This window comes from Sapajus apella, unplaced genomic scaffold (assembly GCF_009761245.1).
Source record: "Sapajus apella isolate SASKATOON/1434 unplaced genomic scaffold, GSC_monkey_1.0 scaffold21, whole genome shotgun sequence".
In the NCBI taxonomy this organism is placed as follows: domain Eukaryota; kingdom Metazoa; phylum Chordata; class Mammalia; order Primates; family Cebidae; genus Sapajus; species Sapajus apella.
In genome coordinates this window covers 26,853,692-26,997,870 of record NW_022436961.1, presented here as the reverse complement: position 1 = coordinate 26,997,870, position 144,179 = coordinate 26,853,692, and the positions used below count along the sequence as shown (strand labels likewise).

Sequence of the window (144,179 nt, the reverse complement as noted above, 5' to 3'; positions counted from 1 at the left end):
CATATATGTGAAATTTTAATGTTCTTCGTTTTTAAGTTGAATAAATCAAATTAACAATTTTAATCCAAAATTAAACCAAATCATGTGACTAAAATTTGATTACAAAGCAGTATTTGCAAGATAGAAATGTAGATGCTAGCATTTTTCTTTGAAAATGCTTAGAATCAATATGATTTCTAAGTTATATAGAGTTCTGTGTTGATTTTATATTTACAAACTATTTATTTAAATATATATTTAATTTTATATTAAGACATAAAATATAATGTTTTAATGATACATTCTTTTTATTTTTCATTTTGTGGTTGATTTCCTGTAACTATCTGGTATTAAGTATATTGCCAATATCTACATATTTTGGTTGGCAAATGGATATTAAAGGGATGAGGAGATAATAACTATTGCTGGTAAGACAAGTAAACAGCCAGGACACCCAGGTGGACAAATGCCACATTATTAGTTAAAACAGTTTATTGCTTGCTTTTGCTTGATAAGTAAACTTAAAAGTTGACTTAACTGGCTGAAAGGCCCGCATGTGTCATACTCACAAAGGCATTATCCAGCACCAAATACAGATCAATGTATTTCTGTGCCCGAAGAAAGTCTTCTTGCTTTACAAAGAATAAAAGAACATTATCAATTATTATCTTTATTCTAAAATATTCCAAAGCTTAAAAGCAGGTTTTTTTTTTCCTGAGAGAACATAAATAGAAAAAGAAGTAAATAAATTATAGGCTTAACATATGCTACTCATTTCTAAGAATAGTATTATATTGCCTATCTTTGCTGAGAGGGTTGAAGTCAGTGATGAGGTTAGGGAATAATATTTACCTCTGGGCTTTTAAGGGATCTAGACGTTCGAACTGGGCCTTGTTCCCTGCCAGTGCTTCTCACACTGGCACACGTGTGGTTAGCTGGGTCTCGTTCTTCCTGGTTAGATGTAAAGACGGCATGTTCTTTCTCGTCTGTGCTTTTCAGAGGTTTTATCAGGTATGTTTGATGGTGATGTGTGAAGTATCCTCTGGGAGACATAAACACTTCTATTTCAGGATTCCTGACATACAGAGTCATATTTGCTGCCAAGAATGGATTAATGTCTGCACCTCCATCACAATTTCACACACAGCCTTGTCATTCATAGACCTCTCAGCTAATTTTTGTTAATCTAAGTTATAATCAGTATTTGTCAATATAAAATGAAGCCTAAGTTATTTACCAAGAGAAGTCTGAACAAGAATTATGAAGATGAAGCAACCTCAAAGAATTTGGAATGTGCACCATAAGCTTAGTAAATATTTTTCCTTAGTTTATTGATTGACTTAACAAATATTTATTGGCAGATCCTAGGACTCTAATAGAAAATAGAGTAAGAAAATATTTAGATAGGAAGAACCCAAGAGGGGAGTATGGATGATCAGGTCAGCCAGAGTAACATGCTGGGATTAGAAGTAGCTTAAGGTATCCCTCTTTCTATGATCATAATAGTATGACAATTTGTTCATAAATAGAAGGTGACTCCATATAACAAAATATTACAATGCCAGCATAACTGTTAAAAATTATATCCCTGAAGGTATTTCATGACGTGAAAACTTGTCATGTGTTATGAGCCATGTTGGAAGAAGAGCGTGTTTTATTTTTTATTTCAACCCTGTGAAAGAAACATTTGTCTGTATGTATATAAGGATGCACACATGACATGATGCTACTAACAGTGATCACTCAGAGGTTGACTTTTATGGTAGTTGTTATTTTCTTATTTGTGCTTTTTTTACTTTCCAAACTTTCTCTCATTGGCAAGAATCATCCGTGTAAACAGAAACACATATACTTCTAAAATTAACTTCAGCTGTGACAATTTCAGGGTAGAATCTTAGAAAACAGGAAGTAACTGTTTCAGAGAGTAGGGTGGAAAAACATGGAAGTAGATCCAGATATCATCAAGGTCCAGAGCGTGGCATTCTTGTTTTACATTGCTAGGCCTGACTTCTCCTAGAGCGGCAGATTATGAAATGATTGTCAGGGTGGTACTTTGTTCTTCATTTAAACCACATATATTCAGCATTCCAGTAGTGAACAATTTACCAAAATAGTAAGAAGACAATATCCAGTAGCACTCAATTCTGTGTAACAAAAAACTGCTTGATCTTGATTAATTTTGATAGTAGTTCATACCTCAACCCATTGCAGGTACTAATGCTGGCAACAGAATTCTTTTCATTTAGGATGCTTCCTTTATAGTAACAGTGTTCCTGGAGTGGAAAAAAGAAATTATGCTTTAGAAATGTGTGTGTGTGTGTGTGTGTGTGTGTGTGTGTGTGTGTGTGTGTAAACCATGAGAATACATGTAGTGCAGTTGTGAGGAAAGCCACCATCTTGAATATGTAAAAAAGTTCTTCGAGTACTGACTGTGACCAGACCAATTTCCAGAAACACAAAGAGCAATAACCTCAGAGGTTTTTGGAATTGCTTCACTGGAAGCTCTCTATATTTGGTGGCTGAGCTGTTTTTCTGACATTAATTTACACTAAGAAAGAGTCCAGGGAAGTTAAACCTAGGTGGGCTCACAGTGAAAGTGGATGAGTTTTCTGAGAAGTAGCCAGTCCTCTTGGGATGTATAGATCCCAGTGGGCCCTCAGGTCTGGGAGCCAATCTCAAGGATTTGGCTTCCCTGTGTTGAATCTCAAAGGCACTGTGCATTACAAATAAGTAAAACGAGACATCTATTTTTCTAGACTGGGGAATCTTCAAGATTTGATACTGTCACTCCTGAGCTCCTCAGACTGATTTAATCACTGTTTTATGTTCTATTAGTAGAATCCCTTTATCAGCCTCGAAGACCCAAAATTATTTGCCGACAACTAGAGATTCAGACATGACTGTTGGCCCACATCAGCAAAGTTAGGGGGCCACTTTTGTAGAGTGATCTAAAAAAGATAATGAAAAAACTCCGGAGCAAAATAAATTGACCTGCCTCGGGATCTGAAATTCCAGCTGTGGTCTTTTTTCCCTTTTTGGAAGAGATCTTGTCAACATAAACGTTTTCTCATAAAATACTAGAGACGATTCCTCATTAATGTATCATCATAGCTATTAACAATTGAGCATGAATTAATTTATCAGACACTGTCTGCTGAAGATACTGTTAGCAAAATTTCAGATCTTCATGAAATAAGTTTTGATGAGCACAGGGAACTAAGAGCCATTTTGTGGCAGAAGTGTTTTTTCTTTTTTATAGAGAAATACATGTTTAGGGCGCCTTCGAGGATGGCTCTGAGAAACTTATCATGAACATGAACACCTCTTGATTGAGATTTGTTGTATTTGCTTCCTGACCCTCTATTCCATGATTCTTAATGTCTGACATTTGGCCCTGGTATTATCTACAGGATGATGGTTTAATCAGATATTAAAAATACTAATTATATAATTGATATTCCATTGCTAACCTAAGGATAAATGCATATAACTCCAGAAAATAATAGCGATGTGAAGTTTCAAGTACCTATAAAGAATTCTTCTAACCTATGGATAAGATGGTCTAGGGACAAGCGGACTTTCAGTTGCTTTTAAAAATGTGACACTTGGAAGCCTTCTTCTGCTGCGCCTATGTTTTAAAAACCGAATGTGATTTTCCTTAATGTTGTCTCATTGGTCACAGATGAGCACCTTGCTTTCAAGTCCTTTGATTATTTTTTGAAGTTGTTCTTGGACCTCTGAATTTTATAAAATAGTTGAGTTCTTTTGGGGTCTCTTGCACCAAGGACACAACTTCCACAGAACCTCTGAAGGATGCTGGGGCACAAACATGCATAAAGGACCATAGCATTCAGGGAGAAGCTATTAACTGCTGTGGAAAGAGGATGAGCCCCATCCCCTGGAATTTACCTCAAGGCTGTGCATCTTGAATCAGCCTTGGACATATGTTCTTATAAAAGTAATGAAAAGCTACATCAAAGCTTTGAGTTTGTCTGAGTAGAAAAAGATGTTTAAGTTATCAGAAGGTCAAGGAAGAAAGTCATTTATATGTACCACTCTTTTTATCTTACACTTTGTATATAATTTCCTAGGAAATCAACCTTCTTAGGTAACATTAGCACAAACTGGTAACATCTAAAACTCAACAGAGTCCCACAAAGTGTTCGGACCCTACCATGTTCTCAGGCTTCGTGGTGATTTCCTCTCCTCTGGGTGAGTAAAATGTTTCAGTGTAGTCTGGCCCCAGGAGATGCCTGTAGAAAGCAGAGAGCTGAATGAAACATTCTTCATGCAGAAAGGTGGAACTTCCTGACATGAACTTCAGCACTAAAAGAGTAATAATGTCTCAAAGTTCGAGACCAGCCTGGCCAACATGGTAAAACCTGTCTCTACTAAAAATACAATAATATTATCTGGGTACTGTGGCAGGTGCCTGCAATCCCAGTTACTTGGGAGGCAGGAGAATTGCTTGAACTCCGGAGGCAGAGGTTGCAGTGAGCTGAGATTGTGCCACTGCACTCCGGCCTAGGAGACAGTGCAAGACTCTGTCTAAAAAAAAAAAAAAGAAAATTAATAGTGTCTAAAATAGCTAAGATTCTGACTTACTGATCCTCTTCCAACATTGGAGCTTTCCTGCTGAAGCAAGTCAGGGAGTTCTTCCTATTAAATCTGAGGGAGGAAGTCCCCTCATCTCCTTCTCATCTGCAGATTCCCTGTCTTCAAATTAGTCATTTTGAGATTTCTTGCACCAAGGACACAATCTCCATAGAACCTCTGAAGAGTGCTGGGTCACAAATATGCATAAAGGACCATTGCATTCAAGGAGAAGTTTACTAACTGCTGTCGAACTAGGAGGAGCCCCATCCCCTGGAATCTATCTCTAGGTCATGCATCTTGAATCAGCCTTGGACATATGTTCTTATAAAGGAATGGAAAGCTGTATTAAAGTCTTGAGTTTACCTGAGTAGAGAAAGATGTTCAGTAAGTTCCCAGAAGATCAAGGAAGAAAGTCACTTACATATGCCCTTCCTTTTGTTTTACATTTTGTACATAATTTCCTAGGAAATCAGCCTTCTTAGGTAACCTTGGCACAAACTAATATCATCCAAAGATCAAAATGTCCCTATGTCAAACCACACTAAATGGATCCTCAAAAGGATCCCTCCCCAATTTTACAATATAATCCCCTGATGAGACTTTCAGTAGGTAAAACTTACTTGGTTTTTTGTAGGGAGAGAATGACTTCTTTTCCATTTAAGATCATCTGATATTGAACTTCATGATCATATCTTTCCTGCAAACATTTAATTACATCAAACGATTTATATTTCTGAGAATAACTAAAATAATTATAATGATATATGTAGTATGTATTAAAGAACAATTACAAATGCATATGGGATAAAAACAGTTCTCTTGTGTTTTTAAAATATGTAAGACTAAACATAAGTTATGCACTAAGATGGACTTCCAAAAAGTAAAATAATGTAGTAATAGCACCTATAGATTAAACTACCTTTAATACATGAGATAGGGATTTACATTTGCCCTAATGTTTAGTATATGGTCCCGGGATCATCCAGGGAATGAAAACAAGGCATATATTTTTCTTACTTTAAACACAAACCAAATACACTTAAAAAAAAAAAAAAACAACAACAACAAAAACTCACAACCCACTAAGAATTAGGTAACAATTAGGAAATGAGGAAAATATTTACAACAATGTAATAGTCAAAGAATTAATATATTTAATCAATAATAAAAATATTATGCTAACTACTGATACAAAGTTTAATTCTTCACTAGTGACAAAATGGCTGAGGGAAAAGACAATTCATTGGAGAAAAGGGGTAGTGTGAGGGGACTCCACGAGCTGGTGAGGCTGGCGAGGAACAACATCTCCATTAAAGATGGCTGACCTTCCTGGGCTGCTCTCCTCACCCTCGGATTTGGAGAGATGTCTAAGCAGCTTTATCCTTTCTTATCAAGTGAGGCTGTTGACTCTCTGCTGCTTAGCCATAGAGGCATTCTGAGAAATTTTGTGCGGTCTCCTGAACAAAGGGGAGTTGTCTATAGGGGCTTCAAGGTGAAACTATTAGATGTCAACTGTCACATCACTTCTGTTAGTGAAAAGGCTTTTTATTGTCTCTTTGGATGATTGTATCATCTCCCACAGCCATTCACCTTGCTTACCTCTTCGCCATGCTTCTCTGTATGGTTGTTCTCAATCTCTCTTTTATGTAAAATGTGTAGTTTCTTAGGAGAAACTATTTCATGGAGAATTAATTCAGGTGTCTGCTTTATGGCTATTGCTAGAGAAAGAGAAATAATATTCACATAAAAGATTTAAAGGTTTCAGCTTTAGTTGTGTTGTATTTTGTATTTATTTTTTGGGTTGCTCAAAGGGCACTGAAGACTGCATTCCTGTTTAGACAGCAAACATTACCAACAACCAGTTGATTCTCCTACTTCAGCTTTGATGACAATGATTTTTTTTTCTCTCTCTCCCTCATTTTGAAAAGACATGAAGATTATAAAACAGTTCTTCAGATGATCTCTCAGTGTATGCAAACTCTGGGCCACTATATCCAGAAAGGACAGGTTATGGATTAAAAACAGAGGTTGTGTGAGCCTGAATTCTGCCTGTAGAAACCCATTTTCTTCTTGCTGTAGAGTCCTCCTAAAAATTGTGAATTTTTCTCTTAATGCCCTCCAAGGCTTTTTCTTTTTTATACCCTTTTCCTTCTGAAGCACAACCCCTGACTATACACTCTAAAAATAAAGTTTTTCATTTGTATATAAGGCTTTATTTTTAGGCAAGGTAAATCTACTAGCAGTTATTTTATTTCTCACTTTGACAATAAGCTGTGATGCTTTTTCTCTCAGCGTGTTCCCTCAAGACTTTTGATTTCAAAGAAATAAAGATTTTGTTGTCCTCTCTTTGAAGAGTTTTAAAGCCTCAGAGAGGAAGTCGGAAGATTGTTTAGAGACACACTGTTCTTCTTGATGTGCTTGAAATTACATTATAAAGACAGATTTTCATTGTTTACAAATAGTAGAAAAGAAATGATCTTGGAGCCAAAAGATGTGGTCTTATGCTTTTAGCCAAATGACATCATAGAAGTCACTTTAGTGTTAGTTTGTTTTCTAAAGTATAGGTTAGTGTAAAACTTGAATAAGATGTAATATATAAAATCATTTAGCACCCTCTTAGGAAGAGGGCAGCATGCTTCTTCTCTTTTCTCTTTTAATTATTCAATCATTCATACAAGGTTAGTCTTATTTCGGAATGCTCACATTTCACACACAGATTGTATAAGACCTGATAGACTCTTAGAAAATTTGGCTTTTACTCTGTGAAATGGGGGCCACTGGAGAGTTTTGAGCAGAGAAGTAACGTCATCTGACTTTTGTTTAATAAGATTGCCCTGTCTAATTTGTCAAGAATGTCATGCAGAGAGGCAAGAGTAGAATCAGACAGATCATTTAAGAGGATAATGCAGTCATCTAGGAGAGAGGTGGTGGTGGCTTAAATGAAAGTGGTATCAGAGGAAGGAGTGAGATGTGGTCAAATATTGGATATATTTTAAAGGTGAAATCAATAGAATTGGTGTAGGATTTAATATAGAACATAAGAGAAAGAGAGGAATCAAGGATGACTCCATATATTTGCCTTCAGCAAACAGAATTGCCACTGAGAGACGTGGGGAAAGGTGAAGGAAGAACAGATATGTGGAAAAGGTTCTGGGTTCCCTATGTTGTTTTGAGATGTCTTCTAGGCATCTATGGAGGAAAAAGCAACTCCATCTTGGATGGTAATCTGCCAAGTTGGCTTCTGATTAATCCCTGTTCTGGGAGCCGTCTAAGACTTCCAGTGTATCTATTGTATCTATTGTGTAAGAGCAGATACTTACCATAAATCTTGCCCTCACGTCAAACAACTGTGATGTCATCACACCTCAACTGTCCGGTACATCTGTTCTGAACCACCCCTCCCCTGCAGTATCAATGCCCTGGATCTGGAGAGTAACAGAATAGGGGTCTTGTCTTGCCACCGCCCAGGACACAGACATGGCTGCTCTTTGTAAGTTCCTATTAAAACTGTTTTTCTAAGAACCTGGGATTTTTAGCCTTTTTCTTTGGCCTCTCATCTTCCTTCAGCTTTGGGCCAGGTTTGCACAGACCTGCCCACCACATAACAGCATCTAAGTGGATTTGTTGAAAGTAAAGTGTATATTTTAATGTGGAAGCAAAAAGTTGAGAGTTGTCCTCTTGTGGATGGTACTTCAAGCTAAAGATTAGATAAATCACCAAATAAGTGAATGCTGCTACAAAAGAAAAGAGTATCAGGCACTGATCCCTGGGGTATTCCAACAGGAGGAAATTGAGAAGAGGAGGAACCAATAAAGGAGGCAGTGTGAGGTAGGACTTCTCCAGATGAAATGGTGTGTTTCATGCCACGGTAAAGCAAACAGAGAGGAAGGAGAGAAAGAAAAGAAGAAAATAAATGAGAACATGATGCCCCAGAAATGACCACTGGATTTCACATCCTTGAAGCCGTAAGAGCAGTTTTTGGTGGTATTGAGATGAACACCCTGTAGACGCAGGATAGAAGAGAATGGGATGAGACTAGAGAGAAAGCATATAGGCAGCACCTTCTGAAAGGTCAGAAGGTTCTGCAGAGCCCGTGAAAGGCTAGTTAAAGGCAGCTTGTTCTAGAACTCCGGGGCAGGGCACAAGGAGTAGGTATAAGGGAGTGTAGGAGAATTTATCTTAAACAGGCTCATTTAATTATGTTGACCAGGAGCTGACCATTGATCATTCCTGTGCCCGACGCTTCCCGAAAGGGGAGCAATAAATATTAATTACCTACAGGTTGTGTTTGCTCCAGGTTTTCAGCATTGTACCTGCACTGAATAAAAGCAAGCGGCTCCGGCTCCTTGGGGCTGCTCTCTGGCCGCCAGAGCCAGGCTGTCACCCAGCTGCTCTTACACTGCATACCTGTGTCTGAATACTCATTTCATCCGTCAGCCAGGGTCTCTGGAACAGACCCTGCAGATGGTGCCCCATTTGAGGAACGCTGCAACGAATCACGACGGAACCCTTGAAAACTGAAGTGACTGCGCAGTAAGTAATTGGCGCCCGCTGGGGATTTCCAAGTTTGGGGGGATTTTCAAGCTAGGGTTTCATGATGAGATGACAGTTATCAGCTAACAGCAGCACTATATAAAAATATTAAAACAGCTGCTTAAAGCTATCAGGGTATTGGTCTTGGAGGCCCAATTAAGGGACTTAATGCAAACTCTTGTTTATAAACTGTGGTTCCCAGAAGAAGGCACATTAGACCTAGAGCTCTGGGAGCAAGTGGGAAGAAATTTTTTTTCCCCATTTATTTATTTTATTGCATTTTAGGTTTTGGGGTACATGTGAAGAACATGCAAGATTGTTGCATAGGTACACACGTGGCAGTGTGATTTGCTGCCTTCCTCCCCATCACGAACAAGGGCAACAGGTCCCAGTAACATCTTTAACTTTATGGGCCTCGTTAGGGCTGCTTTGGCCCTGCTCTACACAGAAAAGCCCATAAAGGGATGGGAGAAAGAACCATCATCTACCTTATTACCCACCACCTCCTCTTCCCTCAGCACCACCGTTACGGGGTTAAGGTGCCATAGAGGAGTCAGATTTTCCCTAAGACCCTTGCCCCAGTAAATTGGAAAAAAGACAGGGGATACTCTACAGTTATGAGACCACGTCTTAGGCAAGCAGCATTAGAAGTGATGCAAAGCCAACAAAGCAATTGGGTACATGAATCCATTGCTTTCCACACTTACAAAGAAATAAGAAAAAAGCATTTGGAGAAAACTGAGCTGCCAGCCCATTTATGACAGGATTAATTGAGGCCATAGCAAACAACTTCCATATGACCCCATGGGACTGGTTAGTGCTACCTAAGACAACTTTATAGGCCAGTCAATACTTCTCTGAAGGGTAGGATATGATGAGCTCTGTGAGCAACAAGCCAACCAGAAGCAAGTGTTCAGGCAAAACATAACAGCTTCTCTCTGGCCACTAAGGGCATGCAGTTACCTAGCTGTTCTTACACTGCATACCTGTGTCCGAGTACTCATTTCATCTGTCTGCCGGGGTCTGCAGGACAGGCCCGGCAGAGGAGAGAAAATTTAGCATGGTAACTGGCAGAAGAGAAAGAAAAAGGATATTCATTGTAAGTTGGGAGAATTTTTGTATGCTGATGGAAATGATTCCGTAGAGAATATGGAATAGATAAGTAGGAAGGAGGGAAAATATTAGGTCAGTGTCCTTGTATGAGAAGGGATAAGACCTAGAGGACAAATGGAGGTGTTAAGCCAGCACAGATAGGTCACTTATGGGAGCAGAAGGTAAGGCTGATCATACAGGGACAAGGAGCAGTAGATTGGTGAATATGGTGGAACACCAGCTGAAGCCTCTGGCAGTCCCTCCCATTTCCCCTGGAAACTTCTGGCATGGTTTATACACATAAAGCAAAACAAATAAAATGCTAAAGTTCATTTTGTTTAGCGGTGCAATGAGTACAAGTTTGTTTGAACATGATGGTTTCATGCACTATGAACAATAATGATAAGATTTTATGGAAGTTCCAGAAAGTTGTGAGCTTCAAAGAAGAATGATGAACCAGATAAGATTATTAACCTGATAAGATTGTATATGGATAAACATAAGAACATTACGAGGTATAAAATTAATCTAGCTAACTGCAATCTAACGAATATCTTCTAAAATAATAGCTTTTATTGTTAACTGTTGGGTTATCTAAAGTAATGGTTTCCAAAGTAATAGGGAGAAATATTTAAAAATTCAGGGCTACTTGGGCACTATGGGCTTCATAGACTATCATCAAATTCAGAAACATTTTAGCGACATTTTCAGCAGAATTTTGAAAGAACAATGGTAATACAAACAAGTTTCTCTTTCTAGAAATTCAGCAGTGAGTATTTTGAGGTCTCTGTGAGGAAATGAGAGAAAAAAGATGCGTAGAATTTTTAAAATTTCAATTAAACAATTCTATTTCATTTTCTGTTGTGTGACTTCAGACAGCACAGGCACAGCTGTTCAGTTAGTTAATGTTTTCTTTTGTTTAATGATGCAATTATGATGTATTATATCTGATTTTTGTTTAATAATGCAATTATATAGGATTTAGCCCTCATTCTATTTTAAACTCTTCCCTGTCATTCATCCTGGCAAAGTCTTTGACCAAGTTGTGTCTTTGGATAAATGATTGTCTCCTTGTGGTAGAAAATATCAAAGGATTCAAACTGTATTCAAGATGATATTGGAGATGATTAGGAAGTTCTCTTAAATACATGGATTTGATTTTTGGCCAGGAAGTTAGTTCCATGTTGTCATTGGGATGGCATGTTTTAGAAAAGAAAATAATAGATCTAGCAGGATTATTAAGTAAGAAATACAATTCCGGAGACATCCTTGCTAAATTATTATGCAAATCACAAAGTGTTGACTATAAGCCTGTCTATTTGTTAATATGGATTGAATAATTGGGTTTTAAAAGATTTCAGTGAGCTGTGTGTATATATGGCATAATCATTAGTTTAATAATTACTCTATTTTATCTTTCCTTTGGGTATATTATTGATGTTGGACAATGTGAGAAGTGAAAGAGAGTATAAAGGCTGGAGCCAGCCCTTTGTATGCAGCTTTTGCAAGGCAACATTTAGGCAAGTGAAAATTTTGTGGGGAGCTTGGATAACCCCTCAGTTATATACTTTACATTTTTCAATATAGGATTTCGGACAAATGTGTTCATACATGGAAATGTGCAGGTTTACAGCTTGACTTTTAACATGCTTATCATGTGACTACTAGTAAAATAACCAGTGACTTGAAAATTATTTCTGGCATAATAAGAATGTATACAGTGGTCGGCAAACTGGCTCATCTAAGAATAATCGATCTCAAAGACAAAAAGGGTTGTTTTTCTAGAACTAGTCATTTTGACCTGTCATTCTGCTTTTAGGAGTTTTTCTCAAGGAAATATCTCAAAGTGTAGATTTTTTAAACAGCCTAGATTCATGACGATGTTAATAATACTTTATTTACTAGAGAAAAGACATAATGAATGGAACAATATGTAGCTTTTGGTTCATCTGTTCTGGAAAATATTGTGCAAACAAAACTTATTTATTAAAACATATAACAATTTGAGAAAATATGACAAATTTTAGAATGCATGTTTCATGTAGTGGGTTAAAATACCTTCACTCAAAATGATATATATACGCGTGTATATATAGTTTGCTTTTGCAGAGAGAGGGGTAGAAAATATATCAAAATGCCAATGGCAGTGATCTTTAGATCACAAAAACATATTCCATTTTTTTTAAAGGCATTTAAGCATTCATCAGATCATTTGACTTTCATATAAAATGCTGATGTGATGGTACTTACCTTGAGTTTGGACAATGAGCCAGAGTGCAGACAGCAGGACCCAAGACATGGTGGCTCCTGCAGGTAGCTGAGAAAGCTCACACAGCATCAAGTTGTGGTTTCCCCAGTGTCGTCTTGTCTTCCCCAATTTATCTTCATAAGTTGAAGAAGAAAATGAAAACCCCCACTTTTCGTGTGAGATTGGGGAACGTTTCTTAAGAGTGTTGGGAAATTGTCAAAAAATTGCAGTGTCAACATCGTGAGGATGTTCCTCGTTGAGAGATATTTGTGGCTGCAGTTATAGCTTGTTAAGGACTCACATCTGGACAGTGTTTGCCCTTGGTGCTCCTATAGTAGTGGGAATGTGTGAACTGAGACTGAGGTGCTTGCAGGCATATCTACATACTCAACAAACTGGACCATCACGATTCCTGTTCAGTATCCTTATGGAAATCAATCCACATATTTAGAACATATATCAGTATTCTGTACATATTTTGAGAAACTGTCACAGTGAACACAGTCTAAAAAACAAACACCAGGCAAAGTCCTACAAACCAAGATAGTGCAAATATCTCTAATGTTCAGTCTCCTTATGTGTCAAAAGGGGATGCTGGTAATATCAACTACCTCAAGATTCTTAGAAAATTCATGAGTTTGCCGACACACACTTATGCACATGTATGTAAAATTGTAAAGCAATGTGCATGTATAAGAAATGTACAATAAATTTAAATTATCTTGACAGTGCTAGCCTTAACCAAACTATACAATACATGAAGTACATCTGAGGTGTACCTTGTGAGTTCTACCTTAGAAAGTAACAGTGTTTCTCTGACCATAATATTGTACATTTTCCTGATGATAATAAAGTTTATTGAGGGAAAAGAGTTGGTTGTCCAATGACCTGACATCAAGAAATAACTTCTGTTAATATATTTACAATTTATTTTCATCTTTTTATGCAGGAAAGAAGGAAAGAAAGCTAACCTGATTATACAGAGGGCTTAAGAAACTTACTTTTTTTGTGTGGCACTATAAAACAAGCATTCTCATGACATTGAATATTAAGACATCATTTTAATTACTTCTTTATAAAATATCATAATTTGTACATATGCATGTGTTGAGTGTCCAAGTAATGTGTGGTTGTCTATATTTATTTAACTGACTTTTTAATTATTTCTTCAGGATAAATGTCTTAAAGTGCTATTATTTAGTCAAAAAGAGTTAATCAACTTGAGCTTATTGATATACATTGACTCAGTGCTTTTCAGAAAGTTAGGGCCAAATTAAATTTTCATGTGTAGAGTTTTCCCAGCCTAAAAACCCATACCTTCTAACTGCTGAACTTACTTTTCACTGATACATTTAGGAATTTCCTAGCATCTGATTGGAAGTTTAAAAATCCCCTCTCTATGTCTGTTCTTCATTTAGTTGCTCTTCTACCTTCTGTTAAAATAGTAGCATTTTTTCTATAATTTTGCATTTCTTTTTCTGGTCCAAAAGATAAACCTTCATCTTATATCCTTTATGAGCCACCATTAATATTTTAACAAAGTGTAATGCTGATTATATTTCTATCATCAAATAATAAAAGAACTCTGGAATGGTGAACTCTTATCAGTGCCTACCCTTTGCCATCTGACATGTTGTCAAGTATTTTAGTTTATCATTGATTTTGACCCCCGTGTTAATCATTATTATTTTCTTGTGTGTTTTCTACAGATGTTTGAAATTATTCATGTGTATCAACTGCTTTTATTGCAGGTACTTTTAGCAGTAGTTCTTGTTTTTTTTTTTTTTTTATTAACTTTCTTCTTCATTAAACATATTTTTTATTTCCATAGGTTTTTGAGAAACAGGTGGTATTTAGTTACATGACTGAGTTCTTTTGTGGTGATTGGTGAGATTTTGGTGCATCACCTGAGCAGTATACACTGAACCCAATTTGTAGTCTGGAATTACTTACCTGCTTCCCATCCTTTCCCCTGGAGTACCCAAAGTCCAATGTACCGTTCTTAAGCCTTTGCATTCTCATAGCTTAACTCCCACTTAAGAGTGAGAACATGAAATGTTTGGGTTCAATTCCTGAGTTACTTCACATAGAATAATAATTTCCAATCCTATCCAGGTTGTTGCAAACACCATTAATTCATTCCTTTTTATGAATAAGTAGTATTCCATCACATATATGTGTATGTATATATATGTCCTTCTAAATATATATGTGTATAAAGAAACTGTTACATATATTTGTATCTGAATATTTATTGAAATCATATTAAAGTTTTGTTTCTAACTGTATATATATACATGATATATATACACATATGTATATGATATATGTGCGTGTATATATACATATATGTATATGTATGTGTGTATATATATACATATTTGTATGTATATATATATGCTGATTGATTATATGTAGCCTATCCCAGTTGGAAGAGAGGCAGAAGAATCTGGAATGAATTCTAGGGTTCAGCTTGAGCCACTATATAAATCTTCCAGTTTGGTGTCTTGATGGAAGTTGCAGTTTGTTAATCCATTAAAAACACAAGATATATATCTGGAGGTACCCTTCAGGATCACAGCATTTTGATGATAATAGATGTTTAAAATATTCATTGAATACATGAACACCATGAAAAAATTTTGAAAATTAAACTCTGCATAAGATACAGATGCTGTTTATTAGATAGTTGAATATCAGCCTATAAATTAGAACTGTGGGAATAACAGTGAAGAAATTGTTTACCCAATGCATCTGGAGGGAATAAGAAATAAAAAATATACAGAGCCTTATGAATACAATATCCAAGTATTGACTAAACCTAGGATTTAATTTATGGCCCTAAAACTAAGAAATCATGACCAAAATCCTGATTACAGAAATTTTTATTCCCATAAAGTCTGCGACTTAAGTTGTTGCGTAATAACATTTTTGATGATTTGGGGCAGATGTTTAGATGTTGTCTAACTGTGAATGAAAATAGAACAGCGACATGGAAAAAATTATCTATATCTATATCTACATTTATACATATATCTCACAGTTTCTTTATCTAGTCACTGAATGTTGGGCATTTGGACTGCTCCCACATTTTTGCATTTGCAAACTGTGCTGCTATAAAGATGCAATACACAATGCATTACTACCTTACTCCCGCAAGAATGGCCATTATCAAAAAAATCATACATGATATTGGTATGGATGCAGTGAAATGGAACACTTCCATACTGCTGGTTGGAATATAAAGTAGTATAGCAACTATGGAAAACAGTGTGTAGATTTCACAAATAACTCCAAGTAGAATTACCATTTGATCCAGCAATCTCACTACTGGACATCTACCCAAAGAGAAGTCATTATATGAAAAAGATACTTGCACACGCAAGTTTATAAATAGATTCTCTAATATTTCATTAATGGTTTCTTGGAATTAGCACTTTCATCTTTTTTTTTTTTATTTTTCTGAAAGCGTGTTTATTTCATCCTATTCTTTAACAGTAGCTTAGCTGTGAGAATTATAATTGTAATAGTAGTTAATTGCTCTAACAATGGTAATCGTTAATTTTTAAAATACAGCCTTTATTATGAAATAATAGTGAAATATATTTTCTTAGCTTCATGTATTCTGGAAAGCGCACAAAATATATAATGGTACAGTTCAGTGAATATTTACCAAGTATATGTCCCATGCAAATACCAGTCCATTGAAGAAATATAACATTCATAGTCCCCTAGAAGCATCAGCCTTGAGATCTTCTCTTTGGGTAGATAACCAGTAGTGGGATTGCTGGATCAAATGTTAGTTCTGCTTTCAGTTCTTTATGGAATCTACACACTGTTTTCCATAGACTCAGCTATGAGACTTCTAGTTATTAACAATAGTAACAGTTACTATTGTTAGAACAATTACTATTGGGGCACTTGGGAGATATTATTTGACTCTCTTTCAGTGTCTGTTGTTGCTGTGGATGATTTTGCTTTCTGGCTATTTCCTGGAAATTAATTTGCTTATTAATTATACAACTAGTATTGCTAGAACAGTTGAATATTTATTGAAATCATATTAAAGTTTTGTATCGAATAAATTCCTACTATATTTTTAAGGATCCTAAGATGACTCTGATACTATCCTTGCTATTCAGATATCTCTGCAATAAAGTCTAATAACAGACACAGCCACAAACAGGTAGTCTGTACAAATATGAAGTATTATGAATGAGGTTTGTGTATTGTGCTGAGATAGGTTTTAGAAGGGGCACATCACTTCGTAGGTGGAGATGATAGTATTAGCTTGAAAAGGAATAGTGGAACTGGGGCTATGAGCAAAGCCATGAGTATATAGAAAATCATACTGTTTGCTGAAGTACATGTTCCTCATGACTTGAACATAACATAAAAATTAATAGGTATATGATACAAAACTTATAATACATTCGGGGCCAAGTTATGGGGTAACAAATGATCTTAAAGGAGAAGGCACGTATTTGAGAAATACTTAGCTTATAAAATTGTCAGACTTGCTAATGATGGTATGTTGCCATTACCAGTTGGAAAATAGGCAGAACAATCTGGAATGAGTTCTAGGGTTCAGCCTGAGCCACTATTTAAATCTTCCAATTTGGTGTCTTGGTGGAAGTTACAGTTTATTAATCCATTAAAAACATAAGATATATATCCTGAGGTACCCTTCAGGATCACAGCACCTTGATAATAATAGATGTTTAAAATATTCATTGAATATATGAACACCATGAAAAAAATTGAAAATTAAACTCTGTATAAGATGCAGATGCTGTTTATTAGATAGTTGAATATGAGCCTATAAATCAGAAGTGTAGGAATAACAGTGAAGAGATTGTTTACCTAACGCATCTGGAGGGAATGAGAAATAGAATATATACAGAGCCTTATGAAAACAATATTCAAGAATTGACTAAACATAGGATTTAATTTGTGCTTCTCCAACTAAGAAATCACAACCAACACCCTGATTACAGAGAATTTTATTCCCATAAAGCAACTTAACATTTTGGAATGTTGCATGATAACATATTTTTGATGATTTGGGGCAGATGTTTAAATGTTTTCTAACTACAAATGAAAATAGAACAGCAACGTGGAAAAAACTATGATCATGACTTGTACAGTTAACAACTTTTGGATACATGATTTTCTTTGGTCATATAACAATAGACATAAGTAGTCAGTTCAAAGATTGTGGTGGCCATTTTATACATGACTCAAAGAGGTTTGGTGATGTATTATCCTTCTAATCACCCAGGTATGTAATAGATGTCTCCAAAGTCATTAAGGTGGGAAAAGATGTGCTTGCTAAAGAATTTCAAATATTTTATTGTGGGAGATCTCTACGATGGCTTCAACTGCCTCAGGGAAGAAGCCTATCTCAAGAATATGAGAGAGTAAGACTCAGAGGTTTGAGATGAGAAGTAACATAGTGGTGTCCATGCTCTGAACTACAATTTGCTGCTCAGGAATCCCTGTTTGCTTGTAACATTGAAGTAGGGGCCATGCTCCCTGCTTCAGTGGTATGTGAGTATATTGGAATTATCTAATGAGATTTTCCAATCTGAGCTTGTCCACACCTACCAGGAATCCCTACAAGAGAAAGCTGTGTTAATAGTAATATTAGCCAACTGTTACATAGCCAGGCATTGTACTAAGTGGCTTGCATATATTCAAACATTTTATATTCAGTACAATCCTATTTAAAACATAGTTAAACATACAAATGTTTAAATATCTTGCTAGATCCTACCAATTTTGTTGGCCCATATGATAACAGTACATCAGTTTTTCTATTTTTTCTAATTATGGATATTTTTTACCTTAAAATTATAACTGCTAAGACGTTGAAGTAACATAGCAAAAACTTGGAGTGTTACATTCAGAATAAAAATAAAGATTCAAGTTTATGCACATAAATTATACTTTTAGCTATGGAGATCAATTAAATAAACCTTTAATAATACCTTGATGAGCTAAAGAAAAAATATATTAAAATGTATTATATATTTTATATGTATATTATGATATATATAACACATCTTTTTGCCTTTACAATTCTCACATTTCTTCGAACATATATATAGTTATAAATATGATGTATACATGCTATATAATATATATTTAATATACATATTATATATGTTAGAAATAAATTTTCAATTCCATGAAAGAAATAGTACTCAATCATAAATTTTCTCAACAAGGCAATTTACTTCTATAGACAGGTGTGTCTCTCAGATGGAGCAATGGCAAGAGCACACCTGAACAAGTAAGGGAAAGGGATTCTTATCCCTGATGCAGGTAGCCCTTACTGCTGTGTCATTCACCTATTGGCTGGGGTTGGACTACACTGTCTAAGCTAATTCTGATTGGCTTATTTAAAGAGAGAAGGAATACAAGCCAGAGTGGTGGGGTGAGCAATTTCAGCAGGAAAGATGGTTATACGACAGGTGACTAAAGGTGACTCAGGTCAGAGCAGGTGACCAGGGGTAACTCAGGATGGAGCAGGTGACCAAGGGAACAGATATGAACTACTGAGAGCTGATAGGCAGGTTGTTTACTGAAACTAGGGGCAATAAATTTTAAAGTGGAAAATAAAGAATAAGAAACCTCAACATACTGATATTCTTTCAAGAGAAACTTGAAACTCACTATATTTAACAAATAGATTCCCAACACTCTTGAGGAGGACAGTATCTGGTCTCTTCTACTCACCACTGTACTCTCTAAGGTCCAGCAAGTCACCACCTGTATATTCTCTTGAACTTTGTTTACCCTCTTGAATGTTTATGTAAATGCTAATTACTTGCCTAAAGATCCTTTCTCTTCTGCTGATTTGCATCCTCCTTGAAGGCAGTTCCATCTTTCTGTTGTACCTTCACAGTCCAGCACTGTCCTGAATAGATACACATCAATTTGATGTTTCAGTTGTAGGAGACATTGTTTGATCATTAGTCTGAATTCATATGACCTGTGAAGGGGATTTCTTCCTGAACGTGTTACTGAACTGAACTGGGGTCCACTTGCTGACACAGCAAGGCTGAACACTCACACCAAGATTTTGCAGGGGGAGAAAGGAGGGCATTTATTTGCAGGGTACCATGAAAGGAGAATTGGGCTGCTCATGCTTAAGACCTGACACCTGGATGTCTTAAAAGCAAAGGTTTTTAAAAGTGGGGCAAATTTCAGGAAAGCAGAAGTTACAGGCAAACTGTAAATTCATACATGGATGTTAAACATTAGTTTAATATTTCTTAAACATAGTTTATTCTACCTAAAAAGGTGGGTTTAGGTGGGATATCTGGAAGTGGGGGCTTACAGAGCACAGGTGGATTCAGGGATTCTGATTTGTAGATTGGTTAAGGAATGGAAGCTCTGTCTAAAATCTTCCAGTCAGTAGAAAGGAATGTCAGGCTCTGGTCTATGGGTGTGCCTTCCTCCAGGCCCCTTAGGAAGAAATACAGAACAAAAATGTCAGAGTTCAGTCCTCAGTTCCCCCTTATTTGAGGTCTATGTGTCAGTGGATTCATTTAGTGGGGTCTAGGTTTCTGAAAAACACTTCAGAGACATATGTTACGATGTTATCTTTAGTTTCTATAGGGAAACAAGTAATCCTGTGACTCTGATTTCCTTGGCTACTGTTTTAAGCTACTATTACTTTCTTGCTTATCAAGTTGCAAATTCGCTTCTCAGGGCTAGCTAGGTGCCTATAATTTCCTTCCAGGAAACTGAAGATTTTCCTTTATTTCTATGTTTGGGAGGGGCTGGCAGGTCCTTAAAAGGGGGTCCCTGCTGCATCTCAAACTTTCTGTACAGAAAGGAGGTTATTATTGAACATCAGAGTTGTAGATAAATGTGGCATGAGAAATACAAAGGAAACATTCACCCTGGCTTAAGGCTACAGGAGGTTCTCAAAACAGGACACTGTCTGAGGACAGTATCAGGTTGGGGAAGCTTGTGGGGAAGGGTTGGTCTTGGGGTTTTAGGCCTGATTACACACTATCTGCATTGCACGGAGGCTACTCGACCTCCCTGGAGTTAGGTCTTTTTCCTTCCACACAATGCAATAGAGTGGTAGTGCCCGGTGAGCTATGGCACACAATATATGGGTACAAGGTGATCATTTCTCGAGACCATCCTGGTCAACATGGTCAAACCCCGTCTCTACTAAAAATACAAAAATTAGGTGGGTGTGGTGGTGGGTGTCTGTAATCCCAGCTTCTCAGAAGGCTGAGGCAGGAGAATTGCTTGAACCTGGGAGGGAGAGGTTGCAGTGAGCCGAGATGGTGCCATTGCACTCCAGCCTGGGTAACAAGAGAGAAACTACTTCTCAGAAAAAAAAAGATCATTTCAAGGAATCGAATAATATTCCACACTTCTCAGGGTTCTGGATACAGGCTTCCATTTCTTTTTGCAATTTGGACCAAGTAACTAGATCTCTTTTTTTTTTTTTTTTTTTTTCCTTTTTGTAAAAGATGGTGTTGGGATGGGGTAGAGGTGACTGGAAACAGCTGCCTTCTCTCTGCAGAGTTGATGAAGCATCAACTGGGATAATAAATGTGTAAACACCATGAAATGAAAACATCTATTTAAATGCAAGAGGATAGTCCTGGGACATACAAGAACCACGGAAAGTGATGATTAAGTTCAGAAACTCAATCTGACCCAATCTGTTTGGGTTGGCAATCTCTTGGTGCTGCTTTTTTTTTTTTTTCTTTTTTTTTATTTTTATTTTTGCTTAGGAGTGAGGAAGCTTTATAGATGGAAGGCGAGGAGGAGGTCCAGTGGAGCTGATGGCAGTCTGTGTCTTAAGAGGGGGGCCTAGCTTTGGTTAGGCCTGTGGATGGATTCCCTGTCAGATTCAGAGGATTTGGTGGCCCTGCTCTTCAACTGCTCCAAACCAAAAATCAATCTGGGACTGTGCAGGGGAGGAATGTTGAACTGTATGTTGCAGGATGGAAAAGAATAAGCTAGGTGAGGAGAGAAACGTTCACCGAAGAACACGAACTCGTTCTTAAGTATCAGCTCAACAGGTTTATTGATGTATCTTACCAGAAGTCCTAAGCAGAGGAGTTAAACATGTAAGATTTATAGTCAGGCAGGTTTGAATTCAAATCTTGCCTCTACCCAGGGCCCAGGGTAAGTTACTCTTCCTCTGTGTGCCTTAGTTTCTCATCTGTGTGGGAAGAATAAAGTCCCTACCTCCAATGATTATGGTGATGATCATATATGGACATTCAATAAATGTTAATTTCTTATTGCTATGGGCACAATGTCTTCTATATTATTAGTTCAGTCCTTTCAGTTGTTTGAAATCATTGGCACTTTCTAATCTCAGAGTTCTCAGAGGCAGCATGGTGAACTGGGAGTAGGTTCTGTGAAGAACAGGGTTCTGTGGGATGTGTCACTAACCGCTCTGTTACCTTGGGCAAGTTACTTAACTTTTCTGGCCCTGTTTTCCTGGATGGTAAAAAGAAGGTTGCAGGCCAGGTGCAGTGGCTCATGCCTGTAATCCTAGCACTTTGGGAAGCCAAGGCAGGTGGATCACGTGAGGTCAGGAATTTGATCACGTGAGACCAGTCTGGCCAATGTGGTGAAACCCCATCTCTACTTAAAAAAAAAAAATAACATTAGCTGGGTGTGGTGGTGGGCACCTTGAATCCCAGCTACTTGGGAGGCTGAGGCAGGAGAATCTCTTGAAACCAGGAGGCAGAGGCTGCAGTGAGCCGAGATTGCACCATTGCACTCCAGCCTTGGCAACAAGAGTGAAACTTTGTCTCAAAATAAATAAATTAAATAAAAGTGGTTTGCATGTTTTCAACAAATACTTACCGAATACCCAGGATGATCAGGACATGTGAATGACTCGAATAAGTGGCAGCTGCAGATGTGATGGCCAATGTGGGGAAGGGATTTGGTGGGGTTGGCAGAGATAGAGGACTCTGTGTGAAACCCCAGTGAGGGGGCAGGACTCAGAGTTTGTGGGTACCCTCCTCAGGGGTGTAGGAGGAAATGGAGAATCAGGTGTAGGGGTCAACTCTGATGGTTAAATGAAAAATCAAATTGCAAAAGACAGATTAATTACAGAAAAGGAATACAAATTGATTTAATGTGTATGCGTGGGAGCCTTCAGAATGACACCCAAATATAGAGGGGAAATTGTTTATTTTTATGCTTAGGTACAATGAAGTATGGATAGCCATGTAGAAATACGACTGGACAAAGTGGGTGTGATCTAAGGCTAACAGACTGAGTAGGAAACCGCGAGGCCTGTCTAGATCCTTCCTGGCCTCTGAGTGTGCATTCCTTCCTCGTGTGTCGGGGGGCAGGCCCTCTCTGGAACGGGGGTCCTATGACCTACAGTCAAATAAGGTAGGTCTGATAATTTCTTTATGTCTTACTTTTACACAGAAAGGCGGAGGAAGTGTAGAGTAATATTTGTAGGTTTTATGGCTGGCTTTGAAGAAGGGGTTCTGGTTTCTATGACTGGCCTGGGGGACAGGAAGGCAGGAGGTGAGAGAAAAACTTCTGCTCCTGAGGCCTTTATCTGGGGATACTGTTTTCTGAGTCCCAATACTGTTGAATAAGTTAACACCTGGATGGCTGAGTTCATTATAAAATAGACATATGTAAGCCAGGATTGGGAGCGGGAGGAGTCTGGATGGTTTCAAGGGTGAAGGTGGACAGGGGAGTCAGCATCCCCTAACGGCCTGGAGGAATAGTGGGAGGAGGAGGGCAGCAGCTCTGCAGTGAGCAAGGAACCCCAGGACAACCCCAATCCACTGGGCTGGGGGCTGCACCTGCCACACTGGGGTTGGCCCCAGGTGGGTGGGGTGGGGGCGGGGCGTCCGCAGCCTCGCTGATTGGCCAGCTGCGCAGTCAGGTGCCGCCGGAGCCTCCAGCCTCACCGCAGGTTGGTCCTCAGTTTAGGCTGATTTCCCAGGCCGAGAGCTGATGCTGATCATCCCCTAAACCACACACGCAGTCGGGCTCCAGCCAGTTTAATTTCTGGCTGGGAATCGGCGAGGAGACTGTGCTGCCCCCACACCCCTTTCCTGTAGATGTTGCTGTCGCTCACCACACACCCAACACATCTTCTCCTTTTCCTGCATTACTTCCCTCAGTCCCCCATCTCCCCACCTTCACCGTTTTGGGGGGCAACCCTTCCCTCTTAAAATCACCCCATCCAGTGTCAAGTACATTCTGATTTTTAAAGAGGCATCCTCTAGGTTGACATCCTGTCATAAAGGGGAAGCGTTTGACCTTCCCTGGTTACCATGCTGTCGATTCGTCTGGTGTGGATGGAAAGGCTCCCACACTCCTCCTTCTGTCTCTTAAAAAAAATACCCACCTCCCCTTTCAAATAAAAAAAGAGCTGGAGAGAGGGAGAGGGAGGGAGGGAGAATTTGACATTGTATAATTTAAAATTGCACAGCCTAGAGCCCACAAAACTGAGCATGTAATTACACACTTACCAGAGGTAACAGCAGTGCTGATAATTATTCTTTGCACAGGAGAGACCCTGCTGATATCCCACAGTCAGAAAGTGGGAACTACAATATCTTTAATACCATCCTCAGAGACCCTCATAAGCAGAAGAGAAGTATGAGAAAGCTCACAAGGTCCACAGCAATATCTTCATCGCGCCGGAATGTCAGGGGCTTTAGCACAACAGAAATCAATAGTTTCTAGTACATTTTTTGGTACAATTTTTTTTAATGACCTAACCTGAGAAAGTACAGGGAAGGCAGAGGTACGGAACAGCAGGAAACAAAACCTCCTTAACCGAAGGCCTGTCTGTTTAGACATGTCACGCAAGTCAGTTTAGGAGAGACACGTTCTTCATCTGAGCCACACAACCGTGCAGCTGGACCAAGGTCCTGGTCCCGGAGTGCTTTTGGTCATAGGTAAAGCCTTTTCATTTAAATCATGAACTGGTCCTTCTACCCGTGTTTCCTCATTAAGGCAGCACCTTGACTCACTGTTGGCTATAAAGTTATGCTGTATTAAATCTCTAAAGAGAGGAGATTAATATCCACATTTCTTTCCAGGCACTTGGCCCTTTGCTGCTTCTTTCTCCCTACAGACAGAAAGTGAGTTGGTTGCATTTTAAAAAATAAGAAAAGACCAAGCATCAGTTGAAACATTGAGAAATTTACAGCAACAGTCCGTGAAGCCACACAGTGAAGTAAAGGGTATTTGGCTTAAAAAAAAAAAAAAAAAGTCAAAGTACAAGCTTAATCCTAGAACTTGTTTTCAAAAGGAGACCACTCTGGTGTTTGCATCTCTACGCTAACCACAGAAGGTGACAAATGGTTACCTATTTCTACTCTGTAACCACAGCCAAATTCTTACGAAGTTGTCTCTTAAAAATGCTTCTTGATTGTTTGCAGGTTGTGCCAACATCCTGATTTGACAATGTGCATTAATTCAGCTCAGCTAATAAACCAATTTAATTGGGTCCATTTTTCAGTAGAAATGACGCCAATTTTTGCCTGGGGCTTAGGGGAAGGACACTCAGATTGACCGATTATTTACCATGTGCCAGGCATAAGTGGATAGATGCATTTCTGTACATCAGTCATTTCAGACTCATTGCTTTTGTGGGCTTTGTAGCAACCTCCTATTATAAATATGAAAATAACGGAAACTCAAACAGGTAAACTTGGCCAGGGTCACACAGGTAATAAAGATGGAAGAGGAAAGAGTCCACTGAGATCTGTCAACTTGGTTTGGACAGAGGGGTGTATTACATTGTTTGATTTTACCATTCGGATGATATGGCCAGGCCAGCGAGTTTAAAGGGGTGGGGAGCTCAGAGCAGAGAGGTCCTTGGAGATGCTTTTGCAAAATGTCTTTTGGTGAGGACATCACATCAGAACAAATGAACAAAGAACACAGTGGCCAGAGGAGCCTTGGTAACTCCCCAGGGAAACCGATTCTTGGGGAGGTGGATTCTAGGCAGGTCTGCACCTGGGGCTCAATGAAAGCAGCAGTTAGCTGTTAGGCCACCTGAAGAGAGCGAATTGGAGGGCAGACAGATGTTTTCAATGCATGAGTAAAAGAGAAGACACTGCGGCGAGAAGCAGAGAGCTGAAGGCAGAAGTCTGAGGGGCTGAACAGAGTTGCGTCTGCTGGAGGTCTTCAGATTTCAGGTATGCAGGGTTATTTCGGACATTTCAGCGATGTTAACTGGCTTTTTGGTTTGATCTGGGTGGAGTAGGGACCATGAAGTCCCTGAGGCTGCTAATTTAAAGAGGCTGTATTAGCCGACTCAGGGTGAGGACCACAGGTATGTAAAGGCCTCGTCAGCAGCAGCCATAGAGCATTTGCTGTGAACCTCCCATGGTGGATGACTGATACTCTGTAATTTCTGCTGCTTTTGAGAAGGGTGCAGTAGACTTATTACTTACTAGGGCTTGTGCTTGAACCTCAAATGAGAGGGATCAGCAGGACCATCTCTGTGCATGCTGGTGAGGAATTGGAATTTGTCTTTTGGTCTGTAACTCTGTTTGCATCCACTTCAGTGACCCCTCACGACGGTATTCTCATTGGTAGAAAAGGCTTCAAAGGACCCGGTGCGTTGGCTCACACCTTTAATCTCAGCACTTTGGGAGGCTGAGGCAGGCGGATCACCTTAGGTCACGAGTTCACAACCAGTCTGGTCAACATAGTGAAACTTTGTCTCTACTAAAAATACAAAAAAAAAAAAAAAAAAAATTAGCCAGGTGTGGTGGCACACACGTGTAGTACCAGCTGCCTGGGAGACTGAGGCAGGAGAATTGCTTGAACCCGGGAGGCGGAGGTTGCAGTGAGCTGAGATCACGCCATTGCACTCCAGCCTGGGCTACAGAGCGAGACTCTATCTCAAAACAAAAATAAAACAAAAAAGACTTCAAAGAAGCCTGAAGCCTTTAGAGAGAGAAGGGTGCATGATAGACAATGTGATGGATGTTTGGGGACAAAGGACCTTGTCCAGCATCCTCTCAACTCACGTACTGCTGTAGCTTACCCACTCGGCCCTTTGTCAATCAATCCCCATCTGTGCTTCAAGAGCACAGGCTTCTGGGGGAGAAATACAGGAGCAAGCCTGCCTGGGGAGGGAGGGGCCTGTGTTAGGGCCTAGTCCGGGCTGAAGGTCTGGAGCACAGAAGTTCAGCAAGGCAGGAAGCTTGACCTTTGCAACCAGAACAGTTTGGGATGCAGCTGCTCTCCAGGCCTTGGCTGTTTGGATCTTGATTCTTTGTACTTTCTGCCCCAATGATCAGTGGCCCCAGGAGCTGGGATGGCAGGAGTTAAGGAAAGGAGCAAGGTGAGTTCCTGTTGGGGACTTATGCCAGGAATGTCTTCAGGTCCCCATGGGGGAGAGGTCACTGGAGACAAGGCCTTCTAGGATGGTCACTTTAGGCTAGTGAGCAATACACAAATCCTGTCTCTTAACAGATCTGCAATTATCTGTGAGAACTAGCAAACTGAGAGCATAGGCTTTGGAGTCAAATACATGTGACTTTGAGTTCCCGCTGGTCTATTTCTCAGCTGTGTGACTTTGAGCAAGTTACTCTCTCTGACACCATTTTTTTCACCTGTGAAATGAGAATAAAACTCTCTTCTTTGAGATTGCTATAAGGAACAAATAATGAGTGGAACTTAGTAGAGACTCTATACTGGTTTCTTTCACCTCTTCTTTCTCCATCAGTTTCCCACTCTCCACTTTGCTTTCCCCAAATTACAAGGCACGAAAAGTTCAGGAAAAAGAGGGCGGAGGGAAGTGACACACCAGTGAAACATTGCTGGACGGAGGAGTCACAGCCTCAGGGCTGGGATCACTCACCCCACAGGAGATCACCGTGGCCTGCCTGTTTCATTTCTAAACCTAGACGCAAATGGAAGCCATGACAACATGAGACATGATAGAAACTGCAGCAAATATTTAAAAAAAAAAACAACTATCAATACCTCTTTGCCACCTCCAAGATAAGAGAGGGCACATGGGGAGGAGGGTGAGAAGGGATTATTTTAGAATCATTTACCTCTTGTTGCTATTGTTGTTAAATAGCACTCCTGGCATTCCAAACTGAAAGCAGTGTTGGCACTCAAGTCTTTTTTTTTTTTTTTTTTTTTTTTTGAGACACAGTCTCATCATAGTTCACTGCAGCTTCAACCTCCAAGACTCAAGCAATGCTTTCGCCTCGGCCTCCTAAAGAGCTCTCTGCCCATATGTTATTTTATTGGTAAAATGAATACTATCGGTGCACACCACCACACCTGGCTAATTTATTTACTTATTTTTAGTAGAGATGGCAGTCTCACTATGTTGTCCAGGCTTGTCTTGAACTTCTGAGCTCAGGTGATCCTTCCACCTTGGCCTCCCAAAGTGCTGGGATTACAGGTGTGAGTTACTGCACCAGGCTGGGTGCCCAAGTGTTTAGGTCATCTAAGGCTGCAGGTCACTAATATACCATAAAGTGAAGAGAGTGAGGATTATTAATAACCAGAATTGCCCTAGGGTGAAGGGTTCCCTTTTCATTTTCATACTTCAGAAAGATGGAGCTGCTCATGGCTCCTTTACAGCCTTTTTGTGCTTCTCCATGGTAGTGGGCAGGTTACAGAACGTGATAAAACACATGACATGCCATGTCTTGGGTGCTTTTATCCTCTGTCTGCCTCCCACCCCCACCAACCCCTGAACGTTCCTTCCTTTGTGCAAATCTGTTTTCACCACAGAAGTGCATGCTGTCTCTTCTAGCTACAACACTACTTGCTAAAACGATTCATCTTTAATGAGGCCCCTGCCAAGGTTTAAATAGTATTCGGAGCAAAGAAAAAGCAGTATTTCCAAAACAGCTGCTTCTGCTTCATTCTCAAAGCTCATCTCTCAGAAAACCAAGAAAAATACCTTGACAGATGATGTGAAAATACCTGGTTATTTTGGAGATACTATCCATATATCTCTAGATGGATACAGATACAGATAAAATACCCACTTTTATGACTCCAGAGATTTTGAATGTAAGCATCCTAAAGAGTTTTGTTGGCTTTAGATAGTGCCATAGGGAGGCTTTTCTTTATGACTTTTTTGTTTCTTTTCAGAACCGTTTGGGAAACACGTTTAGTAGTGGAAAGAGCATGGAGTTTGGAGTTAGCTAAATCTAGGCCCACCTTTGGGCTCTGTCACTGACTAGCTGTGTAAGTGGGTAGATCATGGGAGCTCTCTTGCCCATATGTTATTGGTAAAATGAAGATAATACTCTCTTCCTTTCTGGATATATGTCAGTGTGACTAGCACAATGTTTGGCAAATAGTAGAGATGCAATCATTTCTTTATTTTTTGAGATAGGGTCTTACTCTGTCACCTGGGGTGGAGTGCAGTGGCACAATCTTGGCTCACTGCAACCTCCACCTCCTGGATTCATATGACTCTCATGCCTCTGACTCCCAAGTAGCTGGGATTATGGGTGTGTAACACCACGCCTGGCTGATTTTTTTGTTTTTGAGACAGAGTCTCACTCTGCCACCTAGGCTGGAGTGCATTGGCACAACCTTGGCTCACTGCAACCTCCACCTCCTGGGTTCAAACAATTCTCCTGCCTCAGCCTCCCAAGTAGCTGGCATTACAGGCATGCACCACTGCACCCAGCTAATTTTTTGTATTTTTAGTAGAGACAGGGTTTCGTCATGTTGGCCAGGCTGGTCTTGAACTCCAGGCCTCAAGTGATCCGCCTGCTTCGGCCTCCCAGAGTGTTGGGATTACAGGCATGCCACTGCAACTGGCCATTTCTTGGTTTTAAATTCAGGACCTTCTAAAATCATAAAGCATGGGCAGAGTCTGAAGGACTCTGTTCCTGTGTTTCTAGAGGTGCTGCTCCAGGGGCCCCAAGACAGTAAGGCTTCTCAGTAGCAGCCTCTGGAATGTGCTCATCAATCCCACATCTTTGAGTAAGAAAAGATGAGCATCATATAGAGGAGGCGGCTTGGGAAAGCTCACAGTTGCCTTTATCAGTTTTTTAAAGGGAGATTGAAAGTAATAGAACTAGAAAAACATTAAATAAACCCAAGGAAACAAGAAGAATGGAATGAATGTGTTTCAGAAAATTAACAAACTCAGACACAGAAATAGGGTAGAATTGATTTAAAACCATACAAGTCAAGGTTCTTTGAAAGGGGGAGACATGTAAACTTTGAAAAAGAATTAAGAAAAAATGTTTAACATTAGGCCTGAGCTAAAACTTATAGACACAAATGAAGAAACTTTTAAAGTATTGGGGAAAGTGAGGCAGTGTTGAGAGACATGTGAAAGAAAAGTGAGGGAATGGGGGGAGGAAGAAGCCAGGCTTGTCCCTCCCGCTGCCTGTCTGGTCAGGTCTTCCTTGAATTCCAACTGATGCTTTATTTTCCTTTTCTGCTTTAGCCATCTTGAAGTCGATTTCTACTGTGTACTTGTAACTAACTGACCATTACTAACACAGTTGTGAAAATAGCAAGTTTCAAAGCAGTTACTTTAATATGACCCTATTTTTGTTAAGGAAAATTGTGTGTAAATATCTGTAAAACAGCCTGGAAGTGTATACCCTAAAAGTGATAACCGCGGTTACTTTTGGGGAATGGGATTATGAGCGCATTTTATTTTCTGCTTTTTGCTTGTATAATTAATTATGCATGAGCTATCAGGATAAGAGGGCTGTTTGGACTTGTGTGGATTAGCGGGTTTTAGATATCTTATTTATCTTCTTGTCCTTTAAAAGAGGGATGTTAGAGCAATGATAATATGGCTACATAAGGACCAGACTGATGTAATATCACAACCAGGGGGTGACATAAATGAGACGAGAAGGGGGAGCACCAATCAGAAAGGTCAAAAGGCTAGACAAAGGAGCCAAGCAGGTGAATCCAGGGTTCACAGATCCTGTTAGAGAACTGGTCTTTGTGTCTGATTGCCAAGAAACAAGGGATGCCTAGAGTTGTAATCAGGTATCATTTTGGTTGCAAGGACAAAAATATTTTTAAGCTTAAAGTTTCTAAAGGCGGCTTCATAAAAGGGATACAGGGACATCACATTGACCCCTAACTGCATAAGTACGGCCTGCACAGTCTCTGGCTCTGGGTGGCCTCTCCTTACTACTTTCTGCAGCTTGGATGTCTCTCTGAGCTCCAGAGCTGCCTCCTTGATGAGAGCAGGGAGAGAGTCAGCCTCCCCTATGCTGAGCTTTCATAGCACATTCCACTGTGCTGCAGTTTGCTCGCTCTTTCTCTCTCTCTCTCTCTTTCTCTTTCCTCGTTTCTTTGTCTTCTTTCTTTTCTTTTCCTTTCTTCCTTCCTTTCTCTTTTTTTCTTCCTCTTTCTTTCATTTATTCTTTCCTTTCTTTCATCTCTGAGCTCATTAATGTTAGGAATGAACTTTTTCCTTTCTCGTTCATCAGTCATCAGAAAGCTACTCAGTAAATACTTGTTTTGAATGACAAATAGGACAGTGTGTTTGAAAGTACTTTATAAAATGAAGTACTTGATAAAGTTATCATAATCACATGATAATATTTTGTTGTGTTCTTTCAAAGCAGCCTTTCTTGCATTCTTACTCCAGGCCCATTCCTGGTGTAATATCCAGGCAGGCCAGTTGCAGAACTAAAATTAAATTTACCAATCAATCTCTTGGAATGGACTGAAGTCAGATGAGATGAGACATGTGGAACCACCTACTGCCATGCCTTCTGCATAGTAGCTGTTTACACTTGGTTAGATCCCTGAGGAGGGTCCAATGGGAGCATACACACAAAAAAGAATCAGGTGTTCACAGCGACTTCCTGTGGCTCTGGAGGCTTGTAATGGGGAGACTCCAGCAGCTTGGCCTCATTTGGGCCACAGTCCCTCAATGAGCCTTAATTTCCACATCAAGCTCCATCACATGACTTCTTGGTATGTGTTTGACTTTTTTTCATCTCCTCCCATGATTACATTTATTTTAATGTTTAGGATCTGCAGCTGCACATACCCCTCTTTGACACTTGTCCTTCCATGTGGCATGGCTCATAGATTGTTTTAATCATGCAATATAATTTTCATCACTGAAAGAGTGATTCCACCATAGCCTTGCTCAGTGGCTTCTAGGAACATTCTCTGTTTATCAGGACTCATCTTGGCCATGAACTTTTACCTGTAGAGCCCTAATTCCCATAATTTCCTTCGAGGAGATGTTAACAAACACTTGTTGAACATTAATTCATACCCCACCAGGTCTCTGGAGTTGCTTATTTTGTTTTGTGATTACTAAGCCAGTACCCCCGTATTCAGGGGGCTCAGAGCATAGGGGAAGGACAGACAATCCTAGAATTTGTCTCAAGCGAGCTCTGGCAGTGATATAAGGTAGCTCACTTCCAGTCTACTCTTCATTTTCTTTTCTCTGAAACAAAGTGTGGAAAGGTCTGAATACACCTTCCAGCTTTCCTAGCAGCCTGGGTTAACTGTGTTCTGGCTGCAATTATGGTCAGTGAAACATCACAGAAGCAAGGTCTCTCTTCCTTTTCCTTCCTCCCGCCTGTATTGAGTGTGGGGCTTGAACTTGGCAGCTCTCTCTAAGGCTGGCAGAGAGGGAGAGGGGAACTGCAGGTGATTAAGAATATGTGTAGAGGAGCCAGCAACTTTGTTTATATCTTTACCAGATACAAGAATATTATCAGCATATTTAAGCAGGCATATTTTCTTTGGATGACAACTTTTTCTAATACTTGTTCTAAAATTTGACCGAAAATGTTAGGGGAGTCTGTGAACCTTTAGGGTAAGACTGTCCATCTATATTGTTGTTTCTGCCCTGAATGGGGATCTTCCCACTCAAAATCGAATATATCTCGACTACCTTCACCCAGGGGACATGCCCAAAAAGCATCCTTCAAATCTATTACAGTATACCATTGATGATTATATGGAACCTTGTTGAGAATGGTGTAAGGCTTGGGGACAACTGAGTGGGTAGTTTGAACTATTTGGTTAATAGCGCTGAGCTCCTATACCAGCTGTTATGACCTGTCTGATTGCTTGATTGGAAGTATTTGGGTGTTACAAGGGGCCATGCAGGGCTCAAGAAGCCTGTCTTTAATTGTAGTTTTCAACCCTATCCTGTCTTGTAGGTGAATGGGGTATTGCTTTCTCCTTACTATTTTCCTGGGCTTTTTTAGCTTGATGATGTGGATTGGAGGGAGGCAGAGCTTCCCTCAGTTTCCTTTTTTTGGACCAGACATTAGGATTAATGTATTTTTCATCTGCAGTGGTGAGTAGGTTTAATGAGGTAAGGAATCCTCTTGGGCTGACTTGTAGACCTATGCCTAACTAACATTAAATCCCTCCCCAATAAATTGGTCCCTGCTTCAGGGATTAATAAAAACTGAATATGAGTTGATCAATCCTGGTATCTAACTTCTGTGATTTCTAATTTTTTTTTGCTTTAAATCCTTCTCCTTTTACCCTAGAAATCAAAAGTTTTTTAGAAAAGTAGGCAATATTAGATGGGTGAAACAAACAGAGGAACGAGTTGCTCCTGAATCTATTAAAAAGATGATAGGCTCATGCTTAGGTCCCACTTCTAAATGTATCAACGGCTCCTGGTGGGACTCGAGATAAAAGAGAGAGCCCCAGACTCCCCTATTCTTCCTCGAAGGCCGTGAGTGGAAGGGCTTCTTTCTCCTTTCTTAATTTGGGACGTTCTCTCTGCAGTGACCTGTTTTTCTACATTTCTAACACCTGTCTTGCCCTTCCCTCCTCTCAGTTCTGAGATTTTTCTAAATTTGCTCCCCCATACTTTTGGGAGGGCCTGGTAAACAAGAGTCTTGGTCCTCTAGACAGAGACTTAGGTGCCCTAAAAGAGGGTTTGAACCCTTTACAGTCTGTGGCCCCATGGAAGCTCTGTTGAGAAGCACATAGATTTGGAGCCATCTGTTGGAAAGTGGTAGCATAAGTTTTGTCTTTTGTTTCTGCTTTTCTTCATCTCTCCTTACATACACCTTTAGAGCTTCTCTGAGATGTTCACTTAGGGGCCGGTCTTCCCAATTCTCTGTTTTTTGTAACTTTTTTGAAATGTCTGGCCAACTGCTAGTGACAAATTGAAGCTTTAACATTCTTTGCCGAAGAGGATCTTCTAAATTGAGGCCTGTATATTGTCTCATTTGCTCCTTTAGTCTGTCTAGGAATCTCATAGACCCTTCATCCATTTCCTGTTATATAAAATTACCCTGTCTTTAATTACCTTAATTATTTTTCTGATATTTCTTCCTTTGTTTTTTCATATATTCATGCTGTTTTATGACTTTTAAAATAAAGATCATAAATAACTCATTGATTTACTTCAGTGACTTTATTAGACATCATTTGATCTCTGTGTAGGTGTGTTTGCCCATTTCTTTAACAATACCACACTGTCTTGATCTGTAGTTTTATTTAAAACAAAACAAACAAAAACTTAAGTAGTGCACATAATCCAGTGTTCTTACTTACAAGTTTGGGCTCTTCTATGTCTGTTACATTTTCCTACCAATTTTGATTTCAACTTGTCAGTTTCTAATAAGAGCTTACTAGGATTTTGATTGTGATTGCATTGAATCATTGAATCAAATGGGTAATAATTGATATTCTAACTATATTTACTATTCTGATATATAAACATGTCTTTTTAAATATTTATCTCGATGTTTTGTAGTTTTCAAAATAGAGGATTGGACAAATTTCATAAATATTTCTAAATATATTTTGCTTTTTGATAGCTGCATAGTATTCCATGGTGTATATGTGCCACATTTTCTATTATCAAGTCTATTATTGATGGGCATTTGGGTTGGTTCCAAGTCTTTGCTATTGTAAATAGTGCTGCAGTAAACATATGTGTGCTTGGGTCTTTATAATAGAACGATTTATAATCCTTTGAGTATATATATACCAAGTAATGGGATTGCTGGGTCAAATGGTAGTTGTTTTTCTGAATCCTTGAGGAATCATCACATTTTCTTATTAAAAGGATTTCTTTGCTAATTTTTGTTTTCTTTTGAAAAATTTTCTCTATTTGATCTTTACAGTTTGCTGATTTGCTCAATCTTTATCTATCGTGTTGTTCATTCTACCCATTTTATTACATTTTTTTATATCTGAAATTTTCCTTATGGTTTCATATTTCAAATATCCCTTATGTCTGTTAATATGTGTATTATTTTTGGCCCCTCTCTTTTGATACTTATGCTTAGACTGGAATCTGTAACCCAGCATATTATTTTTCTTTTCAAATGTTTGTGCTTGTCAATTATTCTGGCAAGCAATGTCATTTTTGCATGAGACTTACTTATTCTACTAAGCAGTGCATACAGAGGACAGTGCATATCATATATTATCAACTGGAAAAGCTTAGATACCGAGACCAGCTCAGCTGTAGAGCCCCCCAATCAGGTAGTGCTGGAGGAATTAAGAGGCAGACACCCAGATAGAACAACAAAGTGGGACTATGCGTATGGGGGGGGGGAGTGCAACAGCCTTTCCAGCTGAGAGCCTCAGGGGTTGACAGCATTCTGGGCTTAGGGCCTTAAGCAGACTCTGATCCACATGTTTATTCTCTCTCAACAAGTGATTATTATTAACAGAGAAGTGTTTGGTATTTTCTTATAACACAAAATATGCCAAGTAGGCAGCTGGTGCCTGCTTACCACTGATCACAGACAAACTAAAAAGTATTCTCCAGGAGGGAGCCACAGGGGCAGGGTCGGATATCCCATGCTTAAAGAATTGTTTTAAATAGTGTATGACATTTATATATTGTCCTGCCACTTTAGAATGCCCCAAATCATTTTCCACTTAGTGAGAGAGGTGGGCAGCTAGGTTTTCCTTGCCATCATTCTTCCTAGCAAACAATATATTCTATCATACACTTAGCATTTCTTAGCAATCATACACTTGGCATTTCTCAACACTTAGGGAGCTGGGAGTTGATGAATCCTTCTCATATATGTCAAACCTAGGGACCAGAAAGCCAGTCAATCACTCCCCAACCAGAGATAGAGTTCAAGTCCTATTTTCACCTTTTGTCCTTAGCAAAGCAGAATGAGCAACATAAACTTAATCCTTTTGCAGGTTTAGAAGTGGGTAGAGTGAGAAAGCAACTGCCAGAGATTAGTTTCATTTTACATGGTATCACATCGCACAAGGTTTCTTTGTTGCCCTAAATTTATCCCAGAGTCCACTCTAGGAGTAGTTCCAGCTTCTGCAGGTCTGCACCCAGCATTGTGTTCAAGGCAAAGTTGGCAAGTGGCCAGAGAAGTACAATGATGCAGTCTCTTTCTCTCTCTCAGGCTTGCTAAACTGCCTTGTGACCAAAACCAAAGCCACACACACCAACGGTACAAAAATACACCCACTGCTGTTGCCATATTCTCTAGGGGTTTCTTCCCATTTCTCAGTACTTGTGGGACTAAAGCAAAAGACAACTGTGGAAAATCAGAAGTTTGCTTGAAACCATTGAATTCTTTCCTTAAAAAGTAAATATATACATGCTTTGTTTTATCATTAAATTTACTTACAACAACATCATTCAGTTGAGTGGGTCGTTAAAACCCCTTTTTTAGGATAAAAGTCAGTTGTATCAGCCTAGCTACCTTTCTTCTTTACTTCTCCATTTTGTGTTTTAAGTAGAAAACAAAATTCTGAACAGTTCATGTGGTTTTAGTGGTGAGACACTGTTGCACAAAGTTTCACAAATTGCTGATGCAGAGGTTATTTGAGGTCATCTGAGTCAGTATTTATAATATCTAGTTGTGAAATTATCTCCAGTTGGAACAAAGTGAAGCGGGCTGGGGCTACTTTGGAAGCCTATGTCTAGCAAATAAGCATATGAAAAATGCTCAACATCATATGTCATTAGGAATTTAAAACTGAAACAGTAATGAGATACCACTACTTAGATGGCCAAAATTCAGAGCACTGATAACACCAAATACTGTTGAGGATGTGGAGCAATAGGAACTCTCATTCATTGCTGATAGAAAAGCAAAATGGTATAGCCACTTTGGAAGACAGTTGGGTAGTTTCTTAAAAAACTAAATATATTCTTACCAAACAATCCAACATTAGCACTATTTAGTATTTACCAAAAGAAGTTGAAAACTTACATCCACACAAAAACTTGAACTGGCATATTTATATAAGCTTTATCCATAATTGCCAAAACTTGGATGCAAATAAGATTACCTTCAATAGGTGAATGGATAAATACATTGCAGAATGTAGGGGTGAAAATTTTACCTGTACCTTTTAGAGTTTTTTTTTTTTCTCAACTGGTGCTAAAGATTAAATCGATATAAAACAGATTAACAGAAGAAAAATCTACAAATTTATATAATACAAGTTTTATATGGCATGGGAGGCACATAAAACTCCCAGTAAACGAAGACCCGAAGAAGTGGCAAAACCTACATGCGTTTTTATTATGTTGAACAAAGAGAAACAATTGTGTAAAGTAACTACATTATATGGGGAGGCCAAAGGAAGATCATTATTTTAACAAGGGTGTTTGTACATAATCCTCCCAGCTATAACTCCTCATTGAAGGATGTTTCATTTCTCCTGATACAAGGATGACATCACCCATATGCGATTTTTTATCTCCTGTTTTCAGAAAGAAAAGTGGGTGATGGGAATGCCCTATTCTTGGGTCTGCTGTAATTAAAATGCCTTTAGTTTGAAGTCACCCTATGTCAAGGTGGCATCTTTTGAAGTGGTATATTCTGTTACTCTCAAATATACAAACAATGGAACATCCAAACAATGGAATTTTACTCTACCCTAAAAAGAAATGAGCTATGATGCATGCAAATACATGGGGAAACTTTAAATGCCTATTGCTAAGTGAAAGAAGTCAATCTGAAGGGCTGCATATTGTTTGATTCCAATCAGATGGTATTCTGAAAGAAGTAAAACTATTAACAGTAAAAGGAACAGTGATAGCCAGGAGTTGGCAGAGATGGAGGGTTGAATAGGCAGAGAAAAGATAATTTCAAGGCAGTAAAATTATTCTGTATGATACTATAATGGTGGATACATGTCATTATACACTTGTCAAAACCTATAGAAGAGAAGATACACCAAAAATAAACCCTGATTTAAACTATGGACTTCGGATGAAAATAGTGGGATAAAATAGAGTTATCAATTCTATCAAATATATTACTCTGTTATGAGATGTTGGTAGTGGGGGAGGCTATGGTGTGGGCAGGAAAGAATCTCTGTATTTTCTGCTCAGTTTTTTTTTAAGTACCTAAAACTCTAAAATACAGTGTATTTTTAAAAGGCCATGCCTTTGGGCATGGTCATAGGAATGAACCTCAAATGAATGAAAGAAGAATCAGAGTGATATACCTGTTATGAGTTTCCCAAACTGCTTTGGATTCTGCTACAGCCATGAACATTTTCTTATTTATGCTTTATATTTTTATACCGAGTTTTTCAGCCACCAGAAGAAAAATAGAAATCTCACGTCTGAAGATTTCCTTTTATTCATTATTTACAAGCTGATCTTTTCAAGATTACTTGCCTTTTTAAGACATTTTATTTTGTAGAACTGCCACTGGATCCAGCAATCCCATTACGGGGTATCTACCTAAAGGAAATGACATTATTTTGTGAAGACACATGCACATGCATGTTTATAGCAGCACAACTCAAAATTGCAAAGATATGGAGCCAACCTAAATGTCCATCAACCAATGAGTGAGTAAAGAAAATGTGGTGTGTATACACCATGGAACTCTACTCCACCATGAAATGGAAGAATTTATTTTAAAGCAACTTGGATGGAGCTGGAGGCCTTTATTCTAAGTGATGTAACCCAGAAATGGAAAACCAAATATCATATGATCTCTCTTATAAGTGGGAGCTAAGCTATGAGGATGCTAAGCTATGAGGATGACATGATGGACTTGGGGGACGTTAGGAGGGGAGTGAGGGATAAAAGACTACACATTGGGTACAGCTTCCACTGCTTGTGTGGCAAGTGCATCAAAATCTCAGAAATGACTACTGAAGAACTTACCTGTGAAACCAAACACTACCTGTTCCCCAAAAAACTATTGTAATAAAAAGAAAACTTAATCATTTTATTCCAGGTAAAGTCAGAGGCTTTAGCAGTACCACCAATTAAATATCCTATATTTGAATTTTATGAAAATTCTTAGGGTAAAAAGTTGACATTACAAACATATTTTTGAATCTGAATTTTTTGTGATCAAATTACTTTTGCTATTTTGGATACTAATTTTCGTGGATAATTAAGATCAATCATTGTGACATATAATTAATCTCTTAAGATAATAGTAGGGATAAGATGTTGGTAGCCAACTAAGGCTGAAATATTTCCATTAAATCTTTGGCTCTTAACCAAGATGACACATTAGAATCATCTCTAGAAGTTATTAAAATACATCTTGATTCCTTTCCTCTGTGTTCAGATTTTGTTAGTATGAAGTGGCGCCTTTATTTTTTTCAAAGTAATCTATAATTTTGATCCTCTCATTTTGTCAAGAATCAGTACTACATGAAGAATTCTTTCAACATGAATTTTTAGAAATTATACCTTACTGGTACTTCTTTTATTCCATGCTGGATTGATTACAAGTAAAATAACTATAGGGTAAGAGAACAAATATTGTCACACCCCACATGTACTTTAGCCACCAGAAAAGATGATCCAATATGCCTAGGAATTACTCTGTAGAAAAATTAATACATGCAGTTTCTCAAGTAACCAAGATTTAAAAAAAAATTATAACTAATGATTAGGCAGTGATAAAAAATGTAACCAATGTCACTAAACCACTGTGTTTTCAGATATTGAATTGCCTCAAAGGAAAATTTAAAGATGCTATGATGTATGTTTAAAAAATCTTTTATTTAAAAAAAAATCTTTTCAGTATTCTAAGTAGGTGAGAATAACTTTTACTTGTTCACAGATGATAGGAATAGCCAAGTTATTACTTGGCTTCCAGATTTATGATATGCAGCTCAGTTCAAAATAATTACTCCATTACCCTGAGCGGTGCTGAAAGTTACTGATGAAAAGGTTGAGAGGGTGCTCTAATTTGAGCCTATGTCTTGATTACTGCTGGAATTTATTTATGACTGTGTGTGACTGCAGTGTGGTTAGAGCAGGCAGCCAACAGTCTGCAACCATAAAGCACAGAGGGGGTCCCGGGGTAAGAGTCAGACAAAAGGAACAGACAGATTCTCTAGTTGGATACAATAGCAACACCATACTGAGTACGTATCTTAGGTCTCAGAAGCAAAAACAGCTATGCTCAGGCTAATCCATTCATTTTTATTCACTGGGCTGACTGATTGTGTTTTGTTTATGTGGTTTTGCTGTCCTCTATGATGGTATGTTTGTTCTTAATTTATAGACACTGTGACTCTCGTATAAATCCTGCTTCCTTTTCTTGTTTACTTTTTCATGTATTCTTAGTTTGGAGTACAGCTTGGAGCTCATTTTTATCAAAAATACAGGGCCGTATATTTTATATTTCACAAGTCTCATCTGACCCATACCTTTATGGTTTCTATAATTTTCTTGCTTTCTTGTTTTCTAGTTTTCTTAAATGTTCATTTTTGGGGGGTGTTACACTTTTCTAAATCTCCTAAATTTGTGTATCCTTGAAGAATGGTATATATGAATACCTAAACATACTCAAAAATAAATAACAATTTTTGGTTTTCTATACTCTTGATGATCTGCTTGCAGTTTCCTGAACATGTCATGGTCCTTCTGGAATTATGACTTTGCAAGGCTATTAATCAACCCCATTATTTTCTAGAAGATTTTCTTTTCTCTTTTTCCTTTATAGGTCTTATAAGCTGCCTAGAGTTCAAGATTTATATGGTACCACCTCTGAGAAACTTCTCATGCCCTCTCTTGATAAACATTTCCTCTGTGCTTTCTTGTACTCATATTTTAGCAGTTTAGCTGTATGTCAGTGATTATTTTTATACTTATGTGAGTCTCTAGAACTAGGATGTGAATCCTTGGACAGCAGAGAAAGAGGTTAATCTTTCTAGCTCCAGTGTCCACTTAGTAAATGGAGACTTTGTAAATGTTAGTATTACAGAATTAAAGAAAACAACCAGATAAGTGTAAATTACACAATGCATTCAACTCAGAATTCTGATGGAAAAATTTTGTTAGTTGATTTATTGAGGACTTACCATTTTCCAGGCTTTCTGCTAATCTCTAGTAACAAGATTAGGGAAAAATGATAACTGATTTTCAGGGGCAGTCAAATCTAATGCCCATTGATTGCATCAGAATGGCTATTAGAAAGTAAACAACAGATGACGGCGAGGTTGTGGAGAAAAAAAGAATGATTTTACATGGTTGTGGGGAGTGTAAATTAGTCCACCATTGTGAAATAGTGTGGCAATTCCTCAGAGACCTAGAGGCAGAAATACCATTTGACCCAGCAATCTCATTACTAAGTATATACCCCCCAAAATATAAAGCATTGTAAAGACACATGCACATATATGTTAATTACAAAACTGTTCACGATAGCAAAGACATGGAATCAACCCAAATGCCCATCAGTGATAGACTGGATAAAGAAGATGTGGTACATAAGCACCGTAGAATACTATGCAGCTATAAAAAAGAATGAAATCCTTTCACAGAGAAATGGATGGAACTGGAGGCCATTATCTTTAGCAAACTAACGCAGAAACAGGAAGCCAAGTATAGCATATTCTCACTTATAAGTGGGAGCTAAATCATGAGAACACATGGACATATGTAGGGGAACAGCAAACACTGTGACCTTTCAGAGGGGGTTGGGAGCAGGAAAGGATCGGAAAGAATAGCTAATACATGCTAAGCTTCATACCTGGATTATGGGATAATCTATGCAGCAAACCACCATGGCATATGTTTACTTACCTATGTAACAAACCTACACATCTTGCACTGAAGTGAAAATAAAAGAAATAAAAATATAGATTTGACTGCAACTTCAGATATATTTTCACTGGAAACATTACCTAGAAGAATTTGTTGCTGGAGATAAAGTAGAATTCTCATACTTAATACTATAGTATTAAATGTGCCTCTCTGTGCAAAAGTATTTTGTCGTAGGCAGTGTGGTTGTGTGGAAGGAAGAAAGATTCGTGCACAAGATTGTCACAAATATTAAGTGAAATTATACATGCACACATACAAACACAAATACACACAAACTTAACATAAAGTCAGAACGTGTTCCTGTGTACTTTTGTTAGTACCTTTTGATATTCTTACTTTAGAAAATAATCAAATTTGTAATTGGCTGGGATTTTATTTTTTCTAAAAGCTGTGTGAATTCAGTGCATGTTAATTTGCCCAAAATATGAATCCGAGGTCTTTGCACAATGCAGCCTCAAATCTAGGATGGTATTTGATTTGGCCTGGAAGTTTTGACTGAGATTCAACTTAATTTAAGACAAGAAAACCAAATAGGATTATGGAGAAAACTCTAAAACACCTCAGAGGAAGAATAAACGACCAAGGGAGAAAAAGACTTGGCTGGGCACAGCAGCTCATGCCAGTAATCTTAGTACTTTGTCGGGGCTGAGACAGGAGAATGGTTTTAGCCCAGGAACTTGAGACCAGCTTGGGAAACACAGGAAGACTCTGTCTTTAAAAGACATTTAAAAGTTAGCCAGGTGTCATGGTACATGCCCACAGCCCCAGCTACTCGGGAGGCTAAGGTGAAATGATCACTTGAGCCTGGAAGGTTGAGGCTGCAGTGAGTCGTGATCATGCTCCTGCACTTCAGCCTGGACAACAGAGACCTTGTCTCAAAAGAAAAAGAAATAAAAATAAAAAAACTTACCAGTGAAATATGTACTAACAGTAAGTAATTCTTTCCCCAAACCTTACTTTATGTTCAAAGATAAATAACATAGTAGCCTGTTCAGAGAGGGTCTCAGTGCTGATAAACTCAACAGAGTCCTCCTTCAGGTAGGCACTGATGGATGCATGTTACCTACTTTTCTAGACGATGGCCATTTCCCTCTTTTCTCTTTTTATTTTCATGCTGCCCTTACACGTTTCTTAGAAAATCCTCTTTGGATATTGGCAAGTCATACATTTTTTATTTCATTTTATAGATGAGTAAATATACAGATGTTAAAATGATTGAAATTACTTGCATCAGGCTAAAGAACTAGCTTTTGGCAGAGCAAAGAGGACTGTCTATGCTTTCACTTCTGTGTGTGGCTTACCCTCCCACACCATAAACTGACTTTTCTACCTCTTATTCTTTGGTCTTAATATTTCTGCTACATTTTCATTCTCTTCTTCCCCATATGAGACTGCAGCTTTCCAGTGAATCTGCTCAGCCCTGCCATGAGCACGAAAGAACTAACAGAGTGTGCCAGGAACTGGATCCTGCATTCTCCATTTCAATTATAGTTACAACATGTCTCAAGAGATGCATGAATCTCAGAGAGCTACTCCAGAATACTCAGAAAGATCGAGGCCAATTTGGCCACACACATTGATTTACAAGGGAAAAGAGTTACTGCAGAAACACAGTGCTTAGTCTGTGAATTGAAGTTTCCTCTGAGAAATGCAACAACTTTTGCAGTTCAGCAGCTGATGCCTTCTTTCTAAAAAGCTATTGGGACATCAGGAGGAAACCGTTATCTCTAGACATATTATCGTCATTTTATTTTTCATTTAGATAAATTTCTGAACTTCCTTAAATTGTGTTTCCCATCAGGATTGCACAGCTAAGATTTCAACATTGAACCCATGCCTGTGCTTGTTCAACTAAGCCCAAGAAAGCAACTTTGGATGTGTTTCTCACTAAGAAGAGAATGGCAATAGCTCAGATTTAAATGAAGTTCTAAAATACTAGGAATAAAGTATGTATAGTTATAAATTTTAAAATAGATTTGCCATCAAAAAAGGGTAAATTAAAAATATAAAGAAGGAGAAAAACAATGTTAATTTGAATGACAACTTGGAGCAATGTGGAGCAATAATCTTTTAATATATTATTTTCTACTTGAGATGCCTGGAGATGATTTCAGATTGCTGATTCAAAGCTGGTCTACTGCAAATGGTGTCATCAGTGTCAGCTGAATGACAGGGTCAAGTGTGAGACAGACATTCTGTATTAATTATTCAGCGCCATGATATGGGCTGGAATTCCTAATTGCACTGCTACCAAGTTTGTTCTCCAGTCCTCATTCTGAGTCCTCCTTTTTTTAACCCAAATATTATATTTTATTGTGGAAAATATACATAATATTAAATTTACCATTTTAACCAACCTTAAGTGTACAATTTGGAGATCTAAGTACATCCACTATTACTTATGATGGATGGCTATGCAACCACCACTACTGCCATCTATTTCCAGGACTCATTCATCATTCTAAATAGAAACTCTATACTCATTAAACAGTAATTCCTTGTTACATTTTTCCCTCAACCTCTGGTAATCTCTATTCCACTTCCTGCCTCTGAATTTGCCTATTTTAGGTAGCTCCTATCAATGGAATTATTCAGTATTTTTCCTTTAATGTGTCTGAAGTATTTCACTTGGCATAATGTTTTCAAGTTTCATCCATGTTGTATCAAGTATTAGAATTTCATTAATTTTTAAGGCTAAATAACCTAATAATCTTTTAATATATAATTTTCTACTTGAGATGGCTGGAGATTATTTCAGCCATCTGAAATCATCAAATTTAATATTATGTATATTTTCCACAATAAAATATAATATTTGGGTTAAAAAAAGGAGGACTCAGAATGAGGACTGGAGAACAAACTTGGTAGCAGTGCAATTAGGAATTCCAGCCCATATCATGGCGCTGAATAATTAATACAGAATGTCTGTCTCACACTTGACCCTGTCATTCAGCTGACACTGATGACACCATTTGCAGTAGACCAGCTTTGAATCAGCAACTGGCCCCAGGCTGAAGACTTCTTGAGGAACTCACCCTTATTACAGCATCCTGCATCACCAAAGACAGTTCTCCTTTATATTACATACTTGTGATTCAAACTTCTGGGAGGGTGCAACTGAAAGGTAGATCCTTGTCCATAATTATGTCATAGGTGTAAAAGAGGCTTCACCAGGTGCAGTGGCTCATGCCTGGAATCCCAGCATTTTGGGAATCAAAGGCAGGCCGATCACTTGAACCCAGGAGTTCGAGACCAGCCTGGGCAACATGGCAAGACCCCTTCTCTACAATAAATATAAAAATTAGCAGGGTGTAGTGGCACATGCCTATGGTTCCAGTTACTTTGGAGGCTGAGGTGGGAGGATTGCTTGAGCCCAGGAGGTTTCAGTCACAGTGAGCCAAGATCATGCCACTATACTCCAACCTGGGGCAACAGAGTAAAATCCTGTCTCCAGAAAAAAATAAGACTCTGGTAAGAACAGGCACAATATTTCCAGTTACTGCTGTAAATAGCAAAGGAGCTATATCTCCACCAAGACATACAATGTGAGAACCCTCTAAGCAAGGAAAGGTGTTAAGACAGGCAGATATTAAGAATGAGAGTGCCTATGCAGAAACACTTTCCTAAATTACTAACGGAAATTTAAATTCATATCAGCCTACTAGAGAAAAATTTTTGCAAAGTATAGCAAAAAAGTTGGAAAACTTTTAGGGAGCTATCCAACATATAGAATACTACACAAAGGAAATAAGTAGGAGTTGTACGCCTTGGGTGTGGTGGATCCCACCTGTAATCTCAGTGACTTCAGAGGCCTGAGGCAGGAGGATTGCTTGAGTCTAGGAGTTGGAGACCAGCCTGAGCAACACAGTGAGTCCCACAGTGAGCAACACAACAAAAGGCCTTGTTTTTGGCTGCACAGATCCCCATTAAGCACAGAACTTATCCCCCAATTGTTGGCAGTGCTGCCTGCAGACAGCCATCAACTTTCCTTGGAAAATGCTTTCACTGAATAAAGTCGTCTTGCCCAAAGTCACATCTCTTTTGAGAGCAACCTGTACCTGTGACTAGTTGACATGAGGGAATAAAACCTTTTCCCCTTTGCCTCAAGTTGACTTCATTCTAAAGGATTGCCCAGGTTCAGGGCTCAAGGCTGGGTGGACCAGCTAAGGCCATCTTTGAGGCAGCAGCATTTCCAACTCCTCCTACCTAATTCTGCTTCCTCCAATTCCATTAAATAAATGGCAGGCCTGATCTGAAAGCACTCCCTAATAAACTTCCTGCATGCTAAAATCCATCTCCAATTCTGTTGCCCAGGAACCCAAACTGTGATACAGAGAACTGCCTGAAGATCGTTTATACACCATTGTTCATCACTGTGTTATTTTAGCCATAAACATTTTTGAAAAATGACTTCATTGTTGAATCAGATATTAAGTATTATTCATAAAATAGTATTGATGGCTGCATAATCTATCTTACAGATTTCGATTATGTTTCTAAATAAAATTAAAAGAAAAAGAGCATAAATATTAACATTTAAATTATATGTAAGGCAGAAAAGAGAGAGAAAAAGTCATATTCCTGAGTGTTAATATAAATCATACTTGGTGAATCAGATAGGAAAAGTTTTTCTTAGCGCTTTCTCTTGTTTCCCAACTTTTCCACATTAAGCATGCATACTTTTTTTTTTTTTTTTTTTTGGAATAGAGTCTTGCTCTGTCACCCAGGTTAGAGTGTAGTGGCACGATCTTGGCTCACTGCAACTTCTGCCTCCCAGGTTCAAGTGATTCTCCTCCCTCAGCCTCCCAAGTAGCTGGGATTAGAGGCACCTGCCACCATTCCTTGCTAATTTTTGTATTTTTAGTACAGATGCAGTTTCACCACCTTGGCTAGGGTGGTCTCGAACTCCTGACCTTGTCATCCACCCACCTCAGCCTCACAAAGTGCTGGGATTACAGGCATGAACCATGGTGGCTGGCCAAGCATACATCTTTTTACAGAAGATAATTAAATATTTTATATTTGTAATTTGTCCATATTTTAAAATAACTTTGTCAAACTATTTAAAGTAACAAATAGTTTTCACTTTGTGTGAGGTGGGAGCAACATAAATGACTTAGTCATTTAATATTGAGATGTCAGATATATCCTAAGAATATGGACTTTAATGTGAGGTAAGGGAGATAAAGAGTGTAATGCTCACAAGAAGTTGCGTTTACAATAAATTATATACCATAATTTTCATGCTTAGAAATTTTTTGAAATTTATTATACTTTAAGTTCTAGGGTACATGTACAGAACGTGCAAGTTTGTTACATAGGTGTAGACATGTCATGGTGGTTTGTTGCATCCATCGTCCTGTCATCTACATTAGGTATTTCTCCTAATGCTATCCAACCCTAATCCCTTCACCACTGTTATCCCTCCCCTAGCCCCCACCCCCGACAGGCCCCAGTGTGTGATGTACCCCTCCCTGTGTCCATGTGTTCTCATTGTTCAACACCCACTTGTGAGTGAGAACATGCGGTGTTTGGTTTTCTGTTCTTGTGTTAATTTGCTGAGAATGATGGTTTCCAGCTTCATCCATGTCCCTGCAAAGGACATGAACTCATCCTTTTTATGGCTGCATAGTATTCCACAGTGTATATGTGCTATATTTTCTTTATCCAGTCTACAATATTATTTGTTTAGCATACTATTAACAGTATTAGTGATATTGTATTAGTGTTGGGCACCAAGGCCTAGTTGCTAAAAAGTGTCTAACATTGTCAAGGGAAGGCCTTTTTCTGGAAGCAGCAAAAGAGACAAGGTGAATTCAAGGGCAGATGTGCCAATGTGGCTACAGATTTTGTTAGAGGTGCTTTCTCTGGAGTTGGAATCTTCCCTGACAAGGTGGATCTCAGTATCTCCAACAGAGCTGTGCCACTCCTGGCTTGGCCCTGATAGACCAATTTGGATAGAAAACAAATTTGAACAGAAAAGAATATGCAAGACTTGCTTATCACCCCAGCCATTTCCATATTACATCCAGATGCTAGTGTTTGCAAATTATTTAACTTAATCTCAAGAGATAGATTATATGGACAAAGACATACAATGAGAGGATATTAAAAGCCTGATATTAATGACATTGGATGCACCAACTGAAAAATAGCAATGTAACACTTCTGAAATAATGGTATCTTTGAAAGATGGGGAACATACTAGTCAGGTGACTGAGAAAGGATGTATTTCTCTGAGAAGCAGTAATAAAGTTTACATGTATTTTGCTTTGTTAGTTTAATTTTTAAAATGAGATCTGGAAATGGAAGTTAAAAACAGTGAATTGGTTAGCCTTTATAAAATTACACTGATTCAAAAGTGGGCAAAGGATATGAACAGACACTTTACAAAAGAAGACATACATGAGGCCAACAAACATATGAAAAAATGCTCATCATCACTGGTCATCAGAGAAATGCAAATCAAAACTACATCGAGATACCATCTCATGCCAGTTAGAATGGCGATCATTAAAAAAATCTAGAGACAACAGATGCTGGAGAGGATGTGGAGAAATAGGAACACTTTTACACTGTTAGTGGGAGTGTACATTAGTTCAACCATTGTGGAAGACAGTGTGGCGATTCCTCAAGGACCTAGAAATAGAAATTCCATTTGACCCAGCAATCCCATTACTGGGTATATATCCAAAGGATTACAAATCGTTCTACTATAAGGACACGTGCACACGAATGTTCATTGCAGCACTGTTTACAATAGCAAAGACCTGGAACCAACCCAAATGCCCATCGACGATAGACTGGACAGGGAAAATGTGGCACATATACACCATGGAATACTATGCAGCCATCCAAAACGATGAGTTTCGGTCCTTTGTAGGGACATGGATGAACCTGGAAACCATCATTCTCAGCAAACTAACAGAAGAGCAGAAGATCAAACACCGCATGTTCTCACTCATAGGCGGGTGTTGAACAATGAGAACACATGGACACAGGGAGGGGAGCACTAGGCACTGGGGTCAGTTGGGGGGAAATAGGGGAGGGATGGTGGGGGGTGGGGAGCAGGGGAGAGATAGCAAGGGGAGAGATGCCAGATGTAGGTGATGGGGAGGAAGGCAGCAAATCACACTGCCACGTGTGTACCTATGCAACAATCTTGCATGTTCTTCACATGTACCCCAAAACCTAAAATGCAATAAAATAAATAAATAGGGAAAAAAAAGAATTGATATAATTGCAAAAAAAAAAAAAATTACAAAAATTACACTGATAGGAAAGAAGAAAATGTTATTAAGCAAACAGGAGAAACAACTATAAAATACTTTAAAATGAGTAAAGAGGAAGACTGCTGGTACAGAACAAAAAAATCAGTAATTTGGAAGATAAACTTAAGGAATTACCCAAAAATACCAAGGAAATACATGAAAGTGAGAAAGAATATGATGAATGAGAATACTGCCTATCAGATTTCAAGCCAATAGTCCGTGCCTGTAAAGAAGAGAGAACAAAATTAGTCAGGCATGGTGGTGTGTGCCTGTAATTCCAGCTACTTGGGAGGCAGAGACAGGAAAATTGCCTGAACCTGGGAGGTGGAGATTGCAGTAAGCTGAGATAGTGCCGCTGGACTCTAGCGTGGGCAACAGAGAGAGACTATCTCAAAAAAAAAAAAAAAAAAAAAAAAAGTAAGAGGGGAAAAAAAAAAGAAAAAATAAAAAAAAAAAAAAAAAAAAAAAAAAGAGAGAGAGAGAGAATGAATGGAAGAGACTATAGACACAGAGAAAGAAAGGAAGAAAAGTTTTGCAATGATGAAAGTCTGTTAAATACAATTGTTAATTTTGCCTAAACCTATCTGGAGCATTTGAAACATACAGTTTGGCTCTGTGTCCAATTCCCCAAATCTCATTTTGTAATCCCTACAATCCCCACATGTTGAGGGAGGGACCTGGTGGGAGGTGATTGGGGACAGCTTCCCCCATGCTGTTGTCATGACAGATCTGATGGTTTTGTAAGTGTTTGACAGTTCCTTCTTCACACACACTCTCTTGCCATCCACCATGTAAGATGTTCCGGCTTCCTCTTTTGCCATGATTTTAAGTTTCCTGAGGCCTCCCCAGCCACATGGAACTCTGAGTCAGTTAAATCTCCTTTCTTTATAAATTACCCAGTTTCAGGTGGTATTCTTTATAGTAGTGTGAAAATGGACTAATACAAAATGTTTGTTCTCTACTTCTTTGTATCAGCTGTCTATTGCTGCATAACAAATATCTCTAAACCATAGCAACTTAAAACACATATTAATTATAATACAGTTTCTGTAGGTGTAAAATCTGGACAAAATTTAGCTGTATCCTCTACTTCAGGGTGTCTCACAAGGCTGCAGTCAAGATTCAACTGGGAAATAATCTACTTCCAAGCTTATTCATTAGTTGTTGGCAGATGTCAATTCCTTGAGGGTTGTTGAACTCAGGGGACCCCTCCTCTTACTGGCTGCTAGCAAGAGGCCACCTTCAATTTTTCACCACATAGTAGTCATTACTTCCAATGTGAATAATAAAATATTAATAATCCTCTCCATATTCTCAGTTTGCAACCAACTAAAATTTGCTTTCTTTTTCATGCATACTTGATTATTTTATAAAAAGCTAAAAGTATTCCCAAAGCCCAAATAAAAGCAGTGATTTGGTGAGGTGTAATAAGTATCTAGATAACACTGTGTTATCTCAGAGAAACAGGATAAGAACATAATTTAACCTAATAATTTCACTGTTTTAAAAAAGCAGAGAAGGCAAAAATAACTAATGATTAAAAAAGCAGGCTTTGTGGCATATCTGAGGTGGTTAAATGTCAAATAGGTGAAATTCTCATAAAGTTAGAAAGTTGCAGATGCAAGTGTGGAAACAGTATTGTGAAACCAAAGTCTGTTCTAATCCCCTCTGCAGTTCAGCTCAAAGGGAAAGTTTGTAGGACTTGTATTCAAAGTCCTATGATAAAATAATGGTTTCTCTGTCATTGTATTGCAGTTATTTCCTCTTCATATAAGAATTATGATGTGCCTGCATCAGGGACCTACTGACATCATTCAGGAACTCACAGGAGTGTTCATATGCCACTGCCTGAGAGTGTATGGTTAATTTTTGCTTAGGTTGTGGTACTTGGCTAGTTGAAGAATCATAGGTTTCAGATTTTCATTCCATCAGTATAAAAACTGATGAGGTGAATCTGTTACTGGGGACAGGTATTAAAATTAAAAAAGCAAGCAAAAAGTTTTCGTGAACTGGTCACAAGTACATAATAGCTTTCCAGGAAATAGGGATTTATTTCTTTTTCAGGAGAGGGTCTTCCAAAACCTCACAGGGCAGTTAAAACTATACATTTTAAGTTGTTCTTGTGCAAAAGCCACATGGAAAGAAAGGCTCTAGCCTTGACAGTGATTTGAACAGTGGACTCTGGATTTCCTGAGGATTGAGCTTCACCTTTGAGGCCAGAGTGAGCTCATCTAGAACCTCAGACTGCAAGGGTAAATAAACCATAAAGTTCCTAATGAAGAGACAGGCCTGTGGGGACCAGTTAAGTGATGGAAATGGGTGAAGCAGACACATCCAAGAAAAACTGTACATGTGATGTTAAACTAAAGCATGGTCCTTGATTACAGAAACAGCTACTTTACTAGGTAAGATGTTCTCTGTTTAAAGGGACTGAAAATTTAACTCAAAATGGCTTAAACAACAAGGAAAATTAATGGATCATATAACCAGGAGTACTAAGAAAGTGTGAGGTAACTCCAGCAGTCATTAATCTACCAGATCAATGACATCATTGAAAGGTCAGGTTTTATTCTTTTCATCTTTCTGCTGTATCTTCTTCAGCCTTCATAATCGCAGTGTGGAGTGCAGCAGTACCAGATAGAGTATTCAGAAGCCCATATCCAGAAAAAGGGATGAGGAAAAATTTTCCAGCAATGTTTTGACATAACTCCTTTCTCATCTTACTGGGAAAAAAGGGGGAGGATTATAAAATCATCTCCAAGACAACCACTAGTATGGGAAAATGAGGTCATCATAATTGACTTAAATGGATAGGGTTTTAACCAGGAGATGGTTAGGAGGTTCGTTCCTATAAGTGAGCAGGTGAACAAAATTAGGGTTCTAAAAGCCAGGAAGAAGGGGGTTATTTTGCTGGCAAGCCATAGTGTTTGCTACATTACCCATCAACTAAGCTGATGGTTGATATAGGCAACGTGATTCTATTGTTGAAAAAGAGTCGGATTACTTTGTGATTACATCTGACAAAGCTGGGAATCTGGATGTTTATGCAAGATCTCTCAATTTGTAAATATTAGCAATACATTCAAAACATTTAAAAGTACTATGTGTCCAGTATCATTCAGACCAAATAAAATACATTTGCAGTCCAAACATGCCCTGCAGCTTACCAGTTTGAAACCTCTGGTTTATTTTATGAATTTAACTAAAATTTTCTAAATTTAGAAAGTGAACACCACTTTAACCATGCCAGTAATTACACAAATATATATGATAAAACATTTTTTTAATTCATAGTGGTACTCAAGTGTAAAAAACTACAAATGATATAGCCAACAATGATTTCAGGAGCTAATGTAAGAAAGAAATGCACAACACACAATGTTTACATCATTTTCTTAACTGAGATTCTAATTTGACAAGTTAATGGTTAAAATGATCAGGATGTTGCTACTCATTTAATAATGGATGTACAATTTTTCTCTTATTCCTCCAAGATTAGTGTGATGTATTTTGTTTTGTTTTCATTAGAGAATGAATCAATTCCTATTAAAGATTTTAACTTCAGAGAGATTTCTTTGCAATCATCTTCCTTCTTGTAAGTATGGATAATTGAAATTTTAAATTCATGCAAAGGTTCTCAGGCATGTCACCCTTGAACATTTTCTTCAGTCTCTTCAAAGCATAACATGAATCAGAAAATGTTAACCTCCTTGAGTCAAGAGCAATACTATTGAGAAATAAGTATGTCTCTGTTATTCGATTTTCCAGTTTTCCAAGTTGATAATTTAGCCATGAGTTCTTGCTAGTTGTTACTTCATGCTTTTGGATTTGAGTTCTAAAAAAGACAGAACTTTTAAATGATCAGCTTCCTCCAAAAATTGAGATATTCTCTATTATGAAACTTTGAACTATGAAGAAATTATGTGAAGTCACGGTTTCTGTTTCATAGGTTATTTGAGCAAAAATGAAGAATTGGAAATGCAAGAGGATAGGAAGGGAGTGAGAAAAACACCACACTAAGATGTAAATATTTATCTGGTGATTAGCATAATATGGAGAAGGTAGGGAACCAGGAGGAGGGTTATAGAATACTGTACTTATTATTCTATGGGAGATTTCTTCTCATATTCATCCTTGGGAAATATTTCTGACAAATAATATTGGTGTCTACATAGCTTTCTAGCTGAGACCCTTCCAACTTCCCTCTTTTTAGTTATTGGCCATACTCAGAAATAAGACATTAATGTCAGCTCATCTCCAAATCATGCAGATACTATTATTTGTAAATTTCTTCTAAAAACACATGGTGGGCCTTCTCTCCTTGATAGCAGGAAATTATAATACAAGAATATAATAGTTTGTCTATACATCTCTTACCTTTGGTGTAGACATTGGACTATCCTTGAAAACAGTAGAGGGAAGTGCTTTTGTGTCTTTATGCTACATTAATTATAAAAACAATGGCATGTCATTAGAATGCTGTGCTTGTCCCATCTTAGCTATAGTTATTTCTTCATGAAATTATTCCTTACCTCTTTTTCACTCATTTAAATTCTACCCAGCTTTCAGAGTCCAGTTCAAATTCCAACTTTCAGCCAATGAATATTCATCCTACTTTAACTACTCTGAACCTGTTGACTTTCTCCTCGCCATATTTTTCTTGTTAGTGTCACTCATCTTGGGTGATAATACAAATAATAGAGGAATTAAGGGCTCCATTTTTTTTTTGAGACAGAGTTTCACTGCTGTTGCCCAGGCTGGCATGCAGTGGTGAGATCTCAGCTCACCACAACCTCCACCTCCTGGGTTCAAACAATTCTCCTGCCTCAGCCTCTCGAGTAGCAGGGATTACAGGCATGTGCCACCACACCTGGCTAATTTTGTATTTTTAGTAGAGACAGGGTTTCCCCATGTTGACCAAGCTGGTCTCGAACTCCTGACCCCAGGTGATCTGCCAGCCTCAGCCTTCTAAAGTGCTGGGATTTCAGGCATGAGCCACCATGCCCAGCCTAAGGGCTCCATTTTTACATCACTGACTTTCTCACTAAAATGTGAAAATTTTTGGAGAAAAAAAAAAAAAAAGGAACTGAAATTTAGGTATTGCTGATTTACCCACAGCAGAATACCAAGCACAGGAAACATACCCAGGAAACTTTTAATGACTGAATGTCCTGTGCTTCTTACTTCATGAGCATCTGATTTTTATTGCAGATTTGCCTCTATCTGACCTATTTTTCATACCCTACCTTCTACAGAAAACTGACTAATAATAGGTCTTATTCTATCTACAATATATATACAGTTAATTATCATGTAATAAAATTTTATCTCCTCTTAAGCATCTAGAAATGAATCTTTGAAGGAGCTATTTACCTCACCCAGCAGAGCTATTTATCGTTTCTCAATAATTATGTAACAGTAACCCTATTTTTTATAATAAAAAATCAATACCCATACTAATTTATACATAGTAAGTAGGCCTTGCTTTTTTAGATACCCCTGGGGCAAATGTGCTATGATATCTCAAGTTAACCTCAAAAGCACACATCCTGATAAATAACCCATGGATTTGGAGACAGTACTTACAATGAGCAGAAGAGATACTTAAAAATCACCAGTGACTATCTGATACTTACAAGGAAAGAAGAAGATGACATAGGTGCAAGAATCGGTGGTGGTGGAAAATCTGGCTTTGTAATTAGCTAGGAAAAGGATAAAAAATTTAAATTCAAAGACAGGGTCCTGAAAATAGGTGTGCATAAAGAAAAGGCTTAAATCATTTTCAGAAATGGGTAAGCCATGACCCTACCCATGAGAATATTGTAAATGTATGCATTCACTTGCTTTCATTTAGTTGCACACACACAGTTGAGACAGAAGTCCAATGCCAACAGATATGTGATGAAGATGATTACTGTAAACCGTATGTTTGCATCACCCCACAATTTCATATGTTGAAAACCTAATCCCCAGAATGATGGTATTTGGAGGTAGGGCCTTTTGGAAGTAATGAGGCCATGAGGGTGCAGCTCTCATAATAGGATTAATGCCCTCATGAGAAGAGGCACAAGAGAGATGTTCTCTGTTATGTGAGGATACAATGAAAAGGCAGCTGTCTACAAGGCAGAAGGCAGCCTCGCCAAACACTGACTCTGCCAGCTTCTTGAAGTTGGACTTCACAGTCTCCAGGATATGAGAACTAAACATCTGTTATTTAAGTCACCCAGTCTATGCTAATTTAGTTGCAGCAGGCTGAGCCGATGAAAACAGCAGTGGTACCCTATTAAGTAGATTGGTTCTCTTCTTGTCCTAAGTTGGCATGGAGTAACATACATGTTCACATTTTATATTCTCAAGTTTTGCCGAAGAATTTGTATTTTATATTAATATTCACATAGATTTCAATATTGTCGTGAAGAAATAATGGAGCATTGTCGACTATGACTTTCACTGATATTTCCTGGAGATTGAACTAGGGTGACATTTAAGAGAAGTTGCTAACTCACAAAAGACGCTGGGGGCTCATTGCCTTCTAATGGCAGATCATACACCTGGGACTTCATCCGACTCATCTAAAAAGAAGAATGAATGTTTCAAATGAACCATTAGTTTCATAGGCACAGTTTTTAAGTAAGCAGTCTTTTTAACGCATGGAAGCTTGGAACTAAGCTGACACCAAGAGACCAGTTAGAGTCACAGTGGTCCAGCTGGTATATGCTACGGAAGTATTTCCCAGAGCAGTAATGAAAAGTTTCCATCAGTAAATTATTGCCAGTGTTATTATCATTAACCAACTTCAGCTAAAATCTCTATATTTACAGGACATGACTAGGACATTAGGACTATACATATTATATGTATTATATAGACATACATATTTTTGTACCTACTGGGCAATTTGCAAAGAAATAACCTAGAATCAGAGAGCAAGAGGGAATGTGTGTGTGAGAGAGACAGACAGAGACAAAGACAGACAGACATCTTTCTGCCTTCTTTGTTCTCTTTATTCTGTTTGCATTTCATGCACCCCAGCAAAGTAGCCTCTGCATTTTAGGGACTCTGTTTTGCATTTAACAAAAGACAAAGGAGACTTTTCTGAATGTGTAATTGCAAAATGCTGCTGGGTAGAAATGATACGTAGGTGGTCTAAGAGTGTGAGAGAAATGCAAAATGGGGCCACGGTAATCACAGTCCAAACTATAATTCACCTCTTGGGGTTGGACAGCCTTTACCATCTGGGGTTTCCTCTTCTGTTTGTATGATCTGGTCCCAGTGGTAGATAGTGGCCTGTAATAGACAAACACATTATGTCAATTGACTTAGCAGCTCCTTCAGCATGACCGGGAAACTCTGTACAAGATTCCCATCTTCCTTTTCCCATTGTGTCCTTCTTGTCTTTTATCTGCTCCCTGGGTCATTTTTCAGCTTTTACTTCCCTGTCAGCCTCCTTCATTGTCTTGTAATTCATAATCAGTACATATAATTTTCTTTTTTTTTTCTCTATAGGACCCTGATTTCTAAAAATGATAGTGTTGAATCCAAATTTTTATCTAAATTATGTTGTTTTATTAATATCTTATTCATTAAAAATTAAAAGAAACTCATAAGTGAATAAATCAGAAAGAAAAAAAAAAAAAAAAAAAAAAAAAACAATACACTATTGTGCTAGAATCATGTTTGTAAGATCAACCCAGGCTCCTCCACTTACTCTGCATGACTGAAAGCATATTTGATAACGTCTCTGAGCCCATTTTCACTTTTGTCAAAATGTGAAGTTCATAGCCTTGCAAAATTGTGTAAGAATTAATATAAAACCCTTTTCATATGTGAAATGAAACTAATAATAACCACTTTGAAGTTCTCGAGAAAGTTTAAATGAGATAAGAAGATATAAAATGCTTAGCACAGGGTTGGTGTGGTGGCTCATGCCTGTAATCCCAGCACTTTGGGAGGCCGAGGCGGGTGGATCATTTGAGGTCAGGGGTTCGAGACCAGCTTAGCCAATATGGTGAAACTCTGTCTCTACCAAAAGTACAAAAATTAGCCACGTGTGGTGGCATATGCCTGTAATTCCAGTTACTCAGAGGGCTGAGGTAGGGGAAGTACTTGAACCCGGGAGGTGGAGGTTGCAGTGAGCTGAGATCCTGCCATTGCACTCCAGCCTGGGCCACAGAGGGAGACTCCATCTCAAAAAAAATAATAATAATAATGGTGTGGCACTGATAGCACAGTGCTTATCATATAGTGATCAATTAATTCTAGATATCCTTATAGTAAATTCAAAAATCAGTCATAACGGGAGTTAATATCACTCTTATTGTTAAATATAAATATAATGACTAACAGAAGAAAAAAACCCATTTCTTCCTGTGAAGGATATCTCAGTTAAAAGGAAATCCAGCTTCTGGTGTAAAAAGACTGTATATGCATGTATTTCTGAATATTAGAAGTAAACCAAAATTCACTTTGAAAGGGTAGGTTATGCCCTTGAATTTTAATTAAAAAAGGGGTCAGAGAGCCTCTACAGCAATATAAGATAAAAGGTCACCTCTGGTCCTTCTTCTGCTTTTCTCTGGAGCTCTGGTGCCGGATTACTATAGCAACCACCAGACAAATGACCGCCATTGGGAACAGCACCCCAACCACAATGGAGAAGTCTGCAGCAGAGAACAGAGGCCCACTGAGCACTGCAGAAACACACATCTGCCCATCACACTAGTCCTTGTTTCTTTACTTGGCACATATTCCAGCTACCCTTTTCTCTAATGAATATACATTCGCTGGAAAACCTCCCATAGCCAGTAAAATGAAAATGTATTTTGATCAGCATTATTATATTAATATTTAGATAGAAGAAATATACATAAAATCTGTAGGAAATATTTAACATGAAATAAGTTAAAAAATCATAATATTGAGAATACTTAGAAGGGATAATGTTTGTAACAACTGGAAAATGAGCTGGGAGAATAGAAGAGAATATACAGTAAGGAAGATGGCAAAGAAGAAATAAAATATTTTGAGAAGCAGTCTTGAAATAAAACAGAAAAAGAAACTAAAACTTGGAAGATATATTCTTGTCAGTAGAAAATAAGAAGCTGAGGTATGACTAAGAGAACTGATAGACAAATAATTGAGTGTTCCACTGATGTTGGTCCACAATGGAATTAATATGGACAGAAAGGAAGTTATGTGACCTCGAGAATGAGGAAATGGTTTGAACAAACATTCCTGGGGCCCCGTGGTGCTTTTTCTTTTATTGATGAATTTAAATAATGAATGCAAACACTTCAGTCTTTTGCTATCTCAAGTGTTCATTTCTCTTACAATAATCTGAAACCACAAGAAAATGGGAAGTAAAAGACTGAAGAGCAATGCCAACAGTGACCACTCTCATTACTAAAATCAGCAAACCATAGCAAGATTAATTTTAGTATTAATGCAAGAAAAGTTCACAAGTGTGAGCACACACACACATGTGGATATAGATAGGCACATCAGAAGCAGAATTCTAGATAAGACAATGACTTCAGTTCAAACATTCACTAGTATCCACATTCCAAAAAGTCCAAAAAGTCAAAGGAAAATCAAACAGTGAAGCATTCTGCTGCAGTGTAGATAGCTTCAGAATGAAAAATATAAGCTTACTTCCACTAATGTCAGAACTATAACTATTTTCAAAGAATGATATTTTAGCAAAGGAAATAAATGGGACTTGGCAGTACTTCAGAAATACCCTGAACTTGAGAAGACATAGTCTGGAGCTAAAGTTGGGACAGAGGACAGACGGAAGTACAACAAACAGTAAGGTTTGCAGGTGAAGACAGAAATCACTGAAGAGTAAGTGCAGCCTCTTCTTGTTTCTGGTAATGGTGGACTAGGAAACTAAGACCAACCCTCTGTTAAAAATAATCATTGAATTATTTGCAAACAAAAGTTTCCTAAAAATAGCACTTAAAAGTTAGATAAAATTACTTTGTAGAGATTAGTGAGTGGGCAAGAATCCAGAGAGATAGAAAAGAAAGTGATCCTACATAGAAGTTCAGAAATGCAGAAAGAAATGAAAATGAACCAATAGCAAACCTTAATGGAAACTGTGGAATTGGGGTGATAATGATGTGTTAATGTAGGTTTATGGAGTATTTACACTCAACAACTACTCCACAGGAGTGGGAGATTTTGACTGTGAGGGAACCCGTGCGGGCCAGGTATATGGCAACCCTCTGTACTTCCTGTTCAATTTTGCTGTGAACATAAAACTGCTCTACAAAAGAACGTCTATTTTAAAAAAAAAGGGAAGTTTTAGAATAATTATTAAAATAATGTAAAAGAAATGCATAATATCCAAGTTAACAAAATAATAGAATCAATAAGTCCATATGAAGGGAGAGCAAAGGAAACATAAACAGGAAAGAAAAATAAAAACTATATTATTGTGGATTTACACCCAAGTATATAAGTAATTACATTTAATTTAAATGGAGTATGTACCTCAGTTAAAGAAACAAAAAGCAAAGATGTGAGAGTAATACTGAAAAATAAATGCGCATGCTTTCTTTAAGAAATGAAAGATTTAAAACATGATTCAGAAAGGATAAAAATAAAAATATGGAAAAATGTTATTCCAGTGCAAATAAAGATTGAAAGAAATATAGCTATATGGCATCCAGGAACTGAAGATTTTAAAACGCAAGAAGATACTAGAGATACACAGAACCGTTTTATAAGGATATACTGTTCAATAATTTGGTAGATGCAACATTTTAATCTTGTATGTACATAATAACATGCTCTCAAAGTATCTAAGTGCTGACAGAGCCAGAAGTACTGATCAAATTCACAATTATAGTGGGAGAATTTTAACATTCCTAGCACAGTAATTGGTAGAACAAACAAAATATTAGGATTAATTTATATATCAGACAATTAATAAACTTGATACACAAAATATCTGGAGAATACTATAGAACACAAGTATGAAAAACTCAGTCTAATATCACTGATGAATATAAAATAAGAGCAAACAATACAAATTCTTCCAGATAATATAAATAAATGAACACTCTCCAATGCATTTTATATGACTAGCATAACCTTGATACCAAAATTCAGCAATTTTTTCAATAGGAAAAAAATCACATTCCAGTATCACCCAAGAATATAAAATGAGAGTGAAACTTATCCACCAACATATAAAATAGATATTATTTCTAGTTCGATTTATTCAAAGGTTGCAAAGTTAAATCAGTGATCACAAACCAAATGATTTATTTTGCAGTATTAACAGAGTAAAGGGGAATCATTTTAATAACTAAGGAAGTATTTTCATATGTGTGCACAGACAGAATACAAATATTTCAACATACTCTTAACACAGTATTTCCCTGATAGCTTTGTAATTATGCTAAGTATTAATTTAACAATAATTATAACATCTCCACATATGTTAAGAAATAAGGTGGCTCACACCTGTAACTGCAGCACTTGGGAAGGCTGAGTCTGGCAGATCACCTGAGGTCAAAACTTTGAGATCAGCCTGGCCAACATGATGAAACCCTAACTCCACTAAAAGTACAAACATAGGTGGGTGTGGTGGCTAAGGGATTTATGTGGATGGGAACAGAATAAATATAGCCTAAACATCAGAAACAAATGTTATTCTCTCTTGGAAACTCTTAACAATCTGAATTTGGGACACATCTCTCTCATATCTACTTAATCTCCTGTGTATATAGAACAAGGTTGATTCATCACCTGCAGACAAAACCTAAGAATTTCTCTCAGTTTCTGCAATCAGAGGATGCAGGAACATGAAATGAGGTCAGAGGCTTATTCTACTTACCTACACTATATCAGACAGAGAGAGGAAAGTCAAGGAGAAAACGGTGAGGAAAGCAGCTCTCTCAGGAAAAAAATGTGAGGACAAGCTCCCTTCTCATCATAAAAATTGGAAGTGAGTCCCACTCTGGCTCTTTCCCACCCTGAAGACCTATAGGCAGACATGCCTACCTGCCCATAGAGCTCCCAGTCAGATTCCCCCTCTCAAGAGAAGTATCTGTAGGTACAATAACACACAAAAATGCAGAGAAAACCCATGTGAACTAATCCCTCTCAACCAATTCCATATTCAACTAAGGATCACATATCCTGGAGAAAACTAGTACAACAGAATACAAGTGGCGTGGTGATAGAACAGGACAACCCAACTCAAAAGAAACAGGTAATTCAAAGAATAGAATTGAATGTACAAAAATAATCATAGTCATAGTTGTGTTTTTTGTTTGTTTGTTTTGAGATGAGTCGCTCAGTCGCCAGGCTGGAGTGTACTGGTGCCATCTTGGCTCACTGCGACCTCCACCTCCCGGGTTCAAGCGATTCTCCTGCTTCAGCCTCCTGAGTAGCAGAGACTACATGCACATACCACCATTCCCAGCTAATTATTATATTTTTAGTAGAGACAGGGTTTCCTCATGTTGGCCAGGATAGTCTCAAACTCCTGACCTTGTGATCCACCTGCCTTGGCCTCCCTAAGTGCTGGGATTACAGGTGATGCACCTCACCCCGCCTCATAGGGAGTTTTATGAGAATATTACATTTTCCATTAAGTTGAGGCTGCTATGAAAACGGAACAATCCGAAAGTAAGAAAATTTGGGAAATCAAAATAACATTGCAAATATAAACATTGAGGAAAATTTTTTGCATGTGCAGTGAAAATAACGGCATGGAAAATATAATTAAAAGGTGTTAAGGAAATCTGAGGGATGAATATTGTGGATTCAATATCTACAGAACAGAAATTTCGAGAAGAGAGAAAAGAAGCAATGGAATCTCATAAAATAAAGGCTTGGAAAAGGAGAGCAATTTTCTCAGGTTAGATGTGTAATGTTACCTACGGAAGACAACTGAGGAATCATCACAGTTGGGGGGGGCTCCATCCTTCCTCACATTGACATTGGAGCTCATGGTCACACACCTAGGGGAGCAATGATCCCGTTAGTGTCCCTGCTAGACTGACTACAAACTCAAGGCCCTTATCATCCATAATAAAGTTCAATCGAAAACAGGAATAACTCCATTTCCAATCTCCAGGCTTCCATCTATCTATAAAAGTATGAATGAATGAGAGGCATTTCATAAATGATTCTCAGAAGAAGCTTCTCCTTGAACCATGCTACTAAATAGTTGGACAGACTTAGTAATTCTCATGATTTAATGCTGAAAACATTCATTTAGTTTTATTATGACTGAGCTAAAATGTCGTAAGATTCAGAGAGCTTAGGGAAACATATTTTCAGAACTTACAGCATGTCCTTTGCAGTTAGATGAGCAGTTGGTTGATTTGTAGGCTTTCTCGATATCCACACATTCTGCATTAATGCAAACCTGAAAGTGATGTAGAAAACATGAAGCTGAATCCTCTCTGAATGTAGGTGAGAAAGTTGAGGTCTGTGTGAAGAGCTAGCAGATGTCGTTTAAGGTGGCTTTGCCCAGGAGGCTGTTGCAGAGGAAGGGAAATGGAGATGGTATTTGTTGCTCATGGTATACTCTTTGTTAAACCAACCCAAAAAGATCGATAAACTATGTAAGCATTTATGTATTTTTAAAGATCACAACAACTCTATATCCCAGAAGCAATGACTATACACAAAGTTAAGGTATGAGCAATAATAAGATGATCTTAATGCCAACATGAGTGGCATACTTAATGAATCATGCTACTGAAGGGTTGAACAAACTTAGTAATTCTCAACATTTAATGCTGAAAACATTCCTTTAGCTTTATTATGACTGACCTAAAATGTCATAAGATTCAGGGAGCTTAGGAAAAGATAGTTTCAGAACTTACAGCGTGTCTTTTGCACTTAGATTAGCAGGAAAACCTCATTCTGCCCTACTCCCAGTACCTTCCTCCCTTACGGCCCAAGCACTACAGTACTCAGGCCAGGTCATGTGATAATATCTCAATGTCTTTAAATGCTTCAGCACTAGAAAACATAAGGAAATTATTATCTGAAACCTGGAAAACCCAATTAAAGATTATATTTTATGTAAAGGTTTTTGCCTTGATGCTGTCACGTATTTCAGGAAAAACTGGGAAAAGGAAGAAGTTTAAATACTGTGGGTAATTCTTATAGGTAAGACCTAATGTTTAATGTCAAATTAGCAGATTTATAAACTTTTCTAAATGTTTATTCTCAGCTCCAGGGGCTCAGAGGCCACGTCAATCTCATTCATCTTTTTATATTTACTTTTTAAAACTGTGTGAGCAATACCCACACTAAACCACTCAGAAAATTTTGGACCCATCGTTGAATAAATTTACCTTTAAATAGCCAAACAGTTTAAGCAAATAGATAATATTTTTAGGATTGGCTCTACCACAGTGAATAATCAGGGGAACTTTTTGGTCATGTGGATATCTTAGTAAAATAAATAGGGTAATTCTAATCTCTTATAAGAGACAAACCTCCTCATTGTCAAAGTTTGTGGGTTGGTTGGCTCTTGGCTAAAAAGTACTTTTACTTGAGATTAAGTTCATTACATTATTATATTATTATTAAGATTAAGTTCATTATATTATTAATGATGTACAAATCTGTTAAATGAAGCTTGGTATCACATACCCTGGCACTTTGAGTTTCCAGACTTCGTCTATGAAAGTTAAATGAATGCTACCCTGTGTTAACAGTGTGACAATATGATACTCTTCTTGAAATCATAACAATGAGAGTCAGTTACTTCCAAATTTCACCACGGTGTTTGAGAATGTTACTATCAATGCTTATTGCTACTACTTACTAGGTTCTGTGACATTTTTATTTCTCAATGTTTCAAATTCAAATATCTATGGGTTCTATTAAGGCATGGTGAGCCCCAAAATTGGGAAGCAAGGCAGGTAGTGAATAACTGAGAGACAAAACAACAAAACACATCAAAGCAAAAAATACTACTTTGAGTGAAAGCCACATTTCAACTTACCTTGTTATGGCCACACTTAGTTCCATTGGTCACCATGCCTATTTCTTGACTTGTGTCTTCAGGATCAAATGTTTTACATGTCAGGAAAGTCACTATCCGTCCCTTCCAGGGCACATTATCTGACCCACCTTGACAGAACAACTTCCCACACATGGTATCACTGAGGAAAAGGCCAAAATTTATTGCAGGATTCAAATTGCATTTTATATAAATCTCTAGGACTATGGATATTTAACTGATAGTATTTTTTTCCCAGTAGCAGAGATTTTTAATTGTACTTTATACTCATTTTCTCTTATTTTTCAGTAATAGGATACCCAAATGTTAGCACAATACATTATTGCTCAAATAAACAGCATCACCCAGATCCCCGTATGCCTAATTTTTGTCAGTTTCCTAACTAGTGGCCCATGAGAGGAAAACAGAATCTTAAGCACCAATTCTAGAGGGTAGTCTTAAATGAAGAAGTATCTTCTATTTCTCAGTGCTGTCTATTTTTGCTGATTGGAGTGTGATAGCTGGAGAAGTCATCACGACTGAAACACTTGGAAATGGAGGTCATGTGGATGATGGAGTTAGAAGGTAAAATGTGGATTCCTAACATCATGGAGGGCATCTGAGAAATCAGTGTCCTTCTTGCTTCAGACAGGTTACTCACTTACTTCTATAACTGGCTGCAGAATAATTCCCCCAAACAAAAGCCCAGCTCTCCACTATAGTTCTGTCAGTACAAAGCTGAGCCTCTCTTGACACTGCAAGGCATAAGGTGGAGTTACTAAAGGAACTGTCTTCCTGAAGCTGCCGATTAAACTGCTCAGCACTCAATCAAGCCATTAATTTACTGCCAGCAGGACTAAAAGACAATAAAATCGAAGTCAATTAGTTTATGCAGAATTCAGAAGAGGGCTATGAGAAAGTATCCTGAAAGTGATGGAATCAGATTTTTTTATACCTCTCGGCTGTAGAAAATATGTTTCAGAAGGGGAGAAAAGCATATGTTCTCTCTAAAACATGAGAGTGTGCTTTTCTTGAATCATTTAGGTAAAGCCATAAAGGATGGCTTTAGGGCACAGGGAATTTCAGGCTAACTCTCCCCTGTAGCTGATGACTATTAGAGAGTGACTAGGAGGGCAGTTTGTTGGGTGAAGGAACTGCTTGAGCCACTAGTTGCAGAAACTATGTAATGCTCACGCAAAAAGTTACATAGGACAATGGTGTGTGCACAGGCTGCAGAGGAAAGATAGCAAGAGCCACTGTCTTCCCGTTCACCACCTACACATTACCTTTCCTCTGGCCCTTCCCTACTGCCTTTCACATGATTTCCTCTTTTGAATCTGACCTGATATCCTACAAAAAAAGAAACCACAAGACCGGCAATAATGGTTGTTGTCTAGGCACAGATTCCTCCAAGAGATAACCCTGTATCCAAAGTATAGTTTGGTAATATCAGTCATACAGTGAAATTCGTGTCCGATAGACAAACTTTGGGAAATAGTGATCTTGTACAACTTCTTGTTATAAATTACTTTTTATGGGTAAAATTTAGAGCGGGTACAAAGGTTTAATCTACTATAATTGAATTTTAAAACCCATCTTAAAATTGCAGAATTAAAAATAAACCATAGAGAAATCTAAAGTCCATCTGGTATGCTGTTCTATAGTGCTTTCCAGATGTCAGTACTGAAACTAACAAACTTTTTAGATGCATTGTCAATATTTTCTCTTACTGTATTTTTTCTTTATGTAATTCTACTCTTCAAGCATTGCATCTGTTATTCCTGTGGGTAGATACATATTTTTACTCTGAAACATATAAGGAAAAGCATTTGCTTGGGAAAGCATCTCATTTATACTGGGAAATCCCTGGACAATTTTTAAAATCTTTTTTATTTTTCCAGGTTCTTAGGTTACAGGTTGTATTTGGTTACATGAATAAGTTCTTGTATTATTATTATACCTTAAGCTCTGGGGTACCTGTGCAGAATGTGCAGGTTTGTTACATAGGTACACATGTGCCATGGTGATATGCTGCACCCATCAACCTGTCATCTACATTAGGTAACATCCTAATGTTACCCTCCCCTAGCCCCCACCCCTCAAAAGGCCCCAGTGTGTGATGTTCCCCTCTCTGTGTCCATGCATTCTCATTGTTTAACTCCCACTTAGGAGTGAGAACATGGGATGTTTGCTTTTCTGTTCTTGTGTTAGTTTGCTGATAATGATGGTTTCCAGTTTCATCCATGTCTCTGCAAAGGACATGGCTGCATAATATTCCATTATGTATATGTGCCACATTTCTTTTTTATCCAGTCTCATTGATGGGTATTTGGGTTGGTTCCAAGTTTCTGTTATTGTAAAGAATGCTGCACTAAACATACTTGTGCATGTATCTTTATAGTAGAATGATTTGTAATCTTCAGGGTATATACTCAGTAGTGGGATTGCTAGATCAAATTGTGTTTCTAGCTCTAGATCCTTGAAGAATCATCACACTGTCTTCCACATGGTTGAAGTAATTTATACTCCTACCAACAGTGTAAAAGCATTCCTATTTTTCCACATCCTCTCCAGCATTTGTTGTTTCCTGACTTTTTAATTATTGCCATTCTAACTGGTGTGAGATGGAATCTCAGTGTGGTTTTAATTTGCATTTATGTAATGACCAGTGATGATAAGCTTTTTTTCATGTTTGTTGGCTACATAAAAGTCTTCTTTTGAAAAATATCTGTTCATATCCTTCACCCACTTTTTGATGGGGTTGTTTTTTCCTGTAAATTTGTTTAAGTTCTTTGTAGATTCTGGATATTAGCCCTTTGTCAGATGACTAAATTGCAAAGATTTTCTCCTATTCTGTAGGTTGCCTGTTTACTCTGATGAATGCTTTACAGAAGCTTTTTAGTTTAAATAGATCCCTTTGGTCAATTTTGGCTTTTGTTGCCATTGCTTTTGGTGTTTTAGTCATGAAATCTTTGCCCATGCCTATGTTTCCTGGACACATTTCTAACCAGACCCATTCTTTGTTGCATGTTCTTTCACAGCCATTCATTCTGTTCAACAATGACTGTGCTTGGTGTCATCTGAAGCACCCACCATGAGGTACTTGAAGAAAGAACCCATTTCTTACTTATCTTTTTAGACTCAGTAACTAGCCCACAACACGACGTATAGAAGTTACTCAATAAATGTTTGTCAAATGATTGATGACCTATTTCACTTTCCCTTTACCTGGAATAAATCAGAATGTGTAGCTGGAAGTGTACCATTGCTTTAGTCTGTGAAGCAGAAAGGTTCAGAAAAGGCCACTTACTTTGCTTTGCAGGAAACGGGTGTGCCGTCCACCTTGCGACAGTACCCGTACTTTGACCCGTCTTCATTCCTGCTGTAACATGACTTATCTGCAACCTCAGCTCCTGGGACCAAGCACAGTCAGTAGGGAAAAGAAAATAGATTTTTAGATTCAAGAGATATTTGAAAAGAAAAGAGATTTTTAAAATTCAGTACTGGCAAAGGATTTATAAAATACAAAACAAGAAAAATACTATAATACTTTCATTGGCCACTCCTAGAAACACAGGCTGCAGTAATTTGGTATCAAATGAGCTGGGTTGAATTGTAAATAAATGGTCTTTTAAGTCATCTATTATTCCACAATAAACTCCTACTATGTGCCAGGTACAAAAATAAGCATCCCACATTTCATGTCTCAGGTATCTTCCTCAGATCTCGATCAGACAAATCACATTGGTTAAGAGCTCAGGCTTTAAGCAAGACTGAGTAGTTGTGTGAATATGGGCAATGCCTTAACCCCTGAGTTTTCTAATCTGTAAAATAAGGATAAGTATATATAATTATGAATGTATATTTAACCTTATATTTACACATAAATAAATGTGTATATGCACATATATATAATAGTACCTACCTCAAAGAGTTGTTTTGAAGATTAAATCATTTAATACAGGCGAACTACTGAGAACAGTATGTGGTCAGCAGTACACGGTTGACAAATACTAACCATTTTTATTGCTATTCTCAATTTATTAATAAGGAAAAAGAATCCTATTGAGTCACACAGAGAGACCTATGCTGCTTCTCTGTGCTGAAGTGCCCCTCTTAAAGATCAGTAAGTAACTCTGTCTTAAACATCTGGAAAATTTGAATCTAGGCTTTGACAAATAGCAAACTAAGTGAAAAATAAGCAAATACCTATGAAGATAGTTTATTGTTTTTAACAAATACTTTAAACCTGTTATGATGACTTGTAAACTCAAAATATTTTAAGTTAATTTCACGTTTCAATGTGCAAGATAATAAAATGTTTTGTTACCATTTTTTTGATTTGTATTTTAGTAAAATTTATACATTTTTATTATACAATATCTACACAGAATAAAAGAATCATTAGTCATGAATAATCAGGGAAAAGCATTATATTGCTAATCTGAGACTTCAGAGTTATTGCTGCTAATATTGGAGAATGTATCTTTTATATATATGGCATCATGCTATTTTATAACTTATTTCTTGCCAGTTAAAAATATACCTGTCCTTTCCCTAGGCATTAAATTGTCTAAAGCATCACAGCTGTAAGAATTGCATTGAATTAATATAGTTTAATGTATTAATGCTTATTTTTTTGGATTTTGAGATGTTTTTCAATTACCCACTATCATTAAAAAATGCTGCTGAAAAATCCTCATAAATAAATTCTTTCTGAGTACAATTGCTAGGAGATGGAGTACAAAATTTTTTTAAAATTTTGTGTATGCATTTTTCTCTCTGTAAAGATTATGCTAATTTGTATATTTACTAGCAGTATATGAAGGGAGTTGTTTGGTCACGTTTTCACTGACATTGAACATTAACATCTGTAGCCAACTTTTGCCAGTTGGCAAATATAGAAGATTAGCTTGTTTTCATTCAGGTTTTGTATATTGCTGGACAGTTAAAATGATTTTAATTTCTGTGACATATTTTTATTTCTTCTCCATGATGAAAGGCCTGCTTATGCCATAGCCATATTTTCAAGACTTGGAATTACAACTGATTTTTAGGAATGATTTGATGTCAAAAAGAATTATTTTTAAATTACTTACAAAGTTACAAGACTTTTCAGACTTTCCAGATTAATTTAAAATAAGTGCATAATTCTCTGTGAATTGTAAAATTTGGAATTTTATTTAGGTAAATGGATTTCTCTGGCCTTTTATAATGGCGGTCTTTAAATGCATGATCGAAGAGGTTTTCTCCATTTCATGATCAGATAAAGATGGTCCATGTTAATTCAGTAGACAGTTTTGAGCTTTTTACTAAAGCCAGGTACTGTGCTAGGAAGCACTGAGGATACAGCTATGAGCAGCACAGAGAATGTCCCTGTCTCAGCAAGTTTACAGACTTGCGGAGGAGGCTAATCATAGAGTCTGACAAAGGGAGGTAATACTTAATATTGTTTGCAGTTAATATTTCCTGCAAGATAATAAAGGTGATGCTCAGAACTTCACCTCTGTGCTAAAGATTTTTTTCTCCTGGTTTTTGCCTTGTATTGAAGTTAGCCAAGTAAGCATTAACTTCTTAACCAGTAAAGTCAGTTTTGTTTCCTTCTTTAACCTTGCACACTCACGAAGTGGAAGCAGGATTCCTGAGGCCTGCTTCCAGGACGCCAGCGAGCTTCCTGACATACTAATGGTATTGAGCTTTGCTCCTCAAATTGTCTCTTAACCCACCGCAGTCAAAGACTGAGGAGTTTACAGGGAGGTTTTTCTAGGGCTGTGTCTATTAATTTCCCAGGTTCCTTGTTTTCACAGTGCATTGTAAGTCAGGAATTTTTGTTGATTTTCTCAATCTTGGCTTAGCTGTATTTTCAGGAATTATGAAAAGTTTCTGGTATGCCATGTCCCTTTCAAATGTTTTTAGGAATATGTAGATTTTCTCTATTTTAAAATATTGTTTCAGTCATTTAAATGGGAATCTGAAACTATTAGGAAGGGGGTATGTCAAGAAAATACATATACACAATACACATCATATCCAGAAAGTCCAAATAACTGTTTTTTTTTTAAAAAAACAAAACTTGCCTTTTTTTTTTTTTTCCAAATTAAATTTTGTGCCCTTTGACCAACATCTCCCTACCTCCTCCCTGTCACCCCCTGGAAACAAACATTCTACTTTCTACTTCTATGTGTTCAACTTTTTTATATGTCACAAATAAGCAAGAAATGTATATGATCTAAAGTTGCCTTTCTACTAAAGTTATTTAATGCTATTTAAATTGCTGTTCACATTTTCAGGTATCTCTTTAAGTTAAACTTTTATTTTTCAAGTTTTCTTCTTGGTGAAATTAAAGAATATGGTCTCTAAAATTTTGGTGTTATGGACAAAGTGAGCATTTAAGGACTTTATGTTTTCTTGATTGCCCTTCTGCATTTCCAGAGTTGTTCTTTTTTCCACCTTCCCTCGTTTCTGTCCCATCCCCCAGTACTTCTTCCACCCCTACACACACACACACACACACACACACAGAGAGAGAGAGAGAGAGAAAGAGAGAGAGAGAGAGAGAGAGACAGAGATTTCTAAGGGTTTACGATCTTAGTTAGAGTTGCCAGATTTAAAAGAATAAAAAGGACACCAAGTGTAATCTGAATTTCAAATAAATAAATAATTTATATTAGTATAATCACACCTCAAATATTGCATGGGACATGCTGAAGCTAAGACAAAAAGTTGTCATTAATTTGAAATTAAAATTTAACTGAGCCATCCTTATTTTTATTTGGTAAATCTGGCAACCCTAAAACCAACCTCAAGTCTTAAAACCATTCCATGATTTTGAGTTCAAAGTGTCTAAGAAGGATAGGACATAATGGTCCTTTGGCCATGATTAAACACTGTCATCTGAAATGATTTTTCTTCACACATGCACAGAGGAAAGGATTTGTCCTCCTACCTGGTCCCCACAGCTCAGTGCACTGCTCCTGCAGTGTGGGACATGCCCCCATCAAGCAGTAGCCCTTCCCCTGATGGCAAGGGAAGCCATTGACTTGGAATCTATCATCAGGACAATTACCAGATTTACCATCACACATTTCAGGCAGGTCGCACTCATCTCTTGCTTGTCTGCACACCATCCCAGCCTTTTTAAACTGTGGAAAAACAAACATAGAAGGCTTTTTCTTTCCTACCTGCTTTATCCTAATATCTCAAATCAACACATGATATTTTCCATTCTGGCCTTTTGGGGCATGCTAGTTGGAGGTGTGATTTCATTTCAGTTTACATTGTTATTATAAATTAAAGCCGTTCTCTGTTACATCACTTCAACCTAAGTTGTGTGTGTCACCTAGGATGGAGTGCAGCAGTGTGATCTCAGCTAACTGCAACCTCCACTCCTGGATTCAAACTATTAACGATTCTTCTGCTTCAGCCTCCCAAGTAGCTAGGATTACAGGTGCACACCACCACGCCAAGCTAATTTTTGTATTTTTAGTAGAGATGGGGTTTCACCATGTTGGCCAGGCTGGTCTTGAACTCCTGACCTCGTGATCCTCCTGCCCCAGCCTCCCAAAGTGCTGGGATTACAGGCATGAGCCACCACGCCCAGCCTATGCCCTAAGTTTTTAAGCAATCAATATTTCTGAATTTGTACTACAAACACTAAAGAAACATAATGTAGAAAAGTACAGGAAAAAAACAAGCAACAACTTAGATATAAAGAAGGGAGTTATTTCTCCCTTTGTTGAATGCATCTCTGTCACGAACTCCAAGGAAGTTTAAGTCTGCAACTTCAGAGATTTACTGGTAAAGTGGATCTTTGGTATTTAAGGAGATAAGCTTACAAACACCACATCAACAGGATCAGACTTCCCCAGGCCTTGAGTTTCCTAATCCTTAATTCCTTTTATTGTAGGTTGAGCTATTTCCTTTCAGCTAACTTCTTCCATAGAATGACTTATCATGAGGGAGAAATAACCAAATATTTACTTGATATGTTAACTCGGTTGTAATCAATTACTGCAAATCTTACTCTTTTTTCCCATTTATTTATTTTATTGCATTTTAGGTTTGGGGGTACATGTGAAGAACATGCAAGATTGTTGCATAGGTACACATGTGGCAGTGTGATTTGCTGCCTTCCTCCCCATCACCTACATCTGGCATTTCTCCCCATGATATCTCTCCCCAGCTCCCCACCACCCACCATCCCTCCCCTATTTCCCCCCAACTGACCCCAGTGTGTAGTGCTCCCCTCCCTGTGTCCATGTGTTCTCATTGTTCAACACCCGCCTATGAGTGAGAACATGTGGTGTTCGATCTTCTGCTCTTGTGTCAGTTTGCTGAGAATGATGGTTTCCAGGTTCATCCATGTCCCTACAAAGGACACAAACTCATCGTTTCTGATGGCTGCATAATATTCCATGGTGTATATGTGCCACATTTTCCCTGTCCAGTCTATCGTCGATGGGCATTTGGGTTGGTTCCAGGTCTTTGCTATTGTAAACAGTGCTGCAATGAACATTCGTGTGCATGTGTCCTTATAGTAGAACGATTTATAATCCTTTGGATATATACCCAGTGATGGGATTGCTGGGTCAAATGGAATTTCTATTTCTAGGTCCTTGAGGAATCGCCACACTGTCTTCCACAATGGTTGAACTAATTTACACTCCCACAAACAGTGGAAAAGTGTTCCTATTTCTCCACATCCTCTCCAGCATCTGTTGTCTCCAGATTTTTTAATGATCGCCATTCTAACTGGCGCGAGATGGTATCTCAATGTTGTTTTGATTTGCATTTCTCTGATGACCAGTGATGATGAGCATTTTTTCATATGTTTGTTGGCCTCACGTATGTCTTCTTTTGTAAAGTATCTGTTCATATCCTTTGCCAGCTTTTGAATGGGTTTGTTAGTTTTTTTCTTGTAAATCTGTTTTAGTTCTTTGTAAATTCTGGATATCAGCCCTTTGTCAGATGGGTAAACTGCAAAATTTTTTTCCCATTCTGTTGGTTGCCGATTCACTCTAATGACTGTTTCTTTTGCTGTGCAGAAGCTGTGGAGTTTGATTAGGTCCCATTTGTCTATTTTGGCTTTTGTTGTCAATGCTTTTGGTGTTTTGCTCATGAAGTCCTTGCCTACACGTATGTCCTGAATGATTTTGCCTAGATTTTCTTCTAGGGTTTTTATCGTGTTAGGTCTTATGTTTAAGTCTTTAATCCATCTGGAGTTAATTCTGAGAAACCTTAGTAAAACAAATTCTGCAATTCCTGCAAAACTGAGAAAGCATGTTTGCTTTTTCCCCTTTCTAACAGAAGCAGATAGGTTTTCACTGCATTAAATAACTTAGAATATCTTAGGACCAGTGATAGAATCCAATCCAAATTTCAGTGCAAGGCTGTGAGAGCCTCCAAATTCAACCCATGGCTCCAGCTAGACAATTTCTAACCAGATATCACACAAACCATGCCTTGTATCTTCTCTTATGTCTTTGCTGTTTCTGTGCTCTCATTTGGAAATTCTTTTCTTGTGTGACTAAATCTCTTTTGTCTAAAATTTTTAAAAGTCCGTTTGAAAGCCCTTTTTCCCACCAAGGCTCCTCTGACCTCTTCAATGCAAATTGCCACTTCTGTTTCCTTCATGTGCTTGGAAAGAGTTGAATTCAGATTTAGGTCATGGGGATTTGAATCTTGGCTCTGTGAGTGTCTAAGTGCCGAACTTTAGAAAATAGATTTAATCCTTCTGAAAATCCCTGTCCTCATCAAACATCTACTTTACAAGGCCATTGTGAAAATCAAGTGAGAGTTTACATGAACAGTTTAATATTTCATTATGCTATCAACATGGCCATCGGATCATACATTATATTTTTATCTGTTTCATGTATGCATGTCATTGCCCTAAATAAGCAGTAAGAAACAGGATACTTCTTTATGTACAATAATCTCTAACAAATAACATTTCCTAAACGCTCTTTGAATACTAAAGTTCTCAAATGTACTCCCTTTTGGATTTCTCTATTTCTTTCCTCTCTCTGACACTAAAAACAAAGTAACCAAATATTTCCTATAACTTGGTATGCCATCTGCACATTCATGCTGCAGTTACAGATCATTTAAAATGTGTGAAATTCTGTGCTAGGTGAAAGTGAAACAGTCCTTTGCCCTTAGCAGTCGATATAATTATAGAAACAAACAAACCCTCACAATATAGAATGATGATATGCAACAACAGGAAGTTAAATCCTAAACTTGACTTTGAAGGACAAGTCAGAGAAGCACCACAGAGAACATGACATGTCTTATTTAGAAGAATTTCAGCCTGAAGTGGCTTCAAAGATTGAAGATAGGGACACCCCACACTACTCAGAATAAAACCTCTTCCACCACACACATCACTATAGAGAGATAAAATCAGTTTTGTGAGATTTGACCTGAGAAAGCCATGGAGCATGAGAAACAGCAGCAGACAGGAGTAACTAGCATTAGCTTTGGAGCTGGTCACACTTGGGGTTATCCCACTAAACAGTGGCCATGTTTATTTTTACATTTTTTATTGTCTATATTTAAGGTGTGCATGATTGAATATACGTATACATGGTGAAATGCTTACTACCTATGTACACCTATGTGCCCACAAAAATTAAAAATGAAAAATTTTTTTAAATGATTACTATAGTCAAATTGATGTATTGGTCTCTTACATAGGGGTGTGTGGGTGTGTGTGTGGGTGTGTGTGTGTGTGGGTGTGTCTGGTGAGAACACTTGAAATCTCTCTTAGCAAATTCCTGATACACAATACAGTATTAATACCTATAGTCATGTCGTACCTTAGATCTTTAGCCTTATTCATCCTACGTAACTGTAACTTTGTCCCTTTTGGCCATCATCTCCCCGTTCCCCCAGCCTCCTTACCCTTGTAAACATGATTCTACTCTCTGTTTGTATATATTCAACATTTTTGGATTCCACATATAAGTGAGATCTATATGCAGTGTTTTTCTTTCTATCCTGGCTTATTTCACTTAGCATAATGTTCTCAGGTTTATCCAGGCTGTAACAAATAGTGGCCATATTATTTTGTTCATTTTCTACTCTGCATTTGTCCTCAGAAACAAATGAAATAATATCTACATGAAGGGTCATTGGAAGATTAAATAGGCTATGTATATTAAGTACTAAGTGCTTGGTAAATAGTAGATATATCATTTCATAGAAAGAAAAATATTGTACTACTTATCCAGTTAACATAATCACTGAGATGTTATACAAAAATGTAATCGTAATTATTAAAATAGAATAAAATAATAATCTTACTTGGCATTTTTCACAACATTCTCCTAAGGCACATTGAAAACTTGCTTTGATTTTACATGTTTTAGCATCACAGCAAATGTTGGTACATTCCTAAAAAATATGAGAAACAAATATAAATGCAATATTACTTTTTGGTCCCAGTTCAGCCCAATTTGTAACATAATATATTCATCAGGCACATGTTACTTTCATGAAGTTTGAATATGACTTTTCAAAATTAAAGACAAAAAAATTAGAAAACCTGAAATTTTGGAGCAACTGATGGTTTGCTGTTTATCTCAGTTCCACTTACATCATTTTTCTATTAACTACTTCAATCAGTTTCCAATAATATTAAGGAAAGACCTTTTCTTTTTGGCAAAATATGAAGGAAAAAACATAGTTCTTAAGATTTGTGTAATTATAGAACATAATTCCTTCAACTCATCAGTTATGTATATATCTAGCAGTAAATCCAATTGCTAGAATATATACTGAAAAACTAAAGGTATACCTCTTTATCTAACTTTAATACTTAATTCAACTGTGCTTGAAGCAAAAGCCTTCGACTTGGTCTCTCTGCTTTGTTTCAGAATCCTGCCTGCACAAGCTATTGGAGAAAGTCCTCCCTCAAAAATGTTCTCTGCAGCTGTCTAGATTCCCTTAGAAGGGTAATAGTTTTAGAGTTATAACATTTTAGGCTTAAAACTATTGCCCTTAGTTCAAATATAATCATCAACCAGGACAGACTGTTTTTTCTCATAGAGTGAATAAATACATAATCAAATAAATAATCATAACAGCTAGTGCTCGACTTACGACCACGATTGGTTCCGACAGACCGGCCGTAACATGATTTGGTCGTAAGTTGAGTAGGCTATATGCACACGGAGATGGTAGTGCTGCCGGAAGCTGGTCCGCACTGTCGTACTCCCAGCTGGGCAATGTTTGCGCTGCCAGACGCGGAGCAGTCGTGGCTAGCGATTGTGGTCGTAAAGTCGAATGGTCGTAAGTTGCATAGGTCGTAAGTCGATCAATACCTGTACTTCAAAGTTACTGAAAGCCAATACCCTGAAGGCTTGATATATTACTTATATTAAGCATTAATAACATTGAAGGAGAGGTCCTATTCAAAATCCCAGCTGTCCTGTGAATAGGGTCAGGACAGAACTTCTGATGGTAATAACTTCTGAGTCCCAAAGCAGGAAGGGCTACACCAGATCCCTGTGCTGAGTGGTCTTGGGTTTCAGAGCTGGAAACAAATACATTTGAAACAACATCTTGGCACCTCCATTTGCCAGCCCAGTGACCTTGAACCATCAAGCTATGTGTACTCTGAGCACTCTCACAGTGCTGTGTCAATGCTTGGTGAGTCACAGTCATGTAAGAAACTTAAAGTATTTCACTCAGAAAGGGAGGGAGGAGGACACAAAGCCCAAGTTAGTAAATAGACCTTAATAAAGGAATGAGGACCGAACCCTGGCAGAAATATTATCAAGGTCTGTTCACAGTACAGGATTCCTGGTCAAAAAGATTTTCCTGGAAAGTACCTCCAAATGGACATATCCAAAATGACCAAAAAACCTACAGTGTTATAGTGGGCCACACCTTCTTTTAGAGTGGTTTATCTTCTTAGCGATAGAAAAACAACTAGATCCTTTTAGAAAGTGATTGGCAATACCTCAGAAGTCCCACAATCACAGTCCTCTCCCATTTCCACCAACTGGTTCCCACAAATCGGGGTGGATATGATATCTGTACGCAATGGAGCATTGAAGAGGCAATTTGATAATTTATCTTGAAAAAACTTGTCATAGCTGACACGGCTGCAGGAGCTGAAGTCTGTGGGTATATGGAAGCTGTGAAGATAAGGAAAGACAAACGTGGAATACAGTCCTGCTTAGCATATGGGAAGCAGTATCTGAAATTTGGCACAATTACACCCACAGCCTGCCCCAAAAGACAAAATCCAATCCACTGGCCAACTGCTGAATGGTGAGCTCATTTCCATGCCTGAATTAACCCACTTGTGTGGACACAAACACTTGCAACTTCATGAGAAAATATAGTCTTATTTCAAAATGTAGCATCCAGGCCACTTTTAATAAAAAAAAAATGACTCTGACTTCTCCAGATAATCTTAGATCATTTTGGGGTTGTGAAGTCCTACAGGTAGCAAAATAATACTGATTTACATGTCTCAGAATTCACTTTCCTTTAGAGGAATTCCTACTGATAGGATCTCTTCATCCCACATATAAAGATGAGGTTTAAAATTCATAATGGAGGAGAAAGATAACTTAAGCTCTGTAACTGGCATGCAGCCATATGCTATTATGTGAAGGGGCTTTGGAGAATAACCCTAGCTTGAATGGGCTGAAGGAGGAAATGAAAATAGAAAAGAGGAAATAAATAGTTTATAGAGTGAGCTGTAGGAATAGAAAAGAGGACATGAATATATAAAAAAGATTGTGAGATTTTTAAATATAAGATTGCCTGAAAATTTTGCCTAAGTCAGGGTAGGAACGTGTGATGTCTTTTCATAGACTGTCTTCATTGTCCTATAAGAAGTTTCTTCTTTAATTAGATTTTTATTTTAAAACCCTTTCCTGACCACCATCTATTCTGAACTTACGGAAAGCCTGAAAAATGCTAATAATTTTTCTGAAGCCAGATCTTATATAGATAAGATGAGGATAAAATGATGAATTGCCGCCAGAGCAAAGAGACAATATTTTTAAATTATGTCTTACTTATTGAAAAATGTTACAGATAGATGAGGTGGCTTGGCACAAATGCACATGTATTTAATCACTCAAAAACTTGAACACGTTGTTCCAGATGACCTAGAGAGTAGTAGAGCCCATTATGGATCAAAACCAGGGCTACACAGCATGCCCCCAGAGAGCCTTACCTCAGTGCTTTGTCCATCACACATCTTGTAGAAGGGCACTTGCAAGAATGGTTGTCATGAAACATTCCAAAGTTGTGGCCCATTTCATGGGCCATTGTCCCTGCAACTCTAAGAAGATTGTCACTGTGATCCTAAGGGTATGAAAGAAGAAAAAGATACTCTGATTTTCAAATGGACTTAACATTTACTCTACCTGCTCATGTGCGCTCTCTCTCTCTCTTTCTCTCTCTCTCTCTCTCTCTCTCTCTCTCTCTCACACACACACACACACACACACACACACAACTAAGTAGAACTGAATGCACATCACAGTATATATGGTCTGCCCTTTGCTCTGTGAGTAGGTTCCTATAATGAAGGAAATTGTTTCGGCTTTCCTTCCATGAAAGATGATGGCAAATTTACATCTACAATGATAAGAAATAAGAACTTTTTAAGTCATCGATCTCCTTCCCCTATGACTTGCCTTTTAGAAGTCTTTGATGCATTTGGCCATTAGGGATCTAAAATTGTTTGTCAACCTAGCACTTAGCTTTATTTGTATCTTTCTCAATTCCATTATTGCCAAGAGTAGACATGAGTCAGTTATAAAACTCCCCCATTGCATGAAGTCCAGCCTATGGCCAGCTTGATCACCAGATTGTATCTGGTTTGAGGTGCTTGTACTCAACTCCAAACTTGCAGGTAAATTAGAGCTTGCAGCTATAAATCATCCAGGAGCAATAAAACAACGCAGGAGAATCATTGCTGGTTAAGGAGACAAGAATCTGCCAGTAACATCCGCCTGTAGAAGTCTGATTCTCTTATCTGCTTCATCTCAAAGAACTAGATGTAAAGTTTGATAAGGGACAGTACAAGATTGGCAAACAAGGCACAACTGTCTAAGTTGGGAAGTCGATACTTACACTCTTTATATTCTTTCATTCTTTTGAGATGAATGTGGTAAACTCTCCTAGATAGCAATCTGGACCTCTCCAAATGGGGAAAAATGCAGGACAAAAAGCCCAAGAAAAATTAAAATGTGTTTAGAGACTTTTCAGATTGTGTATCTGAATTTCCTTTAACTGTTTTCCTAAATTAAATGATTTATGCCCTTGAATGACCTCCATTCTGTCTTCCCCCTCTAAATCCTACCTACTTTTTGAGGTCCATCTCTTTTTTTTTTTTTTTTTTTCAGATGATGTCTTGCTCTTGTTGCCCAGGCTGCAGTGCAATGGCACAATCTCTGCTCACTGCAACCTCCACCTCCTGGGTTGAAGCAATTCTCCTGCTTCAGCCTTCCAAGTCCCTGGAATTACAGGTGCCCACCACCACACCCAGCTACCTTTTTGTATTTTTAATAGAGATGGGGTTTTGCCATGTTGGCCAGGCTGGTCTCAAACTCCTGGCCTCACGTGTTCCACCTGCCTCAGCCTCCCAAAATACTGGGATTACAGGCTGAGGTCCATCTTAATGCAACTTTTCTTGACTATGTTAATCTTCATCAACAATCCTCTCTTATGAATTCCTAGCATTGTTTTCAATTCTGTAAAGTAGCACTAAGCTACCTACTATATGTTAGAACTATTGCTTTAAGTAGGCAAGTTTCTCTTCCAATTTTATGGCAAGCTATTTCAAGTTTGAAAATATGTACTTTACTATTTCTGCATATCCATGAAGCCTATTATGAATCCGGACTCAAAAGATACTAACTAAAAAATAACGTTAATTCCATTTCTACCTAGGATGTAGAAACCTGGAAAGAACATTTTTACACTAACAAGGACAAGGCAGATAGACAACTATAGCTTCCCTTGAATCCACCAGTAAATTTGGCTTACAGGACATCCAAAGGTCTGTGAAAATATATTCAAAATGAAAGTAAGATAAAGCCTTCCTCAGACAAACAAAACTGAAAGAATTTACTGTACTATAAGGAATGTTTTAAAATGCCCTTGAAAAGAAAAAATATATAATAGTAGATAGAAATTCGGATTTTTATAGAGAAGTAAAAAGTGCTGATAACACAATAATGTGATGGTAAATATAAAATTTTTTTAAAAATCTATTTTAAGTTCACAGGTACAGGTACAGGATTGTTACATAGGTAAACTGTGTCATGGGGGTTTGTTGTGCAAATGAAAACTATTTTTTTTATTTTAAATTGCAATGAAAGATGGATCTCTAAAGCAGAACTAGTAATGTATTGTGTATTTTTGGTGATATAAAGTTAAACATATGATAATAGCACAGTAGATGGGAAGGAAGAGTTAGAGACATACTCTTAACAAGTCTGTACATGGCATGTGCAGCATTGTACAACTATTTCAAGGTAAACTGATGGGTAGAGATGTATGATTAAGTCCTCAAGTAACCATTGTAAACAGTGTTATCAATAAAAGCTAAAAATGGAGATAAATATAATTAGTTTTAAAAACTGTTATTTTTCCTTAAGGCCAAAAACCAAAGACTACATGGAATAAAAAACACCAAGAGAGAACATTTTTAGTTCAACAATGTCAATTATTATATTACATATAAATAATCTAAATTTAACAAATAAAAGACTGTCAGATTTGATGAAAAAGTAAAACCCAAGTACATACTATCTACCAGAAATCTTCTCTAAACATAAAGAAATACACAGATTAAAAATAAAGGATGTATTATCCTACATTGGTCACAAAATGTTGAAATAACCATAATATCCAACAAAATAGACTTCAAGGAATATTTTACAGATAAATATTTCAGGATCCTGACATGATGAAAGGGTCAATTTTCCAAGAAGACGTAAGAACTAGACTTATCTATACAACTATACGTATCTATCTAACAACAGAACTTCAAAAAACATGAACTAAAATCTTAGAGGATTGAAAGAAGAAACAGGCAAATTTATAATTATACATGGTTACTTCAATGTGCTCTATCCATTAAAATTAAATGACCCAAATAATGCAATAAATTAACTTGACATGATTGACAATTATAGAAAACACCATTCAGCAACAGGAGATAATTATTTTCTAGTTTATAGGAGGCACTGACCAGGATCAAACCTCAAAATAACTACAATTATTAAAATCCTTTGAAGTATGTTCCCAACCCCAACAGAATTAAACATAAAATCAACAATAGAAATTATTACAGCACACTTAAATGTATGAGTCAAAGAAGAGATTAAAAAATATTTTTGAACTAAACAAAAATAAAGGCACACATATCTAAATATCTTGCATAGGCAGTACATGGTGGAAAATTTATAGCATTAAAGAATAAATTTGATGCAGAATAAGCAAAAGGATGGAAATAAAAACAGAAATCAATAAAATTGAGAGCAGAAAAATGTAGAGAGAATCAATGAAATCAAATGCTGCCTTTTCTTTAAAGAAGATCAATAAACTAAGAACCCCTAGCCAGACTGACCACAAAAAAAAAGGATACACAATAATAATAGGAATGAGAGAGAGAGGATGTCATTAAAAAATCTGCAAATATTGAATGAATAAAAAAGGATATTAACAACAGATTTTTGTTATCTTTAACAAACAGCTTTCTTTAAAGACATGAACTACCAGTATTCACTCAAGTAGAGATAGAACAGAATGGAAGAAATTAAATGTGTAGTTAAAAATCATTCCAAAAGAAAACTCCAGTTCCATATGGTTTTACCCTTGTATTGTATCAAACATTTTAGAAAGTAATAATACCAATTGTACGTCAATATTTCAGAAAATCAAACAGGTGGAACCATATCACAACTCATTCATGGCTAACTTTACTATGATAACAAAACCTAAAAACACATATTACCAGAGAATAATATTATAGATCAGTAGTACTCATGAATATAGATGCAAAGACTCTAAAGATACATTAACATGTTGAATTAAACAATGTGTTTAAAAGATAATGCATTATGACTATGCTGCATTTACCCTGGAATGCAAAATTAGTTCAACATTTGAAATCAATGTTATTTACCCTGTCAACAGACTAAAGGAGAAAAACTATCATGATCTTGTCTACAGATTTTTGAAAATGCATTTGGTAACCGTAAATGATAGAACCAACAGTTTATCATCATACAAACCTGAACAATGCCAACAGAATGATAAGGAGAGCACATTGTAGACATAAACGCAAGACCCACAGTCGTTCCAGAAAGTTCTGTGGCTCTGCAAGAAAGGATTAAGTTGATACAACAAATTATGTTTAGCTCTATTTTTATAGGCAATTCATCCAAAACTCTTAATAGTTAGCAGAAAAACTCACTGTGAACCATCACTCTCATATTTTTCTTCAGTTTTTGAATTTGTGTAAGATATTTTTCTATAGAATGGCTTTTGTATCACTTCAGATCCAAACACCTAGATATAATCATGTTGCATAGTTTCTGTCACTTCTGATTATAACACTTTTCATTGTGAAATAGATCCCTTGTGAAGAAAAAGAAAGGCTTTTTTGATCCCAATGTTTGTGTATATCTTCTTTTGATATTAGCATTACCACACATGCTTTGTTTTTATTTATATTTTATTCATGTATTTTTAAATCATGTACTTTTGTTTTACATTAGCACTGTTTTAGCTACAGGAGGTTTAGAGATTGGGCACATTTTGAAAGCATTTGTATTATTGATCATTTATATTATTCACATAATTTTTATACTGGAGAGGGTTTTGAACCATTTGCACTTATGTAGATAATGTGTCTTATCTTTGGTAATTTTAATTTTCCTTTTTGGTTCCTTTTAATTTTTCTATTAATCTTTGGTAATTTCATGCTCTTTCCTTTTAGTTTCTTGGCTATCTGTACAAGATTCTGGCTCTATTTGTGTCTAGAAATTTGCAAAGTTTGCAACAAGTTTTTAATTTCCTTAGAAGATGATTTACATGGGAAATTGAACCTGTATTTTCCCATGAAACAATATTAAAAATAGAGAATATCAATTCTGCTATGTAAGTCAAATGAGAAAATTAGAAAATCATACAACTTTCCATTTCCTGCAGATTTTATCTCTCTAATCTGATTTCAGATACTTATTTTAAAAATATATTTTACATTATGCATATTTAAAAGATTTATGATAGCTGTATTTTCTTTTAAAATTATATCATAAAGATATTTACACTTTATTCTACATTTTTGTGGTTTCAATTTTCCCCACTTGCTCATTTGCAAAAAATAACAATTCCTTTATTTTGGAGTTACCTATTTTGGTATATCTTTTAAGTGAATACAGTATATTTTGATGCACCATTTTTACCTACTTATACCTAAATATAGGTATCTTTTGTTATTTTGATAAATGGTAAGACTTGAATTGCATAAATGGAAGAACAAATATTTCCTTTCATTGTATTTTTAATCTGTTTTCATTTTTTTCTGATCTCTTCAAGGAATCTATTCTTGGCATGTATCACCATTTATTTTTACCTATACATTTATCATCTCATCTATTATTTTTAACCTTCTACACTATTACTGTACAGTGATGGAATATTCAGCAATTTGTCTGGCTCTGGTGCCAGGCTGGTAAGAGTTCAGATCCCTCACTACTTACCAGCTATGAGACCTTGGAAAGTCACTAAGTGCCCCCAACAAGAATGGGCTCTTGAGTCTATAACTCACCTTTCTAAGTTAAGAAATTGTATCAGCTGCTTTCCAAAGATGGCCCCCTAATGAACCAGCCTTGCTGTATTCTCAGCCTGAGCAGTGCCTTCCCCTTGAATCTGGATTGGCCCTACAAGTTACCCTTGATTAAGAGACTGTACCTGTAGTGACACCCTGTGACTTTTGTAGTTACATCATAAAAAACCTTGAAGCAATACCTTGTGCATTTTGAAATGCTTATTCTGAGAAAAGCTAGACACCTAGTAATAAGTCCACCTACTCTAAGATAGCCACATTGAAGGAAGCTCAAGTTAGGCACATGAAAGGCAATATAGAGACATGACCAACCAGACTCACTGTTTCAGCCAAATGAGCCCAGATGCCAGTTATGTCAGTGAAGAAGCCTTATTTCAAGCCCGGAAATTCTGGGCTCATTTGTTACACAGTAACAGATGACAAGCAAAGAAATATTAACTAATTATGGCAGGACATAGTTCACTAATTTCCCATGAAGTTCGTGGTTTTCTTGGGTAACAGACTCTCCAGTAACTTCAAGTCAATTCTTACTGCTTCCTTCTATCTAATTTCAACTAAATATTATCCAGCTATCCAGCAGCATTTTCTTGACTCTTTTGAGGTACATCCTTCAGTCTCATAAAATTTACAGCCATTAGATTTATTTCCCATATTGTTCTTAACTGGTCATTTCAGCAGGAAGTAAATTAGGGAAAATGTGGGGTTACAATATAACACTCGATTTTTCTTCTAATAATACCTTAGAGGTTTCTTCTAACTTGAGCCTAACGTCAATCAGTTCTTTTTTAAACACTAAATCAAAAACTCTCTTACATAAACTTGTCTTTTCTTCCTGTATACCCAATAAAAACAAACTTTTTGTGAATCATTGCTAAATATTTGGCCCTGTCTTTTCTTTGAAAAAAAGAGAATATTTGGATGCAAAATAAGTACATATTTGACATATAATCCAAGTAAGTGCTTTGTAAATGTCTACTCTCCTATGTGTATACCTCACTTTGCCAAGGCTCAGAAGAGCTACCACTGAATACCGCATAGTATGCAATGGAGGAAAATCTGTACATACGTGATTAACTGAGCAATATCATGATGCTTTCTTCTCGAGAGAACACTCCCCCTCCATTTAGAAAAATTTTCCAAGGTGAAGCTTGCGTTTGGGGTTATCTTTATCTTATCCTTGTCAGTCCAGATTTCCATACCAACTAAGGCCACGTGAGTATTGAGCTTTTTATAAAGCTGTCCAAAGACAATATATGGCAAAGAATGACTTATAATGGTGATATCATTTTTAAACATTTTCAATATATTTTATATTTTAAAACATTTATAACAGCAGTATATAAAAACCTTATTTCCAAGCATAATTGTGAAACAGAATGTATCTATTATTTTGTAGACACTAAAACTCCCTTTCAAACCAAAAACAGGTACACTAAGATAGTTTAGGTCTGTAAACTCCTTTTTATGGGGAAAAAGGACCCTATTAAGACAAAATATTCCTTCTTGTGCTCCTAAGAAATACTTCAATTTTGTGTCAGTGTCCCATGATTATGGCTTCAATTGCTTGTATGTTTTTCAGTGCTCCTAGAGTCAGAATATTTGAGAATTAGCAAAGTTGGCTCAGTAGAGGCATTCACGAAGTAACATGATACGATGAAATGTTGTACATTGATGCATTTACAATAAGCTAAGTAGTTGCTATAGTTTAAATGTTTGTGTCCCCTAAAATTTTTATGTTGAAATCCTAAACCCCAAGGTGATGGTGTTATTAGGAGGTGGGGCCTTTGGGAGGTGATTAGGTCATGAGAGTGGGGCCTCATGAATGAAATACTGGTTTTTCCCTTCCATCATATAAAGGCACAGTTAGAAAGCAGCTGACAACCTTCACCAGAAACTAAGTCTTGGTGGAACTTGATTTGGACTTCCCAGGCCCCAGAACTGTGAGCAGTAAGTTGCTGTCATTTATAAGCTACCCTGTTTATGTATTTTCAGACTGAGACAGTGGTCCTCTGATCTTAAACATGGATTGAACCAAATAACCCACAATGCATATGGGATAAACTTTAGAAATAATGAATTGAGCTTATGACACAATATGCTTACTCCAAGGATAAAAGCTGAAATTACTACTATAGTTTCTAAAATTGCACAGTGACAGACATTCTCACCAGCAACTTTTGGCGAAAAACCTTAAATATTTGTTTTTTAGATGGTTTGGTAAACAAGAAAAACCTCTGAGGAGTGCAGTTACTGAAAGTGAAGTTAAAAATTCAGCTATGTTATCATCCTTCCCTTGATTATTCCCTCAACTTCCTTGTTCCTTTCTTGCTCAATTTTACTCATCTCACAAAACTACAATCCTGGTTAAAAGCAACTTTCCCCTCCTTCTGCCTTTGAACACAGGGGAATACACATCAGGAGAATACACATCGTTTTGATTGCTCACTTTAAAGCTGTGACTATTAACCTCAAGTAGTCCTTAACACTCTCCAATAAAATTGCTGTATTTTAAAATTCCATTTACAAACTGTTTTCTGCACACCTTTTTTATACTCTTCTTTCTTAATAATTCCGACATTTTCTTAAATCAGACTTTCACAGTTGTCCTTGCTTCCACATTCACTGAGAGTTAAGAGCAATCTGAAGGGAATGTCCATAAGCTCCCACCACAAGTTTATCTTATCACCTATTCTTGTCCAAACTCCCTGCACCTCCCCATCTGCTATATGAACGAACAACCTCTGAGTGTAAGGTCAGTTTCTTCATTCGTGTACTAAATGCCCCCATATCTCCCCACTCAAGATTATTCCAACAATTCTTCTGTCTTTCCTGCATTATCACTGTTTAGCCCTTCACAAATTATTCCCATCAGCATAGAAAATAAATTATTTTTTTTACATATATTGACGATGGTAATCACTTCCCTATGTATATGTGTATCAAAATAAGTATATTACAGCATTATGTTTTATAACAAAAAATTAGAGCATTTATAGGATACAACAAAGAGACTCATTCATTTCAAAATAAGTATGCTAACTATATATCCAACTAACAGAAAACTAAGAATTAGTATTTAATATTAAAGATTGTAAAATCATTTTTAAAATATTTTGGAAACTAGAAAACACAATCATATCTAAAGAACACAGTCAACAGTTGTATGACTCAAATGGGTTTGGAAATCTGAAAAAATCTATATTGAAACTTCATGACTATCCTTTTCTCACTTTGTGATCTTAGAGAGGTTACTTTGTTTCTGAGACCATGTTTCCTTAGTTCTACATTAGGCTTGGTTAATATTTAGGATTGTTCTGGAGATTACGTGAGATAATTGTTTATGAAATCTGCTATTGTGACAGTGCCTGACACTTTTTAATTTTTTCCCCTCTGGACCAGCTTTCTGTTGGGATCTGGTCTCCAGCATTTTCTTTCTTTTCTTTTTTAAATATATTTATTTTACATTAGGTGCATAGTATATCTGGCATTTCTCCCCATGTTATCTCACCCTACCTTCCCCTCCCTCCCCATTCTCTGCTGTCTCTCCCCTATCCCCCCAACTGCCTCCAGTGTGTGATGTTCCTCTCCCTGAGTCCATGTGTTCTCCTTGTTCAGCACCCACTTAGAAGTGAGAACATATGGTGTTTGGCTTTCTGTTCTTGTGTCAGTTTGCTGAGAATGATGGTTTCCAGATTCATCTAAGTCCCTACAAAGGACACGAACTCATCGTTTTTTATGGCTGCATAGTGTTCCATGGTGTATATGTACCACATTTTCTTTGTCCAGTCTATCATTGATGGGCATGTGGGTTGGTTCCAGGTCTTTGCTATTGTACACAGGGCTGCAATGAACATACGTGTGCAAGGGTCTTTATAGTAGAATGATTTATAGTTCTTTGGGTATATACCCAGTACTGGGATTGCTGGGTCAAATGGAATTTCTATTTTCAGATCCTTGAGAAATCGCCACACTGTCTTCCACAATGGTTGAACTAATTTACACTCCCACCAACTGTCTAAGAGTGTTCCTATCTCTCCACACAGTCTCCAGCATCTGCTGTCTCCAGATTTTTTTAATGATCACCATTCTAACTGGCATGAGATAGTATCTCAGTGTGGTTTTGATTTGCATTTCCCTAATGACCAATGATGATGAGCATTTTTTCATATATTTGTTGGCCTCATATATATCTTCTTTTGAAAAGTGTCTGTTCATATCCTTCACCCACTTTTGAATGGGCTTGTTTTTTTCTTGTGTATCTGTTTTAATTCTTTGTACATTCTGGATATTAACCCTTTGTCAGATGAGTAGATCGCAAAAATTTTTTCCCATTCCCAACCAACAGTGAACTGTTGGTTGCCACTTCACTCTAATGATTGTTTCTTTTGTTGTACAGAAGCTGTGGAGTTTAATTAGATCCCATTTGTCTATCTTGCCTTTTGTTGCCATTGCTTTTGGTGTTTTAGTCATGACCTCCTTGCCTATGCCTATGTTCTGGATGGTTTTTGCATAGGTTTTCTCCTAGTGTTTTTACAGTGTTAGGTTTTATGTTTAAATCTTTGATCCATCTGGAGTTAATTTTAGTGTAAGGTGACAGGTAGGGGTCCAGTTTCTGCTTTCTGCACATTGCTAGCCAGTTTTCCCAACACCATTTATTAAACATGGGGTCCTTTCCCCATTGCTTGCTTTTGCCAGGTTTGTCAAAGATCAGATGGTTGTAGATGTGTGGAATTTCTTCTGGGGTCTCTGTTCTGTTCCATTGGTCTATATCTCTGTTTTGGTACCAGTACCAGGCTGTTTTAATTATTGTAGCCTTGTAGTATAGTTTGAAGTCTGGCAGTGTGATGCACCCGGCTTTGTTCTTTTTGATTAGAATTGTCTTGGCTATGTGGGGTCTTTTGTGATTCCATATGAAGTTTAAAGTGATTTTTCCAGTTCTGTGAAGAAGGTCAGTGGTAGCTTGATGGGGATAGCATTGAATCTACAGATTACTTTGGGCAGTATGGCCATTTTCACGATATTGATTATTCATAACCATGAGCATGGAATATTTCTCCATATGTTTGTGTCCTCTCTTATTTCATTGAGCAGTGGTTTGTAGTTCTTCCAGAAGAGGTCCTTTACATCCATTGTTAGTTGTATTCCTAGGTATTTTATTCTCTTTGTAGCAATTGTGAATGGGAGTTCACACTTGATTTGGCTCTCTTTAAGTCTGTTATTGGTATATAGGAATGCTTGTGATTTCTGCACATTGATTTTGTATCCTGAGACTTTGCTGAAGTTGCTTATCAGTTTGAGAAGATTTCGGGTTGAGACAATACAGTCTTCTAGATATACAATCATGTCATCTGCAAATAGAGACGGTTTGACTTTATCCTTTCCTAATTGAATACTTTATTTCTTTTCCTTGCCTGATTGCTCTGGCTAGAACTTCCAATACTATGTTGAATAGGAGTGGTGAGAGAGGGCATCCTTGTCTAGTGCCAGATTTCAAAGGGAATACTTCCAGCTTTTGCCCATTCAGTATGATATTGGCTGTAGGTTTTTCATATATAGCTTTTATCATTTTATGATACATTCTGTCAATACCTAGTTTATTGAGAGTTTTTAGCATGAAGGGCTGTTGAATTTTATCGAAGGCCTTCTCTGCATATATTGAGATAATCATGTGGTTTTTGTCTTTGGTTGGGTTTATGTGATGGATTACATTTCTGGATTTGCGTATGTTGAACCAGCCTTGCATCCCCGGGATGAAGCCTGCTTGGTCGTGATGAATAAGCTTCTTGATGTGCTGTTGCAATCTGTTTGCCAGTATTTTATTGAAGATTCTTGTGTCGATGTCCATCATGGATATTGGCCTGAAGTTTTCTTTTTTAGTTGAGTCTCTGACTGGTTTTGGTATCAGGATGATGTTGTCTCATAAAATGAGTTAGGGAGGATTCTCTCCTTTTGTATTGTTTGATAGTTTCAGAAGGAATGGAACCAGCTCCTCTTTGTACATCTGGTAGAGTTTGGCTGTGAACACACCTGGACTTTTTTTGATTGGTAGGCTATTGATTGCTGCCTCTACTTCAGCCCTTGTTATTGGTCTATTCAGGGTTTCAACTTTCTCCTGGTTTAGGCTTGGTAGAGTTCAAGTGTCTAGGAATTTATCCATTTCTTCCTGGTTTACTGGTTTATGTGAGCAGAGCTGTTTGTAGTAATCTCTGATGGTAGTTTGTATTTCTGTGGGATCAGTGGTGATATCCCTTTTATCGTTTTTTTTAATTGCATCTACTCAATTCTTTTCCCTTTTCTTTTTTATTAATCTGGCTAGCAGTCTATTTTGTTGATCTTTTCAAAAAACCGCTCCTGGATCTACTGATTTTTTGAAGGGTTTTTGTGTCTCTATCTCCTTTAGTTCTGCTCTGATTTTATTTCTTTTCTGCTAGTTTTTGGTCTTCAGCATTTTCTTAGTGAATATTTGGAAAACACAGTGCACCCAAATAAAACCAGTTTTTATGTCCTCTTATACCTGAGAATAGTGTGGCAGGTAAATAAGAAACGTGTTGGTTTGTGGCATTAATATTCATGTTCACATAAGTAGCAAAAGTTGTGATCATGCCAGTCAGCCAATCGGTCCCAGGGGCCTTGTCTTTCCCTCCCTGCTTCATGTGCATTCATTGAAAAACCCAAAGGCATCTCCTAGCAAACTGTTTAAAACTGCAGGTAATAAAATATGTCTTACCATGTTGACATAATTAGCCATCTCAAACACCCTCTTTCTGATCTCATCTTGATCCTCATTGTACTTTTTAAACTAAAAGAAAAATTAAGAAAGAATATGGACATTGATAAAAATTAATATACTTGAAAGGTTAAAAAGCAACTTCTCTTATGTTATTGATTTTAATTAAAGATTAGCTATTAAAGTTAATTAAAAGTTAGAATTAAATTGATTCCTATTCATCTAGCTACATTAAAGCAATTGGGGAGTGAATAAGATGTTTCTCTTCTGAAGTACTAGTTCAGTATAATGCTCTAAAGAATTATTCCAATTGTATTTTCACTTAAATTCTATGATTTTCTAAGCTGTGCAGATTTAGCAAAAGAATATCTTAGTAATTTAAGAGATACATATATGGACAGTATATGAATTAAGCACAATAAGTAAGGTCAGAGCTTTAGGGCCTGAGCTCAGAGTTAACTTACATTTCCTTACATGTGTGGATTCCACATTTAGAAAATCCAGTATATGAAAATGCACTGTTATATAAAACAGTGACTATCACCAAAGATTTGCCTTTTCAGAGGATTCCATTCACTGAGCTTTCATATTGACCAATATAAGCTTTTATATTGTATCCCTAATGAGAATAATTTCTAATTTACAAATGATTTAACAACTTAATAAAAGGCAAAATGACAGAAGAATTTAATTGGAAAGTAAGTTAGGTGCTATAAAGTCAATAAGAAAATAACATTATAAGGGCCAACAATTCAATTTATGCATATCATGTCAATTGCCCTGATATCTCCAAAAGGAAGAAATCATGTCAGCTTAATTACAAATGTCAAATTTCAAAGGTTTAGAAAAATCTGTAACCATATCTCATATTCGTGATTATTTAAATCTCATCCAGACATTTCATATTTCACATAATAAATATATGTAGATGGGAGTTTTGAAGTACAACATATTTATCTCATATACTTACCTCACCATTATCCAGGACCAAATAATATTCTATATATTTCTCATGTTCACGAACCTTCCCATCATTCAATTTCTGAAATATAAAGAGTACAATTACCAATACGACATCTTTTTCCACACACGTTCGTCTATTATTTGGCATGTGTAATTTTATAAGCTGCTGGTTGACACCTGTTTGATATCTGGAGTAAAGGCAGACAATATTAGCATTTTAACACTAATTCAACAGGCAAGATTACCGACAAGGCTCAGAATTTTGGAGTTGAAGGAGCACCACAATATTCGGGTCTGAGTCTTTCATTTTATCAAGAGGTCTAAATTATTATGTTACTAATAGGTGAGCTAGAAATAAAACCAAAGTCTGTCTATTGTTTTAAACAGTAGACTTCTTCACCATCCTGAAACAAAATAGAGAAATGTTGACTTCAGCATTTTTCTAGTGTTTTTAGTTTGTTTTTTGTTTTCTTTGGTAGCCTTTAATTCATGTCTTCATGTAGTATCTGCTCCTTTACCAATGGTGCAATGCAGAGACACCATCGTTTCTAGTCTACTTTGTTCTCTTCAGGCAGAGTTGAATCTCCTTTCCATGATTCTGGATACCATCATTCTCAGCAAACTGACAAAAGAACAGAAAATCACACACCACGTGTTCTCACTCATAGGTGGGTGTTGAACAATGAGAACACATGGACACAGGGAGGGGAGCATCACATATGGGGGTCTGTTGTGGGGAGGATAAGGGAGGGACAGTAGGGGGGTAGGGAGGTTGGGGAGGGATACCATGGGGAGAAATGCCAGATGTAGGTGACGGGGGGATGGAGGCAGCAAACCACATTGCCATGTGTGTACCTATGCAACAATCCTGCATGATCTGCACATGTACCCCAGAACTTAAAGTACAATTTTTTTAAAAATTGTCCCTCAAGTAGCTGTATTAATGAAAATGAGAAGTCAGCCAAGGAAAGATAAATTGGAGGACAATTCCAGCAGGGAGAAAATCGAGTAAATAGACTCTAAGGTGAAATGGTATTGACATATTTAAAGCACAGAAAAAAAATGCTAGTGTTTTTTATAACATAATGGAGAGGTCACCAAGAGATGGGAAGTAAAGAGTAGGAAGAGACAGGAGAGGCCAATGAGGCCACAATCCTATAGGGGTTTGTGACCCATGGTCAGTTGCATGGCTTTTATACTAAATGTAATGGGAAGACATTAGAGGGCTTTGGACAGAAAAGGGATGTGATATGATTTACAATAAAAACACTGTATCTATTGTGTGGAGTGTAGATTCTGTTGAACTGGGATGGGAAGGTGAGGCAGAGCCTGCTGCCATGATTATTATGAGATGGTACCTTGGGGTAGTCATAAAAGGAAGCAAAGGAAAAGATCTGAAATATGTTGGAGGCGTTTGCTGTTGGATACCATATAAGGAGGGATCAAGAAAAAAGGAATCAAGGATAGTTTCTACATTAGTACTTGAATAAATGATGAGTGGTTGTGTTAAATGAGATGGGGAGAATGAGATAAAAGTGGGTTTTGCTGACAGTTTAGAAATTGATAGTTCTTTTTGGGGCATACTTTAGGTTTGTGATATAAGATGTCTAAATGGCTATATTAAGTAGACAGTTAATTATAACAGTCTGGCCTTTAGGAGAGAGGCAGAGACTAGAGATATGCATCTGATGGCAATTAGTGCACCATTCCTATTTAAATAAGGCACAGGACAGGGTGAGATTACCTGGGAAGAATGTGTAAGTAAACCAAAGATCCGGGATTGAGCTATATGAGGTTCTCTAATACTTACCAGTCAATCAAAGCAAGATGACAGAAAGGAAATGAGAAGGAGTAGCACTCCTGAGGTAGAGGAAAGCCAAAGCAGTAAAATGTCCCCAAAGCAAGGCTCTTTCACATGGTTAACAAGGAATGGAGACGGAGGGATAAGAGGCCTGTACAAGCAAACCCAGGAGTTGATATTCTCAGCAACATATAGCTAGGAGTTCCACCAAGTTCTGGCCAGTCAAAGGTGGCCAACCGTTCAAACCGTGTTCAAATAAGGCAAATACCAAGCTGTAACCAGTGCAGCTGTTTCTGTACCTTAGTTCATTTTCTGTACATCATTTTTCTGTCCATAAACCCTCTCCAACCATAGAGCACTATGGAGTTGCTCCAAACCTCTTCCGGTTCTGAGGGCTGCCAGATTCTAAAACCATTCTTTGCTCAAATAAACTCTGTTAAATTTGTCTTAACAGTCCTTATATTGTACATTAGATCTTTCAATTGCTTTTTCCTGCACATTTGCTGCTTGGAATGCTTTGACCTATATCTCCCTATTTCCTGTCCTTTCCTAGACCCTGGTAACCACTGTTTTTATTCTCTACTTCTATATATTTGACACTCACCCCTACTTTTTAAAATTCCTATACATTTTGTTATTGTTTTCTTTGCTGTGCAGAAGCTTTTTAGTTTGATATAGTCTCTTTTTAAAAATTGTTTACTTTTGTAAATTTAGCTTTTAGGTATGATATCTAAGAAATCATTGTCAAGGTTAATGTCAAATGGCCTTTCCACTCTATTTTCTTCTAGAATTTTATGGATTTAGGTATTACATTTAGGTATCTTATTTATTTTTATTGGATTGTTATGGCATAAGAAAAGGGTTCCATTTCATTATTTTGCATGTGTAGACCCAGTTTTACCATGAGTCTATTTATTGAAGAGACTATCCTTTCCCCAGTGTGTCTTTTTGGTGACCTGGTCAAAAATTAATTGACCATACATGTTTGGATTTATTTCTGAGCTTCCTATTCTGTTCCACTGGTCAGGGTGTCTGCTTTTATGTCATCATCATATCATTGTGATTACTATATCTTTATAACTTTAAATCACATAATACTATGTCTACAACTTTTTTTCTCAGAATTTCTTTGGCTATTTGGGATATTTTGTGGTTCCATACAAATTTTAGTATTGCTTTTTTTCTTATTTCTGTAAATACTGTCATTGGGTTTTATAAGGATTGCATTGAACCTACATATTGCTTTAGGTAGTATGAACATTTTAACAGTATTTTTCTAATTCATGAGCATAGGATATTCATTTATTTGCATTTTCTTCAATTCCCTTCAACAGTATTTTATAGTCTATAGGCTATACTTTTCTAGGAATTCATTTATTTTCTCTAGGCTGTCAAATTTATTGACAAATAATTGTTCATAGTAGTCCTTTACTATGTAACTGTACTGTGTACTGGTCTTCATCTCCTTAGTAAAATGTATTCCTAAGTACTATTTGTGTTATGAATGGAAATATTTTCTTGATTACATTTTTGGCTAGGTTGTTATTTGTGTATAGAAATGTCACAGAATATGTACGTTGATTTTATATCCTGCAACTTTATTGAATTTATTAGAGTTAATGGTTTGTCAGTGGAGTCATTAGGGTTTTCTATATATAGAATCATTTCATCTTCAAATAGAGGTAAATTTACTTCTTCCTATCCAAGTTGAATGTTTTTTTTTTTTTTCCTTTTCTTTTCTTTATGTTCCTAATAGTACTTATGGTACATGTTTAATAGAAATGGTGAGAGTAGGCATCCTTGCCTGGGACCAGAGGAATGGCTTTCTATTTCTCCTTTCTGATTATGTTGTTATCAGTGGGTTTCTATAAATGGATTCTAATTTAAAAAATAAAGTTAAATAAGGAAAAAGAAGAGTGGGCAGGTAATCCTTATTGCTTGGCTTGAGACATATTTTAGAGTTTAACATCATTCTAGGTTCAAACAAAACAATGCAAAAGTGTTCTTAAATTTTCATTATTGTTTAATCATCAACAGCTGCATTGCACACTATCAACAGTTGTGTGGTTGCTGAAAGCCTGTGATTATGTGCATTTAGCCACAACTTTCTTATCAAAACTTGAATCCCAAATAAGCCAAGGACACAATTATATATTAAATGAATTTCAGAAGAAAGCCCACATATTTAAGTGAGCACTTACTTCCATGAAGAAAGAAGAATATAAGAATGACAAAAGCTCTGAAATGTAACTGGCATGTAAAAATGTTTCCTGATTATGAAATATCAACTTGGATATAGTTTTGGGAAAACATGGTCCTAGGTGCTATGGGATATTTACAAATATCTTAAGAGAACTTGTAGCATTGTATGTGAATAAAATAAGGTATATTTCACTGCTAAAAAAGAAAAATAAATAAATGACCTTTATGATGTTGAGGAACTTCTATGCCTAAACTCTCAAATTTCTAATCAAGAAAGCATGTTGAACTTTAATGCCTTTTCACCAATTGATAAGATCATGTGTGTTTTGTCTTTCAGTCTATTAATGTGATTGATATATTACATTGACAAATTTGTGTATGTTAACTCCATATGCCAAAGATAAATTCCATTTGATTATGATGTATAATCTTCTGGATGTATTGTTGAATTTGATTTACTAATGCTTTACTGAAAAATTTTTCCTCAATGTTTGTCAGAATTCTTGGCCTGTAGTTTTCTTTTCTTTGGTGTCTTTGCCTTAGCTTAGGTATAAAGGTGATAACTGGCTTATAGAAAGTGTCAAAAAGTACGCTTTCCAGCTCCTTTGTTTTTTTAATTTAGAAGTATTTGTAATAATTCTTTTTAGAAAGTTTGATTCAATTCAGCTCTAGAGTCATCTAGGCATAGGCTTCCCTTGTTGAAAGATTTTTAACTACTATTTCAATCTCCCTGTTATTGGTTTTTTCAGGCTTTCTACTATTTTCTGATTCAACCCTGACAGGTTATATTTTTCTAGGAATTCATCCATTTTCTCTAGGCTATCAAATTTATTGACAAATAATTGTTCATAGTAGTCCTTCAAGATTTTCTTTAATTTCTGAGGCATTTTTTGTAATAGCTCCACTTTCATTTCTGATTATATACATTTGAGTTTTCACTCTTTTCTCTTAGCCTAGCTAAGAGTTTGTCTATTTTGTTACTACTGGCATGGAATTTGTTCTTCCATCTTTTTACTTTCTGCCTATGCATGTCTTTCAAGCTTAAAAGTGTGTCTCTTGGAGGCAGCACATAGCTGGATCTTGTTTTCTTTTCATCCATTCAGCTACTCTTTATCTTTTGGTGGATAATTTAATCCATTTACATTCCTTGTAAGAACTTATGGGTAAGGATCTACTAATGCCGTTTTGTTTTATAGGGCTTTCTTTTTCTATAGGTTTATTTTTTCCTCCTTTGTTTATCTTTGTGATTTGGTGATTCTTCTGTAGTGCTGTATTTTTATTCTTTTCTGTCATTTATATCTTCTATAGATATGTTTTTCTTTGTATTTGCCATGAGGTTTACATAAAACAGAATTGTAATGGAGTATCTTATATTGATAACAACTTAAGTTCAGTCATGTATGAAAACTCCAGACTTTTATCCTACCCTCAACAATTTATACTTTTAATGTCACAATATAAATATTTTATATATTTCTTAACAAATTATTATGGTTATTTTTGATTCATTTTATTAAGTTTCATACCGGAGATACATGTGATCAACAGAGCACATAAAAGTATTGGCGTATTCTGGATTTGACTATATATTTCCATTTACCAGTGAACTTGCTGGTAGAATTTAAACCTACAGTAAATTAAACTGACCAGAAATTTTATTTTGGCCAATTCTGCCCAGTGCTTACAGAGTCTGAGAACATTTAAAAGAAATGATTAGATTTGAAATAAATCTTGGAAATAAAAATAATATCAACAAGGAAATAAAAGTAATGTCAACAAAAATATTTTAATACACTTTACAGTCTAAAACACAAAACTACATTCATTTTTCTCCTAGGACTTGAAGCAGAATTCCACACTTAAAATAATATTCTAAGTTCCTATAGGCAGATTCTATGTCTGTTTTGCTCATTTCTATCTTCCCAGCACCTGAGATGGAACTTTAAGAGAGATTTTTTGAATGAATTTATGAGAGCAGGATGTTTTATTTCAAAATAATAATAATCACTTCATAGCTTTTTGGCTAAAATTAAGAGCAAATTAATAATAATACTTTATATTTTTGTGGTTTATTGTAAGCTACATGGAATACTGTGACAGATGCCTGCTTCTAGAAGTCAGTTATATTTTACACTTATTTTTAACCTTTGTACATTGCTGATAATAATTGATAATAGTTAATTCCTAAGTACTTGTTAAATAAATCATTAACGTCTAGCAATATTTAAGGGTTAGTGTCTCTATAACTTACTAATTTCAACAATGACAATAGTTTCAGTAAATTGCACTGCTAATTCTGGAAAGCAGGGCAGAATACATGAGAACATTTCAAATAAAAACAAAATTACACATACTACTAGTCTGGTGGCAGGTAGGGCAATGTTCTGCTGAAAATCATGGGTCCACAGCACACCATCCATTCCACAGGTGCTGTTATAATTATTTTCATCAGGGTCATACTTGAAGAGTGCATGCTCCTGTTCATCCCGATTTATGGGGCTTAAAGGTTCAATAAAATATCTTTGATTCCCCTGATTGAAGTAGCCCCTGAAAAACAATCATTTTTTAAAGAGTTCTAGCTTCTTAACAAAATATTATCACATTAGGTTCATACAGATTTATAAGATCTAAAAGAAGACCTTTAAAATTCCTAGTCATTGTCAAAAACAATTTAAGCTTATGGCAATAAAATACAGTAAAAATTACAGCTGAAGATACCTTGGAGATTATCTAAAGTTTTTTCTACAAGAAAATAAGACATATTAGGGAGAAGTGACTGCTGCAATGTCATGCAGGCAACCATATCAGTTGACTAAAATGAATATTTCCTGACACTTGGTCCAGCATTCATCCAGTTTTAATACTATACTTGCTCTAAGGGTACACCTAAAATGAAAGAGACTTTAGAGTTTTATAGATAAGTTTTAAAATACTGACTTTATAACTTATTCATTGTGATTCATTGGGACAGTTCTTTAAACTCATAAGCCACATTTATTTGTCATGATACCTACCTAGTATGGTGATAGTAAAGGTTGAAAGTGAGAACATGTAAAGCACATACAAATCAATTTCTTCTCTATTTTATCTGGTAAAGCCTTGAACCAAGAGTAATTCAACCAATATTCACTGAGTACCCATTATTCATTAGGCATTAGACTAAGGATAGACAGTAAAAATAAAGTCATGATCTCTTTTCTTATGGAGCTTATGTTCAAATGAGGAAGATTGATGTGTATCAAATAATCACACAATACATAAAATTACAGAGTAAGTACTTACATATACTTAGAAAATTGGTGTGAAGAAAAAGTATAAGAGTATATAATCAATTAAATTAAGTGTACATAAAATTAGATAACGGCAAGAGTGGATGTAAGAAGATAAATTATGTGCTTTATTGCAATGGTCTGCATAAGGAATCATGGTAGATGGACTAGGATGTTGCAGAAGAGACAGAATGAACAATTTCAGAAAGTATTTAGAAGATAGAATCAATAAGACTTGGTGAGGGGTTGAAAATGCAGGGCTGAGAGGCAAGCAGACCTCAAGGAATTTACTTTCTGAATTGGGAAGTGATTATTTGATTATACCATCAAGACAGAGAACGTGGAAACAGTACCAGATTCAAGAGACAATCATTAGTTGGGTTTAGAGCACAGTGAGATTGAGATTTATTTAAGATATCCAACTGAAAATATGAAAAAGATTAGATAATCAAGTCTGAACATCAGAAGAACCATCTTACTGTGGACAGATACATGGGTGTATCATTAACAGACAGAAATGGATGTCATAGTCATGGATAAGACAATCTAGAGAGAGAGTTAAAAGTGAGGAGAGAGTCTGGGTGTGGTGTCTCATGCCTGTAATCCCAGCAGTTGGGAGGCAGAGTCAGACAGATCACTTGAGGTCAGGAGTTTGAGACCAACCTGGCCAACATGGTGAAACCCATGTCTATTAAGAATACAAAACTTAGCCAAACTTGGTGGCAAGCATTTATAATCCCAGCTACTCGGAAGGCTGAGGCAAGAGAATTACTTGAACCCAGGAGGCTGAGATTGCAGTGAGCTGAAATCGTACCATTATACTCCAGCCTGGGTGACAGAGACTCTGCCTAAAACAATAAATAAAGTGAGAAGAAAGAGAGATCAGCTCCCATTCCCTAAAGATTCTTAGTCCATAACTGGGACTCAAAACCCTGTATTTTTAAAATGAGCTAACAGAAATGTCTTTGAAAATAATTCAGATATGTAATTTACAAATTGCTATCAAGAGAAGTGGTGTTTCTTCAAACTTCAACATTTTATGGCCCTCAGGATGCATATTCAACTATAGGAAAATTAATGATATTTGGGATTCATCTGGTTTGTTAGATGCATACACAAATACCACAATCACAGGTGCATGCAAAACATTCCTGAAGTCTTACCTTAGACCCCTACATGTGCTGATGCTAGCGTCAGAAACCTTTTCATTAACAATATGTCCTTGATAATAACAATCATCCTAAAAGAAAAGGGGTTTTGTAAAGAGAAGTACATGTGAATTTTAGAACCACTGCTAAAGTTGCATTTGAAATCGTGAAACAGGATTTTTAAATGCTTCAAACCATATTTTGCTGAACAGCAGTAAACTCAGAGATGTTTATTAAATAAAAGCTTTCATATAAGTTATAATTGTTAATGTAAGTTAGTGATCCCAAAATGTTCACAAGGTACTAACCGTCAGTGTTGACTAGTATGAATGTTAATAATATTTAGAAGAAACACATTTGGATATGTAAGTTTTAAACATGACCCCTTAAAACACTGGGCATTCATTTTTTCTTTTTGCTGATTTCTCATTAACTTTTTCTAGCAAAGATCAACAAGAGTTTTTGCAAAGGATGGGTTATTCAGATTGGGTTTTTGTTTTTAATTTCCTGATTTATCTAAAGTGTTCCATCAGATTAACTGGATCAGCACATTTCTTGCCTCTATTTGGAGGAAGATGCCCTTCTTAACATTTTTTCACGTGGGTATTCCATGAAGGATCTTTGTAGTTTGGGATAGATGAGGTACTGGCCCATGTAAACTTGTGTTATTGCTGTAGAGGAGACTGCTCGAATGGCTTCTCATGGAAAATGTAGCTCAGAAAAAGAAGTAATGGTGCATGACCCCTCACATGGCTACACACTGTCATCTGCTTATTCTAAGAAAAGATGGGCCATGAACAGGAGTCAAGAGAAATTGCTTAAGAAAAATACTTCTGCAGTTGCCATTAAGGAAATAGTCTTGGTTTGAGAGACCAAAAGCCTAGAGAAATGACAAAATTGACTGAGAGAACCAGCAGTATGTAACTCTTCACTCTCAAGAAAATAACATGTTCCTTCTACCCACCCTCCTACAGGAGTCCTTAAAGGCTGCAAAAACTTACCAGAGTTGTCAGGAAATGGTTTTGTTCTTGTTAAAATATAAATAAAGAAAAGTGGAAGATCAATTATGTAATTACTACTGTTGAAAAAAGTACTAATGTTATAAATGCAGTTTCACTTCTACTTTTTGCCTGGCAAGGACACTGCCTTTAGGTCTGTGGGTAAAACCCCTATTAAAGAATTGAAGAGAATCTGTTATACCATAATTTGTGGGCTTGTGGTGATCTCCTTTCCAGTGGAATTATAATATGTTTCTGTGTAGCCTGGTGCAAGGAGATTCCTAGAGAAAAAAAAAAAAAACACAAAGATGTTGTGGTTACTTGTGGTGGTTGCAAAGTCCGGTGAACTTCTCTAGTCATTTGAGAGCAAAAGCTGATTAGTCCAGGTGTGTGTGACCCATAAGCAGTAACAGACTCAATACACTTTCCATATGCTGCCTTGCTCTTGCCGAGGATAATATCAAAGGTAAAGATACTTACTTGTTTTTTTTCAAATAAAGCACCGCAATTTTTCCATTAACTGTCATTTTATATTTTAATTCAGTTTCAAATTGTTCCTGCAAAAATGTACAAACACTTACTTATAATTAAAAACACACAAATATTCATTTGACTATTATATTTCTATCTCTGTTCTCATTAGCAAGCAATATCTGCTTTTTTAGCAGTATAATACCAAATGCTTTCCTCTTCTCCTTTTAACAGATCAAACAACCCTGGCAATTAAATACACAAACTATCTGAGAGCCTTATATCCACACCCATCCATTCATCCATCCACCCATCCATCTGTCCGTCCATCCATCCATCTGTCCGTCCATCCATCCATCCCTGCATTTTACAAGTATTGTTTGAGAGAATGCTGGTTCTTTGCAGGACACTGCTAGGTTTTGAAAACAACTCTAAGCAAAAAAACATTGTTACCTACTGTCAGAGAGTTTATAATCTTGTGAAAAGATAGAAAATGAGGTGAGTTACATGCATGATAATGGATGTATGTACTAGGATCTCTAACGTCTTAAGGACAGAAAAAGCTTTTTCGAGGAAGTAACATTTAAGATGAGACCAAGTTACCCAGGTGAAGTAAGGGAATTTATCTGAGTAGAAGGAATTGTATACAAAGAGGCCTAAAAACCTCCATTGCATTTCATGATTTTTGGTCTTGAGGTGTTCTCAAGACTAAGTAGCACATCAACTATGAGAAACATAACAGGGATATATACTGTAATGTGAGAAAGAGCCATCAAGAAGAAACCGCAGTCCCAGGTATTTAGGAGGAAGACCACGTAAAAGGAAAATTATTTTAAACTCAGACTTAGGTATATAAGAAGAGCTATTGAGGACTACATAGAATTATTTTAAAGAAGATGTTTTGGGGGACTTACTATTTGTGTACTCTGGGGGTTCTGAAGTATGCGTCAAAAGAAGTAAGATGCACCTTGATTTTGAGAGTACTCATTAGAAGGGAATGATTTTGGTTTTACTTAGTAAGACTAGCTGGCCACAGAAACCTATAGATACAAACTTCCTTTAAAAGTAATGTCATGGGTCATATTTAGAGTTTGGTCTGTAAATCAGGGTTATTGCTGTGGTTATACTCAATATCTAAAAACTTATTGGGAAGTGCCTGGTTATTGTCATTAAAGAGGTCTAAAGGTGGTAGACCGAAGGTGGTTGAGAAACACATATTACGAATGGAGTTCTGTTTCCACTGTTGTGTAGCACCTTAGGTCAAGCCTTTCTTCTCTCCCTTCCCTTCTGGCCAGGATGGTATCTGAACTTACAGAGGTACAATGGATGTTAGAGTCATCAGATCATGAGTACTGTGCTGGGATTTAGCTGTCTCCAGAGTCGGTTGTTATGGTCCATCCTTTCCTTAAAACTTGAGTTGTTGAGGTCTGCTCTGCTGTTAGTAATCCCAGACTATAAATATCCCCCATTGTGGGCCTATATGAGCAGAAGCTGATAGACTTGGCTTATTTCCATGGATGACTGGAAAGAGCCAGGGCATTGAACATAAAAGGGAGCATAGTCATAACCTTTTATTGTTCAGGTTTAAGAAAGGCTAGCTAGAATGAAGCTATGCCAAATATGGTCTTCTACCAGAAATGGCCTTCCACATTCTTCTTCCTGGCAGCAATGGATTTTTAGAAGATTTGGTTACTAAAACTTTAGTTGAAGGTTGTTTTAGAAAACAATAAATGTTTTTGGAGTAGAGTTTTAGTCCACACTGGCATAAAGATTATGGATGGAGGGAAAGATTGAGGAAGAAAGTCAGGGGCCTTTGTGAAAGAGAGTACACTGGGTAATGTATAACCATACTTTTAAAACAGAGCTCCCCGGCAGAGAGCAAGGTCTGAGGATAAGACATGTGTTCTATTTGTGTACTCTGTGGGTTCTGAAGTATGTGTCAAGAGAAGATGCACCTTGATTTGGAGGAGGAAGGAAGGAAATGATTTTGGTTTTACTTGTAAGGCTAGCTGGCCACAGAAACATAAAGATCCAAATTTCCTTTAAAAATAATGTCATGGGTCACATTTAGTTGGTATATTGGAAAAGCCACAGTCTTGGATGGTCCTGGGATGGAAACAAATCTGTAAAGTCATGGTCATGTCAATGGGCACACAATATCAAGGGCAGCTCTGGAAGACCTAGAGAGGCTCTTCATTCTAGCAGTTCAACAGTTGTTCAAAACTCAGTAAATCCATGAGCTCTAGAAACCCTGCTAAACCAGCTAGTGGGTTTGAAAGAGTTCCCAGTATGAGGGAGTAATTGTGCTGTAAGATATTTTCTTTTATGACATGGGCCAGTAGCAAGATGGTTTGGGCTTCTAAAAACGTACAATTTGGATGCTGAATTCTATGAAGAATAGTTACTGTCTTTAAAGTGTAAGCTCCTAGCATCAGGAACTTTCACTGAGTTTATGTTGAATATGTATCTATGCAGGTTTATGAGTTCTATGCTTGTGTCATATTCATTCATTTATCCATTAGTTTACTTATTCATTTGGTCATTTATTTAACACATACTTATTTAGTCCTTCTTATGTCATTCATATAAAATATAATTGTGAATATAATAATGAATAATATATTCAAAGTTCTACCTTGTTCTTTACCTCCAGCCCCTACAAATTTTTACACAGGGTTATTTCAATCTAGCTGAAATACTAAGCAATGTGTTATGTGTGATCAATGCAGAAAGATGGTGTCACACGCCTGGCATAGCTCACAGGTAAAGCCAGTGCCTCAGTTCTCTGGTGGTATAACAAAACAACACAGGGCACAGTTGTGTGATGATAACTGCAAAATTCCCCCATCTTTTCACTGTCTCGAGAAGCGAAGTACTTTATCTAGGATGAGACCTATGAAGCATGTATGGGATACAGAGATCCCCTTGATCATAAGGGTGGTCCACTGCACTTTGATTTCTAGATCATTTCAAATAGTATTTGCTAATCAAGTCTTTGCACAGGGAAGACCAATAGTCTCAACACAGAAACTGCAAAGATAACTCCCAAGAACTTGGCTTGTACCTGGAGGACAATGTTGTTATTAGTCATAAGGTGTGCCTGAGAGACTACTGAAGACTCTGTGCCAATGGAAATCATATACCTGTTGTGTGACAAAAAACGATGTCACTAGCTTCTTTAGTCTGTGTTTGTAAAACAAGTATGACATGGGAGAACCGAATAACTCCAAGAGGGCAGCATTGAGATACGAGGCATGCAGCAGCATAGGAGCCTTAGGTCTGTGAATAGGACAGAAGCTGGGATCATGGGGAGATAGCTGCAGTTTAGTTCTGGATGTTCACAGGGTGATATCAAAAACCACATGATAGGATTGCCAGATAAAATACAGGATACTAGTTAAATGTGAATCTCAGATAAACAGAATATTTCTGTGTATACATACAAACACAGAATACGTCTTTAAATACATATGCCCCATATGACAATTGGGACATACTAATCAAATAGTTATCGTTTATTTGAAATTTAAATTTAACTGGGCATCGTATATTTCTATTTGCTAAATGCGGCAACCCTGCATATGGAGGAGTTTAGAAGAAGTGAGAAAGAATGGAAACTAGAGATCAGTGACTAAAAAAAAAGAAATGCAAATGCACTAACTAGGAAAATTAGATTCATTCTGCTGTAATGCGTCTTTATAATATCAGAAATGTTGTGTGGGATATACTAATACAAAAAATTTTACTGTTTGTCTCAAAATCGAACTTAACTGGTATTCTGTATTTCATCCAGAATACAGATGAAATATAGCAGCCCTACCATGTGACTTTTGATATCTTCCTGTGCACAACCGGAACTAAGCCCTAGCAGAAGTTACTGCTAACAGTTTAGCCACATGGTTATTGTGAGGTAATTCAAAGGTATCACCTGACACCTAAGATATTAAAGAGTAAACATGGGAGGGTTTTATTTATTCCTGAGATGCTGTGGGACCATTCAGTGCTCATTCCATTATATTCATCAGGCCTGATAATATATTCTCTTCTACTCTCTACAACTAAAGGAAGCAGGAGAGGACTTGGAAATGTAACAGATGAAACTAAAAAAAATTAAAGTAAGATTTTCCAGTTAAACATTAAAAGGTTCTAATTACTTAGGTAATTATTTCAATTATCTGTAGTACTTACTTTAATCCTCTAATTTCCTTTAGAGATAAAATTAATGTGCTTTGCAAGTATTTATTTGGACCAACAGGTATTTATGAAACAAGTATTTTTGTTCCAGGACAAGGGTTGGCAGAGGAGTGTGAAGGAGGAGTAGGGACATGTCAAAGACATGTTAAAAAGAATACCTTTTAAAAATTTATCTGGACAGTTTCAAACCAGAAGTGAAGGTTACACTTACTATCATAGAAACACATGCATACACACGTACACTTGTGAATACACCATTGCTACAGACACAAAATCAACATTTCTTTTTAAAATCAGTAGCCAAACTTTATAATACTGACTGTGACTGGTACACAATTTCAGGATGGGGCATATTAGTATATATGTGAATATGGCAAGTTGACTTAACAAAGATTATAAGGGACTCTAAATATAGAGTCCCCTAAATGGGAGGGAATCTTAATGTAGACAGAATCTTTTAAGTAGTAAGAAATCCATTTAAAAAGGCATAGAAGGAAAAATAAGCATATTATTAAGAAAGGAAAAGAGAATACCAAGGTTGTCTAACAGTTAATGTTGAGAAGAATAATTTTAAAATAAAAGATTATTAACTAGGACATGAAGCCATAAAAATTGAAAATTAGTCATAAGAAATGGAATATGATGGGCTACATAGGGGAAGGCCATAGCATAATTTTTTTTTTTTGACATGGGATTTTGCTCTTGAAGACCATGTTGGAGTGCACTGGCACAATTTCAGTTCACTGCAACCTCTGCCTCCTGGGTTCAAAGGATTCTCCTGCCTCAGCCTTCTGAGTAGTTGGGATTACAGGTGCCTACCACCAATCTCTGGTAATTTTTTGTATTTTTAGTAAAGATGTGATTTCACAACATTGGCCAGGTTGATCTTGAACTCCTGACCTCAGGTGATCTACCCACACCGGCCTCCCAAAGTGCTGGGGTTACAGGCGTGAACCGATACACCCTGCCCATAGCATAATCTTGAATAAGGAGTTAAAATTAGTATCCTGCCTCACTTTTCATATACATTATCCCAAAATATTTATAGAAGTAGTATCATGATCATCTCCACTTTAAGGCAAGGAATTTAAAGTTTATGTTTTTCTACACTTATACAGAGAGAATTGACAAAATTTACAGGTCAACACAAACTAATCCTCTGAATTTAGATCCTATACACTTTCACTATGGATCAGGAAAATGTAAGGTTTATGTAGCCGTTTAACCTAGTAATGGACTAGATAAAGAATATAACTGCAGTAAATATAAAGCACATGATATCAACCTCATGCATCTACTCAATCATTGCAAAAATTAATACTGTTCATCTAGTAGGGGTCAATAGTCTATGGCTTTTGTTAATAAAAATATATTATTTGAAGCTAAAATTTATTTTTTACAGTTGTGAGGAAATCACTTTACAGATGTGATTAAAAACACTTCACCTGTGTTTAAATTTCCCTCAACATGTTCAGTGAAAAAAGGGTATTTGGCATGTGTGTGTGTGAGTGTATATGTGTAAATGTTGGCTTTTCTTGGAGGCGTTGTTTACTGTAAGTCAACAACACATAAAGAGTTAGATAATTAGTAAATTTCCAGAAGGAGGCAATTAATCATTGCTTTAGTAGCTAAAGGTTGATAACATAGAAAATGCAGGTAAACTTGTAAAAATTCAGCTGATGGCTAACCAGGAAAGTGAAGGACTTCTTCAAGGAGAATGCAAACCACTGCTTAAGGAAATCAGAGAGGACACAAACAAATGGAAAAAACATTCCATGCTCATGGATAGGAAGAATCAATACTGTGAAAATAGCCATACTGCCCACAGTAATTTAGAATCAATGCTATTCCCATTAAGCTACCATTGACATTCTTCATCGAATTAGAAAAAATTACTTTAAAATTTATGTGGAACAAAAAAGAGCCTATATAGCCAAGACAATCTCCAGCAAAAAGAACAAAGCTGGAGGCATTATAATACCAGACTTCAAAGCATACTACAAGGCTACAGTAACCAAAACAGTATGGTACTGTGCAAAACATGGTGCAAAACAGACACACAGACCAATGGAATAGAATAGAGAAGTCAGAAATAAGACCATACATCTATAATCCTCTGATCTTTGACAAACCTTACAAAAACAAGGAATAGGAAAAGGATTTCCTATTTAACAAATGGTGCTGAGAGAACTGGCTAGCCACATGCACAAAACTGAAACTGGACCCCTGTGTTATACCTTCTACAAAAATTAAGATAGATTAAAGACTTAAATGTAAACCCAAAAACTATAAAAATCCTAGAAGAAAATCTAGGCAATGCCATTCAGGACATAAGCACAGGCAAAGATTTCATGACAAAATCATCAAAAGCAATTGGAACAAAAGCAAAAAATGACAAATGGGATTGAATAAAACTAAAGATCTTCTGTGCTGCAAAAGAAACTATCATCAGGGTAAACAGACACCCTACAGAATGAGAGAAAAAGTTTTATGATCTATCCACCTGATGAAAGCTGAATATCCAGAATCTACAAGGAACTTAAATTTACAGGAAAAACAAACACACAACTAAACCTATTAAAAAGTGGGCAAAGGACATGAACAGACACTTCTCAAAAGAAAACATTCATGCAGCCAACAAACATGAAAAGAAGCTCAACATCACTGATTAGAGAAATGCAAATCAAAACCACAGTGAGATACCATCTCATGCCAGTCAGAATGGTGATTATTAAAAAGTCAAGAAACAGTAGATGCTGTCAAGCCTGTGGAGAAATAGGAAAAGTTTTACACTGTTAGTGGGAATGTAAATTAGTTCAACCATTGTGGAAGACAGTGTGGCAATTCCTCAAAGACCTACAACCAGAAATACCAGTTGACCTAGCAATCCCATTACTGGGGATATACCCAAAGGAAAGGAAATCATTCTATTACAAAGATATATGCATGCACATGTTTATTGTAGCACTATTCACAATAGCAGTGACATGGAATCAATCCACATCCTCATCAATGATAGACTGGATAAGAAAATGTGATACATATATGCCCCATGGAATACTATGCAACCGTAAAAAGGAACAGAATCATGTCCTTTGCAGGGATATGGATGGAGCTGGAAGCCACTATCCTCAGCAAACAAACACAGCAACAGAAAACCAAACACCACATGTTCTTATAATTCAGAGCTGAACAATGAGAACACATGGACACAGGGAGGGGGGCAACACACACTGAGGTGTGGTGGGGGGTGGGGTAAGGGAGAACATCAGGAAAAATAGGTAATGCATTCTGGGCTTAATATCTAGGTGATGGGTTGATAGATGTGGCAAACTACCATGGAACACGTTTATCTGTGTAACAAACCTGCACACCCTGTATGTGTATCACAGAACTTAAAATAGGATTTTTAAAAAGAAAAATTATTAGAAAAGAATTCAGCTGATGAGTCTCTTATTTTTACCAGTAAATGATGTAACAAAATGGTCAGTGTCTCAGAGTTACAGACTGACTTTTAGACTTTACTGTAACAGGACCTGAGCTACCTTAATGGGCAGAAAGCCTCTGTTGATTCCAAAAAGACTCTTCGGAGAACTTACGGATTCTCTCACACATGAAATCAATTATGCTGCTTGGATAGGCAGCCACAAATAACAGTAACACATAAGCTTGTCACCTGGAGTCAAACAAAGCTTTGAATCCTAGCTCTAAAACATATTGGCTGTGTGCTCTTAGGCAGTGTACTTAACTTTTCTGAGTCCCTACCTCTCCACTTAGAAATAAAATTCTGTAAAAATACACTTACATTTTATGGTTGTTGAAAGGACTAAACATGAAAATATATTAGTTATCCTTATACTTTTATTCCAACTTTTATTTTAGGTTCAGGGGATACCTGTGCCAGTTTGTTATATGGGTAAATCACATGTCACGGGAGTTTGGTGTACAGATTACTTTTTCACCCAGATAATAAGCATAATACATGACAGGAAAAAAGGTGTCTGACACTTTAAAGAAGCTGTTAGGAAGCATTTGAAGAAAGTCATATTGAAGCGTAATTCAATGTATATAGGTTCCATCTGAAGTTGTCGGAACCATTTGGTTGATAGCTATTTTGAGAAATGGGGTCAACTACAGGGTCTCTTATCATAAATTTGCTTTAGAAGAAATGCTGTGGGAAATGATGCCCAGTGAGGGAATATGTCCACCTAGTGTGTTAGATTTTGGAGTATTTCTGTAAACTATTTTTTATGTCTCATTCATCTGTATTTTCCTGGCTCCCAGAAGAAGACTTAAGAGTGCAGGTAATTATAACATTGTTGTTGAATCAATCATCATGTTTTAGCTTCCCTGTTAGAATTAATCAATGCTTATTGAGTGATTGCTGACTAATATGTTGTTTCATTTGTAGTAAGAAATATACAAACGTTAAAAGGAGCCTATTTAGAAAAGACAGATAAATTTCATATGAATGTGCATGTATACATTGCATTCACGTGCTACATTTTGTTTTATGTTTTAATTGTCATAGTTGTGTTAGATGATAGATAACGTTGAGATAAGAAGATAGATTAGATAGATAGGTAGGTAGGTGGCATCCAATTTTCTTTGTAAGTACATAGAATAAATTATCACAAAATGTTAAATTTACTCCGTTACCTTGGACATTTTCTTTCACTTCTCAGAAAATCGATTTGTAAAAGAGGCTAATAATATAACCTTGGGCTCTAGTGAAGATTTTTTAAAAGGTCAAAAACAAATACAAATATAATCATTGTTATTTAACTCCAAGGTGTAATCACTAAAAACATCACAAAGTCCACTTTGATACACACAGACAGGCTTACACACACAGAAACACAAACACACATATAAATCTCATCTCTATCTCTTATCTCACGTGTATATATATATAATACATCTCAAATCAAGACTCTTTGATAAATCAAAAGCTGTACCTGCTGCCCTGGTTCTTTGATGTCTCTTCTTTTGCGTAGTGGATGAAGTCTTGTAGGATAAACCACTTCATACTTCTTCAAGCCAGGAAGTTCTTTTATAGCACTTACTGAGAAGAAAAAGAAAAGGATTTGTCCAGGTAGAACTGAAGTAGGCTGGTCAGTAATGGCCATCGTTACTGCATTCCCAATGAACAATGCTACATACAGAAGCCTGAAATGATGAATGTCAGAGTTATTAATGTGCTAACACCAGAAGAAAGTGACATCAGAAACTTTCTCTTTCCTCTTAACATTTTACTTTAACCTATATCTGTATCTTGTGATGTTTCCCCATTAAAAGTTTACAAGTGTCTGTTTAGAGAAAGCATTTCTTTTGGATTTTTCCACTTCTCCTTATCTTTGATCCCTGTGGTTCAGGGACATAGCAGCAGCAGCACAAGGCAAAAAGAAATTAAGACAGAATACAACGTAATCCTCTGAGAAGCTAATCAGTCCCAGAAAAATTGAGTTGAAGCACTGGAAACCATACAATGTTAGAAAAATAAAATAACTAATGTACACAATTTTTTATTTTATTTTTCTTGGATTTGAAAACAGCAATGTTCTATACTAATGAAAACAACTATGTCACAGTAAGAAAAGGCTCCAATACTAGGTTTATAGAATGTGGTGGCATAGCAATACAGATAAACCTTCATTTTACATACAAACATTTTAAATGAAAATTAGAGAAGCAGATAAACAGAATCACAGGCATGGAAGGACTTTTTGAGCCTGCAGTCTCATTGAAAGAGAACTAAAAAGTGATTTGATCCAACCTATCTGCATCTTAAATTCTCCTCTCCATGTTGTTTTTAGAAGTCATTTTGTTTAATTTTATTTTGTTTTGAGACAAGGTCTCACTCTGCCACCAAGCTGGAATGCAGTGGCGCACAGACGGCTCACTGCAGCCTCAACCTCCTGGGCTCAAGCCATCCTTCCACCTCAGCCTCCAGAGTAGCTGGGACTACAGGTATGCACCACCAGGCCTGGCTATTTTTTTCTTCCTATTAGAGAAGAGGTCTTGCTGTGTTGGCCAGGCTGGTCTCAAACTCCCAGGCTTTAGCAATCCTCCTGGCTCAGCCTCCCAAAGTGCTGGAATGACAGGCATGAGCCACTGCACCTGGCCTGGAAGTCATTTTAGAGAAAGTTTTCAATTTTCTCAAACCTAACTTTAGATTTTCTATTTTCTTTTTGATTTGCCCATGCGGGCTCGTCTCTGCTGTGTATATAGTTAATAGACCTGCTTCTTAGATGCTGAAGGTGGGTGCAGGCTTAACCAGAGTGTAGACTGCAATAGCAGAATGGGGCCTAACTCAACAACTTCCTAAGACTGGAAGTGGAAATGTTTGATTCTCTTCTCTGGGCAAGGACTAGGAGGGTCTCTAAACATAATCCTAGCTCATTAAAGTACTAAAATCTAAGTTGTATGGTAAGATATATTTATGTTACTTTGGTTGATCTTTTAACAAACGCAACTGAGGCACTTAATAAGTATTATTTATTGCTTACCTAGGAGGACTGTACATTTATTCCAGTCATATCCCACAGAGCAAAACTCATTTTTAAATTTTTTTTTAAGAAACTAAAGCAGAAACTTTCAAAAAGTCTTAGTGTTGTTGATTTTTTAAATCATTTGAGCATGACTTAAATTCATTGGACTACTTGTGTCATTTACATTTAACTTTGAAGAATAGAAAAAGTGTTTAAACTGGCTAAGAACGCTTTGAGTCACAAATAGGATGTTAAAATCATGAAAAATCTTTTCTTTCAGTGGCTTAAGAGTTACTCTAAAAAAAATTCAAAATTACTTAAAGCCATGGCACTGACACTAGAATACCTTATTTTTTTATTTGGTTTGGGTGTTTAAATCATTTAAAAAAGGAGGCTGATTAAATCGTTTCTCAAGCTAGTTCAAGTGTTTTATGATTATGCAAATAAATGCAGAATTCCCTATAACATCTTTGAAGAGTCAGTGATCATTAATTAGGAAAGATAAATTCTGATCCATTGTGATAAAATAAGCCTCATTACATTGTCACACTTCAAGAACAACATCACAAGGTTCTTCAGTTCCTCATTTCTTGTTCTCACAGAGGTAATCACTAGGTGTCTTTTATTTCTATTAAATTAACTTTTGGTAAAGGAAAACAATAACATCAGTTATAAAACTTTTTTGTAACAAGTTCAAAAACCTAATGAAATATTAAATCAATCATTCTTTTTCTGAGTTAAAATGTTCATAATTATTGTAATTATTTGGCAATAATAAGATGCCAAAAGGTAAGAAAATTACTTCTGCCAGAAATTAACTGATGATATTGACACAATCCCATGCTGCCTCCTTAATTCAGGGACACAGGACAAGCATACAATATGGCACCAACATGCTGCCTGGTTTATTACAGTAGTTAATCAATGCAATTAGTCTTGTTAAAACAGAGTTCACGAAGACAAATTTCACCAATGCTGCAGCAAACATAAATCTTTAAAAATGCTATATAAGGACAAACATGATTCTAACAGGAAATACTAGTCCAAGCTGCCTTCATGGAATAAAATAATAGCTACATTCCTGATTCTTTGTATAGAAGCAGAAAATGAGGTGAGTTTCCTTCTGAACACCATTCAGAAATGGTGAGAAGAAAAACAGGCCAATCTACACAACACAAATGTTCTCTCATATGCACACTGACCTCTGTGCTTCTAGTTAGTATCTGAATTCTAATGTTTCATGAAATCAAAAATTACAATCTGGCTCTTAAATATGGGCTCAAAATATGTAAGTTAGCTATGAAATTTATTTCCAACTTTCCAGCGGCTGAACACTTCCAAATGGAAACCAAAAACAAAGCAAAACAAAACAATAGCAACAAAAAACACATTTCTTTTCAATGTCTTTGGCAACCTCTCAGTCTCTTCAGTTTGAAGTGAATGGATTTCCAGCTCTTCCCAAACTCTTGCAGCACCATGTGTTCTCTAAAGAAACCAAATAGAACTTCTCATAAAGGCTTTTATTTTCTGGAAACCGAGAAGTCCCTGAAATAATCGGATCTGGAATACAACAAATTACACAGCCATCATGGGGATGTAACAGACCTAAATATTGTTTAGCTCACCCATCTTCAAGTTTAATGGAGATGGTGCAGCCTCATCCCCACTGAATATAAGGTTAATTATCTTGAAGCCTGAGGAACAAAACACAACTAACTGCCATCCAGGGATTACACAAATCCCAGGTATAACACAATACGTTTCTCCTAATTCATTTTAATACTTCCCACAGAACTCACATGCTGGATTAGTTTTTACTAGCAAAACCAGATCAGGAAAAAGAAAACTGTTATTTTGGTTTAGATTGGATAATTATTTTTGACTGGTTTGAGTTTTAGACAATTCAAAGCTCATTAACATTAATATGATAGACATTAGTCTGGATTGCTACGTTATTTGTTCATGTGTTTGGGGTCATTTTGGAAATGGGAATATTAGTATCTAATATTGACATTTTCATTTTTGTTCAAATGTGTTTGAAACTGTTGAAAAGAATGTCTTCTTTCCAAATTGAACATATCACATTAAACCCTGAATTAGGGTTTATACAAGGATATTAACTTATATTCTGGGATTCCTTGCATCTCCTCAAACCTTCTTGTGGTTTTAGTGTTCATACATTAAAATTGAGTACAAACAAAAGTAAAACAATGCATCTTAATTAGGTCTATTATTTTGACTATTTAAATTGTATATTTTCATTTCAGTCTTCTCACCTTATAGAGGCAAGAACTGATAGTTTGCATAAAATAGTTTCAAAAAATACCGTACCCCCTGGGTATTCTGCTGTAATATAGTAAGGACCTTTCTCCTTTATTGGTGTATTCATTTACATCTTCACCTCACAAACACCTGTCACATGCTTTTAAATATTTGTTTTTCCTTTTCATAGGATGAAATCCCATAAGTCATTTTTTTCTCAGGGGTTTGTGAGGTTCACAGCAAACAACTGGCCATATTTTACATCTGATTTTTTTTTTATTTCAACCATCTGGGAACTGGGCAGAAGTCATGCCCAGAGGGGCACATATGTATCGTTTCAATGATGGGGGCAGAGTACAAAGAGCAAGAGTTGGGAAATGAAAACTATTTTACTTCTTAGGTTCTGACTGAAAAGGCAACCCAAATGGGGATCATACCAGGGATAGCTGTGTGGCAAAAAGACACCCTTAATAATACAAGCTAGAAGTTAAAGGAGGGGTGATGTCACACTTTTAGGCATGAAGTCAGAAGAAGCTGCGTCTCTTGGTGCCCTGTTGTGCATGCACATTTGGTGCAGAATCAGTTGGTGTGTCCAATTACATGCAAGGGCTGTAATGTGCATGGGCTCCATTGTTAGTTATGTGACTCAGTTAGTGGATCCAGCTTGATCTTTTTGCTCTTCATAAAGCTAGTGCCCAAGCAGTTCTTGTATTTCTCCCAAGAGGGGGTTCCAGAAAAGCTGTTGGTGATACCATTTTTGGAGAATGGAGAGAAAAAAGATTTCTATTAAGTTTGACTCTAAAAGGAATTTCAAGTCAATTTTAAATGGCTGGCATCAGTTTTATATACTTTTTAAATATTTCAGGCTCATTTTACCAAAAGACAGCTGGTATAATGTAATACCAGAAAAAATAGGTATCAAGGCAAAAGGCGTTAGAGATGAAGAGGATCACCGCACAGTGGTAAAAGGTTCAGTTCAGATATAGGTATATATTATAGAAAGAAAAATATATAGAAACAAGGAAAATAATCAAATATTTGCAGATATTAGGTTAGGTGAAATTTGTATAAGTCTTGAAAACAAATTAGGAGCAAGTCAGAAGCAGGAAAATCATTTTTAGCAACCAAGTACTAAGCAGGTGAGTGGAGGAGGAACAGCTTTTCCTCCCGAAGCCTATACCTGTAGTTGATAATCTGTTCCAATTCCCAGATCTCGGCAAACATTCTAAGACCCAAAAACAGGTTTACTAGGGAAAGATTCGAAGCACTGCAGCTCATGGGCTGACTTAAATAAGCTCTGGAAATAGAAACAAGCTGAAGAATTATGTTACCCAATCTAATTTGACCAAAATATAATTAGAGAATTTACCAGAAATTAAAAGATATGCTAGACATAATTCATTGTTAGGAAATAGTATTTTTCTCCTTTCAAATTTTTTAATGTTTGATATAAGCAGCAAAATAGAAGTAAGTTATCAATTTAAGCTTAACAGCAACATTGTTTTGTTAAGTAATATCACAATACCTCATAAATAAAAAAATGTTTATTTCCATTTAGTCACATTTATTACTAATATAAAATGAGTACATAAAAATATATGCACTAATACAGAGCCAAACTAGCCCCCATAATAATAGCAGATATTTTCCTAAGCCTTCTACACAGCAATAGCCAAATCTGCCACATCTTTTCATTCTGAAAATAACAAGCTAGTTCTGATGAATTCCACTTTTGCAGTCAAAATCATATTCATGATTTAAATTATGCTGTATGAAATTGTCCCTTTTATTTCCATATATTCTTGGATAAGAACTGGTTCAAGACCCCTTGTTGCTTCTTCTTAACGCTTTCTTTATATCACTCACACCCTCCAAACAACAGGTTAAAACCAGCCCAACTGGTTAGTAAAATTGAGAAAAAAGAAAAAAGTCAAAATATTTTATACAATAAAACTATGAGGAGATGATGAAAAACTTCACTAATGCATTCAACAGAACCTGAAAAAGAGCTAAACACATACCTAGAACAGGAGAGAGGAAGAAACTGACTGTCAGGAGACCTTGCAACATGCTGGGTGATTCCAGGAGCAGTGTCTGTTCTTGCTCAGATGGGTGCTGCTAGGTCTGTCCCTGCCTCCTCTCCAGTGAGACTGAACGAAACTCCCTGGTTCCTTCTGGTCTCTGATTCAGGAAGTGTTTACTAAAGGTGTTGCACAACCTCGAAGCTGTGGTCCTGCAACAATGGCCTAGCAGGCGGAAGTCCTGGCCGCCTCCTGGCTCTAAGATTCTTTGAGCTAAACTATTGTTTCGGTCTCCTTCTCCATACTCCCCACTCCAAAGTAGTATATTTCTTACATGTTACTATAGCCAAATAAGCTAGAAGAAAATAGGCAACTGCATTAATGAGTCCTGAAAAATATGCCAGGCATTTATCATTTTTACATTATAGATATTTAGATACTATATATACATATGTTTAATTTTTTATAAATATAGTTGTTGGAAAAAAGTTATTAATGTTATTTTCCCCCCACATACATAATGTGGCTCTATAAAGCAATTTCTAATTCAACCTAATTACTATATAACATTCTGTTTTCAATTATTTTGTGTTCTTTTTTCACACAAGGGTGCTCTCAGGAAGCTTTATCCTGAAATAAAAATGTCTGACAGCATAAGCACAAGACTTCTTAGATCCCTGGGGGTATTTGTATCATAACTGACAATTGGGAGTGTGGAAAAAGGATGCAAGACCCAAAGGATAAAATTTTTGGATCTGTTACTGGTGGTAGAAAGGCTAAATTGGGCATGTCCAAAAATCATACTTATAACTAATAAAATAATATCAATTCAGCTTCTTATTATGTTTTGAGTACTGATATAGTTTGGTTGTGTCCCTACCAGAATCTCATCTTGAATTACAGCTCCCATAATCCCCATGGGTTGTGGGGGAGACGAAGTGGGAGGTAATTGAATCAAGGGGCCGGGCTTTTCCCATGCTATTCTGTAGATGGTGAATAAGTCTCACAAGATCCAATGATTTTATAAAGAGCAGTTCCCTTGCACATGCTCCTTTTGCCTGCCACCATGTAAGATGTCCCTTTGCTCCTTCACCTTCCATCATGATTGTGAGACCACCCCAGCCATATGAAACTGTGAGTCCATGAAACTTCTCTTTCTTTATAAGTTAACCAGTCTTGGGTATTTCTTCATAACCTTATGAAAATGGACTAGTACAGGTACTCTCCTAAATCTGTTCTTGTTATTTTACACTCCTTATGATACTCGTGTATTACACATTTACAGTCATTTTGTAGGTAAAAATTTGGGGTTCAAAAGGCAAAGGGATTCAAAAGATTAAGATTCAATTGTTCTTATTGTATAGATTAATAAGATTAAGCAGAAAAAATCACCTATCCAGTAATTGGTAGAAGTAGAATCTGAACTAGGTGTTGTCTTGGCTCTTAGCCATATAGTCTAATGCTTTCTTGCGGCTTAGCTAACTTGTAATCCCAGTCTTATTTCTATTGATAAGATCCTATTGAATAAAAGTAACTTTGGAATTCTTAAGGAATAGAAATAACTTTGGGGACCAGTTATTACCACAAAACCTAGTCCTAGTCCACAAAAATCATGCATCATTTTACAGATTTTGAAGCACATTCTCATATTAGAGGGATTGCAGTGATGATTGATGTTTCCAAATGATCATAAAGTCAACAACTAACAACCACAAGTAAATTTGAGTTATTGAGCATTTTAACCATCAGAATTGCAATTCACAGATTTCTTGCCTCTTCAACCCAAGTTCCATTGCATTGTCTCTTCCAGGGAACAGAAAAAATACTGTAACTTTTTAATTATTACATGTTTTTTTCCTCCCTTGATTCAATGTCGTTCCACTTATAGTGATTATGTGTCAGGCACTGAGATTGCAGTTGAAAAAACACAGTCATGGCCAGTGTGGTAGCTCAAGCCTGTAATCCCAACATTTTGGGAGGCTGAGGTGGACAGATCACCTAAGGTCATAGTTTGAGACAAGCCCTGGCCAACATGATGAAACCCCATCTCTACTAAAAATACAAAAATTAGCCAGGCATTGCGGTGCGTGCCTGTAATCTCAGTTATTCAGGAGGCTGAGGTAGGAGACTCGTTTGATTGCTTAATACCAGGAGGCAGAAGCTGCAACAAGCTGAGATTGCACCACCACACTTCAGACTGGGCAACAGAGCAAGACACCATCTCAAACAAACAAAAATCAGAATCACTTTCTTTGAGATGTTCACAATCGGGTGAGAAAGGTAAGTTCAATCACCATAAAATTGTATAGAGTAGGTACTACCTCTAAATTATCACAATACATTGTGTTTCATGTTTCAGTGTATTTGTCAATAGCAGTCAGAGATCTACACCAAGCAGGGCAGGGAGTGCATCCTGGAGGCAGGAGTTCTGGGCAAAGGACTCCTTATTCCATTAATGGTGCTAGGATAGCTGGCTAGCCATATGCAGAAAAATAAAACTGGATCCCTACCTTACACTGTATACAAAAATTAACTCAAGATGGATTTAATATTTAAGTGTAAGTCCTCAAACTATGACAATCCTAGAAAAAAAAAAAGAAAAAAAAAAGGAAATTACATTCTGGACATTGGCCCTGGGAAGGAATTTATGATTAAGTCCTCAAAAGCAATTGCAACAAAAACAAAAATGGACAAGTGGGGCCTAGTTAAAGAGCATCTGTATGGCAAAAAACTATCATCACAACCTACAGAATGGGAGAAAATATGGGCAAATACACACCTGACAAAAATCTAATATCTAGAATCTATAAGGAAATTAAACAATTGAACAGCAAGAAACAACCCCATTAAAAAATGGGCAAAAGGCCAGGTACAGTGGCTCACACCTACAATCCTAGCACTCTGGGAGGCCAAGGCATGCAGATCACCTGAAGTCAGGAATTCAAGACCAGTCTGGTCAACATGGTGAAACCCTGCCTCTACTAAAAATACAAAAGTTACCCAGGTGTGGTGGCAGGCACCTGTAGTCCCAGCTATTTGGGAGCCTGTGGCAGAAGAATATCTGGAACCTGGGAGGAAGAGGTTACAATGAACCAAGACTGCGCTACCACACTCCAGTCTGGGTGACAGAGCAAAGACTCTGTCCCCCTCCCCCAAAAAATGGGCACAAGAAATGAACAGACACTTCTTAAGACATACAAGCAACTGACAAGCATGTGAAAAAGTGCCAAACAAAACTAATTATCAGATAAATGCAAATCAAAACAACAGTGAGCTCCATCTCACACCTGTCACGGTGGTGATTATTAGAAAGTCAAAAAACAACAAATGCTGGTGAGATTGCAGAGAAAAGGAAACACTCAAACAATGTTGGTAGGAATGTAAATTAGTTAAGACACTCTGGAAAGCAGTTTGGAGATTTCTCAAAATAAAATGGAACTGTCGTTTAACCCAACAATCCCATTGCTGTATATATAGCCAAAAGAAAACAAATTATTTTACCAAAAAAACACATGCACCCGTGTGGTCACTATAGTACTATACACAAGCCCAATGCATGGAATCAATCTAGGTGTCTGTCAATGATGGAATGGATAAATAAAATGTGGTACATATATACTGTGAAACACTACACAGCTATAACAAAGAATTAAATAATATTCTTTGAAGGAACATGGATCAGCTAGAGGTCATTATCCTAAGCAAATTCATGCAGAAACAGAAAACCAAATACTGCATGTTCTCATGTACACATATAAACTAAATGTTGGGTACTCATGGACATAAAGATGACATCAGTAGACACTGGAGACTACTGGATAAGGGAGGGAAGAGAGGGGAAAGGGCTGAAAAACTAGCTATTGAATACTATGCTTAGTACCTGGGTGGCAAGATTATTTGTGCCACAAACCTCAGAGGTACAAATAATCATGCAATATATCCAGATGGATATGTACCTCCCTGAATGTAAAACTTGGAAAAAAAATAATTATAAGTAAAGATGATATGTTGTAGCACATTAGTTTACAGCTGGTAGTGTTTGGTTTTGTTGGAGCAAAGAATGTCTGGGAGAATGGGAAGATATCTTGCAAGTATAAAAGTTCATGCTTGACTTGAACCCTGTGGTGAATGGGCACCACTGATGGGATCTGAAGAGAAGCGGTATAACTTTCCTGCTTGTCTCTTTAGGAGAAGAGTGCATTGGAAATGGTGAATGATGACAGTCTGCAGGCTGATGCATGTGGCATTTTAAATTAGCAATCGTTCTTCGGTTCTGTTCAATTCTTTTGTAATCGTGACATGCCTTTGGTCACAGATTCTTCCAGTAATCATTCTCATAAGTTTTTATCATTCTTCATAGCCCAGAGTTATCTTTATAATGCCCTTTACTGTCAAAGAATTTATACCAGTCTCGAAACGAATTTTATTTTCTGCTTTCCTGGTTATTTCCTCAAAGATGCATCAAGCGAGCATAAAAGTTGAATTTGGACAATCAGTTTAACTTTACCCTTTTTTCCTTTGTATTAACTGCAGCAGTATCGTTTATATCTTTAATTGTCATAACTTGTCAAACTTTTTGCCAGAATATAAAACATAAATGGCAGAGAGAAGACCTACAGAGTGCAAAAACATATATTTCACCATATGATACACTCAGAGGGGTACAGTAAAATGGGAAAAAGCAGAAGCTAGCACTCAAAACCTGTGCTAAACATATTTTAGCAATGTTCTCTCTACATAATAAATTACAGGAATAATGCATGCATATGCACATATCATTACTATTGTCACACACACGTGTGCGTGCACACACACAGAGTCATGGATCACTTAATGGAATACAGTCTGAGAAATGTGTCATTAGGCAATTTTGTTGGTTTGTGTTATAGCATATTTACACAAACCTACAGTAGACTACTACACAACTAGGCTGTATGGTATAGCCTCTTGCTCGTAGGCTACAAACCTGTGTAGCATGTTACCATACTGTGTACTGTAGGCAGTTGTAATGCAATGGTAAGTATTGTGTAACTAAACCTATCTAAATGCAGAAATGATACATAATATTATAATCTTATAGGACCACATCATACATGCAATCCAACAATGACTGAAATGTCCTTTATGTGATACGTAACTGTATGTAGGTACACACATTAATATACAGCATACACACACACAAATACATATAAACCCTCCCTTTTTTCTTTGTTTTGCAGACAGTCTTGCTCTTTTGTTGCCTAGGCTGGAGTGCAGTGGCACAATTTCGGCTCACTGGAACCTCTGCCTCCTGGATTAAAACCTCTTTCTAATATATACAGGTATGTGCCACATAAATTACATTTCAGCCATTAATGGATTGCATGTATGATGGTGATCTACCACCACATGTAATTATATGTATATATGTATATGTGTATAAAAATATAAATATATTTAGGATAGTATTTCAGAAAGAGAAATAATGCTGCAAGGTATCAGTGCTGCAAAAGGAAGTATGGAATAGTATAAAATCAGATTTAAAGTTTAGAACAATTACCTTGACAGCAGTGTAGAAAATGACCCTAAAGCCAGATTAGAGCAGAGTAAAGAAACTAGTTGTAAGTGAAAATGAAAGTAAGAGTCTGAATTTAAGCCAAAGCAGTAGGGATGGAAAGAAAGGGAGAGGTTTGAGAAATATTTGTTAACTATATTGGTGAGATTTGGTTAGTAATTAGATACAGGGGTGCTGACATTTAAAAGAGGGTTTATTCATTAAATATTTATTTAGTGTCTGCTATGTGCCAACTAGGGCAATAGGTTTCGGGGATTAGGCTTTGAACACAGAGATAAATACGTATACATGCTTGGAGATTACAATCTAGTTGGAATGAGACTGTGAGCAAAATAACTGCTATGAAAAATAATAAAACTAGGTGACAAGTTCTAAACAAACATCCATTGCTCACTCCTACTGTTTCCTGCCTTTGAAAGAGGAAGCATAACCTCCTGGCCCCTTTTTGACCCTTCTCTTATTCTGCCAAGGCAAGTAGAGGGACCCATCTGCCTGGGTTTTGGTGGAGCGCATGTGTGCTCTGCTCCTCCCTCCTTAAGTGTCCAGGGGGCAGTGGAGAGCTGTCCTCATGTGGAACATAGCCAGCCCCACGGACTTCCTGGGACACATAGATGAGCCTGCTGAATTCTGGGGACCAGTGCTAGCAAACATGCTAGTCCAAAGTTATAAGCCACATTTTGGTCATATCCAGCATTAACAATTACAAAAGGCCTATTTTAATCTTTATTTACCTTGCCTGCTTCCTCAGATGTTTCAGAGATATAGTGAGGAAGATGAATGTTTTAAATGCTTTATCTTAAAGACCAACAAGAAGGGGTAGGAAAGAAGGGGAGCTTGAGCTAGTTATTCCTCTTTTGAGAGGTAACAGATGTTGGGTCTAAATTATGAGAACCTGAACACAAAAAAGCATGAGGGAAGAGCATTTCAGGCAGAGGGAACAGAAAATACTAAAGATTGAGGCTGAAACACACTCAACATGTCCGAGAACAAAAAGCAAATCTATGTGGCTGGAGTGACTGAAGAAGAAGAGAAGAGTCAGTGGGAGATTTGGGGAAAGGGAACAAGAATGTTGAGCCTGAAAGTAGTTTATGTCAAGTGCAATGGGACACCCTTGGTGGAACTTCAGCATGTTTCTTTCTTTTTTTTTTTTTAATTATACTTTAAGTCTTGAGGTGCATGTACAGAACATGCAGGTTTGTTACATAGGTATATGTGCGCCATGGTGGTTAGCTGCATCCATCGCCCCATAATCTACATTAGGTATTTCTCTTAATTCTATCCCTCCCCTACCTCCACCCCCCACAACAGTCCCTGGTGTGTGATGTTCCCCTCCTTGTGTCCATGTGTTCTTGTTGTTTAACTCTTGCTTATGAGTCAGAACGTGTGGTGTTTGATTTCCTGTTCTTGTGCTAGTTTGCTGAGAACTATGGTTTCCAGCTTCATCCATGTCCCTGCAAAGGACATGAACTCATTCTTCTTTATGGCTGCATAGTATCTCATGGTGTATATGTGCCACATGTTTTTTATCCAGTGTGTCATTGATGGGCATTTGGGTTGTTTCTAAGTCTTTGCTATTGTGAACATTACTACAATAAACATCTGTGCATGTGTCTTTATAATAGAATGATTTATAATTCTTTGGGTGTATACCCAGTAAAGGGATTGCCTAGTCAAATGGTATTTGTCTTTCTAGATCCTTGCGGAATTGCTACACTGCCTTCCACAATGGTTGAACTAATTTATACTCCCACCAACAGTGTAAAGTGTTCTTATTTCTCCACATCCTCCCCAGCATCTGTTGTCTCTTGACTTTTTAATGATCGCCATTCTAACTGGTGTGAGATTATATTTCAAAATGGTTTTTACTTTGATTTCTCTAATGACCAGTGATGATGAGCTTTTTATTCGTATGTTTGTTTGCATAAATGTCTCCTTTTGAGTTGTGTCTGTTCATATCCTTCACCTGCTTTTTCATGGGGTTTTTTTTTTTCTGTAAATGTGTTTAAGTTCTTCATAGTTCTGGATATTAGGCCTTTGTTAGATGGGTAGATTGTAAAAATCTTCTCCCATTCTGTAGGTTGCCTGTTCACTCTGATGATGGTTTCTTTTGCTGTGCAGAAGCTCTTTAATTAGATCCCATTTGTGTATTTTGGCTTTTGTTGTCATTGCTTTTGTTTTAGTCATGAAGTCTTTGCGCATGCCTATGTACTGAATGGTATTGCCTATGTTTTCTTCTAGGGGTTTTATGGTTTTAGATCTTATGTTTAAATCTTTAATCTATCTTGAGTTAATTTTTGCATAAGGTATAAGGAAGGCATCCAGTTTCTGCTTTCAGCATATGGCTAGCCAGTTTTCCTGACACCATTTATTAAATAGGGAATCCTTTCCCCATTGCATGTTTTTGTCAGGTTCGTCAAAGATCAGATGGTTGTAGGGGCACGGCATTATTTCTGAGGCCTCTGTTCTGTTCCATTGGTCTATATCTCTGTTTTGGTACTAGTGCCATGCTATTCTGATTACTGTAGCCTTGAGGTATAGTTTGAAGTCAGGTAGCATGATGCCTCCATCCTTTTCTTTTTTGCTTAGAATTGTCTTGGCTGTGCGAGCTCATTTTTGGTTCCATAAGAAATTTAAGGTGCTTTTTTTTTTTCCAATTCCATTAAGAAAGTCAATGGTAGCTTGATGGGGATAGTGTTGAATTTATAGATTACTTTGAGCAGTATGGCCATTTTCATGATACTGATTCTTCCTAACCATGAGCATGGAATGTTTTTCCATCAGTTTGTGTCCTATTTCCTTGAACAGTGGTTTATGGTTCTCCTTGAAGAGGTCCTTCACATCCCTTGTAAGTTGTATTTCTAGGTATTTCATTCTCTTTGTAGCAATTGTGAATGGGAGTTCACTTATGATTTGTCTCTCTTTTTCTCTGTTATTGATGTATAGGAATGCTGGTGATTTTTGCACATTGGTTTTGTATCCTGAGACTTTGCCGCAGTTGCTTATCAGCTTAAGGAGATTTTGGGCTGAGAGGATGGAGTCTTCTAAATATACAATCATGTCATCTGCAAATAGAGACAATTTGACTTTCTCTTTACCTATTTGAATACCCTTTATTTCTCTCTTGCCTGATTCCCCTGGCCAAAACTTATAATACTATGTTGAATAGAAGTGGTGAGAGAGGGCAGCTTTGTCTTATGCCAGTTTTCAAAGGGAATGCTTCCAGTTTTTCCCCATCCTGTATGATTTTGGCCATGGGTTTGTCATAAATAGCACTTACTATTTTGAAATATTTTCTATCAGTCCATAGTTTATTGAGAGTTTTCAGCATAAAGGACTGTTGAGTTTTGTCAAAGGCCTTCTCTGCATCTGTTGAGATAATCAGGTGGTTTTTGTCTTTGGTTCTGTTTATGTGATTAATTATGTTTATTGATTTACATATGCCAAACCAGCCTTGCATCACAGGGATGAAGCCAGCTTGATCGTGATGGATAAGCTTCTTGATATGCTGTTGGATTCGGTTAGCCAGTATTTCATTGAGGATTTTCACATTGATGTTCATCAGGGATATTGGCCTGAAATTTTCTTTTTTAGTCGTGTCTCTGCCAGGTTTTTGTATCGGGGTGATGCTGGTCTCATAAAATGAGATTGGTAAGATTCTCCCTTTTTGTATCGTTTGGAATAATTTCAGAAGAAATGGTACCAGCTCCTTTTTATACCTCTGGTAGAATTTGGCTGACTGCAGCACGTTTTTAAAATTTAACCATAGAGTGAGAAAGAAATAAGGAGTGGAAGAAAAAAGACCAATTTAGAGCCTGTTAAAATACATTATCCAAGAAACAATGGGTCAGTGAGGCAGCAGTGAAAATGGAGGTCAGGGCTCAGGTTAGGGACATATTTAGGCAGTAAAGATGCCAGTGTTTGCTCATGGCTTGATTTCCTGATCTTTGTATGGGCATGTGAGTTATATAATTGCCTTGTTCCCTTAGAGCTGAGATTCACACAAGAGATTAGGTAAGGGGGAAAAATGTGTAAGTTTAGTTTGGGACATGTTACATTCAGGCAGGGTATTCAGTCATTACTTAGAAAAGCATGTTTGAAATTCAGGGTGGAGATCAGTTTTTAAAAAAATAATGGATAATATCATAAACATAATTGTCATGATGTGTTCTCTGGATACGTATATTTAAGAGCTTAAAATACTTTCAGTAGTAATTACTAACAATCATAATTTATATGAATAAGAAACTGTGTCTTTTTCTTTACATTCTGGGGTATTTTTGCAGGACATGTAGGTTTGTGACATACGTAAATGTATGCCATGGTGGTTTGCTGCACCTACCAATCCATTACCTAGGCATTAGGCCCCACATGCATTAGCTATTTATCATGATGCTCTCCCCACCCCAACCCCTGCAAGGCTCCAGTGTGTGCCGTTCACCTCCCTGTGCCCATGTGTTCTCACTATTCAGCTCCCACTTATGAGTGAGAGCATGCAGTGTTTGGTTCCCTGTTCCTGTGTAAGTTTGCTGAGGATAATGGCTTTCAGTTCCATCTATTTCCCTGCAAAGGATATGAGCTTATTCCTTTTTATGGCTGCATGGTATTCCATGGTGTATATATACGACATTTTCTTTATTATGATGATTATACTTTAACTTCTGGGGTATGTTTGCAGAACATGCAGGTTTTTTATATGGGTATTCACGTGCCATGGTGGTTGTTGCATCCATCACCCTGTCATCTACATTAGGTATTTCTCCTAATGCTATTTATCCCTTCCCTAACCCCCTCAACCCCCTGCTATCCCTCCCCTAGCCCCCCATCCCCCGACAGGCCCCAGTGTGTGATATTTCCCTCCCTGTGTCCATGTGTTCTCATTGTTCAACATCCACTTCTGAGTGAGAACATGCAGTGTTTGGTTTTCTGTTCTTGGTACCACATTTTCTTTATCCAGTCTATTCTTAGTGGGCATTTAGGTTGATTCCATGTTTATGCTATTGTGAAAAGTACTGAACTAAACATATGCATAAATGTATCTTCATAATAGAATGATTTATATTCCTTTGGGTATAAACTAAACATATGCATAAATGTATCTTTATAATAGAATGATTTATATTCCTTTGGGTATATGCCCAGTAATGGGATTGCTGGGTCAAATGGTATTTCTAGTTCAAGATCCTTAAGAAATTGCCACACTGTCTTCCACAATGGTCGAACTAATTTACATTCCCACCAACAGTGTTAAAAGCATTCCTATTTCTCCACGGACTCTACAGCATCTGTTGCTTTGTGACTTTTTAGTCATTTCCATTGTAACTGGCATGAGATGGTATTTCATTAAGGTTTTTATTTGTATTTCTCTAATGATCACTGATGTTGGGCTTTTTTTCATGTTTGTTGGCAACGTAAGTTTCTCCTTTCGAGTAGTGTTTGTTAATGTCCTTTGCCCACTTTTTGATGGGGTTGCTTTTTTTTTCTTGTAAATTTGTTAAAGTTCCTTGTACATTCCAGATATTAGACCATTTGTCACATTGATATTTTATCCCAATCTATAGGTTGTCTGTTTGCTCTGAGGATAGTTTATTTTGCTGTGCAGACACTCTTTAGTTTAATTAGGTCCAATTTGTCAATTTTTGTTTTTGTTTCCATTGCTTTTGATGTTTTTGTCATGAAATCTTTTCCTGTGCTTATCAGGCAATACCTGAATGGTATTGCCTAGATTTTCTTCCAGGATTTTTATAGTTTTGGGTTTTACATTTAAGTCTTTAATCCATCTTGAGTTTATTTTTGTGTAAGGTATAAAGAAGGGGTCCACTTTCAATTTTCTGCATATAGCTAGCCAGTTTTCCCAGCACCATTTATTAAATAGGGAATCCTGTCCCATAGTTTATTTTTGTCAGGTTTGTTAAAGATGGGATGGTTGTAGATGTGTGGTCTTATTTCTGAGATCTCTATTCTGTTTCATTGGCCTATGTGTCTGCTTTGGTACCAGTGCCATGCTGTTTTGGTTACTACAGTCTTGTAGTATAGTTTGAAGTCATTTAGCATGATGCCTCCAGCTTAGTTCTTTTTGCTTAGGATTGTCTTGGCTATATGGGCTCTCTTTTGGTTGCATTTGAAGTTTAACATAGTTTTTTTCTAATTCTGTGAAGAATGTCAATGGTAGTTTAATGGGAATAGTATTGAATCTATAAATTACTTTGGGCAATGTGGTTATTTTCATTATATCATTTATTCCTATCCACAAGCATGGAATGTTTTTCCATTTGTTTGTGTTCTCTCTCATTTCCTTTGAACTACAAACACTGGTTCATAGTTCTCCTTGAAGAGGTGGCTTCATATCCCTTTTTAATGGTATTCCTAGGTATTTTATTCTCTTTGTGGCAATAGTGACTCAGAGTTCATTCATGATTTGGCTCTCTGCTTGTCTATTGTTGGTGTATAGGACTGCTTGTGATTTTTGCACACTGATTTTGTATACTGAGACTTTGCTGAAGTTGCTGATCACCTTAAGTAGCTTTTTGGCTGAGATGATGGGGTTTTCTAGCTATAGAATTATGTCATCTGCAGACAGACAATTTGACTTCCTCTCTTCTTATTTGAATATGCTTTTTTCCTCTTGCCTGATTTCCCTGGCCAAAACTTCCAATACTATGTCGAACAAAAGTAGTGAAAGAGGGCAACCTTATCTTGAGCCAGTTTTTAAAGGGAATGCTTCCAGTTTTTGCCCATTTAGAATGATATTGGCTGTGGGTTTGTCAAAAATGGATCTTATTACTTTGAATTATGTTCCATCAATACCCAGTTTATTGAAAGTTTTTAACATGAAGGGATGTTGAATTTTATCAAAGGCCTTTTCTGAATTTATTGAGGTAATCATGTGGTTTTTGTCATTAGTTCTATTTATGTGATGAATTGTGTTAATTAATTTGCATATGTTGAATCAGCCTTGTATCCCCAGGGATGAGGCTGACTAGATCATGGTGGATAAGCTTTCTTATATGCTGCTGGATTTGGTTTACCAGTATTTCACTGAGGATTTTCACATCGATGTTCATCAGGGGTATTGGCCTAAAGTTTTCTTCTCTTGTGTTTCTGCCGGATTTTGGTATCAGTATGATGCTGGCCTCATAAAATGAGTTAGGGAGAAGTCTCTCCTTTTCAATTGTTTGGAATAGTTTCAGAAGAAATGTTACCACCTCCTCTTTTTACTCCTGGTAGAATTTAGCTGTAAATCCATCTGGTCCTGGCCTTTTTTTCAGTTGGTAAGCTATTTATTGTCTCAATTTCAGAACTTGTTATTGGAATATTCAGGGATTCAACTTCTACATGGTTTGGTCTTGGTAGGGTGTATGTGTCCAGGAATTAATGCATTTGTTTTCTAGATTTTCTAGTTTGTTGCATTGAGTCGTTTATAGCATTCTCTGATGATTGTTGGTATTTCTGTGGGGTCATTTTTTTATTGTGTCTATTTGATTCTTCTCTGTTTTCTTCCTCATTATGCTAGCTTGCAGTCTACCTATTTTATTAATTTTTTTCAAAAACCAGCTTCTAGATTCATTGACTTTTTAAACTTTTTTTGTTATGATTTAAGTTCTGGGGTACATGTGCAGAATGTGCAGGTTTGTTACATAGTAACAAACGTACTATGGTGGTTTGCCGCAACCATCACGCTGTCATCTACATTAGGTATTTTTCCTAATGTTATCCCTCCCCAATCTCCCCACCCCCACTATCCCTCCACTAACTCTTCCACCCCCTGACAGGCTCCAGTGTGTGTTATTCCCCTCCCTATGTCTGTGTTTCCTCATTGTTCAACATCCACTTTTAAGTGAGAACATGCAGTGTTTGATTTTCTTTTCTCGTGTCAGTTTGCTGAGAATGATGGTTTCCAGCTTCATCCATGTTCCTGCAAAGGACATGAACTCATCAATTTTTATGGCTGCATAATATTCCATGGTGCATACGTGCCACATTTTCTTTATCCAGTCTGTCATTGATGGGCATTTGGGTTGGTTCTAAGTCTTTGCTATTGTAAACAGTGCCGCAGTGAACCTACAGGTGCATATGTCTTTATAACAGAACAAGTTATAATCCTTTGGGTAGCCTGCATAGCCAAGACAATCCTAAGCAAAAAAAAAAAAAAAAACAAAGCTGGAGGCATCACACTACCTGACTTCAAATATACTACAATTCTACAGTAATCAAAACAGCATGGTAATGGTACCAAAACAGAAATATAGACCAATGGAACACAGCAGAGGCCTTGGAAGTAATTGCCACACATCTGCAACCATCTGAACTTTGATAAACCTGGCAAAAAGAAGCAATGGAGAAAGGATTCCTTGTTTAATAAATGATTCATTGAATTTTTGAAGAGTTTTTCATGTCTCGGTTTCCTTCAGTTCTGCCCTGATCTTAGTTATTTTTTGTCTTCTTCTAGCTTTTGGATTTGTTAGCTCTTGCTTCTCTGGTTCTTTAGTTGTTATGTTAGCGTGTCAATTTGAGATCTTTCTAGCTTTCTGATGTGGACATTTAGTGCTCTAAAGTACTCTCTTAAAACTGCTTTAGTTGTGTCACAGAAATTCTGGTATGCTTTCTCTTTTTTCTCATTGGTTTCAAAGAACTTCCTGATTTCTGTCCTAATTTCATTATTTACCCAGGAGTCATTCAAGAGCAGGTTGTTCAATTTCCATGTAGTTGTGTGGTTTTGAATGAGAGAAACTGTATCTTGAACTTCACCCAAGGAGGTTTACTACTGAAGCACCAGAAGGACTTCATTGTAACTCTTTTACTCCTGGAAACAAAATGGCTATGTTCCCAGGTGCTCTGTTCACGCAGGGGAGAAGAAGGACTGTATATCTGAAAGATTGTATTTTTGCTCAAAAGAACTTCACAAACACCTCTTTTCAATCCAGAATTTTCCCTCTTTTTTCTGCTTCCCAGTTGCATTAGTTCAAAGGTTATGTAGCAAGAAGAGTAAATGGTTTTTGTATTGAAGGCTGGGAATGAGAGAAAAAGGATGATGCCTACTGAGCTCCTGCCTCAGGTTGGGGGTGTAGGTCTTGTTAAGGGAAAAATGAGAAAGGATCATATGCTCATTGGGCAATTAAAATGTGCCAGATAGTTCATATTAGCACATACTAATTTTCACTATAATCCTGAGAAATAAATAGGGAAATATCAAAGAGCTTTCCTGAGGATATGTGACAAATTTGGGAGTCACTGGGTATGGGATCTTCAAAATACAATTTTATTCAATTAAAATATTATTGACTAACAGCTGTGCTCTTACATTTGCTACTGGAATGGACAGAATAGTAACACTCCTTCAACTCAAAAACAGACTGCAGTCAGGTAGCGTCAAGGCACTGTATTTGTTTCCCAGTATCCAGAAATGACCTCCGCAGAGCTGGCACTGAGTGAATTTTTTTTTTTTTTTAAAGACATGTTTGTTGGGGTTTCAGGAAATTGGACTTTAACATGGCTGACCACATTCCTTCTATTTGCTCACTACATATATTGTATACGTGCCGAAAATGTATCTGATTATATCCCTATCTCTGTTGAGGTTAGCAAAACAGACAAAAGTACAAACATAGAGTTGGAGAGTGACCTCCAAGAGAAAAACAGGCTGGTCAGTGTCAAATATAAGATTTTAAAATATTTTCTTATACATTAAAGAAATACTTCAACTACTAAGAGTCATTCTAAAGAAGTTATCTGAAATGTAGAATGTATCAAAATACTATATTGTTAATAGAGGATAAAACCAAAATTAAATGTCCCAAAATAAGAACATGGTTATGTAAATATTTCATACTTAGTAAGACAGTAAACCATAATGTAAAATTACCTTTATAATGAATTCTTATAGGAAATGTTTACATTATACTTTTAGGGCAAGAATTAAGTAATACAGTTATATAAAAAAAGATCAAAACTAAATAAAAACATCAATAATCTATTAAGAATAAAAACGAAAAACAGAAAAATGGAAAATATTTAGAAAGACATATGAAAATTGTGTGTGTGTGCGTGTATGGTAAGAAGATGGGTATTTTTACCTCCATCTCATTCTGTATTTCTTAATTTTTAAGCAGTAGATGGTATTACTTTTATAACTTAACAATTATGTAAAAATAGGTATGAAAAACAAATATTTTCCATATTTAATCAAACAGGCTTTTCCTCCTCAGAACTCAGATTTTCTTTAAGACATATGTATTATTCATCATTAAATCCTGAAGACTCCAATATAGTGATTGTAATGGAAATAGTGGCTACTAAATATTTGCACACTAAATTCATGAATGAAAGAGGATCACTCTTCAAAAACAAGAAGAGCCTCAGAACCACAGGTCATGAACTGCTGAGCCTAAGAGGAGAGGAAAAAAAAAAGCAGTTAGGGTTTCCTATTCTAACCTCTTATGTTCCCACCTGTGGTAAGTAGATAGTGTTACACAAAGAAAAGAAAGATATTTGCTTTTGGGCTTAGTCAATACATTATCACAAAAGAAAGCCAAGAGATTTTCTTATCACCTTTCAGGTACGATATTTACATAAGTTTCTACCCGCTTGCTCAGGTTGCTATTTTATAATTAGTTAATAACCTCTCAGGTCCTGAATTACTAGCTAGGTATTTAAGACATGCTGCATGCTTTTAGGCCCTTTGTAACATGAAACAGCCTATCCCCTCATCATACAGTATCTCAGTTTTAAAGCAACAGGTAATCAGCACAGATCTTAACATATTGTGTACAATCCGTGGATGCACTATTTGCATAATTTGATGCACTTTACAAGCAGGCAAGGCTTGGCAGAACAATCTGCCTTCCAAGTAGAATGAGGATAGACACCACTCATCTTTATATCTATGATTCTTCTATGTTCTCTTTGTTCTCTGTATACTCTCCACTGGTATGATGAGATATAAGGACCAAAATTAAGGCCCAATGTTACCTATGACTGGACATCTAGGGAAAACTGGTAGGGCCTGGAATGGCTTAACCACATGTCTTGCTCCTCCCCCTTCCCCCATGAATAATGTCCACTCATCAAACAACTCTCATTATCTCAGGGACTGGGCAAAATTCCTGCTTATCCCTCAGTAGTGAGTTTCAGTTGCCTGTCAGCTACAGAATTACTCATATAAGGTAATCACATACTCCCACAGGAACCAGAGGGCATCTCACCCCGTTGATACTAACTACAAAGCCTGCTTCCCGCAACCCTGGTTGTTCCTTGTACTATGTTTCTCATGTGGCCCTTTATGGCATGCAATGTCTTCCTCCCTGAGCAATGAGTATATGTGACATGAGCGTTTGTCAACCTTATCTATCCAGTACCAGACATCATGTTATATATTATATTATCCATTACCCTAGGATGGGAATCCCTCCCCAGCCAACAGGGTAAATAAAAAAGATAATACTGCTCACCATAGATCTGCATGACGAAGAAGGCCCTCCAGTGGATCCTTTGTAGGACAAAGAGGATCAGCTTTTTTGGGTAAACAATCCTGGGCCCACTGTATAAAGTAAGGGACACCCACATGAACAATAATGCCAAAGATGTCACAAGTGAATTAAAATATACTTTATACATCTAGGAGTATGTATATACATGTATATATATATATATATATATATATACACACACACACATATGAACATATATACACACATGTTATATATGTGTGTATATGTGTGTCCCAGAGGTACTTTATATTTATTTACAAATATTCTTATATATATACATATACACTCCTAAATGTACTATAGATAAAAACATACAAGTACATATATATTTATGTGTGTGTATATATATATGAACCTACTCTGTATATTCAGAATCTGTGTGTGTATATATATATACACACATATACATGTATGTAGTACATTTATAGTACATTTGGGAATATATATATGTGTGTGTATGTGTGAATATGTGTAAATATATAGTATATATACACACATGTAAATGTGTATCATACTCATGTAAACTGTGTGTGTGTGTGTATTATATATATATATACACACACACACACACACACATACTGATTCTTCATCTTTTCATCAGATAAAATCTTACAAGCCAGAACCAACAGAGATTCTGAGGCTGACAGCACTGTCCTCACTTTTAAACAAGCCTTTTAGGAAAACATTCTTTGACATGGAAGTTGTTAACTCATCCTCCTAAAAATGGGTGATTATTCACAATGTGTATGAATGTCAACCATACAAATATTCATATTTTGTTTATTTGGGATTAAGCAGAGGTGGATACGTCAAGTATGAAGCGATTTTTGAAAACCACTTAAAAAGAAAATAAATATCATGGAATGTTCTATAACTGAGAGATAAGAGTTTGAAGAAATTAAGATTTAGAATTTTAACCTATAAATATGTGATGGCTAATTTTTTGTTTTTATTTTTTGGCATTAAATTTATTTTTATTTTACTTTAAGTTCTGGGATACATGTGCAATACATACAGGTTTGTTGCATAGATATGTACACATGTTTTCTGATGGTTCGCTGTACCATCATCTAGGTTTTAAGCCCTGCATGCATTAAGGTAGATGGTTAATTTTATATGTCAACTTGACTGAGCCAGAATGTCCATGTATTTGGTCAAATCTTATTGGGCATTTCTGAGAAGATTTTTTTATGAGATTAACATTTAAATGAGAGGACTATGAGTAAACCAGATTACTCTTCATAATATAGGTGGGTCTCACCAATTAGTTGAAGGCCTTAATACAACAAAGACTGACCTCATCTGAAGAAGAGGAATTCTGCCAACAGACCACCTAAGGACTTGAACTGCAACTCTTCTTTGGTTCTCCAGGGAAAACAAAATACTGATTTACCAAGCTTCCACAATTGTGTGAGCCAACTGCTTAAAGCAAATATCTTTCATATGTATAGGAAAGATATATATATATATACCCTATTGATTCTGTTTCTCTGGAGAGCCCTGATTAATACAAAGTATTCATTTATTTCCCTGTGCTTCTTGTGCGAATTTGTATTCTTTGGATAAAGCAATCCACTTAAAGTTTAACATGCTCCCCTTTCTACCGCTGAAGATGTGATAAAGGAAGAAATGATGAAAACAGTTATGCAAATATTTTTCCAAGAATGGGAAAATCCACCACTCTTCTCCCACTAGTCATGTTTAGTAGCCTACTGGGGATAGAGTAGAGATACCCATCCTAGTAGAACCCAGCATATGACAGGTGTTCACAGTAAGTACAAGAAGGAGAAACTGGGCCTTGAGCAGGTAATTGAGAGTAAGTCAGAGTGGTGGACAACCAGGGAAGAGAAGAGACTTTCTACATAAATAAAGTAGTCAACAGCACCAAATATCCACAAGAAATGAATTATACTAATTAAGAGGTAGTCTTTGGCCTTGGTAATGAGTAGGTCACTGATATCTTTGTCAAGGATAGTTTCAGTGGAGAGATAAAGGCAGAACTGAGTAAAGAGTATAAATAAAAATATATTATTTATAGAAGTTGTACTTTGAAGGAAGGGAGAAATCTCAAGCTATTTTTTGCCCCAAGATAAAACTGGTTATTTATAGGTTGAAAGGAAAGAGTCCAGAAGGATGAGAAGCGTAGGGTGGCAGGTTAGAGTTAATTCTCTTTGGGCTTGAGATGAGCGGGGATTAAGAAAGTAGATAAGTATATTCCAATGGGGTGATAGATTATAAACGATAGCCTATATTGGATCTAACTCAATATAGGTTATTATTTATAATCAAAAACCTGTATTGATTTAGATCCAATATAGGTTATCACTAGACCTAAAAAAAATTGGGGTCTAGTGAAGAAGTATGCACAGTTTGGAAAGTATTTTATCCATAAAATAAGAACAAAATAATCTAAGAGTGAGCGATGAAGTTGGGTGAGGGTCTCAAGGGGCACGCTGCATGTTGGGATCCATAAATCCATCATGGCAGCTCTGCTGATACATACATTCGGAAAAATAAGAAGTAGGAAGTATCACACTATCCAAGTTGTATATACATCAAATAACCAACTTGAACAGAACTAAGGTGATAGAACGCTTCTCTGAAGTTCCCCTCAAAAAGCAAAACAAAAACAAAGCATGACTGTTGAAATAATTTTATGACAGTATGTAAAACAATTTAGGAGGCCTGTGATACCTCGCCCCCAAAAAACATTTTTTAAAAAGCAACTCTATAAAACAAGAAATCCACAAGGAGGAAGCACAGTTAAATGGCTGTAGCTGCAAAGGATGCAGGAGAAAATTTGGTAAGATGCCAGTATGAGCTTTGGGGTCTAATATTTCTGCTACTGATACTCTGTTCTGTCCTTTGAAGATAAACAGCAGCTTTTCACACTGTTGATTATTAGTCAAGAGCTACAGGCAATTAGAGAGATCTTTTATATCAACTACGGGAGGTAATATGGCTGCAACTATGCATCTTGCTCACATGGGCTTGGCTAAAACATCACAGCTTTTAAAATTCATTCACATAGCATGTCTCCAAAGCGTATACTTATTTCTATAGGTCAGGCCAGAATAGGTTCCAATGCCAATTCAAAAAGATACAGGAAAAAAATATGTATGTGTACCTATAAATTAGTATTGTGTGTGAGTGTGCAGACATGTGTGTTGATGAGAATTACAGGTAAGGATACCGCCAGATAGCTAGATGAAGGATAGCTAAATAACTAGATAACATACTTGTGATGGACTATGGATAATGGGTAGATGGATGGATGGAGGGATGGATAGATATAGCCAACATTCCAACTACCAATATTACAAGCTGACTGGTGATGTGTCTATTCTTCATTTATGATTTCTTAAACATTTTCTAAGATGAACATTATTAATTTTAGAAAATAAATAGAAAATCAAAAGTTTTTCAGAATTTCTGCTTCAAAGCTGGAGAATTTCAAGGGATGAACAGGCCAAGAAAGAAGCCATTTCTGAGTGGCTTAGGAAGTGATAAGAAAAATGCAAATGATATCAAGGAACTGAGAGAGAAGTATTTTCTCTAGGATTGCATGGACATTGTTATCACTGAGGACGGTGGCAGGAAGTGGGGATTAGAACAGGAAACCTGTGAAATGAGCAGTAAATCCTTGGTGAATATGGAGAAGTAGCTTGGAGGTTAAGCAAATGTACAGGAGTGCCAAACTTAATAGAAAAAGAGGTGCTTGCACACATGTAAAAAGTATAATGATGTAAATGGGAAATTGAGAGAAACTGAACACTGCATCCTAGGCTTGTTTTTCTTAGAAAGCGGTAGAATGAGGGTCATCTACTAAAAGCCTGCAGGTGCCTGCTACCCTTGGTGTACGCAAACAAGCTGAAATGTTAAAAGTGAGGTGTGTATTGTGAACAAAGAAACAGTCATTTCAGAAAGCACAGTGGAATGTCTAGAAGAGAGAACGATGGTGTGCTGACAAATTCCCACAGGAACCACAGGGAAATAATGAGGTAAAAGTATAGGAAGAGATTGACCAAAATAGTTTCCATTTGGAAAGCTGATGAAGTCTGGCAAACACTTGAAAGAAAAAGGCACAGTTCTAGGAGAAAATACTTGGAAGAATAAGAGCATAGAAGTTGGAATTTGGGAATTCTGTCTCCTCTATGAAGATCACAGACACTTGCAGAAGCTCTCAAATGTCTACAACAAGCATTTTCTTTTCTTTTTTTTTTTTTTTTTTTGAGACGGAGTTTCGCTCCTGTTACCCAGGCTGGAGTGCAATGGCGCAATCTCGGCTCACCGCAACCTCCACCTCCTGGGTTCAGGCAATTCTCCTGCCTCAGCCTCCTGAGCAGCTGGGACTACAGGCACGTGCCACCATGCCCAGCTAATTTTTTGTATTTTTAGTAGAGACGGGGTTTCACCATGTTGACCAGGATGGTCTCGATCTCTTGGCCTCGTGATCCACCCGTCTTGGCCTCCCAAAGTGCTGGGATTACAGGCGTGAGCCACCGCGCCCGGCAACAAGCATTTTCTAATGAACCACTTTCCAGGGTTGCTTGGCATACCATACCTAGTGGGTACACTCTAGAAGGTGATTATTATAAGGAAAGTATTTGTCATAAAACTGACATCTTGTGAACAGGCCCAGAGCAACAGAGTAAATAGAATGAAACATAAACTAAACAATCCAAGAAGCTCCAGGAGGATTCTACATTGCTATTGTTTGTTCTTAGGAAAAAGGGCAGGGAGTAATGACATTTATAGCAGGGAAGCTGATTAGGAAAAATACTTGTCTGCAGAAGAAATATGGTCTAGAGATGTAAGCAATTCATCATGAAATTACTGACTCAGAGACCTACAGAAATACATCATCAGTTTACCTGCCAAAACTGGTGCCCAAGAGCACTGTTATACGTGTTCTCAACTGTATTGATTAATAATTTTCAATTTATTTTAACAAGTGAGACTGAGCATACATTTTTTAACCAGATATTAAGATATTAACAAAGCTACCAAATTTAAAAGTCTTGTACAGGCATAGTAATAGATCATTGGAGTAGAAGAGAGTCCAGGAATGCACCAAAATATACCTAAGGATTTAATATATGATAAGGTTATAGTTTCATATCAGAGGAGAAAGTTTAGAGGGCTCAAAACATGATATCAATCAGCAGGCTTAGTAAATTAATAGCTCTGTATGGAAAAGAAAAACATAAACTTAGGATCTTCTATCCAATATACTCATTCCAGATTGCTTAAAGATTAAAATGTAAAATATAAAAAAATGCATATTTTTCTTCCATCAAATTGGCAAAGCTTTAAAAAATCGTGATGAAATTATATTTCCAAAGGTATTGCTAAGGATGCCACTGCTGAAGAAAGGGGAAATTAGCGCAAATTTTTATAAATGTCGCTTATATCATTAATTTTTTTCTTGGGTTATCCTCCAAATACGCACATTTTCTTATGCATAGGGCATGATTTTCCCTGACCTTTGACATATATTAGTAGAAGGAAATAGTCCCCTTGAAAATACTTTTTTTTTTTTTTAATTCAGAAGAGTATATTTGTCTACATTACTTCAGGTTCTGGGATATATGTGCTGACTGTGCAGGTTTGTTACATAGGTATACATGTACCGTGGTGATTGGCTGAACCTGTCAACCCTTCATCTAGGTTTTAAGCCCCACATGCATTAGGTATTTGTCCTCATGCTCTCCCTCCCCTTTCTCTCCACCCCCTGGCAGGCCCAGTGTATGATGTTCCCCTTTCTGTATCCATGTGTTCTTATTGTTCAACTCCCGCTGAACATGGCGATGTTTGGTTTTCTGTTCCTGTGTTAGTTTGCTGAGGATGATGGTTTCCAGCTTCATTCAGTTCCCTTCAAAGGATTTGACCCAGCAATCCCATTACTTGGTATATACTCAAAAGATTATAAATCATTCTACTATAAAGACACATACGCATGTATGTTTATTATAGCACTACTTACAATAGCAAAAACTTGGACCCAACCCAAATGCCCATCCATGATAGATTGGATAAAGAAAATATGGAACATATATACCAGGGAATACTTTTCTTGTTTACTATAATGTTAACTCATGATGAATATTGAAAAATAGAAAGTATAAACAAGGAAAAATGGGGAAAAATGTTTTAAAGGCTCTAACTTCCCTAAACCAGACATAAATTATCACTCCAGAATATATTATTTAAGAAAATTTATCTACAAATCTACATGTATACTACTATTTTCAAAATGAGATCATGGTATTCATTTTATAACATTATTTTTCACTTAAAAATTTGTTGGGAAAATCTTCCAATAGATTCAGTTCTGAAGCTTCATACAACATTTAACTGATGTCTTTTGTTGGGATAGCTTTTGATATTTTTCTGTCATAAACAATATTACAGAGAATACCCATGCACAGGTGTGTACACACACTCAACATCTGGAGACAGATCCACAACTTTTAAAAGTAGCTGGTGTTGTGTACAACATGCTTCAGTAAACTTCTTTGGTATTTTCAGCCGATTTTTTTTTTCCCCATTTATTTATTTTATTGCATTTTACATTTTGGGGTACATGTGAAGAACATGCAAAATTGTTGCAAAGGAACACACGTGGCAGTGTGATTTGCTGCCTTCCTCCCCATCACCTACATCTGGCATTTCTCCCCTTGCTATCTCTCCCCAGCTTCCCACCCCCCACCCTCCCTCCCCTATTTCCCCCCAACTGACCCCAGTGTGTAGTGCTCCCCTCCCTGTGTCCATGTGTTCTCATTGTTCAACACCCGCCTATGAGTGAGAACATGCGGTGTTTGATCTTCTGCAGCCATCAGAAACGATGAGTTTGGGTCCTTTGTAGGGACATGGATGAACCTGGAAACCATCATTCTCAGCAAACTGACAGCCGATTTTTATTGATACTGGCAAATTGGATTACAGTCTTGATTAGTTGGGTTCTTTACTGGGATCTATATGTAGAACAGTATTGGTGTAAGTTAGTAACCAATAAATTTGTTCCACTGTTGCCAAAGTGGACAACACATTTTACTGGAAATAATAATGTACTTCTTGTTGGTAAATCTAACTCCATTGAGTACTGTGTGTTTACACAGTCACCATTCACTGAGAATTAACAGAATTGTCTGAGAATTTGAAATCAGCTAATTCTTAGCATATTAATATTTGTCAGAAGCCATGATTTATTTTGCTTATATTTTTAACTCTTAAATAAACATTTCATTCCAAGATTTAAGCTCTGGAAAATTCCAAAATAAATCTGAACAGCAGAAGCTATAGAAAAATATTGTTGAATTTTTAAAACTTTGACTTTTTTTAGGTAAGTAAAGTGAATTAGTAGGTGTGTTTCCCTGTTCTGTTTATTAATAGAAAAATAAGACATGCTATAACCTCACTAATCTTCACATCTTTTAACCAATTTTATTCATTCATACTATAAATGATTATTTATTACCTTCCACTCTACAGGGAGGTGAGAAAACCAAACACACAAAACACATGTATATTCTCTCTCTCTCTCTCCTCTCTCCCTCCCTCTCTTTCACATACACACAAATGCACACACACACACACGCACACACAAACACACCCCAGATGTTAAAGAAGTTCACGTAAGCTCCTAATGTTTAGATAAACATAGTTGAGTTCTTTACTGGGATCTATATGTAAAACACCACTGGTGTAAGTTAGTAATCAATTAATTTTTTCCATTCTTGCCAAAGTGGACAGCACATTTTACTGGAAATAGTAATGTATTTCTTGTTGGTAAATCTAACCCCATCGAGTTAATAACCCCATTGAGAAAGAAAGAGGAAGAGAGAGAGAGAATTTATGTGTTTTCTGTGCTTGGTTTTACCATCTCCCTTCACAGTAGAAGGTAATGAATAAAATTGGTGAAAATACTAATTCACAGTTTAGATAAAAGTAGAGCAAGGTGGGAACACAGCTAATTTACAATTTGAGGACACTGTGAGACTGAGGGGCAGGTTCTATTAATGAATGAACTTGCATAAGCTGCCCAGCAATCCCTTGCCAAAGAACACTTAGCAAGTAAAAAAGTAAGCATGAGAATTCAGTTATCTCATAAACCTGCTGCAGTGCAGAACATTCTCCTCTGTGAATTTTGAAGTCAAGAACTGGGAACCAAAATATTGGAAAATAAAAGATTAAATAGCACACATATGGGAGAAGATGGCAGGTGAGAGTTAACATTTTCATTTGTGAGGCTTGAGTTGGTCTTTCTTTCCTAGAAAAAGGACTTCTCATAAGAATAAACTGTGCTTAGGGAGGAAGAAGCAGGCTGAAGACACAAGAGAACACTTGACTGCCAGTGACTTGGAGATAAGATTGATGGCTGAGAGGGAAGAGTCAACCAGGAAATAAGGAGAGGGTATGAACAGTTTCAGTGTAGTTAGAATTTAGAATTAATTAAAAATACAAGGGGTGAGAAGGCTAGAGAAGCTATTTGAAGCAGAGTTACCTAATAATGTGTGTGGTCACTTAATGTGTGAGATTTTTGAAATAGGTGAAGAAAAGGAATATGACAGAACCAGAGAAGGCATAGATAAATGTTATGAAATAAGACCTGCTTTCTACAACATACCACGGTTGACTCCAGCAGAGATGCTGCTGAATGCACCAGAGATTTGAGCTGCAGAATAACCAGTTAGGCGAGAAGAATTCTTAGCCAGCCTTCGAGCCATACCCACTGATTTTCCTAATAAGAAAGCCAAAGTTCATTAGGCCAAATTACTTCTGAAAAAACTCCCACTACCAGTTAATGCTAAAGCAGGAAATCAGCTCAGTTCTCTCTCTTAATTGTATTATTTTGTTTGGTTTGGTTTTGCTACAAACCTCTGCTCTGGTTATAGCTTTTCTCATTTGATAAATTTAGGCAGAAAGGTACCAGGGCCAAGGCCAGAGAGACGGTGGCATCTCCCAGCAATGTGATAGAGGATTGGAGGACCTTGTGTTTGGACCTAAGTCTCATGTTAGAAGAAAAAAAAATGATGATAGACAATTCAGAAGTTCCTCTTACAAAACAAATTTCTCCAAAGCCACCTGTTCCCACCATTTCTGGATGGGAAAGAAGAAAAGAGCTTGCCATGTTTATATGCAGGAGGAAGTGGTTGGAGCCAGATTACCAAGAGAGTCGTGAGCAACTTACAAGTAGCTTTATCACTTCTTGTCAAAGCTTGATTTTAGAGCCAATTGTGTATCACACTCATGTTTTCTTCAAAAGCCCCATGTGCATATTAATCACAGTTCTGCACTCCTTACTGATGCTCTACTTTGTTGCAACATTGTAGGGTTTACTTTAGGTGAACTTCAGACGACACCAGCAAATACTGTCTTCTACATGAGAATTGGGTATTCAGGAGACCTCCCGGTAGATCATTTGAGCTCAGGCTAATTAGAGGCCTGAGTCTTACGGCACTGTAGCCTAGTAATCTGTGCTGTCACTCCTGGGTTCTGTCTAGCTCAGCTGAGGCCCATTCTTAAAGTTTGTTTTTATTGGTCCAGATGTAATCTTTGGTGGCTTAGATCAAAACCTCTTAAGTTGCGGAGGATTTATTTTGGCAAAATTGGACAGGCAGCATTGCACACAAAAGCATAAACTTAGCCCCTAATGAGATAGTCTAGCAACAATTTACAACACCAAGTTGAAACAGAGAGCTAAGTGTTTTCACTGTGCTGTGTAAAACTTTGTGATTTTTAGATATTAAGAGTTACTACTACCAAAAAAGGCAAGGGGTGGGGGACGATGGTGTCATTGAAAGCACCATTTAAACAATGACAAATTCTCAGAAACTTTATGGGCTTTGAAGACTAAACATAAAATCCTAAACCCCAAATCTGACTGAACAGATCTCCTATTGGCTAAGAGGACCTCACAAAAACCTTAAAAACTAAGACACGATGGGATGGAAGGTCAGACACTCAGTTGTATCTCCTGCCTTTGGTGACTCAGACATAGCAACTGACCAACATTAATGTTAAAATAGAGATTATAAGACTGACAGAATGGACTCTTTATGGCAGTAAGATACCAAATTACAAACAAGACCTAAGGGTTAAGTCATGCCCCCCCATACTTAAAGAATAAACTATGTTGTAACTGCTGCACTTTTTCTGTAGCAGCTAAGGGAGCATTGGCCTTGAGATAACAATATCAAAACAATTGAAGCTCACCAACCATCAGACACTGACTCATAAGCCCCTGTTCCACCAGCGGCTTTGATGGGACAAGAGAGTGATTTCAGTAACTTTCCTCCGATAAGATGACCACCAGCCATGGACTGGCTCTAACCAGTTTTCAGAGGCTGAGCAATTATAATGTCCTTGCTTCACCTTGTGATATGTAGGCCCTAACTATAGTATTAGACATTTAAATGTTAAGTCTGTACTGCAAAGTGCACATGGGCGGTATGTAACATGCATGTTTATTCAATACACATGCATCAGGATCCCCTTCGTGGGTGTTAATAGCTCCTATAGCCTGTTGAATATGAATACTTGGCCAACCTATTCAGCACAAATCCCTATTCCAACCCCTTCTCCTTCAAAAGTGACTGCCTTTAGGGGTCTGCTGGAGTCTGTGCTTCCTGGCCTATCAGAAGGATCACCTTGCAGGCTGTAACTCTTTATAAGAAAGAAAATCTTCTTCCCAGATTTATAGATCTCATGATTTTTTCAGTTGACAGTTTACCTTGCCTGGTAACATGCCAAAATAATTCATAGATTTTTCAGAAGATATTTGATCACAGAACTATTTCTGGTGGAAAAATGACTACTCTCTCTTCTAATTTTTTGTGGCGGCCTGTCAAACCACCATACACATTTCACTGTTCATCAGATAAACAGTATTGTATCCCTCACAGTTCCGGAACGTGCCTGGGTTTAGCCAGGACTTTCTTGCCTGGAGCCTTTCATGCAATTGCCTTTAGACGGTAGTTGGTTTGCAAACATCTACAGGCTGACATTTTCTCACGCATCTGGTGGTTACTGAGTCTGCTGCCTGGGACCCAAGCCAAGCCAGGCACCATCTGGGTCACCTT

At 37.1% G+C, this 144,179-nt stretch overlaps 2 protein-coding genes and 1 long non-coding RNA gene across 3 annotated transcripts in view; all 3 read right to left on the bottom strand.

Moving 5' to 3' along the window:
- The window catches only part of ADAMDEC1 (ADAM like decysin 1), a 20,346-nt gene extending 7,598 nt beyond the window's left edge, over positions 1 to 12,748 (bottom strand). Inside the window, exons 1-7 of the mRNA XM_032288551.1 lie at positions 12,451 to 12,748; positions 6,175 to 6,293; positions 5,196 to 5,272; positions 4,154 to 4,232; positions 2,176 to 2,252; positions 832 to 1,021; positions 549 to 611 (exon numbers count right to left, since the gene is read on the bottom strand). Coding sequence (XP_032144442.1) covers positions 549 to 611; positions 832 to 1,021; positions 2,176 to 2,252; positions 4,154 to 4,232; positions 5,196 to 5,272; positions 6,175 to 6,293; positions 12,451 to 12,538 — 693 coding nt within the window. The 5' untranslated portion in view covers positions 12,539 to 12,748. The remainder of the gene's footprint in view (positions 1 to 548; positions 612 to 831; positions 1,022 to 2,175; positions 2,253 to 4,153; positions 4,233 to 5,195; positions 5,273 to 6,174; positions 6,294 to 12,450) is intronic.
- Positions 12,749 to 50,729: 37,981 nt separating this feature from the next.
- Positions 50,730 to 116,220, bottom strand: ADAM28 (ADAM metallopeptidase domain 28). Its single transcript, XM_032288550.1, is given in 25 exon segments — positions 50,730 to 52,535; positions 53,078 to 53,140; positions 54,337 to 54,402; positions 55,207 to 55,272; positions 55,909 to 55,987; positions 57,249 to 57,357; positions 61,595 to 61,631; positions 61,633 to 61,674; positions 62,004 to 62,084; positions 63,681 to 63,840; positions 66,988 to 67,090; positions 70,624 to 70,819; positions 74,985 to 75,074; positions 76,645 to 76,822; positions 77,878 to 78,008; positions 81,953 to 82,037; positions 84,578 to 84,747; positions 90,239 to 90,310; positions 91,209 to 91,280; positions 97,559 to 97,751; positions 99,637 to 99,713; positions 100,822 to 100,900; positions 101,100 to 101,176; positions 110,243 to 110,349; positions 116,059 to 116,220. Coding segments are annotated over 25 exon segments (2,403 nt in total). The 5' UTR covers positions 116,108 to 116,220; the 3' UTR covers positions 50,730 to 52,514.
- LOC116558502 lies at positions 59,446 to 61,078 on the bottom strand. The gene is made up of 2 exons (XR_004272028.1): positions 60,455 to 61,078; positions 59,446 to 60,423 (listed from the first exon to the last, which is right to left on the bottom strand). It is a non-coding gene; the product is annotated as an uncharacterized LOC116558502 (long non-coding RNA).
- Positions 116,221 to 144,179: the final 27,959 nt, after the last annotated feature.